Genomic DNA, 144,179 nt, shown 5'->3' on the forward strand with positions numbered 1-144,179 from the left:
TGCCAAAACTTTTTTTCAATAAAAAAAAATATAAAATAAAAGAAGTATTTTAATTAAATACAAGTTTCTGTGGAATATATCTGCTGCTTTCAAAAAGCATCCATGCCTTAGCAGTAACTCAAAACCAGAACATCATGGCTCAACAGAACTATTTACATTTGAAAGCTTTTCAGTTTAAAATGTGTATGTTTTGGAATTGAAAATCTGTTTTATGGCTTTCATTTTTATGGGAACACTGGAAAAATTTCTGCTTCAGGGAAGGACTATTCTGACTCTAGTAAGAGTTTTATTCTCAGAACTAAGCACTGTTTTCTCAAAGAAACATTTTTACATTTCGTTTCTCATATATTTTTCTTCCCTCTTGCCTCTCAGACCATTTCCCTTGACTTGTTTAACCCTACTTGGAAACCAGTATGAGAAATGGGGTTTTGTGTTACTGGCTCTGCTGCCTGGCTCACTGTTTTGGGCAGTTTAACAAACATCCTGGAGAGTTCTCTGGCCTGACTGCAGCCACAAAAATGCCGCTTTCACCGTGGAAGGCAGCTGAAAGGTTATTTTCAGGGCTGAGATATACAGCAGCACTTTATCCACCTGAGCCCAGCCTCTGCTGGATGATCCAGTGCTTTGGGCAGGGCAAGCCCTGATGATTTTAATATAAATGGGTATGACAAGATGAGAGGCCAAATGCTGAGTGGATTTAATCATCTGACAAGTGCAATGATTAATCTTAAAAATTCTCTAGTCAGTCCCAGAGTGGAATTTCTGCTTAGAAATGAGGCCATCAGCCATGGCCATTGGTTTGCTGGCAGCATGGCCAGGATGAGCACAGCAGACTGGGGAAGTTGTGGATGTGAGTAAAGTGATAGCAGTGACAGACATGAGCTGTTAAATAACTGCACAACTCATCAGGCAGGGGAAGCTGCTCCCAGCCTGGACTGGGGCTCTGCTGTGGTGTTTGTGAGGGTCCTTAGGACGAGGTGAGAGATGAGGATCTGACTCCATGTTTCAGAAGGCTTGATTTATTATTTTATGATATATATTATATTAAAACTATACTAAAGGAACAGAAGAAAGGATTTCATCAGAAGGCTGGCTAAGAATAGAATAGCAAAGAATGATAACAAGGGTTTGTGGCTCGGGCTCTGTGTCCGAGCCAGCTGACTGTGATTGGCCATTAATTAGAAGCAACCACATGAGACCAATCCCAGATGCACCTGTTGCATTCCACAGCAGCAGATAACCATTGTTTACATTTTGTTCCTGAGGTCTCTCAGCTTCTCAGGAGGAAAAATCCTAAGGAAAGGATTTTCCATAAAAGATCTCTGCGACAGGTGAGATTTTAGATTTCTTCACAGGAAGGCTGGTGCTGGGCAGAGAGTCCTTGCAGAGCCTCCCTTTGAGTGCTCACAAACACCAATCCAGCAATGCTGGGGCTCAGTGCTCTGCAGACAATGCGGAGAAAGCTTGACAAATGAGATTTGTTGGAGCAGACACCGCAGAAAGTCAGGGCCATGAAAAATGTAAGCCTAATACCGATTATTCATGGTGTGCTGGGATTTCCTGATGGGGTGTTTGAGGAGTCCTGGGTGACCTGGCCTGGGTAAGGAGCTCCTGGAGCAATGCTGGTGAGCTCTGAAACCTGAGGAGAGGAAAACCTGCAGTCACTGATGCTGCCTCTGAAGCTGGGATTGCAAACTCTTGATTTGGGATGGCATTCCCAAATGGGAATGTGTGGAGCAGGTGAAAGAAAAGCTACCAGTGCTCTCAGGGCTGTCAGTGGGGCAGCAGCGTGAAAATGGGTTTATTTAAGAGATAAAATAATAATAAATGGGCTTATTTAAGAGGCAAAATGTACTGTACAAATCCACCGTGCTGAGCCAGGTCAGTGCTAGCCATACTGACTGTGGATACCTGGCTGCAGCCATTCTGCATCAATTTGATCAAATGATGCCTCTAGTTCATGACTAGACTTGAATCCCACCACTTTTAAGAGGAAAAAGTGATGTGATGCTCTGGATTCTTTCTGCTTGATAGTATCAGGCAGCCTTTCCACCAGAGAAGCAGCACTTGTGGCTTCCACATGACAGGAGAAAAATGTTTTAAAGAGCAGTATTAATAATAATAGCAACATTAAAGTGTGGGGAAGGATTACAAAGGTAATTCTGAGATCTTTCTCAGTAATGCAGGCTATTAACAAAAGATAATCACCTTTAAGTTAGTCACCTTTAGCCCTGGAGTAAAATGGAGGCACAATTATTCAATGCAGTGCAGAAGTAATTTAGAAAGAGACGGATGAACAGTCAGCTCACTCAGTTCTGGCTTGGGAAACCAGCCAGGACCATGCTCAAAAGGGAGGAAAACGCAGTGAGAAGAATGGCAGCAGTAAGTGAGTCATTCCTGCTGTCCTTCTCTCCATTCTTCCATTGAATCTGAACTTACTCACTCTTCAGAGCATGACAGGTGAAAGGGGGAAAAATAGGAGAATTATGTTGAAAAGCAGTTTTCGTGTTCCTTTTATGAGCAGCATTGGGAGGCTTTTTTCCTCTGGACTGCCATGAAAGATCTAAGTCCATTTTCTGTCAGAGTGCAGGGTTTTTGTCATCAGAAACCTCTGGCCATGTTCACCCTTTCTGTCCTGCTGGGTCTGTGGCAGCCTGAAAAATGAGATGGGATGAGTTTTGTATGGAAAAAGCACCAAGTCTTTGGGGTTTTTGGATGCTCTTGGCCTCCAAAACTGCTGAGGAGGGTGCTGCTGCCTGAGCTGGCCTATGTGAGCTCCTGGAGATGTGTTTTGCTGCTTTCTTGCTGTATCACTGTGTTTTAGCAGTCTGGTGTAATAGGTGGCACTGAGTTTTTATTGAGCATTGTGTGGGAGACGCTTTTTCCTGTACAAACTGGATCAAACTCCAGCAACTTTCCCTGTTGTGTGAAAATGAGGAGCACAGAGGTCTGGGCAGTGTCTTGTGGCTCTCAGAGCTGTTTGTGTACCACACTCCTGTTGAGAGCAGTGTGCTTTTGGGGAAAGAAGAAAGGGGAAGCAGCTGAAAATCAAATCCTTCATGTGCTTTGTTCACCTGAAACCCAAAGCAATTTGTGAGCTCACTTTCAATATCTTTCTATTAAAGCAGACATTTTTTTTCCCCATAGAAATTGCTCTCAGGTTCTTGATCAGCTTGAATAAGCACAATGCCCTCCCTTGTCAGAGGGGCCCACTCCAGCTGTAAATCTGATGGTGAGAAATTCGATTTCTCTGCTGCTCCCAAGCTGTCAACAGAGGAGTGAGACAAGAGCAGCTCGTGGGGAGGGCTGAGTGTGGCCCTGCTGGGCAGGGAGGCTCCTCAGTCTCAGAATTTCTGCTGGTCACTGACTGAGATGTGTTAGAAAGTCTCTTTTTCCAGCCTGGTGGTTGAAGGAGGAGTCAGAACACTTCAGTTCCCATTCTCAAGGTTGTTTATTGTTTCTTATCTATAAAATTCTTTCTCCTGTCCTGCTGAGGTCTGTTCAACAGGACAGACAGAGGCACTCTGCTTCCCTCTGCTCTCCTGTCCCTCTCTTCTTATTATACTAAAAACTATGTGTACAATATTTACAATCACTTTCCAATACCTATCACCTATGTCAGACAGTGAGCTTCTACTCTAAACCAATCCAAAAGTGCCAACATCACAGCAGAAGATGGAGGCCAAGGAGAAGAAGGAGAAAGGCTGGACACGCCCAGATTCCTCCATCTTGCCTCCTGAATCCCCATTCTAAAAACCCCAAAAAATCTATTTTCCACCCAGTGATAAATTCACTATCATTCTACTTAGACTTTTGTGGCTTGTAATTCTTCATATAAAGGTTGGTAATTTTTTCCGTGGGTCAAAATTAAAGGCACTGGGATCTTGAGCTCTGTGCCAAGGTCTCTGAGCCCCCTGAGCAGAGCCTGGAGCCCTCCAGGGCAGCCAGAGGGATTTCCTGGGTTCCAACACTCAGGGTCTCTGTGCTCTCCAGAAATGGAGTTTGCCCTCCAAATTCTTGCATCATTTGAGATGAGCGAGCTGAGAGAGCTGCAGGCAGAACCTGGGCACCAGGAGCTGTTTAATTCCTGCTGCGTTCAGCTGAGACAAATCAGAGAATCCCCCAGCTCATGTTACCCAAGTTTTAGAGGTGAAAAAAGTTCATCTTTCAGAAGCCAGAGCAAAGTTGGGTGATGTCTCATCTGTGCATGGTGGTGGGTGAAGTGTCCCAGCCACCTGCTGATCTTTCAGCCAGAACTCTTTTTAAAACTACCAAAGGATAACTCACAGCATCTCCTGGTCACCAAAATATCATGAAACAGGTCCTCACCTGCAGAGACTGCTTAGAGGAAAAAGTTTATAAATACAGAATATATTAATAATACTCATATAAATAAAGAAAAATAATATATACTATATACTATATACTATATACTATATAATATATAATACATAATATATAATATGTAATATGTAATATATAATATATAATATATAATGTATAATATTACATATTATATATTATATATTATATATTATATATTATATATTATATATTATATATTATATATTATATATTATATATTATATATAACATATAATATTGAATATATAATATATACACACAGAATATGTACTATATAATATAAATACAGAAAATTTAAATACAGAACTTGTTCTGCTTTTGATGGCCTTTACTCTTCATGTTTTCAGGATTTTCTCTGCAGACATAAAATTCAGAAGAACTTAAAAAAATAAACAAAATAAAGCAGAGATTTTCTTGGGATCACATGTTTCCAGACTCAGAGAACCTGAGAGTAAAGCTCCAGATATAATCCTGAGATTTGGCAGTGCTCTTTGTATCATATTAAGTGATGGTCTGCAGCACTCACTAATTGTTGCAGGATGAAAACCAACCCTGGCTCCTGCCAGAAGTCTTCTGCTCATTCTCAGCACAGAAGTTTCTCCAGGTCTTCTGTGGGAGTGGGAAATATCACTTTGTAAAGAACATAGGTACAGAATTACAGAGTGGTATAACTTGTGTACAGCTTGAACAGTGTTTTAAACTGTTTTATTCAAAACAAAATTGGAGTATATTGAACTAAAATGATCTACTGGTGTGTTGCTCATAACCAAACAGGTTATTTTGTCTTTATAAGCCTCAAAAATCTGTTGAAGACCAGTAGAAGAGAGAGCAGGCTGCTGGTTAAAACAGAGCAGTCTGAGATCTGGACTGGATGATTATATAGAGAATTAATCCACATTTCTGCTCCCAATCATCTGTGAACATTTGTGCAGGTCCCAGGAGAGGCAGTGTTACCTGCCAGGTACAGCAGCACTCTGAAATGGCTGTTCTCCTGTCCCCCTGTCCTCCTGTCCCTTGTTCTTCTGTCTCTTTGTTATCCTGTCCCTTGTTCTCCTGTCCCCCCTCTTTTCTCCTGTCCCCCCCTTTTTTCTCCTGTCCCCCTTTTTTCTCCTGTTCCCTTTTCCTCTTGTTCCCTGTTCTCCCATCCCTTTCGTCTCCTGTCCCCTTTTTCTCCTCTCCCCTTTTTCTCCCATCCCTTGTTCTCTTGTCACCTTGTTCTCCTGTCCCCTTTTTTTCCTGCCCCCTCTTCTCCTGCCCCTTTTCCTCTTGTCCCCAGTTCTGTCCCCTGTTCTCCTGTCCCCTGTTCTCCTGTCCCCTGTTCTCTTGTCCCCTGTTCTCCTCTCCCTTTGCTGTCCTGTCTCCTCTTCTCCTGTCCCCTTTTTCTCCTGCCCCCTGTCCCCCTGTTCTCCTGTCCCTCAATTCTCCTGTTTCCTTGTTCTCCTGTCCCCTGGTTCTGCTGTCCCCCTGTCCCTGTCCCCTTTTTCTCCTGTCCCCTTGTTTTGTCCCCTCGTTCTCCTTTCCCCCGTCTCTGTCCTCCTGTTCTCCTGTTCCTTTTTCTCCTGTCCCCCTGTCCCCTGTTCTCCTGTCTCTTTCTTCTCCTGCTCCTTGTCCCCCTGTCCCCTTGTCCCCCTGTCCCCTTGTCCCCTTGTCCCCCTGTCCCTGCCCTGCTGCTGCATCCAGGGCTGGTGCTTTTGCAGGGTTTTGTCTCCATCACGTTCCAGCAAGCTGCCACACAAACCCAACCATCCCAGGGCTGCCATGTGGGTGTTTTTTTTCTGAAGCAGCTTTCTAGGTTTTACTGGGCTGTAAAATTCAGTGAGGAGGAGATAAAAACAAAGCTGTGATGGACTTAGCAGAGAGCCAAAGCGAGCGAGGGGAGAAATGATGGAAATGAGAAAAAAGGGCTATGAGCAAGGAATGATGTATCAGCTCTGTGTCAGGAGGAACAGATTTTGGAATAACTGTGAAGAGCATAAAACTGGTTTAGTCATTAAGGGGGGGGGAAAATAGAGTGAAAGAAAGAAAAAAGCAAAACAAGAGAAAAAAGCTGAATAAAAATGAGTAAAGGAGGGAACTTCAAAGCATAAATTTCTCAGCTGCATGACACTGATGTTTTGAACAGTTGTTCTGTGTGAGATAGCAGCAGTGATTTTAATGAACTTTAAAGAGCAGCATAAATAGGAGCAAACAAAGAAAGACGATTGCATTAGCTCAGAGCGAGGCACTGAGCTAATTGACTGAACAGGATTTAAATGGCAGCTTATTATTTTTTTATTTATGTGGATAAAGCTATTTTTTTTCTATCTGGGCTTAAGAAAATGGAATAAAATAAACCCGAGCATCTCAATTTGGACTTTCAAGGGAATCAAATGCTCGCTTGATTTCCGTGGAGAACGTGAGCTGACAAGGCGAAGGGCAGTGAAATGGTGGAGCAGAGAAAGCAGGAGCCCTTTGCTGGCCTGTAAGGGGCTGGCTGGGTAAAAGAATTCATTTTAGTTTGATGCACAAACTCCCTGTGATGTTTCAAATGGATTTCACAGTGCAGCTGCATGGGGACTCAGAGGATCAGAACCATCAGAAACGGGGTAAAAACAGGTCACCTTGTTCCTGCAGTGGGTCACCTCATTCTCATCCTGGGCTGCAGATTTTCTTAGGCTTTGGATTTTCATTTGTTTGTGCTTCTGGCTTTCCCATGAGCTGTGGGCTCCACGTCCCCACTGCTGGGGGAGGTGAAGCTGCTCCACTCCTTGGACAGGGTGGGGTACCACTGATGGCTGCCTTCCTGGGCTTACATACTCAATTAAAAGTCCTTTTATTGATAAACCATCTCTCACTAATGCTTTACTGTGACAACGTTCACAGGGGTCTGAGGATGAGGGGAGAGACGAGGATCTGACTTTATGTTTCAGAAGGCTGATTTATTATTTTATAATATATATTACATCAAAACTATACTAAAAGAATAGAAGAAAAGGTTTCATCAGAAGGCTGGCTAAACTAAGAATAGAAAGGAAAAGAATGAGAACAAAGGCAGCTACCTCAGAGTCTCTGTCTGAGCCAGCTGACTGTGTTTGGCCATTAATTAGAAACAACCACATGAGACCAATCCCAGATGCACCTGTTGCATTCCACAGCAGCAGATAATCATTGTTTACATTTTGTTCCTGAGGTCTCTCAGCTTCTCAGGAGGAAAAAATCCTAAGGAAAGGATTTCCATGAAAAGATGTCTGCGACACTTTACTGATGGTTAAAGAACAATTAGCGCATTTTCCCCCTCAAATCTGGTAGGAGTGAGCAAAGAACTCAGTGCAGAAAACTGGGTGTAAAGTAAATTAGAAAGCTGATGTTTGAAAGTTGGAAAACTACCAGCCAGCTCCACTTGTGGCTCTGACATTTCCAGCCAAACCTGTCTCACCTGTTGTACATTTGGGGGGCTCAGAACCACTGCTGTGGAGACAGAAAAAGGGAGCCAGACCCGAATATTTGCAGTCAGAAACATGCTGGGCTGTAGAGTAAGTGGGTTGTCTTGTTAGACAAATTTGTGGTCCTTCAAGAACTGCTAAAGAAATTAATTAAAAATTACAATCTCTAATTGGGTACATGACTGGAAAGCCAATGTCCTGTGGAGCTGAGGTGTGGAGCAGCACAAATTCAAATTGCAATCGCTGCTTTTTAATTCCCATCCTGGCTTGCCCAACAAAGACTTCGAAGTTTCGACCCACTCCAAGCATTAATGAGCCCATCAGCTCCTCCCAAGGCCCATCATCCCTCTGCTGCTTATGAAACAGGTTTCTTTTGCCCTGGGAAAGAAGTTTCCACCCCACAGCCCCTGCTCTCTGTGTCACTTTTTGAGCTGCCTTTTTTGTGCGCCATTTCTCCCTGGAGGAGGCTGTGCAGGGATTTCTGTGCTGACCACCCACAATCCTTGAACATTTTGGCAAAGTCCAGCAGCTGAAGGGGGGAATCGTGTCCCTGATTTGTTAACCACAGTTCTGGGTGTGGGTCAGAACAGTAGAGCCTGGAGAAAATCCAGCTTTTCTCCATCAGCTTTTCCAACTGTCACCCCCCATCATCATTTTCCTTCTTTGATTAAAGAGCAACGTGGATTGAGAAAGCCCCCAAAAATGCAGCCTTTGGTGGAAATGTCATTAATCTGGACTTGACTCCATATTTGTTTTAAATTAAAATTCTGGAGGAGCCCATGTGCTTTTCATATTCATTCTTCCTCACCACAGAACGGACCAGCCCAGGATGGACATTTCTGAGCTGCTCAGATGGCGAGGTATTAGAGTAATTACAATTATCAGCGCTGAGATTAAGGGATTTGGGTTGAGAACAGAGGCAATTGGGGAATGAAAAAGCAGAGGGAAGGCAGAAGAAAAAAGGAAAAATGCTTCAGTGCTTTCCCTTGCAACAGAAAACCAGCTGCTTTCCAGTCCATCAGCTCCTTCTGTGTGCTTTACTTTCAGTGACCATGGTCTCAGATACCATGAGAAGTCCTTGTGGGTGTGTGCAGAGTTGGAGGAGCCCCCCAGTTCTGTCAGCTTCCAGGATCCAGCCTGACTCCAGCGCTTGCTTGAGGTCTGCCAGGCGTTCAGGGAATGGAAAGGCTCTTGCAGTGCTGTTTGGAGGAGGTTTAATAGGTCAGTCTGTTCTTTTTGGCTTTGCTGAGCTGGGTTTCTGAGCCAGGCATTCTGATTTCGTCCGTGCCAAACCCCTGACACAGTCAGTGGGGCTGACTTATGGGAAGTGCCTGGGCTTGAGGCTGCTGATCTCCCTCTGAGGGATTCAGGTGGGTGGTTCAGGACAGGAATATCTCAGCTCCTGCTCCTGGCCATGCTGTGCTTGGGTGCTTTTGGTGTTTAAGTTTTCGGTCTTTACATCATCAGTAAGAAAGAAAAGGTTGTAGAGAGAAGTGTCCTAAATGTTTTATCCTAATTCTTATTACTCTTTCTTTTAGTTAATGTAATAAATTTTCTTTACTCCCTTTTAAAGTTTTGAGCCTGCTTTACTTTTCTCCTAATCCTATATCACAACAAGAAATTCATTCTAATGAGTACTCTAGTGATTAGCCAACATGAACCCACCACAGCCTGGAAGCTCCACAGTTCATGTCCTCATCCAATGGAAATCATGTCCTGGGTTTTCTCATTAGCATGAGCAAGGAGGGTTCATTTGGTGCAGGTTTCATAAAGATCTTTCCTCCTTGTGTCCAGTGATGTGCAGCACTGATTTATCTTTTACCTGACCTTGGTGCCCTTCAGAGCAGGACTGGGCCACAGAAACTTCTCTGTTAGCAGAGATGCCTTGGGAGGCTTCTAGAGCAGAGGCTGGGCAGAGATAAAGAATAAAGCAGGGATTGATTCAAAGCATCTCCTCACTGGATCCACCTTGGGCAGCACCAGAGCCCAGCCAGGGCTGCACCCAAGATGAACCAAAATGGCCCCAAAATGCACAACTGGGCACGGGGTCTCTCACTGGGATCAGTTCTGCTCCATTTGCACCTTGCAGTTCATTGTCCCGTTCCAGCTTTAGCCCATCCAGTCCCATCCTTGTTTTTCTCTCTCCAGCCCACGGTGTTTGTGCTCTTGGGCTGAGATTTGGATCATTTGTCCTTGGTGCCCAGCTGGAGCAGGAATTGTTTTGTCTCCCTGCCCTGTGCACAGAGCTCACCATCCCCTGATGTGAACCCAGACCCACACACTGAAGCAGCACAGAATCTGAAAAACAGAAAAGCCAAAACCTGAGGTATCTGAATAAAGTAGAGATTTATTAAAAAGCCTTCAAAGGATCCCCCTTGGGCAGTGCAAGAGCCCAGCCAGGGCTGCACCCAAGATGGACCCAGGATGGACTCAGAGTCAGGAGTTTTCACCCTTTGATGAGTTCTGGTCCATTTCCATGCTGGGTTCAGTGTCCAGTCCCAGCTCCAGGGGATGCAGTCCCACCCTCCCAGGTTGCTCTCCTCCATTCCCTGTTGTTTGCACCTTTTGGGGCTGGAGCTGCAGCGGTGTCCTTGGTTCTGGGGCTGGAAAAGGATTGTTCTGTGTGCCTGAGCTGTGAGAACTGCTGACACTTTATATAAAGTTCAGAATTATGCACTAATGTGTCACCATGATATTTTATGAAAAATCCCTTTGCCAGCATTTCTTCTCCTGGGAAGCTGGGAAGCTTCAGCTTCTCCATGTTTTGCTCTTCTGCAATGTGATTTTGAGAATTGTTTACCCAGCATGTGAATTATTTTTAATTAATGGCCAATCACAGCCAGCTGTGTCAGACTCTCTGATTCAGTCACAGGTTTTTATTATTCATTCTTGCTAAGCCTTCTGATGTCTCCTTTCTCTTTCTTTAGTATAGTTTTAGTATAGCATTTCTTATAATATAAGAAATATTTTTCTGCAAAATCTCAGCCCATTTGGGGTTTTTTGAGCTCAGAAAAAACTCACTTTTTTCTGAGCTCATGCCAACCCTCACTTTACAAAACTTTGTAGGTTGCCCATATTTTTTAAAGGACATCCCCAATAAAAGGCCTGGTCCAAATTGGAAAAGGCAGGGGAGAATTTTTAAGGAAAAATTTGCTTGAACTGTTTAACTCAGCTTAAAGTTATTTTTGTTTCTATCCTCATCCAAGAAAGAGGCAGGCCGTTTTAGATATAAATTAAAGAGAAAATATTGCTGAAGGCAGATTGTTCACCTGCAAAATCTCATCTCAAATCATTAAAGTTTGGCAAAGCTGTGTAAACAACTGAGGCTAAGTAACATTCAGCAGCTTTAAAACTTGATACTGTACTGCAGATATTCACAGGCAATTACATCACATCAAAATAAAAAGTTTTAACCAATATTAAGAAAATTTATGATTTGAACAAGCCAGAATTTAAGTTAGTGCCTTGTGTAAATGTAGATATGATTGCCTTTCATTTCATGGTTACCAACTATTTTTTTCTTCAAATACCCTATCAGAATCTTGTCAAGCTTTAAGTGGTAAGAGGGGAATAGCCTGAATAAATCAGATATTTATACTGCCCCTGAGAAGCTCTCCACAGTTCACTGTCAGTAGCATCTTGGGACTCTTTCTCAGGAATGTAATAAGCCAGATATATGCTAAAATTCCGAATGTATTTGTTTTGGACCTCTGAGATCTGGAGCTCTGTGATTCATTGCAAAAGCAAAGCTGTCCCATAACTGACCTGAAGAAACTTCTTGCACATTTTGGTGAAATCCTGGAAGTTCAGAGGAGCAGAGGTGAGAGGCAGCTTTATCTGATAAACTGTCTGTGCTTTAAAAAAAAAAAATCCAAATCGTGTAATTAATATTGGACCTAATGAATTTTGAATTTTGAAAACCTTAATTGTTTCTTGCTTTTTTTTTGAAGTCATTGCAATCCTTTTGCCCCACAAAAAAAATAGGTCTGCTAAACTGGTTAAAACAACCAATTCTGTTATTTTCTGACACCAGGAACACAATAATGAAGTGAGCAGAAGTCAGATTTTCTTCAGTGAATTACTGAGAGGCAAATTTGAAACGGTGTTACAAATAATTCTTCATAATTACAATGGAAATGATGAGCACCCATAATCATGCCTCACAGCTATGTTTGCTAATAAGAAGGCAAAGCAGAGGAGTATTGTGAGGTTTTTTTGTTGATACCTTGAAAGGCTGACCTAGAACAGAGGCTGGGCAGAGTTACAGAATAAAGCAGGGATTGATTCAAAGCATCTCCTCAATGGATCCACCTTGGGCAGCACAAGAGCCCAGCCAGGGCTGCACCCAAGGTGAACCAAAATGGCCCCAAAATGCACAACTGGGCACGGGGTCTCTCACAGTGATCAGTTCTGCTCCATTTGCACCTTGCAGTTCATTGTCCCATTCCATCTTTAGCCCATGCAGTCCCATCCTTGTTTTTCTCTCTCCAGCCCACGGTGTTTGTGCTCTTGGGCTGAGATTTGGATCATTTGTCCTTGGTCCCCAGCTGGAGCAGGAATTGTTTTGTCTCCCTGCTCTGTGTACAGAGCTCACCATCCCCTCATGTGAACCCAGACCCACACACTAAAGCAGCACAGAATGTGAAAAATAGAAAAGCCAAAACCTGAGGCATCAGTACCATTTTTAGTGTTCATCACCAGTTCATTGCCTTAAATATAACAGACTGAGATGCACTGACCAAACCTCTGACCCTGTTTTGCTTTCCTAGATTGTGGTGGTGTTCACAGGGGTCCCAGGACGAGGGAAGAGATGAGAACCTTGACTCCATGTTCAGAAGGCTGATTTATTATTTTATGATGAATATTATATTAAAAGAAAATTATATACTAAAACTCTACTAAAAGAATAAAAGAAAGGATTTCGTCAGAAGGCTTGAAAGGAAAAGGAATGGAATCATAATAAAATCTTGTGACTGACCAGAGAGTCCAAGCCAGCTGGACTGGGATTGTCCATTAATTAAAAACAACCACATGAGACCAATCAAAGATGCACCTGTTGCATCCCACAGCAGCAGACAATTATTGTTTTTCTTTTCCTCTGAGGCTTCTCAGCTTCTCAGGAGAAAAAATCCTAGCAAAAGAATTTTTCAGAAAATATATCTGAGACACTAGATTATCTTTGAGGTCCCTTCCAACCCAAATATTCCACGATTCCGTGGTGGTGGCATCAGCAAGCATGGGTTTGTTGCCATCTTTTGGAAGCTGCTGCATCTTTTCCTCTCTCAGCTCTCGAGGTTTGTTGAAGCTGGAGGCTTCAGCAGCCCCGGTGTGAGCTCTGCCTTGAGCTCAGAGTGCTTTTAGTGCCATTCCTGGAACTGTGGTGTCTGGGGAGAAGCGTTTGAGGCTTGCAGAGCATTAGCATGCTGACAGGGAGCTAATGCATGGCAAACATTTGACCTCCCTCCGGCTCCTGTGCCTGGGAGGGCTCTGATCTCATTTGCAGCAGCACAAATCCAGAGTAGCCACGTTAAGCACATTAAATTTAGTGGAGTTACTCTGAGTTTATAGTTCTGCACCTGGTGCATGGGAGATATCACCAGCAGCCTTGCTGAAGTGGAAAGGAAGGGAGTAATGAAGGCAACTTGCAAATGAAAGGATGAAAGCAGCTCCCAACAACAGGACTTTTGCAGGGATGTGAAATGTATTGGGAGTTGCTGCAGGCTCAGCTTTTTTTAAAACCAGCACACATCTTTGGTGCTGGAAATACAGAATTAGGAACATAGAGGCATTGAGTTTTTCAAACGTGCCAAAGGCTACCTGCGGCCTGCCTGGGAGAAATGGTTCCTCAGAGCAGTTTAGAAAATGTTAAAATATGGGGAAGGATGAGCTTTCACTTTCTCAAGCGAGCAGGATTCCTGTGTCCCATGGGGTGTCCTGTAGGAGCAGGTGATGCTGAGCAGGGTTCCTGTGTGCCGTGGGATGTAATAAAATATTAAAATAAAAATAAAATGAAATATTAAATAGAATATAAAATTTAAAATAAAATAAAATAAGGGAAAAAGAAATTTCAAAAAGAAAATATTACATTTAAAAATTAAAAAGAAAATATGAAAATAAAAAATAAAATGAAATATTAAAATAAAATAAAATAGAAAAGTAAAAATAAATAGGATATTAAAATAAAACAAAACAAAAGGAAATAAAATATAAAAATAAAAATTAAATAAAATATTAAAATAAAACAAAATAAAATAAAATATACCAAAACAGAATAAATGGCAATTTACCAGCAGCCTTTCACTGGTGAGGCTGAGGCAGGGGGTATGGAGCAGCCCTCCAAACCTTAGTGTGCTGTTCAGAGAGGAGAGATGATTCTCCAACAGAAAATAGTGTTTGTTTCTGCCTTTGCTCCTGACTTCCTTAATATTTACCTGATGGTGATGAACAGGAAACAACTCTGGTCAGACCAGAAACAGCCCAGGCTGTATTAAAGCAATTCTGAAATCTGAATTTATCACAAGATTCTTTAATGCAAAGTGTGTGAGGACCAAACAAGCCTGAGCTCCTGCTGCATTTCTGCCAGGAGATCCCACAGAATTGATTTGAGGACATGGTTCAAGCAGTGACCTCGAGGAAATTGTCATCTCTGTCCTGGGTCTGGCCCAAACCCAAAGCACAGGCAGCACTGAAGGTGTGGGTGACAGTGTCCATGTGAATTATCTTTGATTTTATGTGGAACTTGTGGCTCAGCTCAGGTTAGACAGTGACCATGTGAATTATCTTTGATTTCATGTGGAACTTGTGTCTCAGCTCAGCTTGGACAGTGACCATGTGAATTATCTTTGATTTTAGGTGGAACTTGTGACTCAGCTCAGGTTAGACAGTGACCATGTGAATTATCTTTGATTTTAGGTGGAATTTGTGGCTTAGCTCAGCTTGGACAGTGACCATGTGAATTATCTTTGATTTTAGGTGGAACTGGTGGCTTAGCTGGGGTTGGACAAAGCCCCACAGCCCCTCAAGGGCTGCTGAGGCATTGTTGGGAGAGGCTCCCATGCTGACTGTCAGCATCTGAAGAGGCTGAGCTTCAGCTGATACCCAATTAGCTGATTATCCCAAAGAGAATTGAAAATGAAGGTTATCTTTCAACTTGTGATGAGCTTCCAAATAAATATTCAACATGCATTTAATAAGACAGTTTTATGCATTATTTAAGTATCAATTGATGGGTGGGAGACGAAAGACTGAGCTGCTGATGCTGAGGTTTGAAAGGCAAGAGCAGGAGTCTGGTGAATGAGGCCTTAAAGGAGATTTGCATCTCTCATTTTATTGGAATATTGTTTACACAGTAATCACGAAAAGAATTTCAGTGAGAATTCATTTCTGCATTTTGGTTGGTTGGGATTTTTTTTTTGTTTGTTTTCAAAACACTCGTAGCAAGGGCACAAAATTAGAGAAGAGGGGATGCCAAAGGTGCTGCAGCCTCCACCTCAGGGCAGGATCAGCTCTCCTGGGACCAGGGTGAAACTTGTCCCTGGAGTTTTGTGCCTGGTTCATCTCATGGTTCATGTCTGTGGTTAAATCTGTTCCCTTGAGCTCAGAGTGTTCCATTCTCCTCTTGCTTCTGGTGTACACCAGGATGGACATTGCTGGGGCAGAGCTCCTCTCTGAGGAGTGAAACTGCTGCTGAAAATGGAGAATTTTGGTGCTTTAGTGAGAAGTGTTGCCTCATGCAGACTGCTGGAGGATTGATGGTGCAGGTCACAGAGCCACAATGTGCCCTGGGATGCCAGGACATGCCCCTGTGCCAGGGATGTCTGACCCATCTGACAGCAATGCCCTTTTCTGACCTGGATTTTCCTTCCATTTCCCTCCAAAAACATGACATAAAACCTTGAAGGTTTATTTTAGTTTGGTCTCATCCCTGCCAGAAAGGCAGATCTGGGTGATGTCCTGTGGTTCCAGAGCTGTGGAATGTCACCATCACATTTTCTGGAAAAATCCCTTTGCCTAGGATTTCTCTTCTTTCTGGGAAGCTGAAAAGCCTCAGAGAAAAAGGAAAACAATAATTATCTGATTTGCTTCTCCTGTGTTTTGCTGCTTTGGAATGTGTTTGGACATTGTTTACCCACAGGGGATTGTTTCATTGGTTTCATGTGAATTATTTTAACTTAATGACCAATTGTGGCCAAGCTGTGTTGGACTCTGGAATGAGTCACGAAATTCATTATTATCTTTAAGCCTTCTGTCTGTATCCTTTGTGTATTCTTTAGTATAGTATTCTTAATATAATATAGATGATAAAATAATAAATTAGCCTTCTGAGAACATGGAGTCAGGTTCATCATTCCCTCCCAGTGATGGGGGTCTCAAAAAACACCACAGTGGAATGTTCCTGCAGCTCTTCTCCTGTGGGATAACCAAGAGGGGAGCAAGCCCTGCAGCCCTGGAGGTGCCACTTGGTTAATTAAATAAATGAACCAGTGACCTCTGAGACTGGGGTGAAAACAAGAAGGAGAGGAGGAAAGTGGCTTTTCTCCCTGCAGTGTTTTTGCCTCTTCAGTGCCTCCTTGTTTGGCTGCCCAGTGGGACTCAGCTCCTCTGTTTTCCCTAACACCCTGTGGTATTCCAAATATTACAAATATTATTTCCAAATATTGTTTTATGCAGCTTTTTTTCTTTATTTCTTTTTTTTTTTTTTTTTTTTTTTTTTTTTTTTTTTTTTTTTTTAAGAAAAGGTGCTGAAACAAAAGGTACTAAAATAAAAGCAGAAGGACTGTCCTGATTTGTGGGGCTTTCTTTTTCAGCTCTCTCTTTTAAGTAATTTATTAATCTAGTTGGGATTATTTGTCTTTGCTCTTACAAAATGTTTTTCCCTCTAAAGGAAAAACTGCCAATGTATTATTAAAGGGAGGTCAGATCCCAGTGACCTTTTCCTTGTTGGTTCAATGTTTGTAGAGAAAACATGAAGAGTGGGTTTTGTTCAAGGATGCTGTTGAGAAATAAGAACTTGAGTTCAATTTGCCTTTTCCCTTCAATTTTCTGCTTTTCCCTCCCTCTTTCACTCAGGGCAACATGACCTATTTTCTGTATATATGCATTTTCCCAGACTAATTTATCTAGTACTGAGTATTTGCATTTTCATTACTTTTAAGAAAGATTGCATCTCCATTTTAATTGAAAAAATCACCTGTTTTATTTGAAATATAAATAATTGTCAAATGTTTTCACTGATGGTTATGGAGATTTGTTTTAAAGCTTTTATTTTACATCTGATATTTTGATGCTTCCTTTAATTTGGTGCACGCATCCATATTTCTTAATATCTTTAAATGATCTCAAGCATATCAAAAAGGTAGATTTTTCAAAACAGCTCAGAACTAGAACTCTGAATAATTGATTTCTACTTTTAGTTGTGAAACTAAAAAATGTTTCTTAATTTCTTTCTGATAGCACTAAGAGGAAGATTATTCAGCAGAACAAATAGGGGACCCTAAATGTTTAGTTTGATTCATTTTCCTTCCGCTGCATGCTCTGAGACCATTTAAATCCCTCCCAAGAAATTAAACACTGATGATTTTTCTGAAACAAATGTATAGGAAGAAAAAACCTAAACATTTCAAAATATCTTCAAGATGCTAAGCAGAAACATTTTTTCTTTTCTCAAATATGACCATTTCTCCTAAATTCCATACTTCCTCCCTTAAAGAAGCTTTGGTCTCTTCCTTACCATGTAATAGTTACTCTGAGATGGTTCCTATTCCTAATTCCTGTAGGTTCCTTAAAATAACATCAAAGGAAAAGGTGTTTCTGGAGGGTGATCCAGCCCTTTTGCCTTGCTCTCTAATAACCCCAGGGATTAAAAATAAAATTATTTAATAAATCATGTCACCTAAACGATGTTATTTCATATATTTAAGGGAAAGGACAAACCTGGGCCTGTAGATGGGTTCTGTTAAGCCCAGCTTATGTTGTGCAGTGTTTAAAGATGCTCACTTGCACATTTAGGGTGTAAATGTTCTGTGCCACAGAGCAGAGGCAGGGGAAACAGTGGAGCTGCTAAGGGAAAGGCATTAACACCAGGAGAAAATGTAGATTAGTCAATATTAACAACCACATTAATTTAGGTGGAGTTGATGAGCCAGCACAGGAGGTTCCTCCTCAGAAGCAGCATCGTGCAGGGGCCAGGAGAGGTCACACAGTGAAATATGGTCACTGCTGAGGGCTCCTGGTGCTTTCAGGGTGCTGCAAGTCTTTACCAAAGCTTCACTGAAGTCTAACTGGGGTGTTCCATCTTCTTCTGATCCTCTTCAGCAGAAGAGGACGGAATCTTCAAGAAATATCTTGAAGATATTTCTGCACATTGTGGCAGTTCAGGAGTGGGTGAATTGATTCTCATGGGAAAGGAGGTTCAGATAGTTCAAGGCATAGTAAAATATTGTATTTGCAGGGAATGCCCTGATGAAGGAAGGAATGATGAATCTGACTCCATGTTCTCAGAAGGATAATTTATTATTTTATGATACTATAATATATTAAAGAATACTAAACTAAACTATACTAAAGAATACAGAAAGGATACTTACAGAATGCTAAAAAGATAACAATGAAAATTTGTGACTCTTTCCAGAGTCCCAACACAGCTTGGTCCTGATTGGCCAAAGAGTCAAAACAACTCACACCAGAATCCAATGAAACAATCACCTGTGGGTAAACAATCTCCAAACACATTCCAAAGGAGCAAAACACAGGAGAAGCAAATCAGATAATTATTGTTTTCCTTTTTCTCTGAGGCTTCTCAGCTTCCCAAGAGAAGAATCCTGGGCAAAGGGATTTTTTCAGAGAATGTGAATGCCACAATGGAAAATATTTAAATAGAAGGTGTTGTAGCAAGTTTGCTGTTTATTTTGGAAGAAGAACTAACAGTGTTTTGATTATCTCTGAGCAAGCTAAGCTGACTCAGTGTAACGTAATTAATGAGGCCACCTTCCATTAGAGGACAGTGGGAAGAGCTATTGGTAATTACTTCACAGGCATCAGAGAAATATTGCTGAAGCAGGAGCTCTCAGTGCCCAGCTGATGGTTCCTCTGCTGCAGGAGCTGTGCTGTGGCTGAGGCAGCACAGGGGGAGCAGATGGAGCTGCTGCTGCCTGCCCAGGGTGTGATCCCTTGAGCTTTTTTGCGATAAAATCCAGATATTTGCTCACACCAACATCAGCCTCTCCACTGCCCGTGTTTCCTGGGGCAGCCTGGGTTCAAGGCATTGTTTCTGAGTGAGGATGAGTTTGATGGGCACAGTTTTGATCCCTGCAGTGACGTGGATGCATTTCAGAAAGTGCTGGAATGTCATGCAGGGTGTTGAACATAGAAGTGCTGGTTCCCCTGCTGCCAAAAAGTCTGGCTATGTTACCAACCTGCCTCACTTTCAATAATTTAACTCACAAGTGGGGTGGCCTGGGAGACAGACCCTCTTCATTGCTTGTCCAGAGACATGGACACACCAGTGCTGGAAACACCTAAAGCCTGTGAACAGCAGACTATAAACTTCTCTCCATTAACCTCAGCACTGAGCCCACTAACTCATTTCTGCCTCAAACATCTTTTCCACTCTCTGGGAAGACCATGAGGTAGACAACCCACCATTACCCATAACAGCTTCTTTAATGTGCATCCCTGTCTCCAGTTGGAGCAGTAATTATCCCTGTTGTGCCTGCCCTGTGGCTCAGTGCACTTTGCAGCCTGCACATGTGGAGCTCTGGGCTCAGCTGGAAGGCTCCTGTAGGTCAGGAGGGAGGGGGTCTGGCTGGAGGGGATGGATGCAGGGAGCCTGAAGTGTCAGGGTCAGCTTGCAGGACCCTGACCATGTTTTGAGTTCATTGGTGGCTCACTGAGGGCTCAGTGCTGCTGTCCCAGGTGATTTCAGGGGTGCTGGCAGAGCAGGATGAGACCCTGGGAGTCACTGGAGCTCTGCAGAGGACGGCAGCTCACTTCTGGCTGATTCAGCAGTTCCTGATGGCTTGCCTTAATCAAACTAGATGAGAAACTGTGGTGTTCCTGCAGGCTTTGCCTGGCTGCAGGGCTTGCCTTTGTTATCACAAGCCTAAAATTCACTCACAAAATTATCCAGCTTCTTGTTTATCTGCTTCCTTGGGCTCCATAATTAGACCTGCTGCTGAGACACTGCAGCCTGGTCTGGGAGACCACCAGCACAGCCTGGGGGGAAACACAAAGACCCCTCCATGCAGGAATGTTCCTTCAGCAGGGTGATTCTGGGAGTCAAGGAAGAGATTTGCCTTTCTTGGGGCTGAGCAAACACAGTGAGGCACAGCCTGCTCCCCACTCCTGCAGTGCTGCCTCAGCAAAGGGGCAGTAGCACACTGGCTCCAGCCATATTTCACTGGGGAAAAACTGTGGGGAAATATTGTGACAGGGAGCCTGGTAGCTGGAGGTGGCCTCATGAACAGCTTTAGATTGACCATCTCTGTTTTCAGGGTGTGTTTTTTTGGTGCTTGTCATTTTTGAGGGCATTGATTTTAATGTGTTTTCGTTGGCTGGCCATTTGACGCTGAAGGAATTGGCTCCAAGGAGGAATGGCATTCCCTGGATTTTCACCTCAGCATGCCTTGACTGGGAGTTCTAGCTGTCAGTGGTACCCAGAGAGAGTTTTGTTGATGAAAACCGTTCCTTGGACCCCTCCCATGCAAGTGCTGAAACAATAATGAGCCATTTGTTTGGAGAATTCTCTCTTCCCCATGGGCAGGTGCCATTTTGAGTGAAACCATCTCAAACAGCACACACAACTCACAGACCTTGCACAGCCTCATGGCAAAAAAGGCAATTCAGAGCTCCCTAACAGAGTGGGGATTGCCAGACATGCATGAGCTGATGGATAACTGAAATCAGGGAATGTTCACAAGTGGCTGCTCATGAAAGCCTTGGAGGAGCTACAGAGACTGGGATTTCCTTCAAAATCATTAAAGGCTGGAAAAACCCTCCAAGATCATTGAGTCCAACCTACACTGCCAGATTCACCATTAAATTGTGTCCCTAACCTCCACATCTACACATTTTTTTGAACACTTCCAGGGATGGTGGTTGTGTGGGCAGCCTATTCCAATGCTGCCCTTCTCACACCCTTCAATTTCATCAGGTTAGTGTTCACATCTGAGGCAATTTCAGTGTGTCGTTTCTGACCCTCCAAGCAGCATTTTGGCTTTTGTTCTCTTGGATACAGGCTGGAGGGTAACTCAGTTGTAAAAGGTCTGCAGTGAGAGTCAGGATAAAAGAGCTCAGGCTGCTTGGCTTGCTGAAAAGGAGGTTTGGAGGCAGTGTGGCAGGTAGTGGAAGGGAATTCCCTGCACCAGAATGTGGCATTCACATTCTTTAAACAGAGAGACAAAATTCTCTCTCTCAGGTTTTTTACTTGGAGAAGCACAGGAGAAGAAGAGAAAAACAATTCTTATCTCTATTCTCTGCTCCTGTTGTTTTTGCACATGTGGAATGTGTTAGGAAGATTGTTTACCTGAAGAGATTTATCAATTGGATTCTGCTGAGGATTGTTTTGTTTCCTTGGCCAATCACTCAAAGCTGTGTCCTGACTGTCTCAAGACAGTAATGAGTTTTATTTAGTATCTTTTAGTATTCTTTAGTATTTTTTGTAGTATAGCATCTCTAATAATATAATATAATATAATATAATATAATATAATATAATATAATATAATATAATATAATATAATATAATATAATATAATATAATATAATATAATATAATATAATATAATATAATATAATATAATATAATATAATATAATATAGCAATTGTTCATCATTTTGGATCAATGGAGTCAGATGCCAATCATTCCTTCATTGGGCACACCCTGATTTTACCATACCAGAAGAAGATCTAGAGGGTGGATGTTGAAATTAGGTTGGAAAGACAACTATGGAGCAGCACAGTAATTATCCAGCTGAGCAGGACAAGAGGGAAATTAATTCTAGCTGGGATGCTTCACCTCAGACCTGGAGATCCTCCTGGAAGGCATGATCTAGTTCAGCTGTGTGTGAGCTGGATAACATTACACACCAATAGGGAAAACAAACTGAAAAATGTTGTCCTGGATCTTTTCACACGCTGGGCAGCTTTCCCTCGTGTCACTGAGCTCAGCACAGAAACAGATATTTCACCTTTGGAAGGCGCTGCTCTGGGCTCTGCACCTTTTGAGTTACTTTAATGGCAATGCAGGGTGCTGGGTTTACTCTCCTTAAATGGGGAGACCTGGTTGCCTGTTGCAAGGAGTTTTTTCTGGAAAACAAAATAATATTGGGACAACTGGAATGTTTAATTTTACCCCAATACTGTGCTTCAGTCTTGGGATTATCTGTCTTCTGTCTGCATCCATTTTTCTTTAAAACACCATCAGCAAACAAAAATTTAACTTTGAAGGGAAACAACCAAAAGCCTGGTTCTGAGAATTGGCAGAATGCTGGGTGCCAGGTCTGTGCTGGGTGTCTCCTGCCCTTTCCTGCAGCTGGAGCTGGAGTCTGCTGCTGAATCTCTCAGAGGCAGGGATGCTCTCAGGGGATCTGGTGCTGTGGTTTGTGTTACAGACTGTTCCAGGCTGTGGAGAGCCTCGAGGTGTGTGGGCAGCTCTGTGGCCATGCAGGTGCCATCAGTGCACCCAAGGTTTGCATGTGGTCCTTCCTTATTGGAATAATTACCAATATAGCAGACAGGAGGTGCCTGAGCTTGTCTGGCCTTGGTGCTGAACCAAACAGCGGCAAATGTGATGTTTCACCCCACAGACACTTTTGGCCGGCTGGGTGTGTGGTGTTTCCCCCCACAGACACTTTTGGCTGTGGGGTGTGTGGTGTTTCACCCCACAGACACTTTTGGCTGGCTGGGTGTGTGGTGTTTCCCCCCACAGACACTTTCTGCTGGCTGGATGTGTGGTGTTTCCCCCCACAGACACTTTGGGCTGGCTGGGTGTGTGGAGTTTCACCCCACAGACACTTTTGGCTGTGGGGTGTGTGGTGTTTCACCCCACAGACACTTTTGGCCGGCTGGGTGTGTGGTGTTTCACCCCACAGACACTTTGGGCTGGCTGGGTGTGTGGTGTTTCACCCCACAGACACTTTGGGCTGGCTGGGTGTGTGGTGTTTCACCCCACAGACACTTTTGGCTGGCTGGATGCTTCAGTTGGGCATGTGGGGACAAGTCCAGGCCTGCAGGAGCTCTGAGGGCTGCAGGATGGAGCTTCCCCCCATAACAGGGGCTGCTCCTCAGGTTTCCCTCTGGCAGAGGAGCTTTATGGCGATGGTGAAGGAAAGGAGTCAGTTCTGATGGAGGGTTTGGATCCAGAGCTTTATTCTGGCCCACAGGCCTCTGGATCCAGCACCAGCTCCAACAGAACTCCCTGAGCCCGTGGTTGCTGCTCCTTTAACCCCGGGGAGAGGGGCAGGGAAGGGGCAGGGAGCCACCAAACAGGTACAGGGAATTATCAGGGGAGGGACCTGGGGTTCTGATGTAAACCCTGAAATCACAACGCAACAGTTCCTGGTGTGATTTGAAGCTCTGGCAGCACAGTCTGCAGTCCAGGGCTGCACACACCACACCAAAGGCCACTCCTGTGCAATGTGAGGTGTTTTCCCCCTAAAAGGCAAGGTGGAATGGGGCATAAATCCCAATCAAATGGCATAATGTTGTGGTTTCCCCCCTTTCTCTTTGTTCATCGGCTTTATAGCTCTGTGCCTGATTCCTGCTGAAGGTTGCAGAGTTCTCTGTGGCTGTGGCAGCAGTTCTGGCTGCAGGTCAGTGTAAAGGGATTTGGGCAGCACAGTTCCATCTGAGGGGCTGTCTTGTTAATTCTGCTTTATTGGATGAATCCTGGAAGCAGTTCTCCTGAGCTATCACAAGGGTTTGTAATAAATCTTAATGAGGTAGCCCTGCTATGATTAATCATTTGTTTCTCCAGCAGGATCATGGCTTGTGTTCCCCAGGGAAGAGGAAAGGAACCTCAAAGCCTGCATCAGGGCAGTGTCAGTGGTTACCTAGCTGTTTACTATCCAGCCTGAAACCCTTGCAGCAGTCACCCCAAATCCCCAGGACGTGTCTGCTGTTTGTAAAAGTCAGTGTTTGCTGCCCAAGGCAAACAACTGCTTTTGAATGAGCTGCTTTGTTTTAAACCAGGCGATTCTTCCCTCTCCCTGGCTCTCGTGCTGTAAAGGATCCAGGAGGGATTTACAACCAAGTCCAGAGAAAAGGTGACAGAGCCAGAGGTAAAGCCCATCTGAGCAAATGCTAGGATTTTTTTTTTTCAGGAAAAATTCATCACTGAAATAGTGATTGGGCACTGGAATTGTCTGCTTATGAGGTGGTGGAGTCACCATCCCTGGATATGTTTAATAAAGCCGGGACGTCGCACTCAGGCCATGGTTTAGTTGATGAGAAGGTATTTGGTAACAGCTTGGATTCAATGATCTCAAAGGTCTTTTCCAGCCTCGTTAATTCTGTGATTCTGCACTGAATGGCTCTGCCTGAGCACTTGTGGCCATTGCTGAGACAGCAAAGGCAGCAGCTGTCCCTTGTGGATCTCAAAATCTGAGCTACAGCTCACAGCCAGAGCTGAGCAGTTTCCCAAAGCTGTGTGAGATGCCCAGCCAGTCCTGCACCTTTCCCACCTTCCCCTTCCTCTCCAGGTTGCACATTTTGGGTATTTTCTAACACCATTTTTGCTGTCAGCAGTCAGCAGACACATCCCATGCAGGAAGATTTCCACCAGAGGAGCCATGGGAAGCACAAGGTAAAAAAAAAACTTGGAGGAATCTCTGGGAACTGTGAGAAGTCTAAATTCACTCCTTTTTTTGCTTTTCTCTCAGTGGAGATGGTGAAATTGATGGGTGTGATGGAGGACAGATCCCGTCAGAGTGATGTCCATGAGGCCTGGCTGGCCAGGACAGAGTAATTCTTAAATCATTAATGCATGGTGTCTTGATTAAAAGATGGAAATGGTTTGTAACTAATAGAGGTCCAAAAGGAGCAGATCTAAAACCTGCTGAGTGTATCTAAGTTTTTAATTGACTGCAGTAGACTCTGAATCCAGTTTTGAAGGAGCTGCCAGTTTGGAACCCTCCAGAAGGGTGGTGTAAGGGCTGTGCAGGTAAAATCCAGGTTGGATAAATCTCCAAGGACAACAGATTCATCTACAGTGACTGCATTGGTTGGTTAAATGGATGCAAGACACAAAATTATCTTAATCCAGGCAATTTTATGTAATCCTGTAAGTGGGTTAAACATATAGGATGGCAAAGAGATTCATCTCATTTAATGTGGGGACTCAGCTATGGCATCTGAGGTGGAGCATCATTGCCCTGAGCAGTGGAGACAGAGAGAGGGATGACAGGGCTGACCTGGCTCCAGTGGTCTCACAGCTTTGGTAGCTGAGAGTTGGGGCTTTTTTTTTTACATGGAAATGTAAAATCCTTTTTTTTACAGGTCCTGTCCTACCTGGTACCACCTCGTGCTGCTGTTTCAAATCTGTTTCATTTTTTGAGGCACACAAGCTGAAGCAGTTGCAGTAACACACTGAATGGAACAGGCAAATATTGCTGTTTCCTGTTGAATAATAATAGTGAATTGAATAGAATAATAATAATGACTTAAATAATAATTGAATAATCTCCTTAAACAGCTCCTTGGATGCCAGGGGAGGAACTCCTTGGTGGTACTCCACTCCTTGGTGGTACTCCAGTTCTACTGGAGCAGAACTTTAATGCAGGCTCAGGAACCTGGTGCAGATAAATGAGACCACGACAGAAGGAGCAAAGGAGGTTAGACTTGAGTCAGATCATTGAATCTGTGTGGCAGAGCTGCTGCTGAGGCCAGCAAGCCCCAGGCTGAACCTGCAGCCTCCCCAGGGAGAGTGGCAATATTCCCATCATCTTTTTGCCCCCGTGCTCTCAGCAGCTGGATCTCTCCCAGTGATCCCATTAAGGCTCTTCAGGGAACTGCAGGGAAATTATGTTAAGAAGATAATTGCAGGGGAGCCTGGACAAAAAAGGCAGGTCAAGAACAATTTGAAGAGTTGGGGAATGACTTCAGTCAGCTGGAGAGGTGTCATAAGGTCTCAGTTCCCTCTGAGATGTTTCCTCACTGCCTTGGATGTAACTTCAGCTGCAGCTTTGTGTTTGCTCCTCTGTTTTTCACTAAATCCCTGGCACAGAAACCTCTCCTTGCTGTGTGTGTACAGGTACTGGCAGAGCTGGAGTTAGCTGAGAACAGCTATCATAGGATTTAGAGACAGATGGGACCTTTTCCAATCTAATTTTTTTTTATGGTTAGCTCACAACATGTGAGGCACTCACATATTTCATATTCACACAACAAATTATGCACTTCGTATGAAATAGCTCGTTTCCTTCTCTGAAATCGAGGATGAATTTCCATCTGGAATACAAAATGTGGTTTCCATATGTACAAACAGATACTTGTGACTCGTATCAAGGCAGAAAAGAGCTTTTGGATGATGATGTGCTGTGGAAGTGAAGGCATGAGAGCTGTCAGGTGATTCACAAACCCTGTGACAGAGCCCGAGCTCAGGGCTGGGTTCTGAGCACAGTAGAGCCTCTGCTTTTCTGGTTAAGGAAAATTTAAGAATTTTACAGAATTTAAGACCTCCCATGCTGGAGTGGGCTGTCAGTTCAGTCTGACCAGACCTCGGGAACAAGAGGTCAGACCTGCTTTTCAATATGGAAAATCCTTGATTTCTCATTTCCCAAAGCTCATCTTAGGCAGGTGCTGAGCAGCTGCTTGTGCAGAGATGGTGATTTTGTCCTGGACAGTGGGCTCAGGTCCTTGTTCTCAGCATCACCCTCCTCCAGTGGTGGGTCTGTGACACAGGGGTTTTCAGGTGAGGGAAGAGACGAGAATATTGACTCCATATTCAGAACGCTGGATTTATTATTTTATGATATGCATTTCACTAAAACTATACTAAAAAGAATAGAAGGAAAAGCTTCATCTCAGAAGGCTGGCTAAGCTAAGAATAGCAAGGAATGAATAATAAAGGTTTGTGTCTCAAGACAGAGAGTCCAAGCTAACTGGGCTGGGATTGGCCATTAATTGTAAACATCCAAAATGGGCCAATCCCAGATGCACCTGTTGCATTCCACAGCAGCAGATAACCATTGTTCACATTTTGTTCCTGAAACCTCTCAGCTTCTCAGCAGGAAAAATCCTAAGGAAAGGATTTTCATGAAGAGATGTCTGCGACAGTGGGTCCATCCTGCAGCCAGCTGGGATTGGCTCGGTCAGACACAGGAGAAGGTTCCAGCAGCTTCCAGAGAAGCCAATTCTGCTGCCCCCACACAAAAAAAAAACCTTTCTAGGCAAGCCCAGCACAGTGAGACAGCATCAGTGCTGAGGCTGGGGAGAGTTCCTGCTGCTCTGGCCTCCAAGCCAGCCAGACAGTCTGGCCCAGCCACAAGACAAAGGTGCCCTGCCACTAATTTAACATCTTAGTTTCTGGTTAGTTTCCATTACACATAGAACATGTCACGGTTTTCACTTTTTTTTCGAACTTATCGTAGCCTCAAAGCCAGTTTCTGAAGGGTGGCTGGGTTATTTATTGCACTGAGCAGTTTTTTGAGGAAATGGAAATGGCATCTGGCCTCCAAATGGAGCCCACCTTCCCCCTGCAGCTCTTTAAGAGAACATGACAGTAATTGAGCAATAATGAAATGTTTCAGGAGGAGTGTCGGAAAGTTCAGAGTGCTGTGGGAGAGTTATAAATCTGGGCTGGTTTTGGCTGGAGGAAGAAATCCTGTTATAAACTTATTAGCTGCTGACACCGTGCTTCTCTCACCTTGCCCAAGATGCAGAATTCACCTCAGCAGCATCACCCTGCTGCTCCCTGCACCTGCCTCAGGGTGCTGCTGCCTCAGGCACAGCTCTGGGAACAGCAGCAGGACCAAGGACATGCTCTGCTGCCTCTGATGGGCTCTGGCCAGGGCTCTGATTGTGGATCCTGCCGGGACAAACCTTCTTCCCACTGAGCTGCTCGTTCCGGCAACAAGAACCTTGGCCAGACATTTACAGTGCAATTTATAGAATCCACAGAATCACACAATCCACAGAATTCACAGAATCCACAGAATTCACAGAATCCACAGAATCACACAATCCACAGAATCACACAATCCACAGAATTCACAGAATCCACAGAATCACAGAATCCACACAATCCCAGAATTCACAGAATTCACAGAATTCACAGAATCCCAGAATCCAAAGAATCCGCAGAATTCACAGAATCTACAGAATTCCCAGAACCCACAGAATTTACAGAATTCACAGAATCCACAGAACCACAGAACCACAGAATCCACAGAATCAGAGAATTCACAGAATTCACAGAATCACTGGGTTGGAAGAGACCTTCAAGACCATCGAGTCCAGCCCAGCCCCAACCCCTCACCCAAACCCTGGCACCCAGTGCCACATCCAGGCTTTGTTAAACACACCCAGGGATGGGGACTGCACCACCTCCCTGGGCAGAACATTCCAGAACTTTATCACCCTTTCTGTAAAACACTTTTTCCTGCTATCCAACCTGTATTTCCCTTGGTGCAGCTTGAGGCTGTGTGCTCTGGCTGTGTCAGTGCTGCTGCAGACAGAGCCCAGCCCCAGCTGAGCACAGGCACCTTTCAGGAGCTGTGAGAGTGATGGGGGCACCCCTGAGTCTCCTTTTCTCCAGGCTGAGCACCCCCAGCTTTGTACATCTCCCTTTTGAAGGAGTTAGTCTCAGAATATTGAAGCCTTGGAGTCTGTTTCCTTCAAAGTGCCTTGTGGGTGGAGATTGTGAAATTGAGACTTTTATCCATCTTCAGGGTCCTTTGTTCATTAATTGTGTTGTTTCTGATTTGTGACTCTCAGAAAAGATTGCCCTGTTCCTCTCCTCCTTCAAATTATTGGTGGGTTTGGAAATAAATCTGGAGTTTCAAACTCCAAGCTGGGAATCTTTTAGCACTGGAATGTGTTTCTGAAGTATTAAATTCTGCTCTTAGATTTCAATAAGTTGCCTCCAGATTTCAGCCTAAAATCTGCTGACTTGTCTTAGGAAATTCTACAGGCTGCTGCTACAAAGAGTGGTGGAAAATGGGCATTTTCAGGTGGTGGTTGGTCTCTATTTTACCTTCCTCTCTCAGGGTTGGATGAAGCTGTGTGTTTCCAAAGGTGTCTGAGCGGTGGGTTTGTGATGGATACCCCACCCTGAGACCACGAGGACAGACTTGACCTGAACAGAAGCAATGATTTGCATCATTGGCACCTTGACTGAGATGACTTCAAGGTCTCCATCACCCATGCAGAGAAATAAGTACATGGAAAGTAGAATTTACATGGTAGGAAAGTAGGATTTTCATGGTCTGCCTAGCTCATTGGAGAGGAGAATGCAAATATTGAAAAAATTATTTCTGATGTGCTGTAGGAGCATCATCAGCCAAGATTTGTGTCTTTGTTATTTTTTTACCTTTATTATCATTTCTTGATCCACATGAAGATCAACTTTTAGTAGACATTGATCAGAGTATTTTTGTTAATATGTAAAATGGCTGATAAAATCTAAATACTAAAAAGACTAAATAAACCTAAATAGACGAATTTGCAATCCATCAAATCTGTGGTCTTCTTGGAAAATAATGTGGTGCCTCTCTTCCAAACCTGTGCTCAGGCATCCTGCATTCAGGCAAAATAACTCAGACACACGTAAGGAGTCTAAAAATATTGGTCCGACTGAAATATCTTTTCTTCCTGTGGCGTTGTGAATCCTTTGAACTCCTGTTTTTCCAACCAGTGATTACAAAATACAGCTAAGTGTCTTTTGGAGTGAGTTGTGGAGGGACCACACATTTAATTAATCGTGGTTACATTTGTCTAAATAAATTTCTGTGAAAAGTGACGTTTTTAAGGGGATCTCATGACAAAATTGCTCAGGAGGCAAAGTTAGGGTTTCCCAGTTTCACATTTAATTAACTTAGGCTGACTTTTATAGGGCTTTGTGTTATGCATTTTGGTCTTCAGTAAACAAATAGCAGAAAATTAAAGCAGAGCAACTGCCAATGAGCAGTAAATTTAATTGAGAAATAATGAGTTGCCATGGGGTGCTGTAGGGTTCTGCAAAGATAATGTTATTTATCTTGGAAAAGCTCCACTTTCATTTGTCAGGACATGATATATATACACATGTAAGTGGAACAAAAGGAAAAAATACAACATTAGATAGGAAAGGGCTAAGGCCATATTCCTCATCCAGGATTTGGTGGAGTGAAAATCTGATTTCCTACACTCCGTGGCAGCTCAGTGCAATTTCCATCCCATGCATCCCTGAGTGAAATGTGGTGTCAGGAGGAGAAGTGACTGGAATTTGTAAGGTCCACATGAGCAGGAAGGAAGATGAGCGTCAATGTCACAGGAGGGAAGGGACGTGTGAAACGCTCCCTGTTCTAACAGTGAAACAAAAACCTGGGTCTGAACTCTCCCTCTGCTTTTCACATCTATTCCAAAGGAAATTGAATGTCTGGAAAACAGCACAGAGAGCCCTCTGATAAAGGTGCTGAATTAAGGCAGCAATCAGATGTCCTAATGTTGGATTAAAAAGATGCATTTGCACCCCAGCTTTGCTCCTCGTTGTGAAACACTTGAGAGGCAGAGTGATTGAAATGCAAGTACCAAACCCAAGGGTTCTGCCCAGGGTGAAGAGGGTGTCCTGGACATCCTTTCCTTTTTCCTCTTTTTCTTCCTCTTTTTTTTTCCCTATTTTTTCCCTAATTTTTTCCTCTTTTTCTCCTCTCCTCTCCTCTCCTCTCCTCTCCTCTCCTCTCCTCTCCTCTCCTCTCCTCTCCTCTCCTCTCCTCTCCTCTCCTCTCCTCTCCTCTCCTCTCCTCTCCTCTCCTCTCCTCTCCTCTCCTCTCCTCTCCTCTCCTCTCCTCTCCTCTCCTCTCCTCTCCTCTCCTCTCCTCTCCTCTCCTCTCCTCTCCTCTCCTCTCCTCTCCTCTCCTCTCCTCTCCTCTCCTCTCCTCTCCTCTCCCAACATCTGGTTTCCAAGCCCATCATTTCCCAGCACTCTGCAGAAAACCCACCTTATTTACAGCCTTCCCATTTGGAGGGCTCACCAGACCCCAAATTTGGCTGACATTTTCAGGTTCCTGCTTTTCATTTCGACCCATTCTTGCTTTATTTTTAGCTGTTATAAAATGACACATGTTTCCATCTTTTAGGTAATGAGATGCTTTCCACTTAATTCAATCACTAGTTAATTTGATCCTCTATTTAATTTGTTCCAAACGTCTGGAAGCAAAGTTCCATGTCTTAAGTGCATGTATATATTACATATATAGCTTCCACCCTTTGCTCTGATCATCCTCCTTCCTCCAAACAAGCCTTCTAATTCAATCTCAGGCTACTGAAACTTGCCATTTAATTAATAAGAAAAGCCCAAATCAAAGCAAGCCAGAGGGAAAATAAAAGGTTTAAGGAATGAATCCTGGTTATAAAAGATGACTGTGACTTAAAAGTTCCATCATGGGCTACCTGCTGCTGGCTGATAGCTCTGCTACAGGCTATCAAATCCATGACAGTGAATTAATGGGAGCAAAATCTCACAGGAGAACGTTCAGAATAAATGTGAAGAGCCACTTGGTGGAACATAAACCTAAAAATATGGTGCAGCAAAGTTCTATTCTGTCACCCCAAGCCTTTGGAACTCGGAAATCAGATGGTGAGGGGACAACACTGCTGCAGTCTGTGCTAAATCTGTGCTGTGTTCAGCGCTGTCAGGAGCACCCACCAGCACTCCATGAAGCTTTCACTTCCATCCCCAAGAGAGCCCTGGAGAACCCTCAGCAACCTGCTGTAACCAAGCACTGCCCTCAGCTGACTTCTCTGGCTTTAGAGCAGTGTCAGAACCCAGGACATCCCTCTGTCTGTCCTGGATTGCTCAAACCCCTGCCAGGGGGCTCAAAGACCCTGGCAAAGAGCCCAGGACCCCTGTGCCTTTGATTGTGACCCATGGAAAAAATTACCAACCTTATATGAGGATCTGCAAGTCATGAAAGTCTAACTAGAATAATAGTTAGTTTGTCATGGGGTGAAAAATGTAGAATTTTGGGGTTTTTAGAATGGGGGTTCAGGAGGCAAGATGGAGGAATCTGGGCGTGTCCAGCTTTTCTCCTGCTTCTTCTTGTCCCCCATCTTCTGCTGTGATGGTGACACTTTTGGATTGGTTTAGAGTACAGACAGACTGTCTAACATAGGTGATAGATATTGGAAAATTATTGTAAATAAATTATACATAGCTTTTAGTATAAAAAGCCAACACCATCCCAAGGGCAGGGACTGTGCCACAACCCGACCTGCTGGACAGATCTCAGCAGGTCAGAGAAAGAATGGAGTAGATAAGAGAAAATAAACAACCTTGAAAATCACAGCCAAAGAATCCTGACTCCTTCTTGGATTTCAGGGCTGGGAAAAAGCGGCTTTCTGAGACCTTGGGGTCTTCATCTTGACCACAGAAACCAAGAAAGCAGCATCTGAGCTCATGTGGGTGTCACACCTGGCTGGTGCTTGGTATTCAGAGCTCTGTGTCTGCAGGAAGATAAGCTGGCCTGTCACTGTCATGTTTTCTGAAAAATCCTCTTTGCCCAGGAGTCTTCTCCTAGGAAGCTGAGAAGCCTCAGAGAAAAAGGAAAACAATTTTATCTCATTTGCTTCTGCTGTGCTTTGCTGCTGCTTTGGAATGTGGTTTGGAGATTGTTTATCCAACAGGTGATTGTTTCATTGGTTTCATGTGAATTGTTTTGACTTAGTGACCAATCATGGTCAGGCAGTGTTGGGACTCTGGAAGGAGTCATGACTTTTCATTAGTATCTTGTTAAGCCTTCTGTAAGTATCTTTTCTCTATTCTTTAGTATAGTTTTAGTATAGCATCATATCATATCATATCATATCATATCATATCATATCATATCATAGCCTTCTAAGAACATGGAGTCAGATTCTCACCAAGGGAAGGGTGGGGAGGAAACAAACCCAGCTTGGTGAGCAGTGAGATGGGCTGGCTGGGATCTGCTCCACCACGAGATGGAGACAGTGCTGCTGGCTTTGGTTGCTTTCCAACTGTGGTGTAGGAACAATTTGTCTAAATAAATTGTGAGGAGTAATGCAAGAGGACAGAGCTCTCGAGAGGGCATGAGGGCTTTTATGGGAGCCATGGGATGAATATTAACAAACAGATCATGTTGTTATTGCTTTGTGACCTGTGCTCCACAGCTATTTGTGTCCTGAGTGCCCCAACTCTGAGCTGATGCCTTCTGATTTCCACAGACCAGGTTCTTCCATGGTGTCTCTGATTTCTGGGATGGGGATCTGTTGCTGAGCATCTCACCTGGGTCAGGATGCTGGTAGCCTGAGAAACAGCATAAGGAAACTCCTGATAGGGGAAAGAAGGTTTTTTTTCCTCCTTCACAGAAATAAAAACATTATTTATGCTGCTTTCCTGAAGCAAAATGCTTCAGCCTTCCTCCTGTAGCACTGTCCCCATGGGTGGGACGATAGCATCAGGACAGCTCAGGATGTCCTTGACAGTTGTACAATGACTGGACAGGAGGGAATGGCTTCAGACTGAAAGTAGATTTGGATTAGATGTTTTTATTTACAGCAGTGTCTGGTTGCAGTACCAACAGGTTTGCTGTCTCTCTGGCCTGTCTTTACCTCAGCTTAGGTAAGTTTTGGTTTTGTTTTTGAAAACATATGCTGTGTTCAAAATATCACAAAGGGTATTTTTCAGCAGCTCTGAAAAATATCTGTCACAAATTCAGTATGTGCAGGAACAGACCCATCATACTGTGATGGAGTAACCTCCTCTCCTCTCCTCTCCTCTCCTCTCCTCTCCTCTCCTCTCCTCTCCTCTCCTCTCCTCTCCTCTCCTCTCCTCTCCTCTCCTCTCCTCTCCTCTCCTCTCCTCTCCTCTCCTCTCCTCTCCTCTCCTCTCCTCTCCTCTCCTCTCCTCTCCTCTCCTCTCCTCTCCTCTCCTCTCCTCTCCTCTCCTCTCCTCTCCTCTCCTCTCCTCTCCTCTCCTCTCCTCTCCTCTCCTCCTGTCTTGTTTATCTTTTGTTTCTGTTTTTTGTTTCTCATCTGTTTTCACCTGTATCTAAATCTCCCTCCTCTTCCCACCCTGGTGGAAAGAAAACCTAATAGAAAAAGCAGTGCTAATGATCATGACCCCACTACTATTTTATTTCCAATTGGCAGCTCATGCAAGCAGCCCTATTTTCTGTTCTAATAGGAAACTTTATGATGTTCCAAATTGCCCTGTAACAGCCTGTGCTGAGTTGCCTCCTGAAAGGTAAATGAGTTTGAAATTTTATGATCAGTTACTATGACTTTTTTCTGCCTATTCCATAAAAAAGGAGAGGGGGGATGCATTAAAGGGACCCTCAGGTTGCAAAATGAAGCTGCTGGCAGCCAGATGGTGCCTCTGGAGGGCTGCAGGTGGGAGCAGGGCTGGTCACAGCTGCCCACTGGCTGTGTCCCCTTCTCGTGGTGGCTGTCACCTCCTGGTGAACAGGCCTGCTCCACCTGAGTGCTCACCTGGGTGGAAAGGATGGCTTGGCAGGAACAAAAGGGAGGGTTTGGGGCATCAAAGCCCAGGCATTACCCTACATTTTATGGAGAGCCATCTCCTGGCTTGATGGGAATCACATGGGACTCTCACAGCTCGGTGCCATCCATGGGGAATCCAGGCAGGAGCTGCTGCTGCCTTTGGGCTGCAGTCTGGGGCAGGAAATTACCCAGAGGCTGGCAGCAGCAGGACATGGGATTGTTTAACACAGAGCTGCTTTCCTGTCCTGCTTAGGGAGAGCTCATTTCCCACATGTTGGAGTCCTGCATGCTGAGAATTTCAGACTTTCTGGGCTGACAGACTCTGACCCCCAGGAGAGAACTGCATTTGACCTGAGGCCATAGAGAAAGCTTCTAAAATTAAATAATAAAACTAAGATTATGGGTGTGTAGTTTGAATAGAAGTGTGTAATATCATGCAGTAGAAAACTTAAGAGTTTAAAGTTTTAGAATATAGTAATATCTATAAAGCTAAGGTGGAGGGTTTAGGGCAGTGACTAGTCCTTCTTCTTCACCTTCTTCTTCATCAGCTTGAGTTGCATTTTGTAATTAAACAAAAAAGTCCACATTGCAGAACATGAGAGATTAGTTATTGAGTTAAAAGTAAAATTAATTTAAGTGTCATTTCTTAATTAAATAGTTTAACCTTGAAAGACCTTGTCAGAAAAAGATAGTTAACCATTTTATTCCTTGTTAGTAGAATACTACAGCCTGGCTGTGTGAGGCCAGTGAGCATCCTTTTCCAGTGATAGCTGTGCAGCTCCTGAGCCAGATCTGGCAGGGAGCTGGAGTGGAGCAGAGCCCAGCCACGACTTTACCCCCTCTTAACTCATCTCTTGCCTTATGACCAGCCCTGCTTTGGTTTCTTTTAAAGATGTCTGCTTATTATACATGGGTGAAATCTGGTCATGCTGTAATCTTTATTAGTCCAAACCTGAGGTCAGGCAGGTTGGATTTCTTTCCCGAGTGCTTTTATAATATTTGTGTTAGCTGGGCAGCTAAGTGCTGTCAGATGTAGCGTCAATGGAGCTTGCTGCTGTTGAAATTTTTATGGTTTCATGCATTTTACAGCATCACCTGTCAGACTCCAGCAGTCATGATGTCACCTGTAGTGGAATATATAAATTTGAGCAGAGGAGAATGGAGCTAGGGGAGTTATCCAGTAATCTGGGCTCCTTTCTCCCCTCCTCCTCCTCAGGTGTGGAGGCTGGGAGGTCTTTGGATACGACAAAAGAAAAGGAGCAGATTTCTCCTGCCCTGAGCTTTGCACGAGCTGTTCTGCATGATCTGGGCAAAACTGCTGCCTTGACTCACTCTGTGGTTTCCAGACTGCCTCTCTGTTTGCTGGCTGTGCCTCTGGGGCTTTGACCTCCTGGATCCACCCCAGGTGTGTGAAAGGCTTGGTCAGCACTGGGGAAGCTCCAGTGGCTGTGCTGGAGGCTGGAAACCATGTGTGAGATGGAGAAATGGGTGCCATGGGGCTGGGATGGATGGATGGATGGATGGATGGATGGATGGATGGATGGATGGATGGATGGATGGATGGATGGATGGATGGATGGACGGACAGTTGAAAGGATGGATGATGGTTGGAGGAAGGGTGGACAGATGGATGGATGGCTTTCTTGAGCAAGTGTTCAAACATTCCTGAAGGGACCAGATCGTGGGACTTGCTCTGTGTGAATAAGCACACTCTGCATGTTGGTACCTTCTGATGGCCACTCCTGGTCTCACCATGCCCAGCTCTCCCCTCCTGTTGGTTTCGCAGCTGTTTTAATGACCTGGAAAGGCTCGGGGATGGCCTTGGGCAGCCCGCGCTCCAAAGGATGAAAAGAGGCTTCAGGTTTTTCTCGGTCTCGGTGTTTATTAGTTGTTTATCTAAAAGATTCTCTCTCAGCCCGACAGAGGTCTGCACAGCAGCCAGCCATGAGCACACTGAGAGCCCCCGGGGCGGTCACCTATCTTTATACCCGAAGTTACGTATACAATATTTATCAATTTCCCCCAATACCTTTTACCCTTATTAACCAGTGCACTTTTAGTAATAACCAATCCCAAAGTGCCAACATCACCACAGAAGATGGAGGCCAAGAAGAAGAAGAAGAAGGACAGGACACGCCCCAATTCCTCCATCTTACTTCTTTAAACCCCCCTGTACAGAAATCCCAAACCCTGTGTCTTACACTCTAATTAACCCATCCCTTCACCATTTATCCCAGTGAGATCCTCCCATCCTCATACAGGTGTCGTCTCCCGTGCAGGATCAAAGTCCAGCCACCAGACACTTCTGGCAACATCCCAGGGCCTCCGAGCCCCCCAAGGGTTATCTCGGTCACTCTGCACATCAGTCCTGAGGTGCTGAGATCCCACACCCTCCCAGGCAGTGTTTGGACTCAGCCCAGTTTTAATGCCACTTTACCTTGGATTTACCATTTACAACAGTGATACTCAGCAAGATTTGATGAAGGGAGTGTGATGTGAGCTGGTCAAGCCTAGCAGAGGGGTGAGCTGCATGGTGGAGGGGAGGAGGACAGTTCTGCTCATGATGTTGGGCACTGGATGGGTCATATCCTCAGACTGCCCATGGTCTGCACACTCCATTGAAAGGGGGGTCAGAGATGTATGAAAAGATTCAACCACAGGTCGAGCAGCAGCAACTCTGCTCTGCTCTTCATTTCTAGAAGCAGGAATAGATTGTTTTATGCTGGTTCTCCTTGCTCAGTGTAGTTATCCCTGCAAACACTCCCTTAATTACATCAAACTCCTTTAATTACATATCAAACCAGCAATAAGATGTGGCTTAGATGAAGGAATGGAGCCCTACTGCTGAGCTGTAAACTCAGTAAAAATGGCTTAGGAACAGACTGATTGGGTTTAAAAGCTCTGTAACTGATACACATCTTACCATATCGTTGGGCCTCAATAAATCTGTTTCTAATAATCACTATTTACTGAGGTTTCACAGCTATGCCAGAGGTACATATCTGTTACCTTGTGGTCCAGCCTCAATAAATGTGTTTTTAATAATCAATTGGTACTTCAATAATAAACAATAATTGCTTTATTATATATGAACTTGAGCAAGTTCTGCATTTTGGTTGTACTGAAATCACTGTCTAGTTTTAGGTTTTTTTACTCTGAAGGAGATTTTCCTGACCAGCTATTGGTACTAGTGTGCACAAAATGTTATTGCTCCTTATAAAGCATTGCTGACTTGACCTGATTTATAAATCATGGAACTATTTCAGAGCTTTTTTTCTGCCCTGAACTAAGCAGTCTGTCAGGAGCTTCCAGGCAGTCCTTGTAGGAGGAATGCTGCAGTCACTCTTATGGATCATTAACTGGAAATGAACTTGGGGCCTTCAGATGTGAACACATTGCCTGCTGCCCTACGACCCAGCCAGCCAACACTTCTAGTTGACAGTACAAGTAATAGAGGTATGGGATTCTAATCTTTTGCAGAAAAAAATAAAAAAAACCCCAATAATTGAAGAGAAAAGTTGAGTTCTTGCAGTGCCATTGAGGAAGCTTTATTTTTCCCAGTGTCTCTGCTCAGCTCTGCAGAGCCTGGTGCTCCAATGGCTCAGACATCTCTGCTCATCTGCACTGAGTGCCCTCCCTATGGCAGATTTTGCTCTCTAAGAGCTCAGCAGGACTGGAGAGGGCTGCAGGGATGTCCTGTGCCTTGCTGGGCACTCTGTGCTGCTCCCCATTCTGTGGTGCTCTGTGGAAAAGAGGGCTTTTGGCTTAGAAATGTGAAATTTGTCTTTCTCCCACCAGTATCTAAGGTAAGTTCTTTCCAGGGCTGCACCAGGATTCTGCAGAGTGTGATGATTCACCTCTGGACTTCAAAGGGCCAGGGCTGGACAGGAGCTGAAGATTCACATCACTCTAGCCAAACACCCCATTGATTCATCCTGCATCTAAATCTTCTCTAATCTGAGATCTTTACAGCTTTGTAAGGTTGGACATACGATGCACTCCTGAGGCACGGCAGCTGATTGTTGCTGTACCTGGGCAGGAGAGCAACAGGCACTGCTCCTGCAGCACCTTCTGCCTTGATTTCACTTGAGCCAAGCTTTGAATCCCAGGCCCATCCCTGCTGACTTTCAGCTTCCTTTTTCTACCTCTATCAGGGTCAGGATTGAAGGCACTTGAGACAATAGTTTGCATTCAGACTCAGGTGTTTATTATTTCTTATCAATATTACCATCTCACAGCCATGAGTTCTGCAGTCCTTCATTAACAAGGCACAAAATGGCCAACTATCTCTTGGTACAAGATCTTTTAAGGCTAAACTGTACAATTAAGAAATGGCATCTAAACTATTTTCACTTTTAACCCAATAACTAATCCCTTGAAGTCCACAGTGCAGGCTTTTCGTCCAACTACAAAATACCACCCAAACCCATGAAGAAGAAGGAAGAACAACCTGCCTCCACCCTAAACCTCCATCTTGCTTTATGTATATATTACTATATTCTAAAACCCCAATCTCTAAGTTTTCCACCCTGTGATATTACACACTCCTAACCAACTCCACACCTCTAATCCCAGTGCTATCAATCAATTTTGGAAGCCTCAGGTCAAATGCAGTGCTCTCCTGGGAATCAGAATCTGACTGTACAACAAGTCTAAAATTCTAAGCACCCAGAACTCCAACACCATCCCTGTGACCGTGTTCACAGGGGTTCCAGGCTGAGGGAAGAGACAAGGATTTGACTCTGTGTTTCAGAAGGCTTGATTTATTATTTTAGGATATATATTACATTAAAACTATACTAAAAGAACAGAAGAAAGGATTTCATCAGAAGGCTAGCTAAGAATAGAATAGCAAAGAATGATAACAAAGGTTTGGGGCTCGGACTCTTTGTCTGAGCCAGCTGTGATCGGCCATTAATTAGAAGCAACTAACATAGAATCAAAAATCTACTTGTTGCATTAAACAGCAGCAGATAATCAATGTTTACGTTTTGTTCCTGAGGCCTCTCAGCTTCCCAGGAGGAAAATCCTAAAGAAAGTATTTTTCATAAAAGATGTCTACGGCACATCCCCACCTTCCCAAACGTCCTTTCCATGTTGGGTCAGCCCATACTTCTCCCCCTGAAATGGGGGAGTCTTCTACAGCCTGCAGCCCCCCAGGCGGGGCTGGTAGTGGCTCTGGGGGTGGGATGGGTGCTTCTGCAGCCCAGGGCTGAGGGAGGGAGCAGGGAGGTGCCAGATGCTCAGCAGGAGCCGCGTCCCTCGCGCGCGGTGAGCGTCACATCCAATTACGGTGCTTCAGCCCTAACGGGAGCAGAGTTCCCTGCCTCTAATTAGTCTGGTCAAAGGCAGGAATTCCCTTCTGCTGGGTGAGTCTGCTCCCATGACAAGAAGATTAGTGGCCTCAGCTTGTGATTGTCGAGCTCAGGGGGTTTCCACCCCACTTTAAGTCGTTTGCGATTTTCTGCTCCTCGTGGCAGCTCCTTGGAGGGGCTGGATTCATTCCAGGAGGGCAGGGGTCAAAGCGTTTTGGTGAAAGGCAGGGAGCTCTGTCCCTGCTGCCTGTTTGCTCATTCCTGGGCTACCTCTGGGCCAGTCATTTTTACATGTCAGGATGTAACAGGGAGCCAGGAGTGCGCCAGGACCTCCCTGGGCGGTGTCTGGTGGACATCAGCTGGCCCAAAGTGTTGAGAGGTGCAGCATTCAACGCCCTGAAAGGATAGAAATCATAGAAGCACAAAATGCTTTGGGTTGGAAGGGACCGAAAGATAATTAAAGATATTTTTTAAAGATAATTTGTGATGGTGTTCACAGGGGGCTTAGGTTGAGGGAAGAGACGAGGATCTGACTCTATGTTTCAGAAGGCTTGATTTATTATTTTATTATATATATTATATTAAAACTATACTAAAGAATAGAAGAAAGGATTTCATCAGAAGTCTAGCTAAGAATAGAAAAAGAAGGAATGATAACAAAGGTTTGTGGATTAGACTCTCTGTCCAAGCCAGCCATTAATTATAAGCAACCACATGAGACCAATCCCAGATGCATCTGTTGCATTCCACAGCAGCAGATAACCATTGTTTACATTTTGTTCCTGAGGCCTCTCGGCTTCTCAGGAGGAAAAATACTAAGGAAAGGATTTTTCATAAAAGATGTCTGCGACAATAATTAAATATATTTTTTAAAGATAATTAAAGATAATTTTGTTCCAAAACACTTGCCATGAGCAGGAACATCTTTCTTTACACTGGGTCGTTCCAAGGCCCATCCATCCCTGAGCAGAGATGTGTCACCTCCTTTCAGCTGACTGCAGGCTCAAGCTGCTGGCACATGGTTGCCTTTGAGCAGCCCCATGTTGCCATTTGCCTCTGCTCCTGATAAATCCTCTTCAACCATCTCTCTGGTTTTGGGGTTATAAATATCTGTGGTCAGAGCTAAACCCCAGCCCTGTGGGGCCAGAGACCCGCTGAGAGCTGCTCGGGACTCCTGCTCTCTGTTGCTGATGCCTGGCAGCTCTTACTGCCTGTGGTGAATGTGGATAAAGTCTTGAGTACCTGTGCTGTGGTTTGAAAGGTCTAAAATGCCTCAATTGTCCATTTCTAGGATGTAATTGAAAAATCCTCACTGTGTCTCTTTCTAGTCAAGTTTTTCTTATGAACTTTAAGATTTCTTATGCCATTGTGCGCCACCACATTACTGAAGTTAATGTGGCAGAGGGGAAATGTCTTAATTCCATGTTTTGTCTCCTTTTTCTGTCCTTTTGGTTTAAACTAAACCCCTACAGGGGCTGGAGGATATTGCTCGTCAGAGCTGTAGAAAAGCTTTTGTGTCTGACTGCTTGTCCATTGCCTCGGCTGAGTACCACATTCCTCCCCTGACTGCTTGATATCCTGAGATTTTCTCCTGCCACAGCAAACCTGCAAAACTCTTGACTTAAATGGGTCTTTTTTTGGTAACTTAATGCTACCTTTTCTGAAAAACAAGTCCTTGAAATCTGCTCCACAGTATTTCATGGGTTTACATCAAGGCAGATCAAAGGTCTCATTAGCAAAATATATTCTGGACAACTGTAAATAAGAATAAATTGTTTGGGAGTACACTAAATGCTGTGGAAATATGTGAGATCTAGAGATGCCTGGGGACATCAGGAGAAAGGGAGGAATTCAGGAGAAAAAATTCTAGCAAAAGGATTTTCAGAAAATATGTCCATGACAGGTAAGTACAGTTCTTCCCCTGAACTCCTGGGAACCCACACTGTGTCCTGAAGCAGAGAATTTGGTTTGATTGCCCTGAGATTTGTTTGGTTTCCAGAGCTCATTGTGCATCCCTTGCACTCTTGTAGAGTTTACTTTGTTTTATTCCTGTTCCCTTTTCAGTCCTGCCTGAAAAATCACTGAGCTTTCTAGTACTGTAATAGGCATCATTAATAATAATACCTTTAAATTATTCTAGTTAGTCTTTTTAAAGCATTTTCCTGACTACCTTCTTCTTTGCTAATTGCCTTTCTCCAGTGCCCTGAGGAAACCTGCATTTTCCAGAAGTTCTGAAGGGAAGGATAGAGGACTTGGCTCTGATATTTATACATTTTTCCTAAGTGTAGAAGATTTGTCAGCTGCTGGAGAAGAAATACAATTTTTTATGGCCCTATTTTTGCCCAGAATGGAGAAGTAATGGCCAGAGAACACCAGGGCTTTTCAGACCATCAAAAAATCAAAAGTTCTGGGCTTTCCAGACCATCAGAAAGCCATCTGCTCTTCCTCCCCCTTCCCATGCTGCTTGAGGCCAGGTGCCCTGGTTAAACTGGTTAAATTATTGGTTAAATAATGATGGGGATGCCATGAAGAGGCTGAGATGGGGGTTCAGTAGCCCTGAAGTGGCTGGAGGAAGGGTTTGAGGTTGGTTTGGGGTCCCCCTCAGCCCTGTGTCCTCAGCAGGGCCACTCAAGGACTATTCAGAAATTCAGCACTATTCAGAAATCCCTTCCAGAGCTTTTACCAAAAACCCTCCAGACCCTTGAGGTGAGCTGGCACTCAGAGAGTCAAAGCTGGGCAGGAAGATCTGGAGAAGGCTTCACTTGCAGGTGTTTGAAACCAAGGAATTTCTGCGACACTTAATTGAAAAATGATCATTTTCTGGTAAACCATAACAAAAATCTCCAGCTATCTCTGAATCCAGCTTTCCCTTTCTTGCAGGACTTTTTTTCTCAGCTGTCTTCCCCCTTGGCTGTGCCCAGCCTGCAGGATTCTGAGCTCTGGAGCTGAGGAATTGTTGGTGATCAGGGTGCCCTAAATGCCAGGAGCAGATGCAATAAAGAACTGTTCCTTTCCACTTGAAATGCCTGTTGCCTTTGCCAGGCAGCCAACACTGTAAATTCATTCTGACTATTTAAAAAAGACCTTTTAGAGCTTTTGAGTGGTTTCTGGCTTATTCTGTAGCAATAAAACCACAGTGGCTGGGAGTCAGACGTTCAGGACCTCACCAAGTAACTCAATACAAGATATTTGGGAGCCTTGTGAAGTGCTTAGGAACAAGATAATTATACTGGCCTTTATCCCATTGTTTTCCTGCTCATAATCACAGTCCAGGGCTCTGTCTGGTGGCATTTGGGATTAATGTGGAACAAAAAAATAGGGCAGGGAATTGCAAAGTGGGAATCCCACCTGCTGGGGGGTGGTGGAACAATGGTGTGAAGAAAACAGGGGAGGAAGGGAAGTGAGGAGGTGAATTTTCCTTCTTATCCTGCAGAAATTCCCTTCTAGTCCTGCAGATAGCTTTCCTTCTTATCCTGCAGATTTTTCCTTCCTATCCTGCAGAATTTCCCTTCTTGTCCTGCAGAATTTCCCTTCTTATCCTGCTGCACAGCACTCAAAGAGGAGCTCAGACATGGCTTGTCTTGCCTGGTTATGTGAGGGCACTCAGGTGATGGAAGGGTCCTGATGATAGATGATTTTCCTGATTACTGGGACCCAGTTTGCCAGCCCTGGCACCTGAGCAGGGCTTTTCCATGCAGCAGGGAAGAATGTGCTTGTGAAGGCTGATAAATGGTCTGTGAAGATTGGTCTGGTACCATTTTGGCCTTCTGGGAATGAGGACCCCATTGCAGATCAAATGTCTGATCTTTAAACTGGCATAAATCAGCATCACTCTAGCAAAGTTAATGGAGTTGTGCTGATTTACACCAGCTGAATTTATACCATCAAAAATCATTCATTTGCTCTGTCTCTTCTCCGCTTTTCCCCCCTCCTTGGATTAGAAACGAAGTCTGTAAAGCTAATATGGTCCCTGCAGCAGCATAACTTCCACAGAGTGTTTGCTTGAAGAGGTTAAAAGCCCTATAAACTGCTTTACATTCTCTAATAATAAAATGCAGATGCAAAGGGGAAGGATTTGATGGTCAATTAATACAGAAACCATCCAGTGCTTTGCATAGGTCCTGCTCCTTGGCTTTGAAATACTATGCCCAATTAAAACCTTCCCCAGAACTATACCAAGATTAAAAAAGTAATAATAATCTGCAGCACTCTAGGTAGCACGCTGCACTTTTCAGGCTGCCTCTGAGCTATGCCTCATAAACTCTTGGATAAGATTTGTCTGGGTGTTTCCAAGTGCAACTGCTCCTGGAGCAAAGCTGCAAAGCAGCATTCAGCAGGCAAAGCTGGAGAGTTATTTTATGGGGGAAAGGAGGAGGAGGGGGGTAAGGAAAGTGTTGAGAATCCCTCGTGCATTCCACTGAAAGGAAAAGAAAATGGTAGTTCCTGTAAAGGTTCTGGGTTATCCAGAGGGTGCTGGGCTGTGCCCACAGAGTGGCTCTGGTGTGGGCTGACACAAATTCCAGTGAATTTGCAGCTGGGTTGAGTGATGGCCACTCCAAAGGAACAGTGCAGGCTATCCAGACATTATTTGGTGGATGGCATCTGGATTTAATAGTCCAGAAGGCAGAAGAAAAGCCTTTCTCTAGCAGAGCTGAAAGGGCAGTATGTGACGGTGTTCACGGGGGTCCCAGGATGAGGGAAGAGATGAGAATGTTGACTCCATGTTTTAGAAGGCTTGATTTATTATTTTATGATACATATTATATTAAAACTATCCTAAAAGAAGAGAAGAAAGGATTTCATCAGAAGGCTAGCTAAGAATAGAAAAAGAATGATAACAAAGGCTTGTGACTGACTGAGACAGTCTGGACAGCTGGACTGTGACTGGCCATTAATTCGAAACAACCACATGAGACCAATCACAGATGCACCTGTTGCATTCCACAGCAGCAGATAACCATTGTTTACATTTTGTTCCTGAGGCCTCTCAGCTTCTCAGGAGGAAAAATCCTAAGGAAAGGATTTTTCAGAAAATATCATGGCTACAGGCAGAAGGTAGTTTGGGCAGTGAGCAGCACCCACAGTAACCAATCAGTCAATAATCAATATCAGCCGTCCCCTTCTTGTCTCCAGGGTTTCTCACTGACACCAAGAGGGAAATATATCACCGTGTTTTAAGGCCCCTAGTAATTTACTTGCTGTACAGTGTGACAAAAAGGAGGAGAAGCAGAGTTCTGCAGAGGTTTAGATGTCTGGAGACACTCCCTTCTGGAGTCTCTCCAGTAGCATTCAAAGGTAAAGGCATCTTGAGCCATAATGTGAGCAGGAGGAGAAGGAGGAGAAGGAGAAGGAGGAGGAGAAGGAGAAGGAGAAAATGAAGGAGAAGAAGAAGAAAGAGAAGGAGAAGAAGAAGATGACGACGACAGGGGCTACACCATACTAAAAATCCCAAAACCTAAATTTCTCACCCAAGTGACATACTGTACTACCCTCTATTATCTATTTCACGCCTTGGTAAATTCTAACCAATCCCGAAGCCTCAGAAGCCCTCTCCATGGGTGCAGGTTAAAGGCACTGTTTCTCTGGGGGTCAGAGCAGACAGAGCAATGTTCCCCATGCTCTGGGTTCCCACATAAACTGTCTGGTGGGGCAGAATAGCCAGGCTGTCTGCTCTGCTGCACTCTGACAAGGGCTTCCCATCAGGTCCCACCTTGGCTGACTCACTGCACACTGCACAACCTCCTGCACTCAAACCATTCCAGGCAGCAGAACTCTCCAGCTGGGCCTGGAACCAGCTCCCACCCAGCACAGCTGGCGAGGGAATCTGCAGCCCCTCCACATGCTGATAGCTCACACAGAGCACAGTGAGGGTGGTGGGTCCCATCTGGCGTGCCTGGAGTCATCCAATTCTGTTCTAAGCACTGGGGTTCAACAATGGCTGTTTGGGCTCTGCTGTTGATTGAATGGGATTTGTTGTCCATAATAAAACTCTTGGCACATGATCAGTCACTGTATATAAATCCAAATTACACAACTAACAGCCACAGTCCTGTGGAACAGCTCTGAAACACCATCAGAGCAGGGGCCATCTCAAGCCAAGGGATTCGGAAGAGCCATGAGAAATCTGGCAGTGCTGTTCAGGTCCCCCCCAGGTGGACGTGCAGGTGGAGAACATGGCTGGGGGTTGTCCTTGAGAGCTCCTGGCCGATGTCTGAACCCCAGCACAAAGGCTGGGATGATTTCTGAAGTACCTAGAACCAAACAACAGAAGATGACATGACACTCTGTCCTTGAGGCCACAATAAACAGCATCAAACAGTTTAACTCTGCTGGATTTTACTGGCAAAGCAGGGCAGGGGCCTGCACCAGCAGCATGTCCTCCTCCCAAACCCACAGGGATAAAGCTGACAGAAGCCCAGAGGTCTCAGTCACACCAGTGGCTCCATAACCACAACAAGATGCATCACAGCCACCCTCTGAACACTGGCACCTTAAATCAGTGTTAATTTAAATGCCACAAAACTACTTGTGAGCTGTGACTGAGCAAGATGTCCTCAGGAGAGGAGGTGACAGGTTTGCTCTACTGCTATACCTGTTGGTGGTTCAGTTTAGGGGAGATGGATCTTCTTTCCTCTTTCTGGAATTTGAGGGCTTGATTCAGGTGCCTAAATGCAGATGTCCACATCTAGTGCCCCTGCAGATGTGGCAGATGTGGCAGCTCCACACTGAGGTCTCATGGTGGCATGATGGGCTTAGTGGGCAACCAAGCAGTATCCAAGCAGGAATCCAGGAGGAAAATGAAGGTACAGAGTGAGGGCTGTGGGGAGGAGCTGAGCTGCTCACACGGAGATACTGAAGGTGCTTAATAATTCAGCTTATCAAAAGGACATCAAGAAGTATCTTATTAAAGATGAAGAGCACTTACTAAAGATGAGATATAACAGAACTCTCTTTAATCTAACAGACAAAGCCATATCAATATCCAGTGTCCGGAACCAAAATTAGACAAATTCAGACTGCAAAGAAAGTGCCAGTTTGTAATTGAAAGAGTAATGAGCCATTGGAATTACTCACCCTGGGCTGTGATGAATTCCCCACCATCTGAGTGGATGCTGTGCTAAAAAGCACCACACTGCAGACACATATTTCAGTGTTGGGGAAATAATGGTAAAGCCTTTCCAGCTTGCATGAGGGTTTTTGTGCTGTAAAACACAAACAAAAATATCAGACTGCTCAGTTACAGATGGAGAAGGAAAGCAGAGTGAAAGTGGACAGCCTGTGACAGTGAGGCCTTGAGAGGCTGCCTGGAACAGAGCTGGACAGAGTTAAAGAATAATGCAGGGATTTATTAAAAAGATCTTCAAAGGATCCACCTTGGGCAGCACAAGAGCCCGGCCAGGGCTGCGCCCAAGATGAACCAAAACGGACTCAGAGTCAGGAGTTTTCACACTTTTATAAGTTTTGGTCCATTTAGATATTGGGGTTAATTGTCCAATTCCAGCTCCAGGTGATGCAGTCCCATCTTTCCAGATGACTTTTCTGCAATGACTGCCCAAGTTTGGATCAGCTGTGGGGTTTGGGGAAGTTGAATGCATGCACTCCTTTCCCTGGAGCAGTGGGTACAGCCCTGCCTGAAGCACAGGATGGATGAGGAATCCATCCCCCACTTTGGGAAATACAGCAGTCAGGATGCCAAGAGGGTGGTCTGCCTCTTGATTCAGGAGACAGAATTCAAACTGAAGGCTCCATGTGGAGCAAATTAGCAAAAACTAATTCTAATCCATCCCACGCTGGCACAGAGGCGCGTCAGCCCTGCTTGGAGCTGCACCTCCCTCCAGATCTGGGCTGCTCCTTGTCCTCCGTGGAGGAAAAAAAAGGGATGGGGAGAAGCTGCCTGGCAGTCAGTGTGCAGCTGGTCCGAGTTACTGAGCCTCTGGAGGATCAGCCACTTGCCCCCGTGCCCCTGGATAAATCACAGCCTCCTCCAGTGTGCTCAGGGAAGAGCAGGGCTTGGCTTTCCCAGTCTTTACAGAGATGGGGCAAATCAGAAGCATTTTAAAAGAGTTTGTTCCATTATCAGTCTCGATCAAGGGTGAGACATAAGGGATGTAAAACTCAACTCCATTCCATCAGAAGCCAATCCATTTCCTGCTAACAATACCTTAGAGATGTTTTTCAGCCTATTAGCTTTTTGCCCCAGAATGCTGCTGTTACTTCTAACACCAATCATCTCTATTTTTACCTATATTTAAACCAATATTTAACACCAATCACCTCTATTTTAACCTATATTTAATACCAATCACCTCTATTTTTACCTATATTGTAGCCTATATTTAACACCAATCACCTATATTTTTGCCTATATTTTAACCTATATTTAACATCAATCACCTCTATTTTTACCTGTATTTTTTACCTATATTTAACACCAATAACTTCTATTTTTACCTCTATTCAAACCAATATTTTGCACCAATCACCTCTATTTTAACCTATATTTAACACCAATCACCTCTATTTTTATCTATATTTTAACCTATATTTAACACCCATCACCTGTATTTTTTCCCCACGTGGTCCTGCTACAATGCATCTTTCCCACTTCTAATTCTCTAAAATATCTGGTGTTTTTGCAAAGCTCCATTTTGCAACTTGTTGAAATTTTTTTCCAGTTCAATCTCTCTCTCCACAATGTCATCTCTATTCCATGGCCCTCCTAAGCCAGCACACCTTATCCCAGAGTTTGCACACAGATGTACAAGGCCGTGTGAGCTTTCTGTCAGGTTTTGAGAATTTACAAATCCATTTCTCACATCTCCCCCTCTTTCTTGAACTGTAAAAACTTCTTTAATGGTCTTATTCATCACCTGCTGCACACAGTGGAGTACACAAGGCACTGTTACTAATACTGCTGCCATAAAAATCAATATATGGAAAGGTTTAGAGTCTGCCTGGTTAAGGAGATGGAAATACTGAGCCCCTATCAGCCTGGGATCATCATCATCATCACCCTGTTAGGGAAATAAGTATCTCCTACGTATTCTTTTGTATAGTATGGTATTTTTAATATAGTATTATATTAATATAATATAGTATTATATGATTGTTTTATATTAATTTAATATAGTATTATATTATGAGTATTATAAAGTAATAAATTAGCCTTCTGAGAACATGGAGTCAGATGCATCATTCCTATCTTCATTGGGACATTCCCTGCAAATAAAATTTTATAAATTGTACAAATACAATTCTTCTCCATGCCAATTTTAATTGATCCAGTTGCAGAGATGCATTTTTTCCTCTGGGGCTCCTGTACAAAGGATGTCCAGGAGATCTCTCCCTTGTGCAAAGCCAGCATTGTTTGTTTGATAGCAGAACTTTCTCTAATTTGATCCTTCCTGCCCCCATTTTACACAAAATAAAACACTGGGATCCAAACTAACTGGCTTGAGGGCAGAAGATGGCTGTAAAAATAAATGCTGCTGATATCAACACCCAACAGTATTAATATTTGATATTTTGGTCTCTCCAATTTGCCAGTCAAGTAAAGCAGAGAAGGCAGGACTTGCCATGTAGAGTTGTCCTCAATGCTAAATCCTGCTGTGAGCCATCAGAGCAAATAAATCCATTTCTGTCTTACCTTGTGCTCATGCAAATCACCACAGCAGTGGAATTAAGCTGCTGTGAGCATGAAGCAGTGGCACCACAGGCAAGGAAAGCTGAACTTTCAGGGTTTTCCCTGAAAACTACCAGTTTGCAGGGAGTTAAAGAGCAGGAAGCATGTTCCCTAAGGCAGAGACCCATTTGGAATAAATCTGCTTGCTGGCTGCACTCCTCACTCTGGCAGTCACCTCATTACAATTCAGGCTAAGTTCTGCAGCATGGTCAGCTTTAACTAATAAAGATCTAGCATGGTACCTTGATAATCTCATTAAATGGAGAGGTGGATTTTGGTGGTGGTTGCTGGAAGAGGAGAAGAAAGAGGAAAGGGAAAGGGAAAGGGAAAGGAAAGGAAAGAAAGGAAAGGAAAGGAAAGGAAAGGAAAGAAGGAAAGGAAAGGAAAGGAAAGGAAAGGAAAGGAAAGGAAAGGAAAGGAAAGGAAAGGAAAGGAAAGGAAAGGAAAGGAAAGGAAAGGAAAGGAAAGGAAAGGAAAGGAAAGGAAAGGAAAGGAAAGGAAAGGAAAGGAAAGGAAAGGAAAGGAAAGGAAAAAGTTTAGAAATTCCAGATCAAGCCATTTCAGTTTTTTAAAGGTGTGTGTATATAGGTATACGCAACATATACATACATGTACATTCTGCTAGTTGTTTCTATTAATTCTTCCACAAAAAAAAAAAAAAAAAAAAAAAAATCCTCAGGGATAGCTGCTTTCCAGTCTACAGGGAGCTCCAATAGTGTCATTGATCATGGCTGGTGTCAATCCCAGGGTTCTTCTTGCACCTTGTTGGCATAAAAACTTTCTGCCCCTCCCCTCCCAAAGCCCAGGAGTAGCTGCAATGTCAAAACCTGCTGATTCCAGTGCTTTACCCAGTGTCAGGTTTGTTTTCAGTGACACCAGTAGATGTTTCCCCAGCTCTAAACTAGGATTTAAAAATCCCAGGAATTGAGCATTAATAAATGGCAGCTCTTCCACTTGGAGGGCAAGGCATCACCCACCCTGCTGAGGGAGAGAAATGGAATTTTTTTTGTCCCCAGCCTGCTGTGGCTCAGTGCTGGAGTGTTAATTTTGAAGTGCTGTGAGGATCCACTGGATTTTGGCAGCAATCCTTGGGATGTATTGGCAGCTTCACTCTCTCGTGGTATTTGCCAGGGAGTTCTGCATGGTTACAAACCAGCTCCACGACTGGACACAGCATCCTGCACACCACATTTGGAGGCTGGAACTGATGCAAAAAAAAAAAGAGAGGGAAATATTGATAGCATTTGATTAATCAGTTGGTCAAGGTGGCAGCACAGGGTCTTTGTTGTGCCTTTTGATGTTGTTCCTTCCTCGTGTCACAACAAGGGTGTCGCTGTGTTCTGCTGAGTCCTTCCTTGCTTGGGGCCAGTCATTTATCAACAGAGATTTCCATCTTGGCCTAATAATTCATCTCTTAGTGCAGCCCTCACTGCTCCTTTGTTTCCTCTTATCACAGCCTAATTATTTGGTGAAGGAGAATTTCTGCCCATCCTGGGGCCAGTCAAGAAAACCTGAGTGCCAGGTGGGAGAATGAGAGTGGCAGAGGTTCCCAGGGCTCAGACCCAGGTTCTTCTATGGCAGGGGAGGTTGGAAGAGCCCAGTGGGTCCAAATTAAACAAAAAGTCTCTTTTTTTTCCTGGTTTAACCTTGCCTTTGTGCATTTGTCACAGCCAAATGCTCCCACGTACATCACACCCACGCATCTCCCACCACTTTCTCACACAGACACACTCACATTCTCACACATTCTGCAAAGAAATCCTGTAGATTCGGGGGCTTGGTTTGTTTTTTGGGGTTTTTTTGTGTTTGGTTTGGTGGTTTTTTGGATTTTTTCCTGTTTGGTTTTTTGGGAGTATAGTTTCGGTTTTTTGGGTTTTGTTTTGTTTTTTGGTTTTTTTTGTTTTGTTTCTGTTTTGGGGAAAATTTGGGGGGTTTTTTGGGTTGTTTTCTTTCTGTTTTTTTTTTTTTTTTTTTTTTTTTTTTTTTTTTTGGTGGGGTTTTTTGGTTTGTTTCTTATTTTTTTTCTCCCTGGAAAACCTGGAATAAAAAGATAATAAAAATCTGTATTCATACATACGTGTCCAGTGCTGAGATGCTAGAAAGGGGAATGAGTGGATGGATGAACAGATAGTAATCACAGTAGCATAATTAATAATAATGACAGAAAGGCATCCTGCTCCTATTAGGAGTACATGCATAGCTTTAATCAGCTCTCTCCACCATCCAAGAGGAGAGTTGAACTAAATCAATTGCTGATTTCTATCAGAAGGGTTGTTCTGACCACATTGAAAGAGGGATCCCCTTGGTTCTTTATTTCAAAAAAAAAAAAAAAGGAGAAATTATGAAGTTATTGTTAATTTATTTATCTATATCTAAACCAGGATAATTTCTTTGTTTTATTCAATGACTCCAGTGCAGCCCTGAGGGTGTTTCTAGGAGTTTCCCAGTTTGCTTTCCTCCTTTGCTCCTCAATCTGCTGCCTCTAAAGCTCAGAGCAAAGCTCAGACATGGCCCTGGACAGCCAGGCTGGGGAGAGAACCATTGTGGAGAGCAGCAGGGCAGCATTCCCTGCTGCCTTTGTACCACACTCATTTTATTTTACATTTTGGAATCACCTGGAGCATGTGAGGTGCGCTGTAAAATCAAACTCCCTCTCAGTCCATCTTGCAGCCATTGCCTGGCTCTGAAAGCAGCAATAAATTCAGCTGGGCTGGTTATGGCCACTCATAGCCCTTCAGAACTTCTCTTTAAAGAGAAGTTCTAAAATCTCATTGCTTTATTAAGCATTTCATGCATTTGAATTGTCAGTTGATGTATCACATGCAAAAGAGACAGCGACTAGAATAATAACCCTTCCCAGCATTTCATTTTGAAGCCCCATTTACCTGAGCCTGGCTGCTTCCAATAAATATTTCACAACATGTTTCTCCTCCACAAGTGCACTTACAACTTATGAAGCAAACACAAATGTTTTAATTCTGACAAAATGAGCATTTTTTCATGCACCAGCCTCGATTCAGCACATAGTTCTGTGGCTAAATGGCTTTCTGATTATCGTGTCCCAGGATATTACTTCAACTGAAGTGATATGAAATGTCATTAAAAAGTAATGTTCCTCTGCTTTGACAATCATATTAGTAAACACAGGAGGCTCTGCAGGTTATATGTCAGGCAGGCCGACACTAATGGGTTTATTAACATATACAGCAGCACTTTGTCAAACCTCCTTGTTAATCTAAATTTGCAGGTGACACAAAGAAAGTGAGCAGGGAGAAAGGAGAAGGTGTTTAAGGGCTGTTTAAAGGAGCCAGGATACCCTGAGCAAAGTTGGACATTCCCAGGGCTGCTTCCCTGGGCTCCAGCAGGCCTTGCTCCCAGGGGAAAGGCCTCTCTGAGCTAAAGGACAGCACAGACACCCTATCACTGTGGTATTTTATGAAAAAATCCCTTCACCAGGATTTCTTTTCCAGGGACGCTTCAGCTTCTCCATGTTTTGCTGCTTTGGAATGTGATTTGGAGAATTGCTTACCCAGCATGTGAATTGTTTTTAATTAATGACCAATCACAGCCAGCTGGGTCAGACTCTCTGGTCAGTCACAGGTTTTCGTTATTCATTCTTGTTTAGCCTTTTGAGATATTCTTTCTCTTGCTTTAGTGTAGTTTTATTATATAATTTCTTATGGTACAATATAATATAATATAATATAATATAATATAATATAATATAATATAATATAATATAATATAATATAATATAATATAATATAATATAATATAATATAATATAATATAATATAATATAATATAATATAATATAATATAATATAATATAATATAATACAATACAATACAATACAATACAATACAATACAATACAATACAATACAATATAATATAATATAATATAATATAATATAATATAATATAATATAATATAATATAATATAATATAATATAATATAATATAATATAATATTCCACTGTCACTTTAAAAAATCTATATATATTAAAGTCAAAAATTAAATATACTCTTTTACCCTTGAAAGAGCTGTGTGTCCACATCGTGTTATTTCGTGTCCCATAGTGACATTCACCCTTTGTGCTGCTTCAGCACAGGTGAAGCAGAGAATCTGGGCAGGAGCTTCATCCCAATGATCATCACTCCTCCTGCTCCTCTTCCTCCAGCCTGCAACCTCCCCCTGCACCTTCCCTCTGTTCCTCCTCCCATGACTGCAGAAATGCACCATTGTGCCACTGTGACAAGGCACCTGTGACACAGAAACGGGTGCTGCAAGCCCCCGGAGTGGATCCTGCTTTCTGCTCTGTTGGCAGATAATTACAACGTGGAAGGAAAAAGTGTTTGCTGGAAGCAGGAGCTTAATGGGGTTTACAAAGAATGCTTTGTCCAGGCAGCTACTGGAGTCAATAAAACTCAGTTTGTGCTGCATAAAGCCCTGCAGAGGTGAAAGTCTGAGTTCTGCTGAGCGTTGCCAGGCTGGGAATTTGGGGCTGGCATTCCTGGCTCCTGGCCAATGCTCCATGGAGAACTGGGGGTACCAAGGGTAATGAGGACAATCAGGGTTGTACAGGAACAGCTCCTGAGCACCCAGCCCATGGAATTTGGGGCCAAACTTGTTTGCCAGCATGTCAGAACCCAGGACATTGCTCTGGCTGCCCTGGAGGACTCCAGACCCTGGCAGGGGGCTCAGAGACCTTGGCACGGGGTCACAAACACCTGAGCCTTTGATTTTAACCCATGGAAACAATCACCAACTGTGTGTGAAGAGTTACAAGCCACAAGGGTTTGAGTAGAATGATAGTGAATTAATCACAGGGTGGAAAAGTAGAATTTTGGGATTTGGAATGGGGGTTCAAGAAGGAAGATGGAGGAATCTGGGCATGTCCTGTCCTTCTTCTTCTTCTTCTTCTTCTTCTTCTTCTTCTTCTTCTTCTTCTTCTTCTTCTTCTTCTTCTTCTTCTTCTTCTTCTTCTCCTTCTTCTCCTTCTACTTCTTCTTCCTCTTCTTCCTCTTCTTCTTCTTCTTCCTCTTCCTCTTCTCCTCCATTTTCTGCTGTGATGGTGACACTTCTGGATTGGTTTATAGTAGAGACAGACTGTCTAACAGAGGTGATAGGTATTGGACAATTATTGTAAAAAAAGTACACGTAGTTTTTAGTATAAAAAGCCAACACCACCCCAAGGGCAGGGACTGTGCCACAACCCAACCTGCTGGACAGATCTCAGCAGGTCAGAGAAAGAATGGAATAGATAAGAGAAAATAAACAACCTTGAAAAGCAAAACCGACAAATCTCGACTTCTTTGGTCACAGGGCTGGGAAAAAGGAGACTTTTTAATACCTCAGGAGCCATTTCAACCCCAGAAACCCAAGAGAGCCAAGGAGTGTTGTTGCTGGATTTCTCAGCAGTAGAAAAGCACTACAAACTCTCAGAGGTTTTCTGGTTTGGGGACTCATCATTATTAAGTGCATTTGTCTTCATTTGGTCCCTTCCAGCTTAAACAGTCAGCAAGACTCAGCAGCAAAGAGGTGAAGATGGGATGTATATTTTTAATGCTGGGCTGTTATTTCTTTTTGTGATCCCATTCCTGGTGCTCATGTGAGACATCAGTAGAGGGTGTGGGTGCCAATCCATCCCAAAACAGCCCTGGACCCAAAGATGCTCCCTTGCAGCACCAGGAGCTCCTCCTGCACCTTCAGCTGGGTGTTGTACTTGGTCCTGATGAGCTTTGGATTTCTCAATCTGACACAAAGGCAGTGGGAGCTGAACGTGTTGAATGAGTAGCTTTTAGGGGAGGGAGTTCCTACTCTTTTCTTGTCTTTTCCTTCTTTTCTCCAGTAGCTGCAGCAGGGAAAAAAATATATAGCAAAAGGGAAGAAGGGCCTGGAGCAACAGGTCAGAGAAGAAATAAAGAATGAGAAATGAGGTTACTTGGAAAGCAGAGTTATTTGCTTTGAGAGCCAGCTTTTTTGGTTAAAAAAGGGAAAAAATAATTTTCTCAAAATATCACTTTTTTTTCATTCTTTAAAACTTCAGGCAAATTTTTGCTGTTGCCTCTGCTCAGGGTTTGGAGTTTAATAACCTTGTTATGTTACAAATCCTGAGACTCCACAACTCCTACCCTAGTCCATCTGCCAAGCAGAGAGCATTTCTTGACCTTTTAAAGAAAGGGAGATAATGAACCATTTGGACTGCAGGATGCCCTGGCTGCTTGGAATAAAATCAGCGTGGCTGTGAATTTTGGAGAGGCACAAACATGCAGCCCTGAGCCAGCAGTGTGGCCTGAGCCTTTGTGGTGATCTCCCACTGCAGAAACAGCCATAAAGGCCTTTAAAACACTTAATAAATCAGAGCTCGTGGGCAGAGAGAGGCCTGGGCTGCACAAGGGCTTCAGAAAGTGATTTGAAAGGTCCAGAGAGGGAGGATTTGCCTGGCTGCTGTTGAGTTTCGGCTTGGAACTGGTCAATTTTTCTCCTCCAGAATCCTCTGGGGAAATGTGGGTTTCAGCTGAAGAGGCTGATGCTGCTCGAGGGGAGCTGGATGTCAGCATCTGCTTTCCCTGATGTTGGTGGCATTAGAAATGTGCCAGGGTGTGCCACACACTGTGACCTCAGGTGTCTGAGAGCTCCCACACTGAATGAGAGGAATGTGGCTCTCTGGCCCTTTGGTGAGACCAGCAGGTGTTCAGGGATGATCCTCTCTGTATTTGTTCATGGATGGTCCTTTGTGTGTTTGTTCATGGATGATTCTGTCTGTGTTTTTTCATGGATGACTCTCTTTGTGTTCATGGATGGCCCTCTCTGTTTGTTCCATGGTATTTCCATCTCTCTCCTCATGGATGATCCTCTCTGTGCTTGGTCATGGATGGTCCTCTCTGTGTTCATTCATCTGTTTTTGTTTCCATCTTTCCATGGTATTTCCATCCCTGTGTTCATGGATAACCCTCTCTGTGTTTGTTCATGGATGATTCTTTCTCTGTTTGTTCATGGATGATCCTTTCTGTGTTCATGACCCTCTCTGTGTTTGTTCATCTGTGTTTGTTTCCATCTTTCCATGGTATTTCCATCCCTGTGTTCATGGATAACCCTCTCTGTGTTTGTTCATGCATGATCCTTTCTCTGTTTGTTCATGGGTGATCTCTCTGTGTTTTTTCATGGACGATCCTCTCTGTGCTCATGGATGGTCCTTTGTGTGTTCATGGATGATCCTTTCTGTGTTTGTTCATGACCCTCTCTGTGTTTGTTCATCTGTGTTTGTTTCCATCTTTCCATGGTATTTCTCTGCTTATGAATGACCCTCTCTGTGTTTTTTCATAGATAATCCTTTCTGTGTTTGTTCATGGGTGATCCTTTCTCTGTTCATGGATGACCCTTTCTGTGTTTGTTCATTTGTGTTTGTTTCCATCTTTCCATGATATTTCCTTCTCTGTGTCCATGCATGGCCCTCTGTGTTTGCTCATGGATGACCATCTCTGTGTTCATGGCTGATCCTGTCTGGTTTTGTTCATGGATGACTGTCTCTATGTTCAGGGATGATCCTTCCTGCACTGTTTGATTCACCAGGTTTCTCCCACTGCCTGGGCTGTGATTTTCCTGCCTGAGCTGAGATTTTCCTGCCTGGGCTCTGATTTTCCTGCCTCCTGCACATGGTTGCTCCTCCCACTGGTCTCTGTTTAGCCCAAGAGTTTTTGCCATTTTCATATCCACCAGCTGAGCTACTCAGCCCCTTTTCCCTGAATTTTCCATGGTATTTCCATCCTTGCAGCAAGCGCAGCACAGGAGCACCAAGCTCCTGCCTGCCTCTCCCCTTGCTCCTCCTGCTGTACCTGGGTCATGTTCCCTGGTCTGTCTGAAACCTCACTGAGGATTTGTGTGTCCTTCTGGTGCAGTGAAACCAGAGCCAGGGCCTTGTTCTGTGATTCTTTTAGGGAAAGATGTCATAGTTGGTCTTGATTAAACTTTTAGTTTAATGTTGTTTAAACCATGGTTAAATTATTCATGTCTCTAGCTGCTCATGCAACACAGGAATTTACTGTAATGGGATGGGTTGACATGGCCAGTGTTAAAAACTTGCTGTTGCGCTTGTTAGCAATGAACATGGAAAAATAAACAAATAGGATTGTAGGGGAAGGCCTTTCTTCATTCCCACCACAGTGTAAATGGAGCTGTCATTTAAAATGAAACAGCTTTGGGTTTATGGTGATTCTTGGCCACAGACCTCATGTCATAGCCTGCTTTTCTGCCAAGGAAACATGGGCAGGCTTGCTCTCCTCTAATGGGGAAACACAAAGCATTACAGAACGTGGCCCCTGCCATGGAGGTGGCACAGAGCCAGGCAGAGCAGTCGCTCAGTGCCATAACGAGAAATGATTCAGCTGAGGGAAACCTCCAAAATCAACGCTCACAAGGAAAATCCCAGGGCTGTTTCAGTGTCTGGCAGAGTAAAAGGAACACCAGGCTGAGGGGATTTCTCTGAGATCTCTCCCACTCTGCACACAGTGTTGGCTTTCTTCCTGTGAAGCTGAAAATCCTGACACACTCACACAGCACAGCCCGAGCTGCCAGAGGCAAGCTGGTGTTTGTCACTGGGGGTTTCCTCATTGCCACCATCCCCAGGGGTAAAGCATGGACATCATGGACCATGAAAAATGCATGAGCCTGCCCCAGGGGCTGCCTGGGTCAGATTTAGGGTCAAGGGGTGGCTGGTTAGAGGAGGAGCAGCTGATGGAGGCTCCCTTTGCATTTCCAGCATCTCCTGCTTTGCCATGCAAAAGCTTAGGTGGGGAAGGGAAGGGAAGGGAAGGGAAGGGAAGGGAAGGGAAGGGAAGGGAAGGGAAGGGAAGGGAAGGGAAGGGAAGGGAAGGGAAGGGAAGGGAAGGGAAGGGAAGGGAAGGGAAGGGAAGGGAAGGGAAGGGAAGGGAAGGGAAGGGAAGGGAAGGGAAGGGAAGGGAAGGGAAGGGGGAGAGGAGAAGAGGAGAGGGAAGGGAAGGGAAGGGAAGGAAAAAGGATAGGAAAGGAGAAAGAGAAAGGAAAGGAGAAAGGAAGGGAGAAAGGTTAGGGTTTTTTCATGAAAAATCCTTTCCTTAGGAGTTTTTCCTCCTGAGAAGCTGAGAGGCCTCAGGAACAAAATGTGAACATTGATTATCTGCTGCTGTGGAATGCAACATGTGCATTTGTGATTAGCCCATGTTGGATGTTTCTAATTAATGGCCAATCACAACCCAGCTGACTCAGAGAGTCCGAGACAGAGCCTTTGTTATCGTTCCTTTCTATTCTTAGCTAGCCTTCTGATGAAATCCTTTCTTCTGTTCTTTTAGCATAGTTTTAATGTCATATATATCATAAAATAATAAATCAGCCTTCTGAAACATGGAGTCAGATCCTCGTCTCTTCCCTCAACCTGAGACCCCTGTGAGCAAATCACAAATGCCCAGGATTGACCAGCATTCCCAGGTCCCTTTCCCGGCTCTCCAGCAGCTCTCCATCCTCATGGAGGCCGTGTGTGGTTCTCCCTCTCACTGATGAGCACTGAGGGCATCTCCTGGGGCAGCAGCTGCAGGGGACAGAGCACTTGTGCTGAGCTAATGACAATCTCTGGGAGCTCTGAGGATTTCCTCTGGTTTGTGCTCTGCCCCCAGAATGAGTAAATAAAAGCCTCCTCATTTATTTATGATGCAAATAGGAACTGTGCATTCAGCTCTAGGATTTGTTATTATTTATTTAGAGCCTCTTGTCTCCGAGGCACCGGCAGTTTGCATGCAGCGGGCATCTGTCTGCCTTTATTACCCACAAACAGACATTTTTCTTTGCAGGCTTTGGCTGTTAATGCTGCTGAAAATCTGCTGTGGGGATGGAAATCCTTCCAGCGAGACACAGATCCCTTGGTCCTTGCTCTTCAGAGCAGTAGCAGGAGCTCCAGGTCCCCCTGTCACAGACATCTTTTATGGAAAATCCTTTCCTTAGGATTTTTTCTTCTTGAGAAGCTGGAGGCCTCAGGAACAAAATGTAAACAATGATTATCTGCTGCTGTGGAATGCAACAGGTGCATCTGTGATTGGAAACCTTCACATCCAGAGGGGCTCAGTGCTCAGGTCTTCCACTGTGTGGAAGAGTGGCTTGGGAGGATGTGACAGTGTTCACAGGGGTCTGAGGGTGAGGGAAGAGACGAGGATCTGACTCCATGTTTCAGAAGGGTCGATTTATTATTTTATGATAAATTACATTAAAATGATAGAAAAATATACATTAAACTATACAATTTACAATATACATTATTATTGTAATGTTATATACAATATAATGTATATAACAGTGTAATGTTATATACAACACTAAACTGTAAAATATACATTAAACTATAAACTATACATCCACAACACATAAATCTATATAAAAATATAGATTAAAACTATACTAAAAAATAGAAGAAAGGATTTCATCAGAAGGCTGGCTAAGAATAGAAAAACAAAGAATGATAACAAAAGCTTCTGTGGAAGAGAGTCTAAGCCAGCTGACTGTGATTGGCCATTAATTAGAAACAACTACACGAGACCAATCACAGATGCACCTGTTGCATTCCACAGCAGCAGATAATCATTGTTTACATTTTGTTCCTGAGGCTTCTCAGCTTCTCAGGAGGAAAAATCCTAAGGAAAGGATTTTCCATAAAAGATGTCTGTGACAAGCCAATGCCCAAGCCCTGGGCGTGAGGGGGAGAAGGGCTGGGAGAAAGGAAGGGTGGAAAAATCTCTCATTCCTGGAGATGGAATAGGGAAAAGGGTGAAGCACAAATTCTGTAGGACTGAGCCCTACAGAGACAGCTGCCCTCCAGCTATGTGAGGTCTCCCCACCTGCAGCTCTCTGGAACCTTCCCTTTCATCCCTCCAATCTTTATTTCATTTGATGAACCAGAAAAACTTCTCCTCTCAGCAGAGACACTGGAGCACAGCCCACGGGCTGGGAGAGGAAGGAGGAAATAGCTGCAGCTTGGCTGCTCCTCCCTGAGCACCAGCCAGCTCCCAGCCTGGGATGGATCCAGCAGGAGCAGGGGAGCTCACGTCCAAGAAACCCCAGGGCTCTGCCAAGGCCACACAGGTAGCAAAGAGCCTGATAGAAAGTCAAGTGGAACATCTGGGAGCTCTTTTATTTCTTTTTTTTTTTTTTTTTCCTGCTGCTTCTGCTGTGTTTCAGGGCAGGAACTCTCTGATGCTCTGCACAGAGGGTTTGCCAGAGCTCCAACTGCTCCAGTGTCCCACATGAACCCCTCTGTGTGCATCCAGGAGACCTGGGGCAGAGGACAGCAGCAATAATCCACACCAAAATGTCAATAGATTGAATGGTTTTTGTTAAAAGGGCCCTTAAGGCCCATCCAGTGCCACCCCTTCCATGGGCAGGGACACCTGCCACTGTCCCAGGCTGCTCCGAGGCCTGCCCAGCCTGGCCTTGGGCACTGCCAGGGATCCAGGGGCAGCCACAGCCTCTCTGGGCACCCTGTGCCAGGGCCTGCCCACCCTCTGAATAAAAAACAAATTCTGGTTCAAAACTCATCAGATCTGGTGCATTTTTGCCCAGGGAAATGGTGGAATCACCATCTCTGGATGTGTTAAAAAACGGGCAAATGTGGCCCCTGAGGACATGGTTTAGTGGTGGGCCTGGCAGTTCTGGGTTAATGGTTGGATTTGGTGATCTTAGAGGGCTTTTCCAAACTTAATTATTTTCTATGATAAGGGAAAGTGAAGCATCCAAAATGCATCCAGTAAAGCTTTTTAGTAACTTTTCCTTTCTTCCTGAGAAATGTCTTATCCAGTCTGGGAAAAGGAGTCCTGCCATGAAACTTGACTGATTATTCCCCAATACCAATAGCTTAAATAAATAATTTCCCACCAACACAACTAGCAAATTCTGTTTGTGTGAGCCATCCAGCTGAGAAACAGTGACAGAAGTGAAATAAATTATTTCAGGAATTAATTGTGAGCAGGGAAGCCATCCAGTGTCAGTGATACAGGAAAGACACATGAAACTGGAAAAAATAAACCCAAACAACCACAGGAAAATATAATTTAAACATCCACAGAAGACATGCAAATGCAGGCACAATGAGGGGGATTTTTCCTAATGAACTCTAATGCAAAAAGGAAATTAAAGAACTCTTTTCCACTCTCCCCATTGTCAGAATCTCTGTGCTGGAGGGTGGGGGAAAAGGAGGGCCAGGTCTGTTCTCAGCCTGACAAGCAGAACTGTGTTTTTGATTGAATATTCCTGTTTGTTAAGTGAAACAAACAACTAACTCAGCAAAACTGGAATTTTCAGCAGCAGAACAGCCTGAATAAACTTCTTGGCTGAGTGGTTTTTTTTCTCCTTTAATTTTTTTTTTCTAAAAAGGGTTTTCAAGATGGTTCAGTATCTGAGGCCATTTATTTTTTGAAATAGAAAATCCCATTTTCTACTCTGTAATACTTTTCATTTTGAATTGTAAGCTAAATATTCCATGAATGGGACTTCTCTGCTGAAGGTTTGGGAAAATTGAAACCAAATGTTTGAAAATTATCTGTTCAAAAGGACTTGGCTTGACTCGACTCAGGCAACTGTTGCTTTTTAAAACTATAAACAATATTAAAATTCTGACTGTTTATCCCCATATGACTTGGGGATTGTTTACAATTTTTAGACATTTTTCAGGAACTGAAAACCTGTTTCTCATGTATATTTATGCTGGCAGCTGCTATCAAAAGGACAGCTCAGCTCCTCGAAAACTGGAAGCATATGACAATTTTCCCTTCAGTGAAGCTGGTAAAATATGGGGTGTCAAAGCAGGATGAATTTCCCAGGCTGGTGGGGTGGTTTGGCTGTCCAGGCAGGAGTTGCAGAGGGTGGCATTGCCCTCTGGGGTGACAATGCCCAGGGTCCAACGTGCACTATTGTTGCAGACATCTTTTATGGAAAATCCTTTCCTCAGGATTTTTCCTCCTGAGAAGCTGAGAGGCCGCAAGAATAAAATGCAAACATTGATTATCTGCTGCTGTGGAATGCAACAGGTGCATCTGTGATTGGTCTCATGTGGTTGTTTGTAATTAATGGCCAATCACTAGAGTCTGCTGGATCAGACTCTGTGAGCCACAAACCTTTGTTATCATTCTTTCCTATTCTATTCTTAGCTAGCCTTCAGATGAAATCCTTTCTTCTATTCTTTTAGTATAGTTTTAATGTTATATATATCATAAAATAATAAATCAAGCCTTCTGAAACATGGAGTCAGATCCTCATCTCTTCCCTCATCCCAAGACCCCTGTGTGTGTCACACACCACGGGCCCCTCTCTGTCCCCAGGCCATCCCCATCCAGGGCACATCGTGTCTGACAGGGGTTCAGGTGGTTCAGACACCAAACTCCGAATTTGGGTGCCCATTCCCTGGAAATCCCAGAGAAGCTGTGGCTGCTCCATCCCTGGAAATGTCCCAGGCCAGGCTGGACAGGGCTTGGAGCAGCCTGGGACAGTGGGAGGTGTCCCTGCCTGGGTGGAATGAGATCATCTTTGAGCTCCTTTCCCACCCAAACCATTCTGGGATCTGCTGTGGAATGCTGCATCCAGGACCAGGCTCTGCTGGAAAAAGGTCAATTCTGTCAAAAGGTCAATTCTGTCAATCTGGCACTTGATGCTGATAGAAAGGTTGGTGTGGGTTGGTTTTTTTCCTTAAAACAAATCCAAAAGTTGGATTTTCTCCTAAAATCCAAATGTTGCATCGTGTATAAGCCTGAGCTTCATCAATGCCTAATGGCAGATTTGATTATTGAGACCAGAAGCATTTTAATAACTTAATTATTTTCTCATAGTTAATGTTTAGATTTTTCTGCCTTTTTTTTTTTAAGAAAAACACTTTTTTATTTATAGCTACTTTTAAATTCCCCTTCAATACACATGCCCAGCACTGCAGGCCTAGGAGGGATGTGGTTTTCAATAGTTTAACTCCCAATTTACAAGATTTCCAAGCTGGTGGAAGCCCAGATATGACCACAGAAGTGTTTGTGCAGCCCTTTACTCCATCAACAGCATCTCCCAGACACCAGGCTCACTGCAGGTCAGGCAGAGCTCCCATCTTGCTCACTCAGGGTTAATATCCAATTTCTACAGGCAGAGCTGGCTGTGCCCTGAGCCCCAGCAGCTCCCAGGAGAAGTCATACAAATAATTTCTTCATTTAACCTTGAATCTTCTTCCCCTTGTGGAAAAATGAAGGAGTTTTGGTCTCAGAGTCAAAGGAAAGGGGAGCAGCGAGGTGGTTTTGAGTCATGGTGTATCATTGCCATTGGGTTTTTCTTTATAATTCCTGTGGCAGGTGGGTGGGAGAGGAGGTGCCCCTAAATTGCATTTCTTGGACTGCAGGGCCAGCAGACCCTGTCAGAAGTGAACAGAGCTGATTCAAACCCAGCAGGGAGATGGCTCCTGGCATTCCATCAGGCCTGGTGGGATGGTCCCTCTGCCTCCACCAGCCCTGCACACCCCAAAGCCCTGGATGCCAGGACACCACTGGTGCTCACTGTGCACTGGCAGAGCCCTGCAGAGCTGGGAGGGAGCAGAAAGGTGAGGAATTAGATGGTGACTGTGTTTGCCCTGTCAATAGGATGCATTTGGCCTCTTTCCCCTGTGTTCTCAATCCTGTCCTGCTCAAGAGAAGGTTCCCACTGCCCTGCCACCTCCTCTGTGCCCAGCCTTGGGGGTCCCCAGTGGAAGCTGGATAGAAAATCTATTGATTCTCTCCCAGGGAAGGTGAGTGCCCCCCAGCCAATGCCTCTCAGTCATTTCCTTCAGACTGCTGCCCACACCCCTAAATCACAGCAGCTGGTGGAAGAACAAAGGAAATGAGATGGAGAAACTCTGGCCAGGCAAGTCTGACCTCCAGCCTCACCACTGCCTGGGCACCAATGGGGAAACTCAGAGAGGCTGGTGTGAAGGAGCACCTTCCATCTCCAGGGCTGATTCCATTTCCAGGAAGGAGCCGATCTCCATTTCCAGGAGTTGATCTCCATTTTCAGAAGGTGTTCTCCATCTCCAGGGCTGATCTCCATTTCCAGGGCTAATTCCATCTCCAGGGCTGATCTCCATCTCCAGGAGCTGCTCTCCATTTCCAGGGCTTATCTCCATTTCCAGAGCTGATCTCCATCTCCAGGAACTGATCTCCATTTCCAGAGCTGATCTCCATTTCAAGAAGTTGATCTGAGTTACAAGGACACGTTGGTGGGGCTGACAAGCAACATTTGAAGCTCCTCTGCAGCCCTGAACACCTCGGGCAAGGCTCACACCACCAAATCTGCCCTCCAGCATCCACACAACTGGAAAAGAACCACACCACTACGATGGCCACCATCATTCCTAATTAACAAAGTGGAAATGCAGGCACTGGGTCTTTCCTGGGGGGCTTTGCTTGGCTCCCAGCAGCTTTCCCCAGGAGCCAGGCTGCCTGTGGGGCATTCCTCTGCCAGCACAACTGGCAGGTCAGGGGCCAGCTGTATGTTCCAGGCTCAGGGTGGTGTTGGCTTCTCATGCAGCTTCACACCCCGATGGATGATCCAGGGCTGTGTCCATGAGGGCTGAGCTCATCAGCTGGAGATGAGCTCAGGAGAGATTTCCCCAGGATGGAAAAGTGTGGAGAGCCTGGTTCAAGCATGGCTTAAAGAAAGAGGCCGTGAAGGTATACAGCTGATGGGAAAGTAAAAGGTAGCTGTAAAGCAGCAGTTCCCAGGCTTGATTTTGTAAGTAACTAGGTTCTCAGGCACCTTTTTTATAAACAGCAGGATTCTCAGACAGTCTTCTCATAACAGTCCTTGGCTGCTCTGGGAACAGATATGAAGGTTTTGAGAACTTTTCATATTAGTGAGAACACTAATTTTGGTTTCAATAAACAACCACGGGTATTGTAAACAAAAGGAGGGGTTAGAGTTTTCTCTGTAACCTATTGTGAGCTCGGATTTTGCAATATGCATGAAGTTAATTAACACTATTATAAAAGGTGACTGATTTGATCAATAAATCGGAGTCGATGCTGATCAACAAAGATGGGTCGTCTCCCTTCGCTTTCAACAGAAAAGCAGCATGGACAGAAGATGGAGGAGGTGTGTCACCCTGGTTTTTTAAGATTTTCTAAGCTTTCTGATGTTGACATCCTTGTAGTGAACTTTCTCACACACTTTCTGTAAATAACTCATTGTTTTGCATTCCTTTATGGAAGAGGAGAAAGTAGATGGACTGTTGGTTTGACCAGTGTCATTGGAGAGGTGGCACTGTCACCCTCCAATCCGCTGTCACTTTAGGAAAACTATAAATGTTGGAGTCAGAAAATAAACTCCCCTTTTTTCTTCACCTTGCGAGCAGCAGTGTGAGCTTGTGTTCTTTCATGTCCTACAGTGACAGAGGTATAACTCTTCACAAAAGCCATGGCTGGCCAATATTTTAGGTAAGAAATGAACTGAGGAATGCAACCAGAATTAATTCTGCACATCGGCTTCTCCAGAGTTGTCTGGTGTGGTTGACTTCTTACCACCACATGGATATTTCTGTATTTCTGTATTTCAGCAGAATTCCCCACTCCTAATCTGGATAGTCCTTTCTGGGTGGAGTGCAAACCCCAGATCGTTAACTCCGGATAACCGTAATTAAAAGAAAATAAAATCAAAGGTACTCAGAAAAAGAAATGGAAAATTTTTTTTCTGTGGAAGCCAAAAGATTATATTAAACTTCAGTGGTTTAATAAAATACTATGAAGTTTGGGAGCATATTTTCCCTGGGATTTAATCTGTTTATACATCTAAAAAAGTAAATAGAATATCATTTTACTTGACCACACAGCAAAGCTGATACAGGAGGGGGGTTTCTCCACTGTGTATATTTCTTGAGGAATTCCTTTCCCCTCGGGTTTCACTCACTGTGAACTGGGACAATCCTGGTCAGGGCAAGCAGGAATTCTTCCATCTCAGTGGAGAAATGCTGTGGACGTGGCAGGGCCAGGGACAGCAAAGGGCTGAGCACTGGGGGAGACAGGGAAACAGGAATTTTTGAGGGAGACCTGAATTTTTAAGGGAAACCAGAATTTTTGAGGATTTTTGCAATTTAAAGAAAGGAGTATGGCATTGACCTTGGTGTGGTGCAAGACAAGAGGTCAAGGGAACAGTGATGCCACTGGGGAGTTCACAGAAGGCAGAGCCATGGAGTGAGTGAGGTTCAGAACACTAAAATCAGACACAAATGGGTAATTTTGTGGTTTTCCCCCTTTTTTTCATAAATTTTGTGGTTTCCCTCCTTTTTTCATAAATTGTGTGGTTTTTCCCTCTTTTTATACCCCCTCTTTCCAGGTTGCTGCCACCAGCAAAAAGAGAGCACAGCCTCTCAGTACCCGTAAACTTTATTAAACGTGTGCTTTTTCATTCTTAAATTAAATTAATTTTTTTTTTCCATCCTGAAATAGCACCAAAGGGAGAAGGATGACAGTATCACCAAGTGAAGGGGAGGGAGGAGAGAAACCCCAGAACCTGCTGTATACAACCAAGGAATGTTTTAATGGTTAGGAAAATGGGGAATGTTTCCCCTTCATCTGGAGACTTGATGCTGTGAAGTGTGAAGGAGAACTGGGAATCAGTGCAAGCCAGAATCACCCTGTGCAGGGTGGGAAAAGCCAAATTATTGCTGGAAATTTGGCTCCTTAGTGCTGCACCCCAAGGCCACCCCGACATCAGGCAGAGGAGTGCCACACACTGATCCCCAGGATGTATAAACTCATTTTATCTGTGTGGATCATGGAGTGGCAGCACTTCCACAGCAGCTGAGGATAAAATTCCCCGTGGCACAAAATCAGCACCAAGGATCCCACGGGCACAGCAGCCCCTGCCAGGAATGGCAGGGTTGGATTTTATAGCAGCAGACACACCTGGCATTGCCTTGCCAAACTGCACGGGTAAAGAAAACCCCATTTCTCTGAATTTTTCAGTTGAAACAGAGAGCAAAGAGCTTCCCTCCAGGTTTGGCTGAAAGCTGTTTCTGATGGGTTAAAGGGAGATCTCACCTTCAATGGACTGGGGTCCACGAGCCTTTGCCAAAGCATGTCAGCAGAAGTGGGGGAAAAAGTGATTTTTGAAGACTGTCGCAGACACCTTTTTATGAAAAATCCTTGCCTTAGGATTTTTCCTCCTGAGAAGCTGAGAGGCCTCAGGAACAAAATGTAAACAATGATTATCTGCTGCTGTGGAATGCAGCAGGTGGGTCTGTGATTGGTCTCATGTGGTTGTTTGTAATTAATGACCAATCACAGTCAGCTGGCTCAGAGAGAGAGTCCCAGACAGAGCCTTTGTCATCATTCTTCTTGGTTATTCTATTCTTAGCCAGCCTTCTGACAAAACCTTTTCTTCTATTCTTTTAGTATAATTTTAATGCAATATATATCATAAAATAATCAATCAAGCCTTCTGAAACATGGAGTCAGATCCTCGTCTCTTCCCTCATCCTCAGACCCCTGTGAACGCCGTCACAGAAGATTTTGGGGCAATCCTGGTGCTCAGCACACCCAAACCCAGACTGCTGTGTTCTCAGTGCAGGAGAGCTGTGGTGCCATCTGAGGCTGTGTCTGTCTCCTCAAAGATCATGGAACCAGGGCATGGTTTGGACTGGAATCCACCACAAAGCTGATCTCATTCCCTTCCACCACCCCAGGATGCTGCAAGGCCAATCTGGCCTCAGACACTTCCAGGGATGGGGAATCTACCTCCTGGGCAACCCAGGCCTCATTTTGTAAAATTCATGATCATTTTGATACTTGATGCTGATAGAAAGATTGGTGTGGGTTTTTTTTTTTTTTTCCCTCAAAACAAATCCAAAATTTGGATTTTGTTCTAAAATCAAAACGTTGCATCATGCCTGAGCTTCATCAATGCCTAATGGCAGATTATTGAGACCAGAACCATTTTACTAACCTAATAAATTTTTTATTTTCTCATGGCTAATGTTTATATTTTTCTGCCTTTTTTTTTTTTAAGAAAAACACTTTTTTATTTATAGCTACTTTTAATTTCCCCTCCAATACACATGCCCAGCACTGCAGGCCCAGGAGGGATGTGGTTTTCAATAGTTTACCTCCCAATTCTTCTTAAGGTTAAAATAATCTAAACTTCATGGCTGGATTTTCAAATAAGCCTAAAGAGTTTAGAGGCTTAAATGCTATTAGAGTTCAAAGCAATTTGGTTGCATGACCTCTTTTTAAAAGCCATTGTTCATACGTGGAGGGATTTTCCAAACTACTTATGGCCCAGATCAAAAGCAATCAATCACAGCCCCAGATCCCTAAATAGCTTTACAAGGTGTGCAACAAGGTATTCAAACCCCTGGAAATGAGGGGAGCAAAACATTGAAGCATTTAGGGGAAAGGATTCCTAAGTGGCTGAGCTTGATGTGCTGGGAAGAGTTTTTAAAGGCACATTTGATGGGTTTTTGTACATATCAAGGCTCTGCTGATTTAACGGCAGGGATTTGGTGGCAGGTGCAGATATTCAGCTGTAAAAAATGCTTGGTATTGCTGCAGCTTGTGCAATATGGGGAGCCCAGTCTGTGGCCCTATAAAGCTGCTTTATGGCAGTGCAAATGTGACCGTGTGGGAGAAAACAGCAATATAACTCTATTGATTTTTTAAAGCATCACACTCCTAAGTGATGTTTGTATTTGTCTGCTGGTTTTGGCTGGGGTAGGGTTCATTTTGTTCACAGGACAAAATAGGTTTGGGTTTGTGCTGGGAACAGTGCTGATAACCCAGGGGTGTTTTCAGTGGGGCTGAGCAGTTCTTACAGAGCATCAAGGCTTTTCCTGCTCCTCCAGTGGGGAAAATGGGGATGCAAAGGAGCTGGGAGAGGAGACAGCCAGGACAGCTGACCCTGGTGGATGCAAGGGATATCCCAGACCATATGACATCATGCTGATATTGGATATGGATACTCCGGACCACATGGCATCATGCTCAGCATATAAAAGTGGGGAAAGAAGGAAGCAGGGAATTTTTGGAGTGATGGTGTTTGTCTTCTCAAGTCTCCATGTAGCTGTGAGGGAGCTCTGCTGTCCTGGGGATGAGCATCTGAGCACCCATGGGAAGCCTGGAATTAATTTATTGGTTTGCTTTGCTTTTGCTTTACCTATTAAATTGTCTTTATCTCAACCCACAGGTTTCCTGAGATTTACTCTTTCAATTCTCCCCCTGTCTCACCTGTGGAGTGAGTGGGGCTGAGATCCCAGCTGGGCTTAAACCACAATAACTTGTGAAAGCTATGTCTGTATTATCCCAACCTTCATTCTCCCTGAAATACCAAAGAAATGGCATGCTAAAATCTTCTTTTCAGCTGGAAGACCTCAGATTTTGTGCCTTACTGGTTCTGGCACTGTTTGATTATGCCTGTGAGTGACTGGGGCCTCAGCCTTGCTACCACTTTGGTTTTTCCATGTGAATAAAGAGCACAGCATGGGGGGCTGTCCATCCCCATTCCTGCCCAAAACCTTGCTCTTGGAATATTTGTTCCAACAATTCCCCACCATCCCTTTGGGTACAGCTCATGCCCATTCTCACCAGCACAGGCAGATTGCTAAAAACACGTGGTAAAGGTTTTGCCTGGCATCCTTCACAACCTTCACGGTTCCCCCTCAGTTCTCCTTTAGGAAAGAACTACTGTTTTCTAATTCCTCTTTCTGGACATGATTATTGCTCACCTTTTCCCAACCAACCCTTCCTGCAGTCTACTGACATGATTATTGTCACCTTTTCCCAACCAACCCTTCCTGCAGTCTACTGACATGATTATTGTCACCTTTTCCCAAACAACCCTTCCTCCAGTCTATTTAAGACTGGCCCAACTTAAAAAATTCATCATTATGGTTTCAACCATGTCCACTGGACACCAAGGAGTTTCCTGCACATGCCCCTCAGGTTTTTTACCCCTTCAGAGCTGGGCTCAGGACAGGGAGCACTTCCATGTGGTTTATGCAGCCCCAAGGTGTCACTGGGTGCTCCCAGAGCTCAGAAATGCTGAAGATCAAGAGCCAGCAGATAAATGAAGCCATGGTAATAAAAGACTCTGCTTCACTAACAGATTTCTGTCACTGAATCATTTCCACCAGCTAAACACACGTGGTAAAGGTTTTTGCCTGACGTCCTTCACAACCTTCAAGGTTCGCCCTCAGTTCTCCTTCAGGAAAGAACAATTGTTTCCTAATTCCTCTTTCTGGACATGATTATTGCTCACTTTTTCCCAACCAACCCTTCCTCCAGTCTATTTAAGACTGGCCCAACTTAAAACATTCCTCATTATGGCTTACACCATGTCCATTGGACACCAAGGAGTTTCCTGCACATCCCTGGTGGGATGGTGGGTGCCCCAAACACCTTCAGGGTGTGCCATGAGCATCATCTCAGTGTGGAACCTCCTTCCCATCCCCAAAATCCCTTCAGATGGGCCCCTCTTAGAAAAAAAAAACCCTTAAAAAAACTATTTTGCTGTCAGAGTAGGAAAAGGGATGCAATAGGGAGCCCTGGTTTAGAGCCAGCTCCTGTGAATGAGGCTTTTGACTACCTGGCAATTTTCATTATAGAGTCAAAAGAATCGTTTGTGTTCTTTCACTTTTGGCTACCAAAATTATTTTCTCTCAAAACAAAACAAAGGATTATTGGTTTTGGCTTCCTTAAGAGGAAAAATAAGCTCGGCTGATGAAAAGAGCTTGATTTAAAGGGGGGTGAAAGTAAAACAAAAAAATTGGATAAGTGGAAGCAAAATTCACCAAATGTTTCAAGCAATAAAAAAAAATCCCTAAGGTAACATTTGGAAAGCCAAATTAGGTATTAAGCCACCTTTGTTTTATTGTCAAAAGTGGTGAGGTCTGGCCAAAATGGCCCTTGCAAGCCAAAACCTGGCTGAACTTTCAGGAAGAATCTGAGCTGCCCCCAGCACCCCTGTCACTGCTAAAAACTTTGCACCTGTGTTTTTTTACAGAGGGGAAAAAAATCACTGAGGGAAGCTGCCCATGTCATTGGGACCAGGCTGTTTCTCCACAGCCTCCTTTTCTGGGTGTGCACAGCCCCCTTTCTCTGAGAGAAGAAAGAAAACAAAGCAGTGTAACAAAAAAAGATAAAAACCAAAGTGTGTTTCAGCACAGCTATTATTTTTTTCTCCCCATTATTCCCCCCCCCCCCCCCGCCTCTCTACTGATAGGTAAAAAAAATAGATATATATTATATTATATTTTCCTTTTCTTAAATTATTTCTTTCAGCCTCAGTCCCAGCCGAAGTCCTGCCCTGTCATCTGGTAGAACTTCATGTTGAAGGGCCTGTAGAAGTCCCTCAGCCTCTGCACCACGTCCTGGTCGATGTCAGGGTGGGTCCTGCCCTTGGTCTTGCCCAGGCAGTGGGGTTTGCTGCTGCCCTCCGCCTTCTTCAGGCACGGGAAGCCCTTGGTTTTGTTGAAGTAGAAGTGTTTGTCCGTGATGATCCTCTTGAGGCCCAGAAAGTCCTGGACCCTGCCCAGCTCCCCCGCGGGGTCCCTGATGAGCCTCTCCCCACTGACAAAGAGGATCTGCCCAATGGGGAAGTGCAGCAGCCAGTTCTCCAGGTGCTTGGCGTAGATGCCGATCTGGATGGCGCTCCACGAGGTGTCTATGAGGCCTGTAGTCCTGTTTTTGAAGGTCAGGCTCTCAAAGGTGGGGATGTCAGGCTTCTTGGAGAGGGTCTGGGTGTAGTCCGAGATGGCTCTGGTGACGGGGTCGCGCACCACCACGATCAGCTTGGTGCCCTTGCTCATGGAGGAGATGCGGGCTGGGGCCTCCTTGGTGACAAAGTAGCTGGGGGTCTTCTCCATGGTGATCTGCCCCTCCAGGGTCCTGGGCATCAGCTCCCTGCAGAGGGGGAACGAGGGACATGTCAGTGCCAAAATGTGTGGGGGTCACGTGCCCTCGGAACAGAGAGACAAGCTGAGAAGAAGGGAAGCACAATTCTTATCTCTTGGAGGAAGGAAAAAGGAGGAGGAGGAGGAGGAGGAGGAGGAGGAGGAGGAGGAGGAGGAGGAGGAGGAGGAGAAGGCAAGGCAAGGCAAGGCAAGGCAAGGCAAGGCAAGGCAAGGCAAGGAAAGGAAAGGAAAGGAAAGGAAAGGAAAGGAAAGGAAAGGAAAGGAAAGGAAAGGAAAGGAAAGGAAAGGAAAGGAAAGGAAAGGAAAGGAAAGGAAAGGAAAGGAAAGGAAAGGAAAGGAAAGGAAAGGAAAGGAAAGGAAAGGAAAGGAAAGGAAAGGAAAGGAAAGGAAAGGAAAAGGAAAGGAAAAGGAAAAGGAAAGGAAAAGGAAAAGGAAAGGAGGAAAACACAATTCTTATCTCACTTGCTGTGCCTGTGTTGTGCCAAAATGGAATGCAATATGGAAACTGTTTACCCAAAGTGAGGTGTAGGAGCCACAGGAGCAGGTGACTCCCAGCTCCTCTCCTTGTCCTCCTCATCCCTCTTGCCTGCCACACCACATCCCATCCCTCACACACATCACTGCTACACCACACCCAGAGACAGGGATGCCTCAGGTTTTGGCTTTTATATTTTTCACATTCTGTGCTGCTTTAGTGTGTGGGTCTGGGTTCACATCAGGGGATGTGAGCTCTGTGCACAGAGCAGGGAGACAAAACAATTCCTGCTCCAGCTGGGCACCAAGGACAAATGATCCAAATCTCAGCCCAAGAGCACAAACATCATGGGCTGGAGAGAGAAAAACAAGCAGGGTGGGACTGGATGGGCTAAAGCTGGAATGGGACAATGAACTGCAAAATGCAAACGGAGCAGAACTGATCCCAGTGAGAGACCCCGTGCCCGGTCGTGCATTTTGGGGCCATTTTGGTTTATTTTGGGTGCAGCCCTGCCTGGGCTCTCGTGCTGCCCCAGGTGGATCCATTGAGGAGATCCTTTTCATAAATCCCTGCTTTATTCTGTGACTCTGTCCAGCCTCTGTTCTAGGTCAGCCTTCTCAGGAGCAGTCCTCAGCAGTTTCCCTCTCCCCAGCTGATCTCCCACGGTCCCATCCTTCCCAGGGGGGCTGGGGGGTGGCTGCAGCCCCTCTGAGGTTCCCCACCACGCCACCAGCAGCTCTCCTGGCAGTGCAGCCCCCATACGCTGCCCCCTTGGCTCTGACCCCGTGTATGGGGTGAATGCTCCCTGTCCTGCAGCAGCAGCATCTGCTTTGCAAACCTGAGCAACCTGCCAGCAAAATTGAACCCATCTATCAAAAAAGCAACAACGAAAAGCCAACAGCAGCTAAAAACAGCAATAATAACCAAACCCCAGGCTGTTATGTTACAAATGAGAGAGCACGGAATGGCCCTTCCTAAAGCAATTGCAACCACCTGACACGGGTTGAGCAAAGATGTGCTCCCAGAGAAGTCAAACCTTTGCTGAGGGTTTCTCTCTGGGGGAAACTCCAGGAATTTGGGACATTCAGGCTGGGGAATAAGCAAGCTGAGGAGTATGAAAGATCTCTCATGCATCCTGAAGATGTGAAGGTAAAGGGAATCCCCACTGACAATAATGTGGTGTCAGAGCATCTTCCTGCTTTCATGGCTTGGGATGAGCTGCCGGTGGATGTGGTAACACCTTAAAGCAAACTGCAAAGGGGAAATCAGCCCTCTGTTAGCTTTTCCCTGCTTTGCTGCAGCTTGATTTTCCTCTGGAGAAATGTCCAGGGTCTGGCTGGCATTGGAGACCCCAGCCTGAGGCAGTGGTAGGAAAGGAAATCTGTCGTGGTGGCAAGTGTTGTTCTAAGGAGGTGCCACTGAAGGGTCATTGCAGGGAAAACTTATTAAAGAAATGCTGCTCTTTCTGAAAGAGCTGCACAGCTCTGCAATCAGCCTTGGGTGCCGTGGAAAAGGGAAAGGAGGGGCCAGATCTGCTCCCAGAAATGCAACAAGGTCACAGGGGGGATGGGACCCTCTAGATAGGGTGGAGCAGCAGGGCAGAGAGGGAAAATGAACTGTCTGAGGGGGCATCTGAGGAGTCATCTCCAACTCCTCCCCAGAACCAGTGTCAGAATCCTGTCCCCAGGCAGGAGCCAGGCACGGCGGTGACAGGCGTGTGACAGGGCTGGCAGCCCTGGGGGAACACAGAGCCCCCTCCAGCATGGAGCTACCAGACAAGCCGGACAGAGAAACTGAGGCACAGCCAGCATCCTGGCTTGGTGCAACCTCGCTGACAGCCCCACAGGGGTGTGTGCAGCTCCCTGGGTCACTGCTGCCACCAGCAACTCATTTCTTCTATTTCTTCTTCCTCTTCTCTTCTCCTTCGTCTTCTTCTTCTTTGTCTTCTTCTTCCCCAACTCTCAGATTCTCTGTGGTTGAGATGACCCCAAGGTATTAAAAGTCTCTTTTTCCCAGCCCTGCAATCCAAGAAGGAGTCAGGATTCTCCAGTTCTGCTTTTCAAGGTTCTGTTATCTATTCCATTCTCTCTCTGACCTGCTGAGATCTGTCCAGCTGGTCGGGTTCTGGCACAGTCTCTGCCCTTGGGGTGGTGTTGGCTTTTTATACTAAGAACTACGTGTACTTTATTGACAATAATTTCCCAGTACCTATCACCTATGTTAGACAGTCTGTCTCTACCCTAAACCAATCCAAAAGTGTCACCATCACAGCAGAAGATGGAGGACAAGAAGAAGAAGAAGAAGAAGAAAAAAGAAGGACAAGGCACGCCCAAATCCCTCCATCTTCTGAACCTTCTAAACCCTCGTTCTAAAAACCCCAAAATTCTACTTTTCCTCCCTGTGACAAATTAACTATCATTCTAATTAAAATCATGGCTTGTAAATCTTCATATAAGGTTAGTAATTTTTTCCATGGGTTAAAATCAAAGGCACAGGTGGTTTTGACTCTGTGCCAAGGTCTTTGAGCCCCCTGCCAGGGTCTGGAGTCCTCCAGGGCAGCCAGAGCAATGTCCTGAATTCCCACACCCCACCATCTCTCTTTTTCTTCCAAAGCATTTTAAGCAGTGATTCTGCAAGAGGAATTTATAAAAAACCCAAACCCAGCTCTCACAAGCACTCCCCTTCCCCCAGCCCAGCCCACACTCCCTGAAGTGCCATTGCAGCGTGTTCAGGAGACGATTGAAAAGAAAGATGCTCTAGCAAAGAGTGATAACTCCATGTCACCAGCAGCGTGGATGGACATATAAATTCAGGAATGCTGCCTAAAGAGATTAATTCCTCCCTCCCATGAGGCCAGCTGCTAAGCCCAGGGGCTGTGCAGCTCACAGGGCTCTCTGCTTGCTTTGATGAGCTGTGAGTGTGCATGGAAGTCAGCTGAGCCTCCTGCTCTGCCCTCCCTCAGATCTCACGTGAAATCGATACAGGGAAAGATGCATTTCAGGAAACTGAGAGAAATTTAAAGGAAAAAACCTCCAAGAAAAGCTGCGAGACCGAGCATGCTGAAAGGAGAGGGGCAAAAGATCAGAGAGATCTGCAAGGAAAAAAAGAAAATCACTCACTGTGGTGTTGGATGTGAAATCAAACCCAATAGCAAAAGGACACTCTTGCCACTGATTTTAATGAGGATGGATTAAGCTGGGCTTGGAGCAAAACAAGAGGCAGGAATAGCCCTGGGAGAGGACAAGGAGCCCTGGGTGTCTCCAATCCCTCCCCATCCTGCTGTTCAGGCATTCTCTCTGCACAAAGATACAGCTCAGGGAAATTCTGGTGTTATTGGAGGGATCTGTGACACAACTGCCCTCTCTCAGGGGATGCTGCACCCTCACAAAACAGGTCAGGGGCCTTGGAATTTCCTGTGTCTCTGCTCTTCATCCCCATGGAAGCACTGCAAGCCAGGCAGGATGAGGGTGTCACCTGCTGAAATATTTGTGGTTTTTTCCCTTGGCTGTGGTCAGAAAGGTTTCCAGCAGCTCTGCCTCACTCCCACTGTCAGGAAACAATCTCTGAATTATTTACTCCCTCAGGATGTGCTGAGGTGGCTGTCCTGCCTCCCAGGCATCGTCCTGTGCCCAGGACAGTGAGGTCCCTCCTGTCACTGCCATATTTTCTGAAAAATCCTCTTTGCCCACGATTTCTTCTCCATACATGATATATATCATATAGATATATCCTATATATATATGGGGTTTTTTTGCAAGGCCATCCTTTACAAAAAAACCCATATATATGTATGATATATCTTATATATATCCAAACTTGTTTCTAGCTCCATTTCTCTCTCGGCAATGTCTGTCCTATCCCATGGCATTTCTAAGTCAGCATTTCTTATCTCAAGGTCTGCACACAGATGCACACTGTGTGAGCCTTCTGTCAGGTTTTCAGGATTCCCTACAAATCCATTTCCCATCCAGGGGTCCTCTGTGACCGTGTTCACAGGGGTCTGAGGATGAGGGAAGAGATGAGGATCTGACTCCATGTTTCAGAAGGCTGATTTATTATTTTATCATATATATTACATTAAAACTATACTAAAAGAACAGAAGAAAGGATTTCATCAGAAGGCTGGCTAAGAATAGAAAAGGAAGGAATGATAACAAAGCTTTGTGGCTTGGACTCTCTGCCCGAGCCAGCTGACTGTGATTGGCCATTAATTAGAAACAACCACATGAGACCAATCCCAGATGCACCTGTTGCATTCCACAGCAGCAGATAATCATTGTTCACATTTTGTTCCTAAGGTCTCCTCTCAGCTTCTCAGGAGGAAAAATCCTAAGGAAAGGATTTTCCATAAAAGATGTCTGTGACAGTCCTCTGCAGACCCTCCCAGCTGCAGACCCAGTGCCACGGGCACCTCCACTCCTTCCACCATTGGGCTGAACAACCTCAGCATTTAAAAACAACCCACTGCAGGGATCTCACTGCCTCCAGAATGGCCTGACACACCCAGCTCTCAGGAGGTCACAGCCAGGAAGCCTCATCCCTTCCTGAGGAGCTGGGAAATCCATCTAAGGAATGTCATGGAGGATGCAGCTTGTTTGCTGATCGCTCCAGAGGTGAAGATCCTTCCTGCACCTCAGGGAGCCAAGGCAGGAAACAGCAGTGCCCCTGAGATAAGGGGGTCACACACCCCCAGAGACTCTGCCAGAGCAGCACAGAGTGACCTCGTGTCACTCCCCTTGGTGTCACTGCCCTTGGTGTCACTCCCTTTGGGGTCTGTCCCTCTAGGACACGAAATAACACAACGTGGACACTGGAACCTCCAAGGTAAGAAGAAGGGAAGTTTAATTTCTGACTCCAACATTTATAGATTTCTAAAAGTGACAGTGGATTGGAGGGTGACAGTGCCACCTCTCCAATGACACTGGACAAACCAACAGTCCATCAAATTTCTCCTCCTCCAGAAAAGAACGTAAACCAATAATTATTTACAGAAAGGCGCATGAGAAAGTTTGTTAGAAGAATGCAAAGATCAGAAGGCTTGGAAGAACTTAGAGAGCAGGGTGACAGGTGTCACTCCTATTGGTGTCCCTATCCTTGGTGTCTGTCCCTCTAGAACACAAAATAACACAACGTGGGCACTGGAATCTCCAAGGTAAGAAGAAGGGCAGTTTAATTTCTGCCTCCAACATTTATAGATTTCCAAAAGTGACAGTGGATTGGAGGATGGCAGTGCCACCTCTCCAATGACACTGGACAAACCAACAGTCCATCTCCTCCTCCAGGAAAGAACGTCAAACAATAATTATTTACAGAAAAGCGTGTAAGGAAGTTTCATTATAAAAATGTAAACATCAGAGGGCATGGAAGATCTTGGAGAGCAGGGTCACAGGTGCCAAGGTGTCCCTGCCCTGTCTGCAGAGCCTCGGGGCAGTGCAGTGAGGGGCAGCAGCTGCACACAAGGAGGGGGCTCTGCTCTCCATCCCATGCCCTGCTGTGCCTCCCGTGCTCAGCCCCTGCCCCTCTGCTCCTCTGGGATGGAGAGCGTGTGGATCAGAGCTCATTACAGCACGCAAACCCTCTGTCTAATTGCTCTGATGAATTATTGAGGGGCTGAGCTGCTGCTTTGAGGGCAGCAGGTATGGGGAGTGCTGTGCCCTGGGGTCTCCTTGTGCTGAGAGGTGACTCCCGTGTCCCAGCATCCCGTGACCAGTCTGGGAGAGCAAACTGTGCCAAGAGGTTCCCAAAAAACCCTCCCTGCTGGAAGGCACATCTGGGGAGCAGCAGGGCCTAAGTGCTATCGACAGGCAGAAACTCCCTGGTGCCATTAGCCCTGCAAGCCATTGATTTTCTCTGCTGGAACAAGAAACTCGTCGGGGCTGAGGCAATCACAGGTGGCACCTCCAGCTCCTCTGGGCCGTCCAGCTGGCCTCTGGAGAAAGGTGTTTCAGATTGTTTTCTCTCCAATGGGTAATTGCTGGTAAATCCCAGCCCCTCTGCCCACCAGGAACAGATGAGGAGCCCCAGAGCTCTTGGTCACAGCTCCTTCAACACGTGTCCAACCTTTGTATGGGAATGGAGACACCACCAGGCATCCTCTGAAGGATCTTTCTGTGCCATGTCTGCAGTGCTTGGTGTCACTGCCCTTTCTGTGACATCCCCTTGGGCTCTTTAACCCAGAGCACTCCCAGCAGCTCCAGTCATGCACTGGCAAGGACAAACTCCTCCTGGACCCAACACTCATCACCTCTGGTCTCCCCAGCACCATGTCCAGTTTAACCCCAGCAGTGGCCAGAGCATCACTCAAGGAGCTTTGCCAAATTCTTGCAGCACCAGCTGATTCTTACAAGGGAGAAAAGCAGGCTCACAGTGATTTCATCACATTTTCAATGCCATTCCCAAATGAAAAGGGATTCTTTATCACAACCTGCTGACTCCCCTCTATGTCTGTCATGCCAAAGGAGGATTTTCCAGCTGAGACAATGGACATGATCCTTTTACATCCCTTGCAAGTGCAAATCAAGAGCTCCCTTCTGCCATCCCAGCCCACAGCAGGGTCAGTCCCTGTTTCTCATCCCAGCTGAGGACGTGGCTGGACATGAATCCATGGACCCACACCCACCTAAAGCAGAGTTTTGCTGGAAGTCCTGGCCTGTTTGTCCACTGCCCCATGGAGAGGGAGCTCCCAGCCTCTTTCCATCCCACAGATGGATGCCAGGAGCCACAGCCTTGAAGGGATCAGCACAGCCTTCAGCCTGCACCTCACCTCCCTCAATTACAATCTTAAACCACCCAGTTTTGGCACCTGCATTGAGATTTTTGTTTGTGTGGGCTGTGGGTTTGTGCCCAGCTAGGATGTGAACAGAGCAGGGAGATGGCACGTGCTCTGAAAAGTTCAAAGAGCAAAGACTGAGGTATGACCAAAAAAACGGCTACAAATGGCCCAGCACCTGATACAAATAAATCTCCATCTCATTCTTCCCCTCTAAGGGCATCTCTGAAGTCTCACAGGGGTACATCCACCCAGAAACCCTCCCAGGAGCTGCTGCTGGGCTTGGAGGGAGCAGGGCTGCACCTTCCCCACCTGGACCTGGGGGAACCCTCTGTTTAAAGACCTTCAATTTATCATGGTATTTATTAAAGGCCTTCAATAGACACACCTTGGGCGCTCAAAAGCCTCCCGGAGGGGCTACACCCAGGATGGATGATGGTCATGAGTTTTTCAGACAATTTTAACTTTGGTCCATTGACATATCAGGGGTTAATTGTCCAATTACAGCTTCAGGTAATGGAGTCCTATTCCCTCAGTTTGCTCTCCCCTCCGAATTCACTTTTTTTGTACTTTTTGATGCCTGAGGCTGTAGGGCGTCCTTGAGTTTCAGGCCCAGAGGAATTGTTTTGTCTGACCAAAATGTGAAGGCAGCAGCTGACACTTTATATGGAGGTTAGAGTTATGCACTAAAGCAGTGCAGGATCTGAAAAAGGCCTCTGTAAATGGGAGAGTGTGGAAAAACCTCCATCCCCAAACCAACTTCATTCTCCCTCACTCAAGGATCTCCAAGACCACATTTCAGCCCTGACTAAGCAAATCATCTCAAGGAGGAAGGTTAAAGAACTGTTTGTTATTGGAAGTGTCTCCCTCTTTAGGATTCGCTTCTTTTTGATAAATTAACTCCAGCTCCATTACTTCATGATATATTTCCCTTGACATTTAATTAATACTTACACCAAACACATTAAGCCAATCAGTCTGAACAGCTTCTTATTAATATGCAAATTTCTCCTTTGAAAAGCCATGAATCTGTGAAAAAAAATCTCTACAGGCTTCAATTAGGCCCTGTTGGGAAGTTCCCTGAGAAACACCCTCATGGCCCAGGGCAGGAATCCAGGCCCACAGACACTGGGGATGGGAAAAGAGGAGCCAAAGCACCTTCTCAGGTATGGAACCATGAGAATAAGAGGCTGAACTCTGCAAACCAACAGGGTGTGGGCAGCTTATCCCCATCCCAGCACCTTCCATGGGAATCACTGCTTGTCCTGTGTGCAAGTCATCCTCCCCTAGGCCATAAATGGGAGGTTCACGTGGGAGCTGTAGAATATTCCCTGAAACATCAACTTTGAGCACAACCAAACAGGAATCTGGCTTTATTTCTCATCCCAGCATCTTTCCATGGGACTCACTGCTTGTCCTGTGTGCAAGTCATCCTCCTCTGGGACCACAAATGGGAGCTGCAGAATATTCCCTGAAAATTCCCTGTTTAGCAAAAACAAACAGAAATTTGGGTTTATTTCTCATCCCAGCACCTTTCCAAGGAACCACTGCTTGTCCTATGTGCAAGTCATCCTCCCCTAGGCCATAAATGGGAGCTGCAGAATATTCCCTGAAAATTCAGCTTTCAGCAAAACCAAACAGAAATCTGGGTTCTTATTTCTCAGTTTCTCACCCAGCACCTTTCCATGCTGCTTGTCCTGTGTGCAAGTCATCCTCTTATTGGGCCATAGATGGGAGCTTCAGAATATTCCCTGAATCATCAGCTTTTAGCAAAAACAATCAGGAATTTGGGTTCTTATTTCTCATCCCAGCACCTTTCCATGCTGCTTGTCCTGTGTGCAAGTCATCCTCTTATTGGGCCATAAATGGGAGCTTCACATGGGAGCTGCAGAGCATTCTCTGAAAATTCAGCTTTTAGCAAAAACAAACAGAAATTTGGGTTTATTTCTCATCCCAGCACCTTTCCAAGGAATCACTGCTTGTCCTATGTGCAAGTCATCCTCCCCTAGGCCATAAATGGGAGCTGCAGAATATTCCCTGAAAATCCAGCTTTTAGCAAAAACAAACAGGAATCTGGTTCCCCTGGCGCCATGGGCAAATGGGACATGATTTGCACTAGGCAAATAAATGGAACTCCACAATTAACCATCTGCCCTGGAACAGATTTAAGATTTGCTTTAAAGCATCACTTCCCTCCACCCTCACGTCCATCTGAACGCTGCAGGATTTTCTGCTGGGAAACCAAGTGGGAATTCATTCATTGAATCATTCCCGTAATTGCAGGGAAACATCAGTGGAGGTACCACAGCCAGGGTGGCCTTTGGCCCCACGGATGTGTTTCCTGTGGATTACACCAATGGACAAACCACAAAACTGCTTCAGAGCCTCCAATTCCCACCAAAAGTCTTTAGTCACCAACCCAAGATGATTTCCTGGGAGCTGCTGAGAGCTACATCATCATCTTGAGAAAAAGTTTTATTTTATTTCAAGAGAAGTTGCAGGTTTTCTTAAAAAACATCTGATTTTCTGTAATTTTTTTTTTATTCCCTACAGTTAGACATCAAGATCAGAAATACATTGCAATCAGTGTGCTATATAAATAGTCCAATTTTGGGAAACAGCTCTCATGAGCAATAAAGAAACCCAATTTACTGTGCACTATAATAAAAATATCTCTTTTACCATATAAATCAAACCCAAGTGAACAGATTAAAAAAAAAATAAACTCAACCCCCCTGGTTTCTGCCCACAGGCACAAGCAGGCTGCCCTGGGGAAGGGCCTGCCTGCCCTGTATAAATATATACAAGAGCAAATCTGTTAAAAATTGCAGCCACCACTTTGTTTTCTAAAGGTCCCAGTTTATCCTTGGTCAGGAGAAGGAGAGGTCGGCCAGAAACACAATCCTTTCCTGTATAAACACCACAGTCTGGGCTGGCTTTAAGTGCATCATATGGTCTATATTTTATATGTGTATATATATATAGAGAGAGAGAGAGAGGAAGAGAGACTTTTCAAGCCAGTCAGAGACATAAAGTGATCTTATATCATCTAAAACCAACAATCAGACTTGGACTTCTGGCAGTTTTCCTTGCAGTTGTCCCTGCCACCCCCCTGCCCCTTCCTCCCAGCTGCTGGAGCACGCTGCTGCCTGCCCCCATTATTTCTCACAAAGGCATATAAATCACTGTGGAAACTCTTATTATCTTATTTTCCCTCTGCTTCTCCCTTGTCTGTTTGGAGAAAAATTAATGCATTTGTCTCTGGAAAAATGTGCAGTCTCTATAATTCAGTTTTAAAACAAGCACAACTAGCAAATGGATAGAGCTCTGTTAGGAGACTCATTTTTCATGTGGGTAATTGAACCCTTCCCTTCGATTTTTCCTCTGGGTGTTAAAGACAACTGATGCCTCCCTGGAATTTGCTTGTGTCTCAGAAAGGTGGAAAGGCAGGAGAGAAAAAGCAGGAGAGATAAAGAGAGAGGAGAGAGAGGGAGAGAAAAAGAGGGGAGGAGAGAAAGAGAAGGAGAAGAGAAAGAGGAGGAGAAGAGAAGGAGAAGAGAAAGAGAAGAGGAGAAAGAGGAAGAAGCGAAGGAGAAAGAGAAGAGAAAGAAGGAGAAGAGAAAAAGAAGGGAAGAAGGGAAAGAGAAGGAGAAGGAGAAAGGAAGAGAAGAGAAGAGAAGAGAAGAGAAGAGAAGAGAAGAGAAGAGAAGAGAAGAGAAGAGAAGAGAAGAGAAGAGAAGAGAAGAGAAGAGAAGAGAAGAGAAGAGAAGAGAAGAGAAGAGAAGAGAAGAGAAGAGAAGAGTCGAGTCCAAAGCACATCTTAGAGCCTTGGCTGTCTCTGTAGGGGGACCCTGGGGAGCCCCCAGGCAAACATCTCAGATGGGATTTTTCCAAAAGCTGGTGGAGCTTTGATTTGGGCAGCTTCTCAGCACCTGGGCTGCTGAGGAAACCCATCCCCATCTCAGGGAGAGTTCAGTGCCCTGCAAACCCATGGATCACCAGCCCCACTGTGTTCTGCAGGAGCCCCAAGCCCAGATGTGGCCTGGGACACACACTCTGCATGGCTGATGCCAGCAGCTCCATCCTGATGCCTCTTTCTGCACCCAAAACTCAGGGAATCTCCACTGCTTCCCTCCCTTTGCCAATGGCACATCTGCCCCCACCAGAAAATGGGAACCCAAACCATCAGGTCTCCAAAAAAGTCCCCCAGACAGACAAACCCCAAAAATCACAGCCAGCTTGGAAATAACCCCTATCCCTCGTGCTGGGGGATGCCTCTGCCCACATCCTGATCCCTCAACAGCCCTGGGGCTCCAGTCAAGCCAGACAAAAGGAAAAAGTCAAAGGAGTGACACAAACAATCACCCAGAAGAATTCAGGAATAATTCCAGAAAGGCCACAATCAACTGAGTGCTCAGGCCAGCAAAAACCATTGTGTGGCATTCACATTCTCTGGAAAAATCCCTTAGCCCAGGATTTTTCTCCTGGGAAGCTGAGAAGCCTCAGAGAAAAGGAAAACAATTCTTATCTCATTTGCTTCTCCTGTGTTGTGCTCACATGGAATGTGTTTGGAGATTGTTTACCCACAGGTGAGTGTTCCATTGGATTCTGCTGTGGGTTGTTTTCACTCTTTGGCCAATCTGTGTCCAGACTCTGGAGAGACTCACGAGTTTTCATTGTTATCTTTTTAGCCTTCAGTAATTACCCTTTCTGTATTCTTTATTATAGTTTAGTATAGCATTCTTTAATATAATATAGTATCATAAAATAATAAATCAGCCTTCTGAGAACATGGAGCCAGATTCATCACTCCTGCCACAGGGCACCCCACAAATACAGTACCCTGGGGCTCAATTCAAGCCAGACAAAAGTGAAAAGTCAAAAGGGTGACACAAACAATCACCCAGCAAAAGTCAGGAATAATTCCAGAAAGGCCACAATCAAGTGAGTGCTCAGGCCAGCAAAAACTCTTGTTCCTTTGTCTCTCACTGCATTATCTCTGTCCCCTGGGAGCTGCATTATTGCCTGCAATACATAATAATGCAATTTGCTCCTTTTCCATGTCTGCCTCATTTTTCCTTGGTGCCTGGGCAGGCCATGCACACTCACTGCTCCTGCCATGGAAAAGGAGAAGGAAGGAGAGGAGTTAGGGTGGGAAATGGAGCTGGAGACAGGGGTGGGGGTTGAGAAGCTGCACACAACGTAAAGGGGAGTAAAATGTTGTCTGAAAATTGGAAGGACACAGAAAAAACACTAAATGGAGGTGATTTGTGAAAAAAAAACAAACAAAAAAAAAAAAAAAAAAAACAAACAAAAAATCCCAACAAACCCAGTGTTCCTCCATTCTCCTTCCATCTGAAGAAATGCCACCAAATCTCAGAGACTGAAAATGAGTGCAGGGACTAAAGTGGCTAAATAAAGGCAGCTGAAGCTGGAGGTAGAGAAATAATATTGGAAATGGGCAGTGGATGCAGCAGGCTGGGACCCACTGGGCTGTACAGCCACACCTGGGGATTCTGGGCACCCTTGTGTCTCTGGAGATTGTGAACTGGCTGCTGGGGTTTGGGGAGCAGGGAGATGGATCTTCTCCCTTATCTACAGAGGCAAAAGGATCTGCCAGCCAGGATAGTGTTGTGGAGTCCTCAACAGTTCAGCAGAGATTATGATAAATTTTGGAAATTCCTGTGGTATGCCCTGGGCTGCTGGAGATGCTGAGTGCACATCTGTGAGTGTATCTGTGCCTGCTGGGGGTTTATGAAACACCCAGACACCTCAAAGACCTCACTGCTGAGAACAGAGGCTGTTCCTTAAATTCTGCTGAGAAGTGACTTTTTTTATGTGTCACTACACATCTGCTGCTGCTGCATGGCCAAAAACCCTTTATTTGTATTACAGAAAAGGGAGCCTGACCTCAGGCTGTGATCTAAAATACATAGAGTCACACAAGTTTACTATTGCAGTGGTTCTTCATCCTTCCTGTGCCAGTTCTTTGTCCTTTTGCCTAATGAAACTTTAAGGGCTGGGAAAGGGCTCTATACTTTCATTCCCAGAGCAAAGCAGTCAGGTGCAAAAGGGGGAAAAGTCTCCAGAAAGCTGAAAAAAAAATCTTCCTGGCCTAATGTGCAAGTTCTGGGCAAGGCAAGGGCCAAGGCAGGGAATTTGGCCATTTCCCACAAGATCCTGTAGCAAGAGCTCTTCCCTGAGCTCAGCAATTCCACCTTCTCCAGGGAATGCATCACTGTCTGATCCACTACCAGAGCCATCTGACATATTTCAGGGAGTTTTAGTTTGCAGCAGATGCAGATTTCAGGAGTAAATGGCACAGCAGCCAGCTCTGCTCTGCTCTGTGGGTCTGCACCATGCTCAGCTCTGTGTCACAGGGAGGGGATGTGGAGGCTCAGGATGGGGCAGTGACACCGAGGTTGTTCAGAGTGAATACAGGAAAATAAAATAAAATATGAAATAAAAAAGGAAGGAAGGAAGGAAGGAAGTGGCAGAAGGAAGGAAGGAAATGGCGGAAGGAAGTGGCGGAAGGAAGTGGCGGAAGGAAGTGGCGGAAGGAAGGAAGTGGCGGAAGGAAGTGGCGGAAGGAAGTGGCGGAAGGAAGGAAGTGGCGGAAGGAAGTGGCGGAAGGAAGTGGCGGAAGGAAGTGGCGGAAGGAAGGAAGGAAGGAAGGAAGGAAGGAAGGAAGGAAGGAAGGAAGGAAGGAAGGAAGGAAGGAAGGAAGGAAGGAAGGAAGGAAGGAAGGAAGGAAGGAAGGAAGGAAGGAAGGAAGGAAGGAAGGAAGGAAGGAAGGAAGGAAGGAAGGAAGGAAGGAAGGAAGGAAGGAAGGAAGGAAAAGGAAGAGTTCTCCAGAATATGGATGGACTATAAAAACCCCAATTATTGACATCAAGTTCATAAGTCAACTTGGGTCATTTGCATCCAGGTCAATAGACACTGCTGCTCCTCACCCAGCTCTGAACATGGGCTAGAAGTTTCAGATCAGCTCCTGAAGGTGACTCCAGCCTCTCGTTTTCCAGCCCTGCCCTGCTTGGCAAGACCAGCCCTCCTTCACCATTCATTTCTCAGCATCCAAAGACAAAACCCCCTTTCCTCTCCCATCACACCTCCCTGGGAACAGCAAGGAAGCACAGGCAGAACTGACCAAGCCCAGGCTGACACTTTTGAGACTTTAAACCCACCACAACACTCACCCATCACCCATGGTGGGTCCCATCTTGCAGGGAAGGGGGACAGGGGGGACCCCTGCCATGGTGTGATCCCTCCATTCCAATGTGGATGTATTTGGAGGAGGATCCTGAGCCTTGGGAGCCCAGGTCTTCTGCCCTTAAGCCACTTTGGGAAGCCTAGACAGGACCTCTGGAGATGAAGGTTTTGAAGTGTGATCAAAGAGAGCTGACATAGCAAGGGGGATTAATGTTCCTGCAAACACACGCTGAAAGCTTCTTAGTTACTCCAGTGGGGCTTTTTCCAAAGGGGCCTAAGGGAGTTAGGCACTTAAAGCTCACTCAGATCCTTTATTTAGTTTGCAAATGGTGCACTGGAGCAGCGTGACCCCTGCAGCATTGCTTCTGGAGCGTGTCTGCCTGAGTGAGAGGCTGAATTGATCCTGGCTCTATTGGTGGCCTCCTGCAGCTGCTGCTCCTCCACACCAGGGAGACTCTGCCGGCAGGAACAGCTGAGGGCACAAAGCATCTGAGGAAATAAAACAAAACACCTCACTGAGAACAGGGGGGCTGTGTGTTCCAGGGCATGGCCGGAGCAGCTCCAGGGCTGACCCCTTCCACAGGGATTTGTGCTGGACATGAGGAGCCAGAGCTGGGAATGATCTCCTTGGGCAGGTCCCTCTGGTGGGGCTTCTGGTGGTGCTCACAGGGGTCTGAGGATGAGGGAAGAGATGAGGATCTGACTCCATGTTTCAGAAGGCTGATTTATTATTTTACGATATATATTTTATTAAAACTACACTAAAAGAATAGACGAAAGGATTCCATCAGAAGGCTGGCTAAGAATAGAAAAAGAAAGAATGATAACAAAGGTGTGTGGCTTGGACAGAGTCTGAGCCAGCTGAGTGTGATTGGCCATTAATTAGAAACAACCACATGAGACCAATCACAGATGCACCTGTTGCATTCCACAGCAGCAGATAACCATTGTTTACATTTTGTTCCTGAGGCCTCCCAGCTTCTCAGGAGGAAAAATCCTAAAAGATTTAGGATTTTCATAAAAGATGTGTGCAACAGGGTCTCACCACCATCTCTAGGAAAGCTTCAGGATTCACTTATTTCATGACTTTGGTTACTCTTCACTGCTCTCATCTCCTTGCTAATTTTTTTCTCCATCTCCAGTTTTTACAGTCAAAAACTGCGGAAAGCAATCACGCTGGGGGCTTTGTTCCCAGCTGGTTACATACTTGTGATGTCCTAATCATTCCTACCAATATTTCTAATCCTATTGCACAGGGTTCCAACTTCAGACATCCCAGCTGTCCCTAGGAAGCTGCTCCAGTGTGAGACAGGAATTCACATCCCAAATTCAGGTTTGATCCCTCTCCTTTGGGGCAGCACCACGCTGGGCTCCTACCCCACGCTGCTCTAAAGGTAATTGTCACTTGCTGCTCTAATGGTTCCAATTTTGGAAAAAGCAGCATGAGGAAGCTGGAAAAGAGACAGAAACAATAAACAGAGAATGTTTGTTTTCATGCAAATAGTCCTCATCATAGCAATGATAATACTAAAAATAAAAATAATAATGAGAAATGCAGGTCATGTTCTGGCTGCTTTCCAAGCCTTCCCACAGGGTCCCCTGGGCTCCACCTCACCCACCCCATCACCACAAACTGCTCAGGGAGCCCAGGAGGGAGCCCAGCACAAGCAGGCTGTTGGGCAGCAGGGCACACATGTGACATGCCATTGTCCCTAATTTGATTAATGAAGCCATCATGCTAAGGGAACGTCCTGCACACCCCCAGCACCTCGCTCCTAACCCACACCACAACTTCCCAGCACAGCTCTCATTCCCCAATCCTTGCCCCTCTCAACTTTGTCAGGTAATTGTTTATGAAAAGATGAATGTACACAATAATGCTGGGTGAAGGGAGCTGATGTATGTGGTGTTAATGAATGAAATAATCAGTTTGGCAATAACTGGCATGTGTATTTGTCAAAAGGGAGCCAGCAGGACATTAGCATTCTGCAGCCACCAAACCTTTATCTCCTGGCCTTGTGTTTGACAACCGCCCCCAGATAGTCCATGAATAAAATACAGAGTAGTACCCAGACATAATTAAACTGCCAATGTGGATGTACCTAAATGAACTTGATATCTTAATGACACTAGATAGCAGGGGAATAATGAGGGCGGTGTGAGAGGGACGTGCGTAATGAGCACAGGCACGGTGGGACTGCAGCTCCTCGTTAGCACAGCCAGCTCTGCCCCTGCTGCCAGGCCAGCCCAGGGCCAGGGGACCCTGCCAGCCTCCCCCAGGGGCTGGGGACACAGAGCCACCCCTCAGGGGACCAGGGCTGCTCCTGCAGTGCTGCCAAAGCACAGGGCACCTCGCCCCCCTGCCTCCATCCATTGCCCTGATGCCTGGGGAAGGCTGAGCTGGAGCAGAGGCTGGGCAGAGTTAGAGAATAAAGCAGGGATTTAGTAAAAGGATCTCCTCCATGGATCCACCCTGGCAGCACAAGAGCCCAGCCAGGGCTATTGTAAATCAAAGGCGACTCAGACCAAGGGGAGAAAGAATGATGCATGTGACTCCATCATCAGAAGGCTAAAGAATTACTTTATTGTACTGTACTATGTACATTTAATCTAAACTGAATCTGCCATGCACTCACCCTTGCTCACAACTGCTCAGAACTGCACTCATCTCTGTCCCGTGCCAGTCTGACACACACACACCTGGCCCTGACAGGCCAAGGGAACAAAACATCCTCACTGTGGGTAAACAATCTCCACATTGCATTCTGCTTTAGCACAACACAGGCACAGCAAACGAGATAAGAATTGTGTTTCCCTTCTTCTCTGCTTGTCTCACAGCTTCTCTCTGTTCAGAGGCCATGTGAATACGCCACACCAGGGCTGCACCCAAGGTGAACCAAAATGGTCCCAAAATTCACAAGCATTCACAGGGTCTCTCACTTTGATCAGTTCTGCTCCATTTGCATCTTGGAGTTAATTGCCTAATTATGCCTTTAGCTTATGCAGTCCCATCCTTGTTTTTCTCTCTCCAGCCCACGGTGTTTGTGCTCTTGGGCTGAGATTTGGATCATTTGTCCTTGGTGCCCAGCTGGAGCAGGAATTGTTTTGTCTCCCTGCTCTGTGCACAGAGCTCACCATGCCCTGATATGAAGCCAGACCCACACACTAAAGCAGCATGTGAAAAATAGAAAAGCCAAAACCTGAGGCATCAGCCCCATCTCTCTGCACCCAACCCTGCCACATCTGCTCCTCCAGAGAGCTCTGGCATGCTGCTGTGCAGTGCAGACGTGATTTTAGGAGCACTTAACATGATTAAATTACCAGACTTGCTCCTTTTTAATGTTGTTTGGGGTTTTTTTTTTCCAGCATGGAGATGGTTTTCAAGGAAACAAGCTGTTCCCTGGGGATGGGCAGCTCTGAAGATGTCCCAAGATAACTCAGCAGCACAGAGCCACAACCCTTCATTCCCATCCCATCCACTGCCACTGAGCCAGCTGTGTCCTCTCCCAGCACCTCTGGGTGCAATCCTTCCTCTAGAGGATGCTCAGCACCCCTGACAGCCATCCCAGCTGTTCTAGAAAGTGAGGAATAGAGTGAGACGGGAATTTACACCCCAAAATCAGGTTTGATCCCTCTCCTTTGGGGCAGCACCATGCTGGGCTCCTACCCCACACTGCTCTAAAGGTAATTAATTATCACTTGCTGCTCTAATGCTTCCAATTCTGGCAGCAAATGAGCAATGCAGAGTAAATATCAGCCTTATTAAAGAAGTGATAAAGGGAAACTGGAGCACGTGCTGCAGGGGAAGGAACACTCCCCCAGCACACAGGATCTGTCAGCAGCACAGCCCCTGCCTTCTGCTGAGAGAATTCCAAGATATTTGAATACAATGAGCTCAGCATGCAGGAAAGCAACTGGTGCAAAGGGCTCAGCTTGACTCTCTTGGGATGGAATTGATTGAAGGCTCAGAAATTGTCACAAATCCAGCTGGGAAACGTGACCTGGGAGAGCTCCTATCTGCCTCTGTAAAGCAGATTAGGAAAAATTGCTCGATGCAAATGGGGAAAGTACAGCAGGATTGGGGGAAACATCTCAACTCCCAGAAGTGTTCAAGGTTAGGCTGGATGGGGCTGGTACAAACCTGGGCTAGGGGAGGTGACCCTGCCTGCAGCAGGGGATTGGAAGGAGCTGCTCTGTAAGGTCCACTCCAAACCAAACCATTGGTGATTCTCTGATTCCATCAAAGCCCAACACAGCCAGTGCTGAGAACCCAACACTGCAGGAAGCACAGCAAGTGTGATGCTGGGTGGGGTATTGAGATGGGTTAAGGAACACAACCCCTGTTAGGGCCAGGAAAAGGTAAAAGGTGGCACAGCCTGCCCAGGGAGGTGACAGGAGGAACCTGGACACCACCATGTCCTGAGCAATGACAGCACCACTGCAGTGATGCAGCCAAAATGCTGTGAGCATTCCTGCCAGGTGAAACCCCCAACTTACTGCACTCAGCCCCTTCCCCTACTGGATATTTGTCCCTGGATATTTGTCCCTAAATATTTGTCCCAATTCTTTAACTACTGCCTTCCTTCCTAGGAAGGACATCCCGTGGTGCACCCTCATGAGCCAGTAATGGGATTTCATTAGATTAAATAACTCCAGTGAACCCCAGAGACCAACAGCACTTTAAACACGGAGCTCGGAGTTAGAATTACTGTTATTTAACATTGATTAGATTACAGGGTAAATCCAATTTCTCCCTAAGCATGTGCTGGCTGTGATTTGCCTAGTGGGAGATGCTAAGGAGGGCATTCCTGGAAATCTCTGCAGAGGGAAGGGCCCGTGGCTGAGTCAGCAATGCCAGGGTGACCCAAGGCTGGTGCCTGTGCAGAGCTGGGCTCAGGGGGTGTCCCCACTGTCCCTGCCCTCCCTTGCCTCCAAAGCTGGGGGTAGATCTGTTGCTGCCACGTTGGTTTAGCATCCTCTCCAGCAGGAACATCACCAGGAGATCACTGGGCCTCTCTGACCCACAGCCCTGCCCCAGCTGAGCTGAAAATCTCTCCCCAAAGCTCTGTCTGTCCTGGATGGCCCAAACCCCTGCCAGGGGGCTCAGAGACCCTGGCACAGAGCCCAGGACCCCTGTGCATTTGATTATGACCCATGGAAAAAATGACCAGCCTTATATGAGGATCTGCAAGCCACAAAAGTCTAAGTAGAATAATAATTAGTTTGTCACGGGGTGAAAAATGGATTTTTGGGTTTTTAGAATGAGGGTTCAGGAGGCAAGATAGAAGAATCTGGGCATGTCCAGCCTTTCTCCTTCTTCTTCTTGTCCTCCATCTTCTGCTGTGATGGTGACACTTACAGATTGGTTTAAGGTAGAAGCTCACTGTCTGACATAGGTGATAGGTGTTTGGAAGTTATGGTGAATAATGCACACGTAGTTTTTAGTATAAAAATATAACACCAGTGTGCCTCTGTCTGACCTGCTGAGCAGACATTGGCAGGCCAGAGAAAGAATTTTATAGATAAGAAACAATAAACAACCTTGAGAATGAGAATAGAAGAGTTTTAACTCCTTCGACCACCAGGCTGGGAAAAAGAGGCTTTGTGACACATCTCAGCGTCACTGTGAGCAGCAGCAATCCCGAGATGCTGTCCCTGTGCCAAAGAGCCCGAGTGCAATCAGGGGGCTGGGGGCAGATGAAGCTGCAAACTGCAGAGTGCAGCCCCCCAAAGGAAGGCACAGCTCACAGCTCACTGAGCTGTCACATCACACCACGGGGACAGCGGGTCCCTGGATGTGACAGGGGGCCACGGCCCCCCGTGCAGGCAGGGCAGAGCTCAAGCTGTCCCACAGCAAACAAAGCAGCTCCAGGGCTGGGGCTGAGCCCACCGGGGGGCACCGGGCACGGTCAAACTCAATTAACTCTGTGTTAATTCTCTGCTCTGCATCTGGGTCAGCCTGGGAGCCCTTCCCTGCCCCAGCCCCGCCAACCTGCCTGCTGAACTCCTCAGAAGCCTATCCCAGAGGAGGTACTGCTGTCTCAGGGGAGGGATAGGTTGGATATTAGGAAAAAGTTTTTCACCAAAAGAATAATAAAGCACTGGAATGCTCTTCCCTGGGAGATGGTGGCATCACCATCTCTGGGTGTGTTTAAAAAAGACTGGACGTGGCAGTTGGTGCTATAGTCTGGTTGAGGTGTTGGGGCACAGGTTGGACTCGATGATCTTACATGGGAATTTCCCAATCCTGACATGGGAAGAGATGAGAATGTTGACTCCATGTTTCAGAAGGCTGATTTATAAATATAAATATAAATATAAATATAAATATAAATATAAATATAAATATAAATATAAATATAAATATAAATATAAATATAAATATAAAATAATGTAATATAAAATAAATATAAATATAAATGTATTTAATATACGATATACAATATATAAAATATATTTATATTTATATATTTATGTTTTATATATAAATACATAATATATATTATATAGTTATATATTGATCTATTTATATATAATATATATTTTCATATATTATATATAAAATACATTATAATATAAGATAATAATTTTGTATTGTCATATTATCGATATAATAATTAGTATGAAAATTATAATAATATTTTTATTATTATAATGAAATAGTAATTTTTATTTCTATAATTAATAGAAATATTATTGCTTATAGTAATATAGATATTGTATTTATAATAATATAGATATATTTATATTTTATAAAAATAATAATATTTTATCATTTTATGATAGATACATAATACTAAACCTATACTAAAAGAACAGAAGAAAGGACTTCATCAGAAGGCTTGAAAGGAAAGAAAAGAATGATAACAAAGGCCTGTGACTCTCAGAGAGTCCGAGCCAACTGACTGTGATTGGCCATTAATTAGAAACAACCAACATGGACCAATCAAAGATGCACCTGTTGCATTCCACAGCAGCAGATATTTATTGTTTTTCTTTTCCTCTGAGACCTCTCAGCTTCTCAGGAGAAAAAATCCTCGCAAAAGGGTTATTCATAAAACATCATGGCTACAGTCTTAGAGGTCTCTTCCAAGCTCATTATTCTGTGTTTCTGTGGTGAGCCAGGAGCAGGCAGAGCACCATCACAGCTGGTGACAAACAGCTCTGGGTGCTGTGCTGGGCTGATCAGGGATCACACCCTGGGCATGTAAAAACAAGATTTCAGCTCAGTGTGACTCCTTGTGCAAACCTCTGAGCACCTTCTGTGTCTGCCTGTGGTCAGAGCAAACACAGAGCAGGGAAAGCCAGTCCCAGCCCTCTGGAGTAACATTTGGGAAGATGAGGCTCCCTGGGTCACCCTGTGATCCACAAGATAATTCCTGCACCAGCAGCAGGAGCAAACCATGGGTCCCTCCAGGGTAAGATTTGGCAGCTCCCTCAGCTGGGCTTTGCTTCTGGTCCATCACACTCGGCAGCTCCTGGTGCATTGTTCTTTGCCAAGCACTTTTCAGACTCTTTTAGCTAAAAACCTCCCATGGCAGCCAATTTCACAGCTTAACCTCACACAGCTTGAGGAAGTCTCTAATTCTGCTTCTTTCCAACCTGTTGCTGATGGGACAGATGGAGACCTGAGAGGGGGAGGAGGGACAGGGGGAGGCCAGGGTGCCTCAGAAACCACCCTATGAAACCTCCCTGGAATGAACAAGTCTCAGGTTGCTGTTGATGTTCTCTGCCCCGAGATGTGCAGGATGTCTCTGCTTCGGCCCGCACAACTGAAGAACGAGTCTGGACTCTTCACTTTTCAGTCTTGAGGTTGTTTAGTAATTCTTATCTATAAAATTTTCTTTCTGCCCAGCTGGGATCTGCTCAGCAGGGCAGCCACAGGCACTCTGTGTTGTCCTTTTATACATATAACATATTTACATTTAATTCCCAATACCCATCACCTATGTTAGACAGTGCACTTCTACCCTAAACCAATCCCAAAGTGCCAACATCACTGCAGAAAATGGAGAACAACAAGAAGAAAGAAGAAGGACTAGACATGCCCTGATTTCTCCATCTTGTCCCCATAACCCCCATACCAAAAATCCTAAAATCTACATTTTCACCCTGTGAGTACCTTGTTATTACACCATTCAAACCTGTGTGACTTTCAGGTCCTCATACAAAGCTGGCAACTCGTTGCAAGGGTCAAAATCAAGTCTCCAGGTGTTCTGGGCAGCATGCCAGCGTCTCCAAGCACCCTGACAGGGTTCTTGGCAACTCTGGACATCCAAAGGGATGTGCTGAGTTCCCACAAACAAGGACAAGCCAGGGCTCCCCAAGCCCTGCACAGCCCCAAACCCCAGCTCTGCATGTCACTGCCTGTTCTCTGCTTGCTGCAGGCACTGAGATTTTCCCCTTTGTGTTTTTATCCTCCTTTAGAGGTGATGAAGGCTCTAACAACCTTTGCCACACACGCACAAGAATGCTGAACGCCAGGCAAACATTTAAGGGCAAATATTCACATTCACACAGCAGAGTTCAGCAGTGCAGGAGGATAATTGTGCAATATTCACTTTGTGCCTTGCTGTGACACGCAGCTTTGCATGCAGAGAAACCCAAACTGGCTTTCAGAACATCCATCTCTCAGCAATCAGAAAGCAGAGCACCCCAAGCCTTGTGGTGGGGCTCTGCCAGCAGGTCCATGGGCAGGGAACAAAGGAACTGGAGCCAGCTCAAACAGCAGAGCTCATTTCTAGGGACACAGACCAGGATTACCAGAGATGGAATTTAGCCCAGACATGAGGATTAGCACCCTCAACTCTTGTGAGAGGTGTCAGAGGAACTTTTCCTGACCTTCAGCACAAGCAGCAGCCTGGAGGATGTGCCTGGTGCCAAGGGAAGCTCAGCACACACTGAACACCTGTGGTACTTATATATTTTGAAAAAAAAATTATTGTTTAAGATTTTTTTTTTCTGGGAAGCTGAGAAGCTTCAGAAAAAAAGAAAATAATTTTTATTTTATTTGGGGTTTTTTTGTGTTGTGTTTATGTGTGGAATGTGTTTGGAGATTGTTTTATTAAATTTTAGTGCGAGTTGTTTTATAAATTAATGTTGTGTCGAGACTCTAGAAAGAGCCACGAGGTTTTATTAGTATTTAGTAAGGGTTTTTTAAAAATTTTTAGTATTTTTTTAGCATTTAGTAAGAGCTTTTTAAATTTTTTAGCATTTTTATTCAGTATTTAGTAAGGGGGTTTTTCTAGTATTTTTAAATTTTTTTTAGTATTTAGTAAGGGTTTTTTTTGTATTTTTAGTATAATATAGTTTAGTTTTTTTTATATAATATAGTATTATAAAAATAACGAATTAGCCTTCTAAGAACACAGAGTCAGATTCATAATTCATTCCTTCATCAGGGCATCCCTGCAAATACAACAAGGCACCTCCTTGGCACAGCATCTCTCCTGGGCATCCCATCTCCAGCCCTTCACTCACTAACTCTGAGCTGGAGGAGTCAGGACACAGCTGGGAAACCCAGATGTTTCCTCACTTGTTCTACAGAGCCAGTTCTTGGGATTTCTCTCTGTAATCAAGCTTCCCAAACAGTCCAGCTCAGACTGTGCTGAGGTGTTTAAACAACGACAAAAGATGCTCTGTGTTACCAGACAAGATGATGAAGGCAGAAGCGAAATGGTAACGACAAAATGCGACACTGAGAGTTGAGAGCTGCAGATATGAACACACAGAGCCACACGTGGCAAAACACAGGAGGCACAGTTATTGATCTGGAGTTTTTCCATAAAAGGCTTCCCCAGACAGCTTGGTTTATGGGAAGGAGCCCTCTTCCAACAGGCAATGGCAGAACAAATCAGCCTGGCTTTTTGCAAATTTTTAACAAAAAAAAGACCCCGCCGGAGAGAGAGAAATAAATAATTAAATTGATAAAGAGCCAGCTTTCCATGGTGATGCTGAACCTGAACATCTCTCCCCAGGGGGGATGACGTGAGAAGGGTGGCTGTGGATGGAAATGATCCAGCTGTTAACATCCCAGCTCACAGCTGTGCTCAGGAGCTGCAGACAAGGGGTAGAGCGGGATCCCACTGAAACTGCAGGAGTTTGGTGCAAGAAAGGCCCCCAGATGCCTGGAATCACCCCAGGGGGATTTCCTTATGTGACACTTGGGGAAAACAACCACAGGAGGCTCCCAAAGCTCCCCTGGGGCAGCAGGGAGGAGAATTTCCCCCTCTATTTCCCACCAGAGACAAACCCAGCAGCTGGGGGGAGTCTGAGCAGGGATCTTCAAACCCTGCAACAGATGGTGGAGCACAGAATGAGGCTCCTCACTTCCAGGAAGCAAGAAGGATGGCATTGCCATGCATGAGGGGAACCAGCAATTCCTTCTGCTGAAAGATTTCCTGCTGCAGAGTCTCGTTATTCAATGGAAGAAATGCCAGGAATAATTCACTTCCTCGAGCAGCTCTATTTACACCCTCACTGTGAGCACCATCCTGCTCACAGGGCTCAGGTGGGTGTGCAGCTGAACGTGTTTAACCCCAAAACATGGAAAAGTTAATTTCTCAGGAGGTGGGTTACGCAGGAGAAAGGCAGAAACCCCAGCCACTGTCACAATCCCTGGGATGGCCCCAGTGAGAGTAAAAGGTTTTCAAATCATAAAATTTGGGGAATTAGAAAAAGGCTAGACTTAGTGGGGCCCTGGAAAAATGTTAAAAATACTCTGAAAATGTTAGGCTTTGTGTTTGCCAGATCATGTGAAATTGCACCTGCATAAGCAGTATATTATAAATTATATAATTGTTAGATTGATGATTGTTTAGTAATTAAATATAATTTTTGTTTAATCATAAGAAGAATCATGAGAAACCATGTTAGAAGTTTGAGGAGGATCACGAGGAGCCTATGCTTGGATGAAATCTATGTATACAATATAAGTTTAATAATTAACATGAAAGTTATATAGTGATAGAACATAAAACATGTTCATCCCAAACCCATATTGGAGTCAGATTTGGGTTTGTACCCCTGACACCCAGAGCTCTTCAATAAAAGCACCTGCATATAATCATTATTGTGATTATGTGTTCCTGAACACAAACTTAACTGACCTAACTCACTCCCCTCCCATAATACCTGCACATAATGAGAATTTCCAAAGATTTATGGCCACAACACCCTGCCCCTGCTGCCCCTCTCCAGCATCTGCAGTTTCCCTGTGAAAGCAGTTTGGGTTAGCTCAGAATCCTCCAGGGGAAAAGCACCATTGGCAGCTCAGGGGTTTCAATGCCTGCCTCACACAGGGCGCTGTTCTCAGGTTTTCTATCACTGGTTCTTTGCCCTGAACTCTCTGGAAGTGCACCAGATCCCTTCCCCCTCCCCAGACCTCTCTGCTCCTATTCTAAACTTCAAAAGGAGAAACCCAAGCTGGGCTGTGGTAAAGATCCTGGTGGGGATGTGTGACGGTGTGCACAGGGGTTCTTAAATGAGAGAAGAGATGAGGATCTGACTCCATGTTTCAGAAGGCTGATTATTGTTTTATGATATATATTACATTAAAACTATACTAAAAGAATAAAAGAAAAGGTTTCATCAGAAGGCTAGCTAAGCTAAGAATAGAATGGAATGATAACAAAGATTTGTGGCTCGGATAGAGAGTCTGAGCCAGCTGACTGTGATTGGCCATTAATTAGAAACAACCACATGAGACCAATCCCAGGTGCACCTGTTGCATTCCACAGCAGCAGATAACCATTGTTTACATTTTGTTCCTGAGGCCTCCTCTCAGCTTCTCAGGAGGAAAAACCCTAAGGAAAGGAATTTTAATGAAAAGACGTCTGCGACAGGGACGGTGTGGCCAGGGCATGGCCCTGAGTCCCACACTCCATGGAATGACCCCCAGGAGCCCCCCAGGGCAGCAGGACAGGCTGGGAGCACAGCTGGACACTCACAAAACCCAGCCAGAGTGGTTAGAGCAGGTGAATCTGCTGCTTCTCTAAAGTTTATCCCAATTTTTGCCGTAGATGAGCTCTCACCCCAGCCAGCTGCAGCTTTGTGCTGCTCTCCACGAGAGCTGGCTGTGAGAATTTCACTGACAGCTTCTTGGACAGCCAAAGCCATGCTTTCCCAATTGCTCAGCACCAGCAGACAGGGCCAGGGGAGCTTTATTTGCAAACATCTCAGCAGAGCCACAGTGGGTGAGGAAGGTGCTGCTCTCTCCAGGACTGGGGTGTGAAGCAGCACTGAAGAGGAGGATGGGCTACAGACCTCTGAGACTCCCCTGCTCAGACCACAGCATCCGGAAAGAAGAGCCCAGTGAAATCTGAAGTATTTATTTTGGTGCTTTCTGATAGGAATGTGGTTGACTTCTCCTAATATGCCAACTCAAGAGCTCACTCCATCACCAGGAACAGACACAAACCCCAGATATAAACTCCTCCATTAACACAAAACAGAAGGGATATGTAGAGACACAAAATGCTTGGAAAAACCCACCAAAAACCAATAACCATTTGGGGTCTGTTTAAGGAGTAAGAGGGGAAAGAGCCCAGTTCTCTGCAGGAGTGTCTGTGCAGTGCCATCCCTGGAGGCGCATCCAGGTGCAAGGGGACAGCCAAAGCTGTGCCAAGGTTTCTGATGGGTTAAATAGCACCTGTCAGGACCCAAACATCCCTCTGGCTGTCCTGAGCAGCCAAGACCCCTGCCAGGGGTCTCAGAGACCTTGGCACAGAGCCCAAAACACCTCAGGGTTTGATTATGACTGGTAGAGCAAATTACCAACCTTAGATGAAGATCAGCAAGCCACAACAGTTTAGGTAGAATAATAGTGAATTTATCACAGGGTGGAAATGTAGATTTTGGGGTTTCTGGTATGGGGGTTCAGGGGGCAAGATGGAGGGATCTGGGCATTTCCAGCCTTTCTCCTTCTTCTTCTTGGCCTCCATCTTCTGCTGTGCTGTTGGCACTTTTGGATTGGTTTAGAGTAGAAGCTCACTGTCTAACACAGGTGATAGGTATTAGGAAGTAATTGTAAACATTGCACACGTGGTTTTTAGTATAAAGACATAACACCGCCCTGGGGGCAGGCAGTGTGCCTGGAACTGTCCTGCTGGATGGACCTCAGCAGGGCAGGAGAAAGAATTTTATAGATAAGGTAAAATGAACAACCTTGAGACCGAGAAATGAAGAGCTCTGACTCCTTCTTCAAGTGCCGGGCTGGGAAAAGAGACTTTCCAACTTTTCCTTGAGTTCACTCTGACAAGCGTGAACTCAGATCCCAACAGCTCTGGGTGGTGTTTAACCCATCAGAATCCCTGTGACTCCTCATTCTGTGCTGCAGAGATGTGTCCCACCACAGCCCTGCTGCTTCCAGCCCTGCAGCGACTGGGGCACACCACATCTCCCCAAACTTCCAAACTGCTTCAGATCTCTGCTGAAAACCCTTGGAATATCCAATTCCAGGCAGTGGCAAAGCACCAGAGCCAGTTATTGTCTTCCCAGCCCTCATTTCCCCAGCATTTCCAGCTCCTTTCCCCAGCACAGAAAGGTCCCTTCAGCCACCCCCAGACCCTCCTCATCCTCCACCTGCAGGGACTCCTTGCCCAGGAGACCCAGCACAGGCTCAGCCCATCTCCATCTGCTGTTTACAGTGAAATTGCTGCCCTTTGGGGCCACAACCACCTTTTGTTTCCTTTTTATACATTACCTGGCGCTGCCAGCTCGGTTCAGGAGGTGTTTGATTACACAGCTAATAAATAAACAAGGACCTTGATCCTCTTCAGCATGTGGCTGTGCAAGGCTGCAATTTCCAGGCAAACTGCTCCAGGCTGTGCTTGATGCTATTAGTGAGTCAAATGTGTTTGGGAGATGAGATGGGATGAGATGTTCCCAGGACAAGGAGAAGGTGCTGCTAAACCAGCCCTTCCTACCTGCAGCTGGCAGTGGAAAACCCAAACTGGTTGAATGTCCAATAAAACAGGCAATGCTCTGTGCTGGGCACACCCTGAACACAGGCACAGAGCTGAGCTGGTGCTTCTTGTAGAAGGAAGGTGGGGAGATGATCCCTTCAAGGCAACTCCTGCAGCAGCACCTCCCTCACACAGGGGCGTTTGCAACAAGCTCTTTCCTCCTGAAGGCCACCCAGTCCTGCTCCACCTTCCATAAACTGAATTTACTGCCCTGATGTCCCTCCAACATCATCCACACACTCCTCTCCTCCCTCCCACAATAATTCACTCACAGAATGCTCTGCATGATCACAAAGAGCTCAAAGTCCTGCCCCAGGAGCAGCCTAACTCCATGCCCATCAGGGACAGGGAGCCCCTGACTCCTCCATCCCCATCAGGCTCCGATTTCACCCTGGTTTGAGGCAACAGAGGATGGGACACAGCTCGAGGTGGGATCCAGCTGCTCACAGCTGGATCCCCAAAATTCCCCCTTTTCCTCCATCTCAGACCCCTTCAGCATCTGAGATGTTCTCTGTTCCCTCTGACTCAGAAATGTCATTGCCTAGATTACAAAGAAGCAAAAAAAAACCCACAAAAAACACCTGGAAATAAATCCCAAGAGGACATTAATTAGGAGTCAGAACTCCCCAGCTCTGGAAGCACTGAGGAGGAGAGATATTTAAACTCCCAACCTGACGGAGTAACTCTGAATTATCTTTCATCTTCCCCTGCATCAGATGGAATCTAATGACATTAACTCGGCTTCAGAAGGCAGATTAAAACATATGAAATAAATGTTCCTGGGCTGAGTGACAGTATAATGGCATTCCAACAGGCAGCTCAATCAGTGCAGACTAACAAAAGATCAGAGGGAAAGAGCCACATTTGCAGTATCAGCCGCAAACACAGATATTTCCCTTTAATCCAGGCTTTTTTTTCCATGCCTGGCTCAGCCCCTGTTCCTGGGAGTTTTCCCCAGGCTGTGCAGCCGTTTTGGGCTGGGGGTTGGCAGCTGAACTCTATTAAAGCCCGTGCTCACCTGCTATTGAACCCTGCTGGCTCAATAGCCTTGTTCAGGGCTGCAGCAGCCAGCTCAGCACTGAAGTCAATGCCAGCATTGTGGGCCGTCCCCTCCCTCCTTTTGTCCCCACTGCACGAGGGGACTCAAACCCAAAGCAGAAAAAGCTCCTTGGGGCACACAACTGCCCTTGATGTTCAACCCACACACGGAGGTGTCACACTCACCAAATGAAATCCCACGGATGGATTTCACAAAGTCAGCTTCTCCAGGGGACCAGGGGCTGCACTGTTACTCCTTTTATTTCCTGGAGGATGTTTCCATGCACCCCAGCAGGTGACCTGCATGTCACCAAGCCTTGTTGCAGACAACTTTTATGAAAAATCCTTTCCTTAGGATTTTTTCCTCCTGAGAAGCTGGGAGGCCTCAGGAACAAAACGTAAACATTGATTATCTGCTGCTGTGGAATGCAACAGGTGCATCTGGGATTGGCCCATGTTGGATTATAATTATAAATATAATATTTATAATATTATATTTGTAATTATAATCCAAATATAAATATATAAATAATCTATAATTAATGACCAATCACACTCAGCTGGCTCAGAGAGAGAGTCTGAGAGCGCTGCCTTTCTTATTCATTCTTTTCTATTCTTAGCTGGCCTTCTGATGAAACCTTTCCTTTTATTCTTTTAGTATAGTTTTAATGCAATATATATCATAAAATAATAAATCAAGCCTTCTGAGACACGGAGTCAGATGCTCGTCTCCTCCCTCACCATAAGCCCCCTGTGAACACCTCACAGACCCCACAGGCACACCTGGCTGGCTGCTCCAGGAGCATCACCACTGCTGCAGGCACAGCCCAGCCCTTCCCCCTGCTAAGGGAGCAGCTCTTTTATTTCCAGGGGAAAATCAGGGCTTTCCTCATGGCCAAAACCCCACGGCCACCCTGTCCCTGTGACAGCTCCACAGGCTGGCTGCCCCTTCCATCTCTGCATCAGCCACCAGCTTTTGGTTCCCTGGGTGCTGGCTGCCTGTGCTGGCTTCCTGGGGCGCTGAAAACAAACCCAAGTGTTTATACCTTGTAATGACCCCAAACCTGTTTAGTCTGACTGCTGGGAAACAGCAGCACACATGAAACCTAAGCCTCTGATGGCAAAGATAAGGAATGGGGACCTCTGGCAAACATCTGGCCATTTCCCCAGCCCTGAACCCTCATCAAAGATCACAACAAAGCCTGCAGACAGACAGGTAAGTTTGTAAATGAGTATTTGTGAGTGGTGGCCAGAGTGCTGGCACCACGGCTCTGCCATCCTGTGTTAGCAAAGATTACTCACACAAGCAAAGCCAGCAAGATTAGGTCTCAAAGGAATAATCCCACACAAAGAATTCACTGTACCTCAGCCTCCACAGGGCTAATAAAACAACAAAAACAAAAAGGAAAGGGAAAAAAAAAAAAAAAAGATGAAACTGAACTCAGCACATCAAATACCAGAACAAACAAACTGCGGCAATTAATGGGAGAGCTCATGTGCCAACTGCTAAAACATAATGATTACACAAACAGCACACGGGGCAGCACAGCCGGGCAAAAAGAGCTGCAAGATCAAGACCAAACCTCTGGAAAATTATATCCCCTGCCCTAAATGCCTGTGGCTCCTCCTCTGTCTAGGTCTGCACTCCTCACTCAGGGACTGCTCCACAAGCAGCTCTATCCCACTGCCATCTGCTCCTCAAAGCTTCCACAGCATCTTTGACAAATGAGCTTTTCTGCATATCCACCATAAATTTCAGTAGATGCCACCCCACAGCCATGTGTTTATTTTTCAAAGTCAAGGCTTGATTAGAGTTCTTGAGGTTTTTCAGATTCATTTTTAACGTTTCCTTTCTGCCACAGGGTCAGCATGTGGAAATCGGATAAGCACGGACTAAAAATATAATTTTGCAGACAGCTTCAGCCCACACAAAAGGAAATCTTCCTTCTCAAGAGAAGTCACACTTTGCAGGCTGCAGGAACCCAGAGTGTTTCTGACACTGGCAGATACACAAGGAAGCTCATCCCTTCCACGTGTTAAGACTTTTACATCAACACTCGGACTGCCAGTACTACCCTACTCCACATTTCAATGCTGTCACCACAAGCTGAGCCAAAATCCTCTTCTCTCTGCTAATAGCCGGGCTTTATGTGAAAGTAAAACAAACTCCAGGGGTACCCAAATCCTCTCCTGTTTGCTTGTTCATTCAAGAGAGCCACAAACACAGGACACACTTCTGGAGACAGCAGTTTCACTCTCACCCTAACCAAGCTGCCGGGAAAACGCTCCTCTGCTAACTTTAAAACACACAACAAAAAAAAAAAAAACTCTGAACTTCAGTGAGAACCCTCTTGGCTTTCACATTTACTGGCTTGTTTAACAAAACACTAATTCATTGAAAGAAACACCTTTGCTCGTATTTCAAAGGCAAGGTGAGCATGCGGGGTGTGCTCCTGAAAGTGACATTTTTGGTTAGTCACTAGTGGGATGCCGAAACATTTACGTGGGAAATAAGGGGAGTTTGTCCACACTGACTACAGGAAAAGTAATCCACACTGACTACAGGAAAAGTGGCTTCTGCAGCGCCGGGCTGGGAGCTGCGGGAGGCGATGGGGAGGCAGCCGGGGCTCGGCTGAGACTCAGCGGTCAGCCACAGGTTTGGCAAAGAGCTGGGGGAGCATAAAGATATTGAGGGGCTGTGCTTTTCACGGCAGGGTTTAGCTGTGCCTCAGCATCCCCGTGCAGTCCCCAGGCCAGCGGGGCACCCAGCGCTTCTCCCTTTGGAGAAGGGAGCGCCGGGGGACAGGAGGGTCCTGGGGCACTCCGGAATGGGGACAGCCCGGAGGGGGATGCGGAGACAGGAGGGTCCTGGGGCACTCAGGAATGGGGACAGCCCGGAGGGGGATGAAGGGACAGGAGGGTCCTGGGGCACTCCGGAATGGGGACAGCCGGGAGGGGGATGCGGGGACAGACGGGTCCTGGGGCACTCAGGAATGGGGACAGGAGGGTCGTAGGGCACGCAGGAATGGGGACAACTGGGAACGGGATGCGGGCACAGGAGGGCTGGAGGATTTGGGAGCAGGCAACAGCCGGGCTGTAGCGGGGAGCGCCGGAGGGACCCCGGGAGCGCTGGTGGTCCTGGGGCACTCTGGAATGGGGACAGCCGGGAGAGGGATGCGGACACCGAGGAATGGACACAGCCCGGGAGAGGGATGCGGGGACAGGAGGGTCCTGGGGACAGCCGGGAGAGGAGGGCTGGAGGATTTGAGAGCAGGGACGGAAGAACGGGTGGAGCGAGAGGCTGCGGGGAAGAGAGCTCCATGAGCGGAGGAACGAACGCGGGGCTGAGAAAAGCTCGGCGGCGGCTCGGGAGCGAGGAGCGGCGGCCAGCGGGGGGCACTGGCGGCTCGGCCACGGCTGCATCCCCATCCCCGTCCCTATCCCGATCCCCATCCCATCCCCGTCCCGTACCTGTACCAGGCGAGTCCCCGCTCGTAGTTGCGGTCGAAGAAGTGCGGCTCGGCGCCCACGGCGCGCACGTCGGGGTGCACCCGCAGGAACTCCAGCAGCGCCCGCGTCCCGCCCTTCTTCACTCCGATGATGATGGCCTGCGGCAGCCGCTTGCTGCCCTCGCCCAGCAGCAGCGCCAGGGTGCCGGCCGTGCCCGCCCCGCCGCCCGAGCCCCCGGCCCGGCTCCCGCCGCCCCCGGCCGGCTCCTCGGCGCCCGGAGCCGCCTCCTGCCGCCGCCGCCGCTGCTTGAGGCGCTGCAGGAGCCGCTTGCGCCGCGCCGCCGCCGCCTGCCAGGGGGGCAGCTCGGCCGAGCCGCCCAGGAACTCCCCGCCGCCGCCCTCGTCCTCCTCCGACGCGGCGGCACCGGCGGCGATGATGGGTCCGGGCAGCGTCTGGCAGCGGTCGGCCAGGCAGTAGAAGACGTAGAGGGACATGAGGAGCGAGCAGAGCATCACCAGGAACTTCTTGAAGATGCTGCGGGGCAGCGGCTCGGCGGCGGGGGCGGCCGCCGCGCTCAGGGCCATGCTACCCCGAGAGGGCTGCGGGGAGCCCGGGCCATGCTCCTGCTCCGCGGCCGCCGCCCGGCGCGGCCCCTCCGCGCTGCGCTCCGCGGGGCCGGGCGGCTCCTCCGCGCTGCCGCCGCCGCATCCCCGGCGCGCTCAGGGCGGCATCCCCCGCGGGGGACAGCGCGGCTGGCTGCGGGGGGCTCGGCGGGGATGCGGGAGCGGGGCTCCCACGTGCGGAGCCCGCCGCGGAAAACTTCGGCCGAGGCATCACCGGCAGCGGGGCGGAGCGCGGCCGGCGGCGGGGCCAATGGCGCGGCGGGGGCGGGGGGCCAAGCCAAGCCCGGAGCGGGCGGACCCGCCGGGAAAGCGCTGCTGAGCCCTTTAGGGGGGAGCGGGGGGGTCCGGGAGGCCGTGCCGGGGGATGCGGGGATGCTCCGGGGGATGCTCCGGGGGATGCGGGAACCCCTCGGGAGCCGTGCCGGGGGATGCGTGGGTGGCCGGGAGGCTGTTCCGGAGGTATTCGGATGCAGGGATGCCCCGGAGGCTGTGCCGGGAGGTGCTGAGGTGCCCAGAGGCTCTCACGGATGGTGCGGGGATGCCCTGAATGGCCGGGAGGCTGTTCCGGAGGTACAGGGATGCAGGGATGCCCCGGAGGTTCTGCTGGGACGTGCAGGGATGCCCCAGAAGCTGTCACGGATGGTGCGGGGATGCCCTGAGTGGCCAGGAGGCTGTTCAGAGGTACTCTGATGCAGGGATGCCCCGCAGGCTGTGCCGGGAGGCGCGGAGATGCCCCAGAATCTGTTGTGGAGGGAGCAGGGATGCCCTGAGTCCATCCCGCGGGGCAGGGAGGAGAGCTGGGAACTCTCTTCTAGCTTTCCTCTCGGTGCTGACAGGGACATCCTGCTGCCCACGGGCTGCCTCTTTCGGCAGCCGAACCCCGCAGGACTTTCCTGTCCAGCACGTGTGTGGTGCAATGAGACCCCGGTGTTTGGCTGACCACCCTGTCCACCTGCCTGTCCGGCCACTCAGGGTTTTAATTGAGCCCCCCCCGGATCCCTCCGGACCCAAGAACAAATTCCTGGTGTGCCCAATAATCCACCCTGACAGACACAAATACCTTTGCACGGAAGAACAGCCCCCCTAAAGCTCTGGTGGGTGTAAAACACACTCATGGTATCACAACCAACAGTTCCACCGAGCTCCGTACAGAACACAGCACAGAAACACCCAAAATCAGACTTTCCCCCCCTAATTTGCACAAGCTGCCCCCGGGCTGGCTGCAGAATCTGGCCCACGATCGGTAAGAAATATCTACAAAAGCAACACGATATTGCTGTTGGAATTTGCTCTTCTCCTCTGAGAGTACATAAAATGTGGAAATAGCTCTCAGCTCCGCGGCTGCCTGATTCTAAGGGCTTCGTTATTTCATTGCCTGTGGGAATGCCCTCTTAATTTGAAATGTTTGTCATAGATTATAGAATTTTCAAACAAACTCGCACATGAAACACTTGACTTAGATCCTTTTTTTTTTCCTTCTGTTTGGTGTGGACCTAGCTGAGGACTTAAACTTCAACTACTTGGAAATAAAGCTGGTGTATCCACAAATTATGCAATGAAAGGAGGGGAGAAAATATTGCATTGAATTATAATCAGCCATCTGCAGAGCTGGCTGGCTAATAAAAATGTGTTTCCAAATAGTAAACAGAGCAAAATTAATAACAAATGCTATTTGCAGCGAATTACTCTACTAGATTTTGTTGTAAGATACTGTAGCATTTCAGGTATTTCAATGCTCCAATATATAAGTAGATTTACAAAATGCTGTAAGAAGGTTAGGCCACCAACACCTCTAGGCAACTACTTCCATCATCAGGAACCTAAATGCCTTTATAAATCTGTGCTCTGATCCAGCTCATTGAAGTCAATGAAAAGACTTTGCTGACATCAATGGGCTTTGGACTGGGCCCTGCAGAAGGGAAAAAGTGATTTCACTTCTTATTATTCTCATTATGATACTTTTTTCCTAGACACTTAGAACAGTGCTACACTTTCTGTTTGAAAAAAAATGGCAATTTCAAATGGAGAAAACCAGAAAAGATAAGGGAAATTGGTGTGAAAGAGCTTAGAGCATGTATCTGCTGGGACTGCATTGCAAGACTTATGTTTGCAGCATTTTTCCTGGAAATATTTGTGTGAATCTGAGCTTTCCTTTAAAGAGTCACTGGCTGACTGGGGAAAATATGACCAGAGCCTGTATAAAAAGTTTCAGTGTCTAGAAAGCAATAAGCTAAATATATCTATATTTAAAAGAGCCCAACGATATTTAAGGCAAACTTGTGATATTTTTACAGCCCCTGACTCATGGTTTCTGCCTCCTGGGGCTGAAGGCACCAGTAATTCTGCAGCCAGGAGCAGCTCTCCAAGAAGGAAGGTGTCTTAATGCTTTAGAAAGGGCAATACAGGGAAATGGTTCCACCCGTATTGCTGTGGGCTCTGTTAGTACAGCTGCAAATCTGAGATTCTTTACTAGCAGCAGACTGCTCTGGACCTTATTTCTGGATGAGTTTTTCTTGCTACATAGAGCATTTGATGAACAATGTACTATAAAGCCAGAAAAATTATGTGGCTGAGATCATGACATCGAGCGCTGAGAACTTACTCCTCTTATCTATTTTAGCCCTGCTGCAAAAATAACCCTTCTCAGGGATAACTTCAGGGTTTTTAACAACTTAGAGCTTGCAGCAAAAGTTGCTTTTCGTTTTACTCAGTCCCTTGCACAACTGAGTTAACATTTTCAGAGCAGGCTCTTTCTTTGCCCCTTAAATTTCTGTCTGCCCATCTCAGAGCTGTTCACTGCACCCATCACAGACCCAGCCTGGGGGGGATCCCAGGGCGGCTCTGCAGCCTGTGCTGGCCCCATGGGCGCTGCTCATGTCCCCAGAGTGGGACAGGGTGGAGGGGAGTGTGGCTGTGCCCATGGCTGTGACTCACAGCTCCCTGGCACCAGCCCTGCTGCTGGCATGGGGTGCTGCTGGCATGGCAGGCTCCCTCTCCTCTGTGCTCCTGCTTGCACTTGCTCCCTGTTCCTTTCTCCTTTTATCTATTTACATTTTTATTATTATTTTTTTAACTTTTATCTGCAGTTTTATTATTTATTACAGTGCTTGCTGCACTCCTGCCTCCCCCCCAGGAATGCCTCCACCCTGCTCCAGTCATTTTGGGGTGTTGAGGGGGTGAGTGGAGCTCCTCTCCTGGCATTGCCTGGTGCCAAAATCCTCCTTTCAGCTGCAAGGCTTCCCTCTCCAAACGGGCTGATTTGGGATGCTCCTCACTGAAAAAACACACCTGCTCATCAGGAGAGACCTCTGGCTTAAACCAAAATTATCTGTCCCCTTGGCAAAGCAGAGCTGAAGGCTTTGCTTCCACCATCTGATGTTTCCAGGTGCTTCCACACAGCTGGGGAAGGGGAAGGCTCACACCTCGGAGGCTCTGAGCAGCCCGTGCCAGCCCCACTGGGATTGCTGTATTTTTTCCCCTTTCCCAGTGACCCGTGGCACAGATGGGATCAGGGGTTAAACTGGGACTGTGGTGGAAAAGGGCCCGGGAGCCCGGGGCTAGAGCAACTTAACAAGTGATTATAAGGTCTGAAGGGAAAGGGAAGCCCTGCCTGTCAGGAAGCTGCTGCTGAAGAAAACATCCCTTTGTGCTGGGGAGATGGAGTATGGGACAGAGCAGAGGGAAGCAGATTGATAACCAGGGGGTGATGTGACCCCACATCGGCTCCCACAACAAAAGCCCCTTCATCTAAAATGAATAGGAACAATGGCTAATGGGGACAGGCCAGCAGTGGGCAAGGATCTGAGAGCCAGGGCAGAGGGAGGAGGCAATGACAGCTCCTGTTCTACCCAAATCCTCCATTGATCCCAATAATCTCCTGGGCTTTTCCCCCCTTGAAAACAGACAGAAAGTTCAAGGGCTTTTCGCTTTCAGATTGTAGGAACAGGCATTGTTCTGGAGAGCCACTGAGGTGTGCAGGGAGAGCCTGGGGCAGGCTGAGAGGCCAGGGAGGAGCTGCTGCTGTGCCCTGCCACGTCCCAGGGTGTTCAGGGCAGCAGCAAGGCCATGAGGACACTGGGAACAGGAGCTGCATCCCCAGGGAGCATCCACAGAGTCCAAGCAGATGGGACAGGTGATGGAGAGCTGATCATCAACTCCAGTCCTGACAGTTTTGTTGAAAAGATGTCTTGAAATACTGAGCCAGAGACACCAAAAATGTAGGGATGAGATTTGGCTTTGGTTTTTAATATTTTTTTTTTCTTATGGAAGGACAAAAATACTCACAGGAAATACCATGTAGACCAGGGATAAAAAGGAAAAATGAAAAGTTTTGAGAGACTGTTTTCACTCTGCACTCTCCTAACCTGACAGGATGACTTGGTCTGCTGTCTAATTGGCACTGCCTGTGCCCAAAAGCAAGCAGAGCTGTGAGCAGAAAGCCAGTGATATCTGAGTCCTGCTTTGGCTGGGGCTGGAGGCCACAGATCCCTGTCCCTGCTGCCTGGCCATGGCACAGAGTGAATGCACCTTGTCCTGATAGCTCCTGCCCAGCTGGGATGGGGCCAACTTGATTAGAGAGCTGGCACAAGGCATGGGGACATCTGGGAGGCCTCAGAGCAGGAGCATGAATTAATAAGAGCCAGAAAGAGGAGGAGGCTGAATTGAGCCATGGCAGGAGCTCCACGGTGCCTGGCTGCTGTGAATGGGGTCCTGCCCTTCCCAAGGTGCCCATCCTGTGCCATGCAGGAGGGCAGAGCCTGGCTGATTATGGCTCAGCCTGCCATGCCAGCAGCAGTGTTTCCCAAAGGCTGGAGAGGGCTATGGAGCCCTGGGGCCAGCAGGACCATTTTCTCCCCTCTTGCCTGAGCTTTATATATATATATATATATATATATATATATATATATATATATATATTTATTTATTTATTTATTTATTTATTTATTTATTTATATATATCAACAGCTCCATCCCCTCCACTGCCCCAGCTCCTTTTCCTTCAAGAAATCCTCCCTGCTCAGAAAATAAAGCAGCTGCAAGAGTCACCTCCTCCATATCCATGCTGAGGGTGATGCTTTAAGCAGCCCTCTGGTATCCAAAGTCTCCTCTCTTTCTTTCATCCAGTGAAAATAAATCCATCAGACTGGGAAGATGCTGAATATCCTGGTAAGGTCTGAATCCTCACCCACAGGGTGCTGGGGGTGCTCTGGCCACCCCAAGCTCTGGGGTTGTTGTGGGGCTGGCAGCCTGGGATGTTCCCAACAGCCCTCGGCCACTGCAGGCAAATATTTACAGGAGCTCTCCAAGGGGAACCTATAAAGTGCTGCCTGGTGGAGCTTCCTGAGGATCACTGCAGACAGCTATATTAGCTGGAACATGAAGTAGTTACACTCCTGCTGCTCTTCCAGTGCTCTGGAAACAGATACTTGTCTCTTTTATTACCTTGGTTTGTGCCTCGTTTTATTTGTGCTCTGCGTGCTGCCTTGTGCTGGCTTTGATACACTTGTGAGGGGAACGGCAATCAATACCTTCCAGGCCTTTTGTGCTTTTTAATATTATTCTCCATTAAAAAAAATAAAAAAAAATCAGGCAATGAAAACAATACAAGGAAAATTAAACCCTAAATCTGCATTTATGGTTCTTCATTAAACACACAGGGAAGGCGGGCTACTAACTGCTGATAAAATGGTTTGGTTCCGTTAAAAATGTGCTTTTGGGCAAAGTGCTGTGTTTTGTGGACAGGGGTTGGCTTGGATGAGGATATATATTTGGTAGGGTTTCCCCAGTCCAGGATGGACATTCCAGCTGGAAAAAATGACCCCAACAACTGGAAAGGTGTGCCCTACATGGGGTGAGAGTTGCTCACTCCCAGCTTCACTTTGTTCCTCCATAAAATGCTTTGTCTCTTTGTGAAGCCTCAACCAAGCAGCTCTGAAGTTAAGGGCAATCTTTAAATGGACTTAATTTGGTGTCAGGCCATGCTTGGAGAGCACTGAGGGCTGAACCAGGCCTCCAAAAGGCTGGAAAAAACAGCCAGGGATGCACCAATGGTCTGGGTGTAAAACACTTCCCAGCAGGTTGGACACAGAAGGGAAAAGGGCAGATCAGGATGGGACTGTGCTGCCAAGGGATTCTCCTCTCTCTGTGTAAATATTTGTGCTCCAAAGCACTCAGAGCACAGGCAGGGGTGTGGGTGTGTGTTTGGCTGTGGGGGACACCCATGTGCTCGCACTGTGCGAGCTCTGAGCACATCAGGCAGGTTCTCACTGAGGGCTCTGCTTCTTCAAGGCTTTCTCTGCATGGATATTCGCAGAAAAAGAGCCTCACACTCATTTAAAGCACATCAATATCTGAGTGGGCACCTCAGTGACTACAGCTCCATGATGAAGAACATCTCAGAGAGGATGGAGATCACCACACACTGTGTCCCTCTGTGTAGCCATGATATTTTCTGAAAAATCCCTTTGCCAGGATTTTTCTCCTGAGAAACCTCAGAGGAAAAGAAAAACAATAATCATCTGCTGCTGTAGAATGCAACAGGTGCATCTTTGATTGGTCCATGTTGGTTGTTTCTAATTAATGGCCAATCACATTCTGGCTGTCTCAGACTCTCTGGTCGGTCACAAGATTTTATTATCATCCATTCCTTTCCTTTTCTTTCAAGCCTTCTGTTGAATTCCTTTCTTCTATTTTTTAGTATAGTTTCAATAACATATATATATAAAAATAATAAATTTGTGATTTATAATATATAATAATGATTATATATTATTATAATATATTATATATAATATAATCATATATATTAAATATTATATAAATATTATAAATATATATTATTATATATAATATATAAATATATATTATATATATTAAATATAATAAATATATATTATGTATAATAATATTATATATATATATTCTGAAACATTTATTATATATATATTATTTTTTATACATATATATATATATATATATATATATATATTCTGAAACATGGAGTCAACATTCTCGTCTCTTCCCTCATCCTGGAACCCCTGTGAACACCACCACACCTCTGGGTTTTTTTCCCCTCATCCTGGTTTCCCCAAGCCCTGCCCTGAGCAATGCAGTGGACAGGGAGGTGCCATCAGGTCAGCTGTGCTTTCCAGCTGCCTGTCTCTTTGCCTCAATGGATTTTACTTCTTTCTGACTGCTAATATCAACAAAACCTGCCAGGGCACCTCATCACTGCTGCTCCCCAAGAGCAGACACGGAATACTTGGAGCATGCAGTCAGCTTTTCCAGCCTGTCCACACAGCTGCTGTAAACTGCCTAAGCACCATCAAAAACCACTTTATAAACTGAGGACGGGAAGGGGATGATTGATGGCTCCGCACTGGACGTGACACAGCTTCCACACTTCCCTATATTTATAATATTTGTGTATTGCTCCTACCTCAAAGCCTGACTGGGCTGGTCCAATTCACTCAGAGATAGGAATTTGGCACAGCCTGACATAAACTCCACCACTTTGGGCCACCAAGGGAGAAGCCATTGTTATAAACTTTCTCCCCCACACCCTGCTTGGCCCCCTTTTTAACCCCATTCCAGTTGCATTATTTCTTTACAAGCCAGCAAGAACAGAAACAAACGTTTCACATCTGTTCTTGCAGCCTGGCCCATTTGCATGAGAATCATGGCCAGGGATTCACTGAGCACAGCTCATGGCCAGCAGTGGGACAGAGCTGGCCACCAGTGTCCCCTCGAGCTACTGCACAAACCAGACAGACCCTCAGCATCAGGAAATCACCTTCTTTTGGGATCTAATCCCTCCAGAGATGTGCCAGGTGGTTTTTCTGTCTGGATGGTGCTGTGCAGCTGATCACTCATGGGTGAATCCTTTGGAATCTCCTGTTTAAGGGCTTTGGTGGAGTTAAAGGGTTAAAAACCCCAGTTTAAGGGGTTTGGTGGAATTAAGGGATTAAAACCCCAAGTTTGAGGGGTTTGGTGGAGTTAAGGCGTTAAAACCTCCAGTTTAAGAGGTTTGGTGGAGTTAAGGTGTTGAAACTCTTGGGTGAGCCCTTTGGAACCTCCAGTTTAAGGGGTTTGGTGGAAATAAGGGGTTAAAGCCTCCTGTTTAAGGGGCTTGGTGGAGTTAAGGGGTTAAAACCCCCTGTTTAAGGGATTTGTGGAGTCCTGCCATTCCAGCAGCAGCATCATGACGGGAAGGTTGGTGCTCCAGCCAGGCTTGAGGCAAGGGTGGGTTTTGTTCAGTAGGTGAGTAATTATCTTTTTAATGGTAGAACATCTCCAGTGATCTTGGCAGCTGCATTTCCTTTCTCTCTTTCCCCATTTCTGAGGTACTGGAGAGGTTCAGACTTCCCAAAACACCTGATACCAGAGATTCCCCCCTAATGTACAACCCTCCCTTTTAATTTTAAATTCTTATGGAATTTAAGGGTTTTTCTTCCCCATTGCTTCTTTCATCTTTCAATGTCCAATTTCATTTATCAAAGATATTTGTAAAAGCAAATATCCTTTTCCATTCACCAACCAGTGGAATCCTTCCCATGGTTTCTTTTATCTCCCAGTGCTGGTTTTACCCACCAGCAGAGCCACAGCTGATTTGGAAAGACAAACCTGCTGCTCCTCTCAAGGGCTTGGGGCTGGGATCCCACTGCAGGGTGAAGATTATCCTGGTTTGGAGCTGCAGGGTCTGCACAGGTGGCTGTGCTGCCTCGGGATGGTAAAGTGATATCCCTGTGCTGGCATCCCAGCCCTGCTGTCCCTTCCCAAGGGCTGGGAATGCCCCTGTGGGGTTTTGGGACAGGCAGGGCGGCCTCAGAGGAGCAGGCATCTGCCAGGGTCATGAACCCCAGCTGCAGCATCCTCCTTGGGGCCTGGCCCAGCACTGAAGGGTTTTGGAAGGATTCCCAGGCACAAAGGAGAGACAGATTGCGTATTGATCCAGCCCCTTCATCGGTGGCTGCAAACCTGCCTGGCCATGGGAGCACCTTGCAAGCAGAGGGGGCTGATCTGGGCTGTGAGGGATGCTGCTCACTTCCAAAAATGTAAAAGGTTTATTAAACCTGATAAAAAATACAACAGAAGAGTGAAGAGAGAAAATATTGTGGCACCAGGAGCAGAGGATTTTCCCCACCATGTGCTCACCCACACAATGGAGGTTTCACCTTTTAACCCTTCAACCCCTCTGTCCACTCCTCCTTCCCTGCCCAGTGGTGGAGATCATTCCTTAAATCCTGACTGGAGCTCAGGTGTTCCACAGTGACAATCTGACCCTCCCAAATGTCCCAAACCCAGGGCACCCCTGATAACAACACAAGGGGGGTAAAACAACCATAAATCTATAAAACTTCTCTTAATATATATCCATGATATTTGCCTTTGAGTTGTGATAAAATATAACTATAAATCTATAAAACAGTAACTATAAATGTGTAAACATTTTCTTAACATATATACATGAAATTTGCCCTTTAATTGTGATAAAACACAACTATAAATCTATAAAACAATAACTATAGATCTCTAAAACTTCTCTTAACATATATGCATATTATTTACCTTCAAATTGGGATCAAACATAACTATCAATCTATAAAACAATAAATACGCATCCATAAAACTCCTCCTGACATCTCCACATGATATTTGCCTTTTAATTGTGATAAAACATAACTATAAATCTATAAAACAATAATTATACATCTATAAAACTCCTCCTAACATCTCTATGTTAACATCTCATGATATTTGCCTTTTAATTGTGATCAAACATAAATCTACAAAACAATAACTACAAACGTATAAAACTTCTCTTAAGATATATCCATGATATTTGTCTTCTGATTGTGATCAAACATGACTATAAATCTATAAAACAATAACTATGCATCTATAAAACTTTTCTTAACATATATCCATGATATTTGTGAGAGTCACTCATGGCATTGCCCATGGCAAGGCACCATCAAATCCAACTCCTGGCCCTGTGCAGGACACACCACATGCCTGGGGCTGTTGTCCAAATGCTCCTGAAGTCTGTCAGGCATGGTGTGACTGCTGCCCTGGGGAGCCTGTTCGGTGCCTGACCACCCTCTGTGTGATAAATGCTGATATCTAATCTTGTTAACAACAGTCCTTGGCTCATGTGCAGAGCATTTCCAGCTCCAGGGGGTTGTGGGCACGCTTGTCAATGACAGCATCAAGCTCAGGGCATGGAAATGACAGCATCTGCATTTTTGTGCCTGCCACAGGGTTTTGTGATGCCACAGGACATGGGCAGTGTGTGGTGGCAGAGGAGCTGCCACAGACATCCAGAAGGCTGCAAGGAAGAGGAGAGCAACACAGGCATTTCAGCTGGTGCCTTTATTGTTTGGGCTCTGTGGTCCCACCTGACAATTCAGAGTTTATTTCTATGCAATCACAGAATAGATTGAGTTGAAAGAGCTTTTAAAGATCATCCAGTGCCATGGGCAGGGACCCCTTCCTTTAGACCAGGTTGCTCCAAGCCCACCCTGGCCTTGGATTCTTCCAGCAATGGGGCAGCCACAGCTTCTCCAGGCAAGCAGAGCCAGTGTTTTACCACTCTGGATTTGTCATGGATCCTCAGCTCTCTCTGCTGAAAACCCCCTGAGCACTGCATGTCTGCAAACAGCTCCATCCCTCCACCTGCCCCAGCTCCTTCCCCTTTAGATAGCATCACAGAAATCCTCCCTGCTCAGAAATAAAGCAGGTACAAAAGTCCAATACTCCATATCCATGCTGAGGGTGATGCCTTCTGGTACCCAGGCTCTCCTCTCTTTCCTTCATCCAGTGAAAATAAATCCATCAGACTGGGAGGCTGCTGAATATCCTGGTAAGGTCTGAATTCCTATTAAACAAATAAATAAATAAGGTGGGCTCATTGTAGTGATGCTGGCTGCAGGCAGGAGAGAGGATGTGCAGTATGGATTTGTGAGCACAAGAGGGAGAGCAAGGAAGGAGGAGAGAAGAAGGGTAGGAGTGAAGGAAATGGACTTGATACCTGTTTGTAACCTAGGTCAGGATTAATAATGATTTGGGCAGCCTTGGCTCCAGGCCCAGTTTTACATATTTTGTCTCGGGATCTCTAGCTGGTCAGAGTGACCCTGAGAATGTTAAAAGTCTCTTTTCTTAGCTCGACGCTTGAAGAAAGACACAGGGCTCTTCATTTCTCGGTCTCAAGGTTGTTTATTGTATCTTATCTATAAAATTCTTTCTCCTGCCCTGCCAAGGTCCATCCAGCAGGACAGTTCCAGGCACTCTGCCTGCCCCCAGGGCAGTGTTATGTCTTTATACTAAAAACTACATGTGCAATGTTTACAATTCCCAATACCTATCATCTATGTTAGACAGTGAGCTTCCACTCTAAACCAATCTGTGAGTGCCACCATCACAGCAGAAGATGGAGGTCAAGAAGAAGAAGGAGAAAGGCAGGACATGCCCAGTTCCCTCCATCTTGCCCCCTGAACCCCCATTCTAAAAACCCCAAAATCTACTTTTCCACCCCATGATAACTTCACTATTATTCTACCTAAACTGTTGTAGCTTGCTGATCTTCATCTAAGGTTGGTAATTTGCTCCATGGGTCATAATCAAACCCACAGGTGTTTTGGGCTCCGTGCCAGGGTTTCTGAGCCCCCCCTGGCTCTTCTGGACAGCCAGAGGGATGTTCTGGGTTCCTACAGTTTTGCAAAGACATAGAAAGAAATGACAATTCCTGCCTGGAAGGATGAGCTGTGATTTATCAGGACCCCAATTTCTGCTCACACAAACCCGAGCACACAAGCGAGGATCTGCAGGCTCTGGGCAGGGCAGGTTAAATCAGTGCTCTGGTTTAATCCTGCTTATGTCAGTCAGGAAAAGTCTTACCCAAGGAATAAAAAACAGCAAACCAAACCCTGCTTGTGAAGTGATGACTTTTATTTCACTGCTTTTTTAGTTTATCTGCTTAGCTCTGCCATTCCCTCTCATCGCTGTATCCGAGCAGGCGTGGGAATGACTGTGCCAACAGCTTCACTGACTTGAGGGAAGTGATACCAATAGAAAAATTAAAAAAAACCTGAATGCTGAGGTTGATATTTTGCAAGACCAGCTCAGTGTTTGCTCCCTGGACACAAGGTTGAGTAACTGAGCAAAAAAAGTCCTCTAGAAAAGAGGCAGTGATGGTGCAAACAGTGCCTGGCATGGGGTGCAAGCCCAGTCCCAGGGCAGCATTCCTGCAGTGCTGGAGAGCCTGATGAGAGACCTTGAGAGCTATTTAGCACCACTGAATTGGGACTTGAAGCAGAATTAATTGAGCTCAAATTGCATCCTCCCAGCAATCCGCTAATCTGCTGCAGCAGCAGGATAATGACATCTTGAGAAACCGCCTTCAAAAACCAAACTTGCCCAGCTTTAATAAACGGGCTGCTTGAAGAGGGGATTAATGCTTGCATATCAAATATTGCCATTTCAAGTCTTATGTTCGTGTAGGAGTCTTTTCCTTCCCAAAGGAGGGGGGTTCTCAAGAGAATTTGTGAGCTGCAGGCACTTCACACACACACACACACACACACCCAGGAGCACACAGAACCAAGCTGCTGTCATGTCCCCAAATCGCTTTCTTTAAACCCTGTTTATTAGTTTTAGGCAGTTCTTAGCATGCAGGAAGTTTAATAAAAGCTCCTTTCAAACAAAGACCTCAAAATGCTCTGGAAACAGCAACAAATCAAGTGTCACATCATCCCTGGTGACATGGGGACAGCTCTGCAGCCTCTGGAAACGAGTGGAGTGTGGCAAATACATGGAGCCCAGGAACAGAAGCCTCTTTGAATCCTGCACCCTCTCCCCCTTCATGTCATATCTCCTCTTTGCTGACACCTCTGTCACTGAGAAAGAGCTGAGAAAATGGGATTTTTGCTGTGATTGCAGCAGGACCCCTTTTGGAAAACGCCCTGTTGGTTCAGGATGTGCACTCATACAGCACACAGGTCAGGTTCCTGGAATTTATCCCTTTCCTCACTCCACGCTGCCTGCTTGGCTCCAGCTGGCTGCAAACACCAAATGCAAAGTGACTCCTGCCCGTGTCCTCCCAGCAGTTCCCTGCATCCCCTCATTCTCCATCTTTCCTTGGGTTTATGTGTTAATTCAGTGAGACACAACAGAAGTTCCCAACCCTTATGCATCACCCTCAATTTACATTTTATTACCAGGGGTATCCACAGCAAAGCAAATCCACACCAGCAGGCTGTTCTCTCTGCTGCTGTCAGTAACATTGTCACTGCCACCAAGCCAATTAAAAGCATTTGTTGGCATTCAGTAATTAGCTTGGAGCAGGGCTGAGGTCTCTGTCTTTCACCAAAGGGCTCACAGGCTGCTATCAAATATTTATGAATGATCTTGGATGACATCTGTTTGCTATTTTGCTGGTGATGTTCCTGGTGAGTGGCTGACCTGGGGAGCACATGCTGGTCGTGGCAGTGGAGCACTCACTGGTGGGTCAGCAGGAAAATAAAAATAAAACAGAATAAAATTAAATAAAAAATAAATATAATAAAAATAAAAATAAAAATTAAAATATAAAGTATAAAATATAAAATATAAATATAAAATATAAAATATAAAATATAAAATATAAAATAATATAAAATAAAATAATATAAAATAAAAATAGAACTAAACTAAACTAAACTAAACTAAACTAAAATAAAATAAAATAAACCAGGGCTCAGCTGCTCCATCCTCCAGCAGGTCCCAGCTGCTACCTGGCAGCATGGCCCTGGGCTGGTCCAGACACATCAGGAGCCTCACTCAGGATGAGATGTCTGAGGCTGAACAAACCTTAAACCTGGGTTTACCAAAGTTTCAGCTGAACCTGGAGCTGGTTTCTTGCACAGAATCACAGAATTAATTCATTAATTCCACAAGCTGGAAAAGACCTTTGAGATCATCAAGTCCAAGCTATGACCCGACACCTCCAGACCATTCCAGTGCCAATTCCTCTTTCAGTGAAGAATTTTTTCCTGATGCCCAACTTAAACTTCCCATGAGCTTTAGACTTTGATGGGCTCAGAAACTTCTTGTAGATCCCAGGAGACTTCATCTAGAAAGTTTTTGGTGATGCTTCTGGAGGCTTTGTGTTTTGAGCAAAGCTGCAAGCTCTGAGTGCCACTGCAGAAGTCAGGAACAGAGAAACAAAAGGGGAAAGGTGTTGTGGTGTTGTGGGGGTCCCCAGGATGAGGTGAGAGATGAGAATTGACTTTAAGTTCTCAGAAGGCTGATATTATGCTATATTATGTTATGTTATGTTATGTTATATGTTGCGTTGCTTTGCATTGCGTTACCTTACGTTATATTACGTTATATTTCATTATATTCTAAAACTATACTAAAGAAAGAGAAAGGAGACATCAGAAGGCCAGACAAGAATCAATAATAAAAACCTGTGACTGACCAGAGAGTCTGACACAGCTGGCTGTGATTTGCCACTAATTAAAAACAATTCACATGTTGGATAGACAATCTTCAGGCCACATTCCAGAACAGCAAAACCCGGAGGAGCTGAGGCTTGTCATCTTGCCAGGAGAAGAAATCCCGGCAAAAGGGATTTTTCAGAAAATATCATGGTGACAACAAGGAGCAAAGCCCTTCCAGCAGCACCACTCCAGGTGTTCTCCAGGCTTGGCAAGAAGGAGCCATCACCTCTTTCCACTCTCCCAGCCATCCCATGGAGCTGTTTTAACTGCACCCAGCACAGACAGACAGACAGACAGACCTTTTCACATCTGTTTGCCAGCCAGGCACTTCCTCATGGTGACTTTGGTGGAGGGTGCTGCACTCAACACTTTGTTCCAGCTGAAGCCCGTGAGGATGAAAGATAAGCAGAAATAATTTTCCACTGAGGGATATCAGTGAAATGAATGAAAACTGCCTGTCCCTGCACCATCTGGCTGCCAATAATACAATATTAACAAGCAGAGCCAATGAAGCTGAGCCTCCCTCGGGGAGCAGGGTTTCACTTGGGCAATGTCACAGGAATTGATGTAATCCAAGTTCTGATGCCATTGATAGCAGCTGGCCTGGAAGCCAGGGTGCCCAGAGAGGAGTCCAGGCCCAGCCTCAGCTCTGCCAGGAAAGCTGCTGCCACCAGCAGATGCTTTCCAAGGATCCTGGATGGAAAAAGGGTTCAAGGTGAGCTGCAGGTGCTCTGGGAGCCCAAGCTGGGCATCAAAACCCTCCTGTTGTAGGAAAACCACTGGAGGTGATGCTGGACACTCTGTGAGGTGCTGGATAGGTCCACAGGCAAAAAGGAAGAGTTTTGCATTGTTGCATTACTCACTGGGACTACAGGAGCTGAAAGGTGTCACTATAGGACATGAAAGAACACAAGCACACCACTGTTTTCAACGTGAAAAGGAAAAAGGGAAGTTTATTTTCTGATTCTAACATTTATAGTTTTACAAAAGTGACAGTGGATTGGAGGGTGACAGTGCCACCTCTCCAATGACACTGGTCAAACTAACAGACCATCAACTCTCCCTTCTTCTATAAATGAATGCAAAACAATGATTTTTTTACAGAAAGTGTGTGAGAAAGTTCACTACAAGAATGTCAACATCAGAAGGCTTTGAAAATCTTTAAAAACCAGGGTGACAGAAAGGGGAGACAAAACTTCCCCTCCTACCTTCCTATCACCTGTAAAAACCTTCTCTTCCAATCCAATGGAACAATCACCTGTGGGTAAGCAATCTCCAAACACGTTTCAAAGCAGCACAACACAGGAGAAGCAAATGAGATAAAAATGGTTTTCCTTTTCTCTGAGGCTTCTCAGCTTCCCAGGAGAGAAATCCTGGGTGAAGGGATTTTTCAGAGAATGTGAATGAGACACAACTCTTGTTGCTTCTACCCATGGAGTTGCTTGGGCTTGGAGAAGTGGAGCTGCAGAGAAGGAGGAGCTGGAACAACCAGGATTTATGGGGAGGTGACAACTCCCAACATTTTCCATCAGGCAGCAAAGGGAGACCCTGTTTTGGAAAGAGCCAGATGCCCTCAGAGGAGGTGTCCAGCCCCAATCTGACCCCATTCAGGTCACCCTCTTGCCTAATGAGGCTCTAATAAAACCCTCCCAAACAAAGGTGCCTTCGTGTGAGGTGGTTCAGCACCCACAGCAAGGAATCTCTGGGCACAGCTGTGTGATAAAAGGCATTTCAGTAATCCAGAGGAAGAAACAAAAGAGTGTAAGTAATTCAGGTGAGTCCTCACACACCCCAGCTCCTCAGCAGCACCTTCCAAGGGAGCTGATCCTCCCGCTGAAGTCAGGCCAAAGAGCTCTTAAAGAGGAAAAAAGAAAATTGCTTACATTGAAAATGCATTGTGTGGCCCATTTCACAATGGTTAAAGCAATTTAGAGCCATCAGCAGGATCAGAGAGAGGGATTTGCTCTGTTTGATCAGCCAAATCAGCCGTGGCAGGAGATGTCTGTGCCTGCAGAGGTTCAAACACTGGGGCTTCCTCTGTGAATCTGCTCTGCTGAGAACCTGCACACATCCCATGCTGGGACAAGCCTTTCTTTCCCAGCCACCCCAGGCAGTCTGTTTCTCTGTTTCCACCATGCTGTTCCTCTAAAGCATAAGATTGGATTAGGCTTTTCTTAGCTTGCCTCACTCTGAATGTAGTGTTGCCAATTTGTACAATTTTCTGCCAAGCTTTGTGATGTTTGGGATTTTTCTTGGAGTGCCAGTTCCTGGAATAAAGTGATTACAGAAGAACCGCTTTAAAAGTGAATTCCTGCCCCATGTTGTTACCAGAAGGGCTGAAATGGGGAAGGAAGATCTTACTTGGGGGAGGTAAAGAGGCCTTTTCCACCACCCAGATTTAAAGATCCTGCATGCTGTAAGGAGTTCTGAGAACCAGAAACACTGCTGCTCAAGTTTACCTTGGATTTGCAGCCAAATTTTCTACTTCTCCAGCACATTCAAAAGGGGAACATAATTTCTGGAGCAGTGAGAGAAAATCTTCAGAAGAACCCTCTGCTCCTGAGCCACCCCATGTCCTGTGTGTGGGACAATGCTCCCACAGCCTGTGTGCTCTGACTCAGAGCCAACCTGATGGACAATGGAACCCATCTCAAGAGGAAATGTCATTTTTACTGTGTTATTTTAAGATGTTTGGGATTTTTCTTAGAGTGCCAGTTCCTGGAATAAAGTGATTACAGAAGAACCGCTTTAAAAGTAAATTCCTGCCCCATGTTGTCACCAGAAGGGTTGAAATGGGGAATGAAGATCTTGGGGGAGGTAAAGAGGCCTTTTCCACCACACAGATTTGGGGATTAAAGATCCTGCATGCTGTAAGGAGTGTTCTTTTATCCACAAGAACCAGAAACACTGCTGCTCAAATTTACCTTGGATTTGCAGCCAAATTTTCTACTTCTCCAGCACATCCAAAGGGGAACATCACTTCTGGAGCAGTGAGAGATGATCAGAAGAACCCTGTGGTCCTGTGTTTGGGCACAGTGCTCCCACAGCCTGGGTGCTCTGCGACTCAGAGCCAACCTGATGGACAATGGAACTCATCTCAAGAGGAAATTCACTTTTACTGTGTGATTTTAAGAGGAGATGTCATTTTTTATTTCTTTTACTGTTTTATTTATCCACTAGGAGGCCATGGCTGGGGATGGAGGGTGTTTAACATGCTGTAATATCCAGGCACACTTGGCCCTGGTGTTTATTGGGGGCTGTTTGCAGCAACATGTGAGATGTGCTCACTGTGGAAATATGTGGCACAAACACAAACCCAGCCCAGATGTGCTGGGAAGTCTTTGGTTTTCTTTGCTTGAAATGGCTCCCAAAGTATTAAAAATCTCTTTTTCCCAGCCCTGTGACCAAAGAAGAAGTGAAGATTTGTCAGTTCTGCCTTTCAAGGTTATTTTCTCTTATCTATTCCATTCTCTCTCTGACCTGCTGAGATCTGTCCAGCACGTCTGGTTGTGGCACAGTCCCTGCCCTTGTTGGGGTGGTGTTGGCTTTTTATACGAAGAAAAAATTGAAACTACTGCTTTTTATACTAAGAAATCATTTTAAGTACGTGTACTTTATTTACAATAATTTTCCAATACCCATCACCTATGTTAGACAGTCTGTCTCTACTCTAAACCAATCCAGAAGTGCCGCCATCACAGCAGAAGATGGAGGACAAGAAGAAGGACAGAACACGCCTAGATTCCTCCATCTTGCCTCTTGAACCCCCATTCTAAAAACCCCAAAATTCTATTTTTCCACCCCTGTGACAAATTCACTATCATTCTACTCAAACTCTTGTGGCTTGTAACTCTTCACACAAAGTTGGGGATTGTTTCCATGGGCTAAAATCAAAGGCTCAGGTGTTTGTGACTCTGTGCCAGGGTCTCTGAGCCCCCTGCCAGGGTCTGAAGTCCTCCAGGGCAGCCAGAGCAATGTCCTGGGTTCTGACATGTCACAAAAAATGGTTTTTAATCACACCAAAAGGAAGCACCAGGGGAGCTGGGCTGGCCCAGGGCATGGGGAGCTGCCTGCAGCCAGGGTGGAGGGAGGGCTGGGACAGGAGAGGGTTTATCTCCTGATAAACCCTCACCTGCTGGGCTGGCTCTGCTCAGCTGCATCGTGCTTTAATTCCCTGTTTTCTTCTGAGGTTTGGAAATCCCATTGCACAATATTGTAAAAATGCCATAAAATATTTTATTGCAGCGTGCCACTGAAACGCTGCCAAGAGCCTTAACCCTTGCAATGCCTCCTTGCTGGGGGTGCCCAGCATGTTCCCCATCAGGAACTGGCTCCCTTTGTTTGGGGGTTGGACTGTGAGGATGGGGAGGGTTTGGGGGGCTCAGAGCTGCCTGATCACTGCTCCAGTGAGTCTCTCAGACTGATTTTAAGTATTTTTAGGCCTTCCCATGTCTCTGTCTGGGGGTTTCACCTTGATGACAATTAATCTAATCAAATTTAAATTATTAATCATAATTTTAACTGATTGGTTTAAACCAGTCCATTAATCCAGTTGAAGGTGAGGTGTGACCGTGTTCACAGGGGTCTTAGGATGAGGGAAGAGACAAGGATCCATGTTTCAGAAGACTTGATTTATTATTTTACGATATATATTACATTAAAATTATACTAAAAGAATAGAAGAAAATGTTTCATCAGAAGGCTGGCTAAGAATAGAAAAAGAAAGAATGATAACGAAGGTTTGTGGCTCAGACTCTCTGTCCGAGCCAGCTAAGTGTGATTGGCCATTAATTAGAAACAACCACATGAGACCAATCACAGATGCACCTGTTGCATTCCACAGCAGCAGATAATCAATGTTTACATTTTGTTCCTGAGGCCTCACAGCTTCTCAGGAGGAAAAATCCCAAGGAAAGGATTTTCCATGTAAGATGTCTGTGACAGTGAGGTTTCTCCTGATGCTTTTGTTCCTCACCTTCATCCCCAGTGAATATCAGAGGAAAAGCAATCAGTGACCTGCAGGTTCCCTGGGTGCATCCCAACTGTCTCATGTCATGCTGATCAGCTATGAAATGACTTTTGGAATCATTTGGGGTCAAATCCTAAGGGTAGGGAGGTGAAGGACCAGCCCTTAAGAAGGCAATGGTGGTGCCCATGATCATGCTCAGGATGGATGAACACCAAGATGCTTCAGCCCCCAGGTCACCCATGACACGCACAGGTACCCAGGATTTGTGTGTGTGAGCAGGACAACGCCCAGGTTGCACCAGCAGCTCCCAGGGAAATGTTCTGTGGCTTGTGAGGAGTCTGAGGTGTCACTGTGGGAAGCTCCTCTGCCAGGGAGGATGGTGTTTTCCAGGATTTTCCAACTAGAGATTCTTTCCTCAATTTTGACTTGAAAAGCAGTGACATTCAGCATTTTAAGGGAAATATAGCTAGGTATGGCTAGGATATTTTTTTTTCCTTGATATTTCATGGATGACTTGGAGAAGTCACTTAACACTGGACCCTGTCCTCCTCAGCTGTGGGGACAAACTGATTTATTGACCTGCTGCACAAACTTCTGGGGTCTTTGCTGCTGATAAAACCATGATATCAGTGTTTCTGGTAGATCTTTGCAGGGTAGGGGGGACATGGGAGTGACACCAGACCCTTCCCATAAATCATGGAGCAAACTGGACACATCCAACATGAGATGAGGAGGCTCCGGCTCCTTAAAGCAGCCCCAGAAATAAAACCTGGCTCCTTGGAGCATGATTGAAGAGTCCACCTCTGCACCAGGTTGGGTTTTCCCTCCATCACTTGTCCTGTGACACCCAGCTGTGCATCCAAAAAATGACCACTGGTCACCCCATCCCCACCCCAACAGACTGTCATTAACTGGGGAAATATCTCCCATTAGCTGGGGAAATATCTGTCACTAACTGGGGAAATATCTCCCATGAACTGGGGAAATATCTCCCATTAGATGGGGAAATATCTCCCTTCTTCTGGAAAATTCCAGCAAGCTGGGGCAGGCAGAGGCCTCTCCTCCTGCAGATGTTGGGGCTCTGCTTGCCAGAAATCAGATGTTGACCTGAGTTGTTATAAATAAAGAGCAAAAATTAAACCAGCTGTTCTCAGTGGAGATCTTCATCCCTTCTTCTAGAGCCCTTTAATGAAAAAAATAATAACTGCACAAAAGGCTTGGGCAGAACTGATTCAGGCCCAGGGGAAATTCACCCTGCTCAGAGGTGCAGGTAGCAATTAATTCCCACTTAAAGCCTATTTTGAGTGGTACAACATGGGTATAAATCTATTTTTCTGGTGTTCATGTAGAAATAAATTATCAGCCTGCCCTGAAGGGCAGAATTGGAAACTCTTTATTTTGTACTTCTTGAGGACACAGTGCAAGCAATCTCAGCTTTTCTAACCTGGGCTGTAGGCAGATGTGGGTTTGAGTCATGGGCAAGAAGAGTCCTTCAAAGAGGAATTTCTGCTGTGATGGATCTCAGGATAACCTTGGTTTGCAGGCTGCAAACTCTTATTTTGTATTCTTGAGGACACAGTGCAACCAATCTCAGATTTTCTAACCTGGGCTGTAGGCAGTCTGTGGGTCTGAGTCCTTCAAAGAGGAATTTCTGCTGTGATAGATCTCAGGTAACTCTTGGTTTGCAGGCTGCAAACTCTTTTTCCATAGTTCTTGAGGACACAGTGGAAGCAATCTCAGCTTTTGGGTGGGTTTGAGTCCTTCAAAGAGGAATTTCTGCTCTGATGGATCTCAGGTAACTCTTGGTTTTCAGGCTGCACCACCAGTGGTGTTTCCCACCCTCTCCCATCACCTAAACCAGGCTGTGCTGCCTCTGCCCCACACACGCACAGCCAGGGTGAAATTAAGGATTAATAATGCAAATTTCCCTCGAGTTTGTGCTAAATCTCCATCCCAGGGGCTGGCTGAGATGTGCCAGAGAGGAATGTGCGGATTTGCTTGTTTGATTTTTATCTAAACAAGATGCTTTCCCATAAACAGGGAGAAGGAAAGCCCACTTGGCTGAGCCCCTTGGAAGAAGTGTCCTCACTGGGAATGTTTACATGCTGCCTTTGAAAGCTAAACTAAACCAAACTGAGGCTTTGAGCAGCAGCTGCCCCAGCTGTGAGCAGCACCAGGGCTCCGCTGCAGGCCTCAGCTGGGCTTTTCATACATTAATTTCATAAATATGATGTAAGAAATAGAAAATTACAAGTTAGGAAATAGAAAATAATTATAAAACATCACAGCAAAATGGTGTGATAAATAGAAAATTACAAATTATAAAATAGAAAATAATTATAAAATATCACAGCAAAATGGCGCGATAAATAATGTTTTTATCACACAAAATGTTTTTTATCACACCAAATTGGTGTGATAACTTATAAAATATAAAATAATAATTATATATAAATATATTAAAAATATATAAAATATAAAATATAAAAATATATAAAAATATAATATATAATATATAATATATAATATATAATATATAATATATAATATATAATATATAATATATAATATATAATATATATTATAAAATAAAAATAATTATAAAATATCATACCAAAATGGCACGATAAATAATGTTTTTGTCACACCAAAAGGGTGTGATAAATTTAAAACTACAAATTATAAAATAGAAAATATTTATAAAATATCACACTGAAATGACATAATAAATAATATGGGTTTTATCACACTAAAATGGTGTGATAAATATAAAATTATTATTAAACAATAAAAGTATTATTATATTTCAATATAATCATTAAATATTATTGTATTTAATATTATTATAAAATATTTATAAAATATCACACCAAAATGACGTGATACAGAAAGGATGCAGACAGAAGGATAAAAAGATACTAATGAATCTTGTGACTCTCTTTCCAGAGTCTGACACAGCTTGGCCCCAATTGGCCAATGAGTCAAAATAATTCACAGCAGAAACCAATGAATCAACCACCTGTTGGTACACAATCTCCAAACACATTCCAAAGTAGCAAAACACAGGAGAAGCAAATCAGATAATTATTGTTTCCCTTTTCTCTGAGGCTTCTCAGCTTCCCAGGAGAAGAATCCTGGGCAAAGGGATTTTTCAGAAAATGTGAATGTGACACAAAGGGGCAGCTGCTCTGAAAGGTGAGCAAGGAGAAGATAAAGCTGCTACAGGAGTGCAAAGCTCCTCCACGTCAAACACTGATGGAGGGAGATGCTGCAGTCAGTGCCAGCTCCCATTGCCTGTTTTTGTAAGGTTTATTTATGAAATCTGGGAGTGAAAGCAGAGTCCAAGATGGGATGCACGGCACAACTCACAGAGGTGAAAGCAGATGGTGGCAGTTAACAGGGGAAGAGCAAACAGAAATATAAATAAACTCTTGGCTCTCAGGGATTCATCAGAGATTCACGTAGGCACGAGAAGATGGATCTTCAAGGGGAGGCTGAAGCAAAAAGCAACACAGATTTTATGGTCTCTTGCTGTTAACTGCTATGAAATTGCAGTGCTTTACAGCACTCAGGTCTTTATGTTCTCTCTGGAGGTGCTGCCACGTGGAAGCAAAGCTGAGCAGCAATCCAGAGCTGCTCTCTGATTAAAGCCCTGCTGCACTCTGCTCTCCCTGTCTCACTCTCTGCTCATATTGATGCTGCTCCAACACAAAACCTGAGCTTGTCTCCCATGAAGAATTGCCTCTCCCCTTGGGCCCAGCACCGTGTTACTGGTGAGCAGTTCCCATCTTCCATCACGTGAAGGGAAATGATTAAAAGAGAATTACCAGAATTCCCTGTATCTCCATCAGATATCAGACTTGGTCATTTGGAAAATTAGTAGTGAGGATCATTTGTTAATGTCACTATTAAGTGATGAATTTTTTTTATGTTTAACATGCCAGGGTTATTTTCCCTTCATTTCCAGCTTTGTTTTTGAACTTGCTAATTTAATTAAATCTCTCCTGTTGAGCAGCCATTAAAGGTGACCAAGCATGCAAGATCCCTGCTGTGGTGCAGGTAAATTAAACAGCAGATAATTAAAGTGAATGGGAGGCAGCTTGGGGGAGAGAAGGAGGTCCCTGTGTTCTACCAGGGGAACACCTGGGTTTATGGGATCATGCCCTGCAGAAGGAGTTATAGGACATTTCATCACACTGCACAGGATATTCCAATTCCCTTCTGGTCCTAAGGCAATGCTCTAAAAATCCCCCCCCTGGAGGGTTTTGGCCTTAAACAGTCAGCATTTTGTTTAATATGTAAGATCACTTGTGTCTCATTGTGTGAAAAGGCTTTTTTATCTTTCCATCCAAAGAAAAAAAACCACCTGGAATGAAACAAATATAAATGTGTATTTTCTGAGGATCCCCTCCATGGATAGGCAGGGAAAAAAAGAAGGGAAGGAAGTGGAGGCACCAGATACAACCCCAGAGTGCCCTTTTCCTCCTCCCTTGACCTTCTCAATTACCTGCTGGTAGTTCAAGGCATGTTGTTAGCAGAAATCAGAAAGCTCTGAGATTCCAAAACCAGCCCCAGCAGTTTCACATATTTTATATTTTGTAACAAACAAAGTGTTAACCTTGTGGACTGCACTCCTTGTAACCCACACCCTTGAGCTTCAGTATTGTATTTTTAGGGTTTCCAGAGGAAGGCAGGAATGGTGAATCTGACTCCATGTTCTCAGAAGGCTAATTTGTTATTTTATGATCTATATTATATTAAAGTATACTAAACTATTCTAAAGAATACAGCAAGGATACTTACAGAAGGCTAAAAAATTAATAATGAAAACTTGTGACTCTCTCCAGAGTCTGACACAGCTTGGCACTGATTGGCCAAAGAGTGAAAATAATTCACATTAGGCCAATGAAATAATCACCTGTTGGATAAACAATCTCCAAACACATTCCAAAGCAGCAAAACTCAGGAGAGACAAACGAGATAAAATTGTTTTCCTTTTTCTCTGAGATTTCTCAGCTTCCCAGGAGAGAAATCCTGGGCAAAGGGATTTTTCCGGAAAATGTGATGGTGATACATGCCAGGAGGAGTGAGAAGGCTGCAGACACCTCCCCTGGCAGTGTCCCACCCATCCTGGGGTGTGCAGCCTTCCCAAGGGGATTGGGATCCTGGCAGGACACACACACTCTGCCTGTCCTTCTGCTCTCTTGGCAAAACTGCTCCTCTGGGCAGTCAGGCCTCATCTGAGATGGGAATTGTGCTGCTCCAAGACATCACTAAGGAGGGAAAGACTGAAATTTTCACAAGCTGTCTGATAAAAACACAGCTCCCCAGAGCCCAGCATGGGCTGGATGGCAATTTCTCTCCTCCCAGCCTTTGGTAGCTTCATTAATTCCTAGAAGGAGCTGGTGAGAACCATGCTGAACAGAAAACCAGACTGTTTCCTGCATCCTTTGTGAGGGGCTGGTGCTCATTGCTGAAGCCACCACAATTTCTCCAGCTCTAAAAACCTCTGAACTTGTGTGAGTGGCTGCGCTCAGTTTGAAAGCAGAGGAGCTGCTGTGCTGCCACTCTGGTTTGCAGGTAAAAATGGGATGCCCAAGGTGGTTTTCCTTGGCTCTCAGCCTTCCATGATGTGCAACATTCCCTCAGCAGCATCCCTGCCAGGGACCTCAGGTGATGGCATGAGTGCCCTCAAATAATGTTTTTATCACACAAAATGATATTTATCACACCAAAATGGTGTGATAAATTATAAAATAATAATAAAATATATAAAAATATAAATATATTAGGTATCAGTCCAGCACAGAGCACAGCCTGGACACTCCAGTAAGGCTGCCAAGTGCCAGTGCCTTTTTTCATAAGGACAACTGATGCCTTTTTTTGCTGCTCCTAGAATTATGAGCCAGACACAGTTAGGGTGATAAAAGGGGTTACCTTTACATAAGGATCCTTAGATGCATCATTTGTCAGGTGGAAAACACCAAAAATGCACACCCTGCATAACACATATGCGATTTTTATATTATATATTTAGATTTTGCAAATTATCATATCTGACAATAATCCCCAGTTAGAAGCACACTCAGTGAAGTCATCCCCCAGTTCTAAATCTTCCTCCCTCAGATGAGGACTAAATGTTGTTTATAAAAAACATGCCTTGAAAAGCTGGTGTTAACCTTGGTTTCTAAGGAGAGCCAAGATAGGACAGGGGTTTTGGAATGTGTTCCGTCTTTCTGCCTTGGGAAACAAGGATAAGCTACAATAATAGACTACAAAGCTACAAATCTATGTGAAATAAAGAATATATAAAGAATACATAAAATATATTAAAATATATATAAAATATATATATTATTACATATATTATAAATAAAGACTATATAAAGAATATATAAAATATATTAAAAAGTATATATAAATATAAATATATATACATAAATATGTATATATTATATATTATATAAAGATATATTTTAGAGATATAATTTATGTATTTTAAAGAATATATGATATATTAAAAATTATATATAAACTATTTTATATATTATATATTATATAAATATATATTAGATATATAATTTATATATTCTAAATAATGTATAAAATATATTAAATGTATATATAAAATATTTATATGCATTATATAATAAGTAAGTAAATAAATAAATAAATAAATATATATATATATATATATATATATATATATATATATATATATATATATAAAATATATAATTTATATATTCTAAAGAATATATAAACAGGATTGTAACTCAGTGTCACAAGCAAAGCAGGAGGTGCATGTGTGTGTCCAGCACAAAGACCCCAGGTCCCCCCTCTGCCTGGAGGGAGGAGTGTGCCCTGCCAGGGCAATGCACCCTCTTTGCACCAGGCCTGGAGCTGGCCAAATCTCCTCAGGAAGCCAAAATTGAAAATGTAAATATCTGCTTTAAAAGCACTGGGACATACACAAGCTGCAGCAGGAATGTGGGAGCAGCTGCTGTGGCTCTCCCTGGCTCTCTGCTGATGTACACAGGCACATTTTGTTGTTGTAAATGTTTAGAGAAAACAGCTACTCTTGGATTGTCTGAGGAGCACTTTGAATCAGCTGGGCACTGGTGGGAGGACAGTGCTGGTGATGAGCTGCACATGCAGAGCTCAGAGCTTTTCCCCAAAGCAGGCTCAGCCCAGCTCCTTTCCTGTCACGCTGCTATTTCAGCATCACTGACAAGGAGCAAACACAAAGCAAGCTGCTAAAATGATTGTCCTTACCCCTAACAGGGTGTCCCTAAGCTCTGTCTGAATTCAGTGATCATGTCACAGAATTGGGATGATCCAGCATCAGGAGAATTCTGAGAATTCTGAGAATTCAGGAGAATTCTTCTGGCCCAGTGGGCAGCTTATTCTGCTTACCCTTACCCTGCTTATAGCCCTTATATTGCTCACCCAGGAGCATAAATGGGCTGAAAGCAAAATCTCTGGATCCAAACAGCCTTGGATGCTGCTGGGAAAACTCTTCTCCTTCCATTCCTGAGATCCTTCTCATCCATTCGATAATTACCAGCCAACTCAGGGTAGTGCAGCACCTTAAGGCAGTGAGTTAGGAGAAATGAATGGTTTGTGAGAACATTGATGGGTTGATGTCCTTAAGGGTAATGGAGAGAGGCAGGAACACCCTTAACCTGATTTAGACTCCCTTGTTTCCACACCACTTTTGTGCCTTTCTTAGATAGCTGACATGCCTGGAGATACAGGAGGTCATCCAGTGAACTAAAGTGACTGAAGATGGGAATTTGGGCCTAAGGGAAAGGAGAGAAGCAAGAGGAAAGAGAAAAATAAAAAAAAATTTCCAGGAGCAGTTGCAGAGCCCAGCTGAAAACCTGTGCACCCTTCCCTTCCTATGCAAAAAGTTCTTTACCCCTTTGGGCTCTCTGCAAAGCCTTCCCATCTCACCCCGGCCCAGGCTGGAGCTCTCTCTCTCTTTTTCCAGCTGGGAAAAAGTCAGTCAAAGCAGAAGAACCCCTGCTAATTGCGAGTGGCACCTCCTGCTGCGGGTGGTCTTCAGGCAGAGAAGTGTGACATTGTCTGGGAGCCCCTCACAGAGCGGAGCCCCCCCTGTCCCAGCCCTGGGCTCCATCCTGCTGCTGGATAATCAGGGTTTAATGCTGGAAAGGATGCACTGGAGTGTGCAGCAATCAGCCAGGAGCTGGCAGGCCGCAGTGGGCATCATTAGATGTGCACAACTGTCTCCTGCAGAACAAAACCCTGTCTCTCCCAGAACAGTTCTGGTGTTGGGCCAGGGCAGTGCAATTGTTGCTTTGATGGACATTGATTCAAAACAAGCCCTCAGTCAGTAATGAGGCTTCTTCAAATTGCCTGGAACTTCATTTGTTCTCCTCTCAATTAACGCTTTCAGAGGAATAATGCAAATTCTTTCCTGATTTGGGGGACAAAGAGGGGGTGAGATGGAGATAGTGCTGAGAGAAGGTGGCTGGTTCATCAGAGGCAAGCACAAACCTCTCACTCTTTGTGTCCAACCCAGCTTTGCCTCTTGGACAGTGAAACAGCTTCATGTTGACAAGTGAGCTCATAATTAATAACATTTGAATGTAATTAATGAGAAAAGTTATGGCAAATTCCAGCCCCAGCATTCATGTGAGTGCTGCTCCCTGCTGCAGCTCCCAGCCTCTGCACAGGCTGCAGGGCAGGCACAAAGCTCTGCGAGGACAACTGTGACATCTGTGACACTGGGTATGCCAGCAGAGAGGCCAGCCAGCTCTGACACTGAAGTGGGTCACAGCAGACAATTTTTTGTCTGAAATAAGCAAGGTCTGAAATAAGCCAAGGTCGGGTTCTGATAGAGCTCAGTCTAGAGTGAGCTGGCAGAAGTCTGGATGTTCCCACCAAGGACAGCTCAGGTGGGTGCCCAAGGGATGTTGGAGTTTAGACAGTCACAGTACAAACCAACACTCCGTTTTCAGCAGGCTTCAAACTGCTTTTATTCCAGCATGCATGCTTTTTATACATTCTTAGAAAACCCATAAGTTTACTATCAGTTTCTCTGGGTCTGGATTGAAGGCACTTGAGACAGTAACTCAAATTGGGACTCAGGTGTTGATTATTCCTTATCACTAAAACAGTCTCACTACTGTGAGTTCTGCAGCTTTTCATTAGAAGGCACAAAATGGCCAACAATCTCTTGTTACAAGGTCTTTTAAGACTAAACTGTCCAATTAAGAACTCACACCTGGATTGTTTCCCCTTTTAACCCAATAACCCACAAGTGAATTATCACATTTTATCTGTTTTTTAGGACTCTGATAAAACACATCTCCTTTCTCTCAGCCCCTCTCCCTTCTGCCTGAGCCAGGGGACCTGGAGCTCCCCGGAGGATTTGGTGCTCTGGCACTGACAGAGCTTTCTGAGCTTTCACATCGCACAAAATCAGGATTTTGGGGGCTGCAAGGTCTGAATGGACAATCCTGGGATTCCAGCCTAAATTTGGGCCCTCAAATTCCTGCTGGCCCTGCACTAAACAGGGCAGGGAAATGCTGTGGAGCGTGGTGGGATGAAGGCACATGGGGAGCCAGGAGGGCTCAGAGAGAAAAGTGGCATTGAAATAAAAGAATAAAAAGCACTGCTTTGCTTTTGGAGTGAAATACAAAGCAGTCTCAATTAACTGCAGTCTGCTCAGTTCTTAAAACTGATCCTCTCTGAAGGAAAAACAAACAGTTTTGATTTTTTTTCAGTCTGTGCTCAGTTCTCTCCATCTAAAATGCTCTTTGCACCCTGTGCTTGGTGGTCATTTTTTAATTAGCAAAACGCCTTTTGGGATTTTTATTCTCCCCCAAAATGAAAACTCAGTTCTCCTGTATAATTTAATTTCTTATAAAATATTGAGAATTAGGACCTAATGGAAAAAAAAAAAAAACAAACTAGAATAAATACTTCATGGCTCTGAAAAGCTCCCAGACTCCAGACTCCAGCATGGAAATCTCTTAGATAGTGCTGTTTCTTTTTTATTTATGTGTTTTTTTTCAAAGAAGAAAGTTTACTGCTTGGAAAAATTCATAACTAATTTATTTATGCTCCTGGTGGTCAGGGGCAGCACACTGTGATGGGGGAAGGCAATAGGCATTGGGTGGATTTTAGGGAAAAAACAGAAAGAATTTTGACATTTTAAAATACCAAATGTTGATCTGTTTTGATTGACACTTTTGTCACACAAACCACTTTTAAAAATCCTGATCCTTGTCTTTGAGATGTGTGACGGCCTTCACAGGTGTCTCAGGTTGAGGGAAGAGACGAGGATCTGACTCCATGTTTCAGAAGGCTGATTTATTATTTTATGATATATATTACATTAAAACTATACTAAAAGAATAGAAGAAAGGATTTCTTCAGAAGGCTGGCTAAGAATAAAATAGAAAGGAATGATAACAAAGGTTTGTGGCTCAGACTCTATGTCTGAGCCAGCTGAGTGTGATTGGCCATTAATTAGAAACAACCACATGAGACCAATCCCAGATGCACCTGTTGCATTCCACAGCAGCAGATAACCAATGGTCACATTTTGTTCCTGAGGTCTCTCAGCTTCTCAGGAGGAAAAATCCTAAGGAAAGGATTTTCCATAAAAGATGTCTGCGACAGAGATGTTTGAAGTGGCTCAGTCTCCTTGTAGGAGAGAGCTGAGTGCTGGTCATGGGTCAGGAGAGCTGCTGCTTGCACTGATGCCTCAGGTTTTGGCTTTTCTATTTTTCACATTCTGTGCTGCTTCAGTGTGTGGGTCTGAGCTTCACAGGAGGGGATGGTGAGCTCTGTGCACAGGGCAGGGAGACAAAACAATTCCTGCTCCAGCTGGGCACCAAGGACAAATGACCCAAATCTCAGCCCAGGAGCACAAACACCGTGGGCTGGAGAGAGAAAAACAAGGATGGGACTGGATGGGCTAAAGCTGGAATGGGACAATGAACTGCAAGGTGCAAATGGAGCAGAACTGATCCCAGTGAGAGACCCCGTGCCCGGCCGTGCATTTTGGGGCCATTTTGGTTCATCTTGGGTGCAGCCCTTGCTGGGCTCTTGTGCTGCCCAAGGTGGATCCATGGAGGAGATGCTTTTAATAAATCCCTGCTTTATTCTGTAACTCTGCCCAGCCTCTGCTCCAGCTCAGCCTTCCCAAGGCTGGAATCACTGGAACACCACTGAGTGCCCTGCTGGGGACAGGGAGTGAAGGTCACACTCATGGCCTTGGGTTGCCCAGGGAAATTCCTACCCCCATGTGGTGTGAATCCATCCAGCTGCCCTAATGCAAAGATTTAGTAATGTTTTCCTGCATGAACTGCTCAAGGTTTATCTTGCTTTCGCACTAGGGTTTGAAAAATGCAAGAAGTGCAGATTTTGTGGAAAATCCCCTTTTCTGCACAACCTCTTGGCTAAGGGCAGCCCTGCCTTGCCCTGATCCCTGTCACAGGCTGAGGCGATGGTGTCAGGGAGAGGTCAAGGAAAGTTTAAAAAGTGCTTTAATTAAGATTAGCCCGTTTTTCTTCCTGCCCAATCAATGAGGTTCTCTGTGTGGATGGACACAAAGCCATTTTCCAGGCAGGAGGATGGGGCTGTGTGAGGAATGTGGGTCTGGACAGATGATCCTGAACCAGGATGGCCCCAACAGCATCCCAAGGAATGGCAGCTGATGGAAGGGCAGCCAGGAGAGCCCTGGAGAGGGAAAGTGAAGGATATTCCCATTACCTGCAGGCATGTTCTCTAGACAGGATTCCCTTTTATTTTTAAGGATTGTTGTGGATCTCTAGCCAGAGAGAGTTGGGTATAAAAGGGAAAACTGTTCGGTTCATTATCCCTTAATTATTGAAGTGAATGATTTGGGTAAAATGGAGGAAATTGAAAACATGGAGATGATATTCCAGTCCATTAGGCAACCTTGGCTTCCTAAATCAGGATCTTTAGACTGGCAGAAATATTTTTAATTTATTCTGTGATCTGCAAACACAGAGAACTGTGTCATTACTGAAAGGACTTTTCAAAAGCTGCACATTTTATTCTCCTTGTCTTCTCTTCTTAACAATAATCTTCCTGTGGCTCCCACCCCTGAGCTGCTGGTTTCTGTTTTAGTTGGGGGTTTAATTTAAAGAAAAAAGATCAGTCTGGAATTTTAAAGGATTGCTTTGCTAATCATTGTACCTCACCTCCCCAGAAATGGGAAACACTAAAAGCCCAGCAGCACAAAAAGAAACAAAAGCTTTAATTGTGGTTAGAAAATATTCAATAAGAAAAACATTATGGCAAAGATACAAAAAATTTGCACTAAAATTAAATTGGCATCATGAGAATGCTCCAGATGAAGAATCCTAGAATCACAAAACCATCAAGTTTTGTCATTAGGAAAAAAGTGGTGGACAGACATTAAGCGGTGGCACTGCCCAGTCCTTGCTGGGAGCTTTGCTGCCAGGGCCAGAGCCAGGAGAGCATCCCCACATCTCCCTGCTGCCCGCCTGGGAATGGCACCAGGAGCTGATCCAAGGAGTTTTCCAGAGGAAGGGAAGAGATTCAGCCACTGCACTGCCCCACCAGGCTGCAGACCCCCCAGCAATGCTAATGTTGGTGAATTAGTGCCTGCAGGGTGAGGGCACCAGTCAGGCACTGACACCCCCAGCCCCTCTTTGCGTCACAGTCCCCTCCTGCCCAGCTCTGAACCAAACCCTGACCTTCCTCATCTGCCCCCTCTGCACTTCCCAGCTCTCCTGAGCTCGGCCTGGAGCTCCCCTCTCCTTCAGCTGTGCTGGATCCAAAGTGGGACGTGGAGTTTGGGATGAGCCTCTGTGGAAGGGGCCAACAGCGGGCCTGGGAGCTAAACCAGAGAGAACAAGCTGAGAAGCAAGAGGAAGCTGACAAGGAGCTCTCTCCAAGGCTGTAACCAAAGAGACCAAGAGAAGTGAGGAATTGAAGAAAGGTAAGAGAACTTTGCAGCTGGACGAAGCATTTTTAGAAAGTTAGTTGAAGAGACAGTAGCTTTTCACCAACAGTGTTATGTTGACTTATTGTGGCCAATAGTTAAGGCAGAAGAAGCATAAACAATTGGAAAGTGTATAAAAGGTCATGTTCAGTAATAAAGGGTTGCCATCTGAGATTGCTTATAATCTCTGCTTTGTGTTGTGACCGCCTCGACAGCAACAAGCCTCAAACACACCCAGAAGCAAAGAAGTTTTCTTCATCCATCCCTGACTGAGATTTGACTGAGGATTTGCATTATATTGCGATTTTGGCCCATGTTTAACCAGTGATCCATTTTTATGCCAGCCCATTTTTCAGTCAATTAGTTTTGATGTGGTACTTGTGCATTTGTGTTCTTTTAAAATGTCCTGTTTTACACTTCTCACATTGCTGGGCTCCTAATCAGCTACATGGCTTGTTAAGATCATTTTTGTTCTCATGAGGTGTCTGTATTGAAATTACATCTTCCACTGGGTGTTTTCCTACAGATAGCACTGCCCTGAGTTAGGAGAGCATCAATCCAAACACTGCCAAAAGCCTCCTTATTCAAAAGCCATCACTTGGCTCTCATTCCCAAGGAGGAAATGAAGTTAATTTGACATGTCAGCATGGATTTAGGTAAAACTGAGGGCTATTTTTAGCGTGGGAGAGTTGTTGAGTTGTTTAGGAGGTTTTTAGCACAGAGCACAACTCCTTAAGTAGATTTACTTGACAAGACTCCAAAAGAATGTGATAACAGACTGTTGGTACACCAGTGATTTTGTCTGATGAAGATAAGATCTCAATATGTCTCGAATAAAGATGTGAGTTCTTCGTAAAACTCATCTGCCTTCTGAGTCCATTGGACTCAAACAGCAGAAAATTTTTAAACCTCTTCAGCTGCTCTCCCTCTGTAGTTTACCTTGGTCCTTTCTATTCTCTAAAAATACAAACAGCTTGATGATTATCTCATGCAAAAGCCAACACAGAGCCTACATTTCTTCCTGAGAGAGACAAAAGTTCATCAGTTGTGTTGCTCTTTTTCAGAAACTCACTTTCTAAAGAGGCTTCAACAACAGAGATGAGCTGTGGACATAATGTCACTGTGTTTGTGGCTGTCTCAAAGTGTTTATTGCTGTTTGGCCTTATTTTCCTTTCTTTTTTTCTTCATCTACAATAAACACCACATCCTTCTAATTTCTCTTCATTGCCTCTTACACAATTACCCTCAACTCACACACGCATTTGTGAAGGATTTTGGGTTTTTTTCCACATCTATTCTGAGTCAAATCCAGTCTGGAGCAATTTTTGTTACATCTTTGGAAGCCCATGAAAGACTTCTGAAAGCCAGACTTGTGCCTTATTGGCCGGATCAAACATACTGACACCAAAAATAAAAATCTGGTTTTAAATGAGTGGTTGAAGATTGAAAGCATAAAAGAGCTGCCTCTCAACATCTACTTTTTTATGGATGCCTTTTGCTGCAAACAGCCCCTGAAGCTGCCTCTACCATCATGCCTGAGAAATTCCATATTAAAAAAAAAACCAAAAAACGATTTATCTGCAAAGACACAATGCAGTGTCCCCAGGATTTTGTATCTATCGACAGTAAATTATGTGTTTCAACCGTAAGAAGTATTTTTACAAAGTAAATATTAAAAAAAAATATGATGGACCAGCTCCAAAAGTTGTGAAAGGATCCTTAGTTTGCCTTGTGCTTGTAAACCACCTTAAAAATATATACAGAGTTGAGACAAAGTTGACAGTTTTCCCTAACAAGTAAAGAAAACATGCTGCACCCAAACCCTGCAATAAGAAACACATAAAGGTTTTGGGTCTGATCCACAGCTGGTAAATTAAAATAAAATATTTTAAACCTACCATAAGAAGGTACAGACTTTTCAGATCTATTTTTACACAGCTAAATTAGGATGATAATGGTTTGACAACTGTTTCCCATGAAGGGTGACTGACAGTGAGTCCCCCCAAAAATACCAGTTCAAGTGCTGCAAGCTCCAAATTTAGGTGCAAATGACCTTCTTCTCATAAAGAAAAAAAAAAATAAAAAGCAGGGGGGAGGTTTCTAGCACATCTTTCAAACAATGTCAGCCTGCCAGGTTTCAGGCTGTAATTTTTTCCAGCTGTAAATCAATCATTTTATTAACTCTTCTCTCCAGTCTCCCAGTGAGTTATCTGGGGCTGGCAGCTCGAGGAGCCCTTCTGGAGGAGCTGTGAGAATAAAGTTCCTCTTGTGCACTGCTGTGATGTCATGAGCACTCACTCCTGGCTCTCCCTGATCCTCCCTCACAAAAGCCTCTTTCTTTGCTCACAGCAATTATTCAGCCATTAAAGCACATTACATGAAGTTTCTTATTTTAAGAGTGATATCACTCCTTGCTTTAATGTCCAGCCCATGGAGCAATTTGTACTGACTTCCCCTGACACTGTGCTGCTGCCCCAGTGCCCAGGTCCTGCTCCTGCCTGCATAAAGCTGCTATTGATGGGCTCTACATGTGGGGAAGGCACGGAGCTTGTGACTGACTTAAACACGTAAATATGCAATATGAGGTGCTCACTCCACTGCAGCAGCAATCCCAGCCACTCTTGAGCTCTGCCTGACAAAGCTTTGAGCCTTTCCTCCATCTCTCTCCATCCTGTGTGCTCCAGAGGATGAAGCTCTGAGCCTTTCCTCCATCTGTCCATCCTGGGAGCTCTAGAGGATGAAGCTTTGAGCCTTTCCTCCCTGTCTCTCCATCCTGGATGCTCCAGAGGATGAAGCTTTGAGCCTTTCCTCCATCTGTCCATCCTGGGAGCTCTAGAGGATGAAGCTTTGAGCCTTTCCTCCCTGTCTCTCCATCCTGGATGCTCCAGAGGATGAAGCTTTGAGCCTTTCTTCCATCTCTGTCCATCCTGGGAGCTCTAGAAGACAAAGCTCATGAGCTTTCCTCTGTGTGTGGATGTCTCCTTGCCATTTCTGGCCCATCATCTGTTCCAGGCCATTGCTGCTACAGATGTGCAGCTCCCACCAGCTCTGCAAAACCAGGTGGCTGAGCTGGAGAGGAGAGCATGCAAAGTGAAGCTCAGCCCTGCTAGCAGGGAGCTACCATGAAAGAGGAGATCCAGAGGGAGTTTCCCCTGAGGTTGTTGCACCTGTGGTTTTCAAACCACAGCCTCTGTGCACAATGCTGTGATGGTCTGTCACTTGCCTCCCGTTAGCCCATCACCATCCAAACTGCAGTCAGTGATTTTCTCTCCAGATGGAAGCAGAAGCAGGTGAGCCCTGGGCTGGTGGGGCCAGCAGAGCACACCCTGTGATGGAGCCCATGCAGCTCCATGGAGCCACAGCCAAGCATATTTACATGTTTAAATCAGTCACAAGCTCTATGGCCTGAGCCCCAGGGCTCTGAGGACCAGCTGCTGATGTCCTCACAGCTTTGTTACACTCCCTCTTCCTCCTTCCCTGCAAAGTCAACTTCCTCCTTCCACCTGGCACAATAATCTCTGTATCCAACCTTCCATCAAAGCTCCTCTTCCCTTCTCCCCTTTGTGGCATTCACATTTTCTGTAAAATCCCTACGCCCAGGATTGTTCTCCTGGGAAGCTGAAAAGCCTCAGAGAAAAAGGAAAACAATTCTTCTCTCATTTGCTTCTCCTGTGTTGTGCTCATGTGGAATGTGTTTGGAGATTGTTTACCCACAGGTGATTGTTTCATTGGATTCTGCTGGGAGTTGTTTTCACTCTTTGGCCACTCAGGGCCAAGCTGTGTTGGGACTCTGGAAAGAGTCAGGAGTTTTCATTATTATCTTTTTGGAATTTAATAAGTATACTTTCTGTATTCTTTGGTATAGTATAATAAGAGCATTCTTTAGTATAATACAGTATCATAAAATAATAAATCAGCCTTCTGAGAACATGGGGTCAGATTCATCATTCCTTCCCACCACCCCACAAATCCAATCCCTGTGCACCCTCCTGCATCCCAAGGGCAGCCCCCAGCCCCTGCCTGCCCACAAGGGCACTCTCAGCTTTATCTCCCCCCTAGGAGGAAGGGAAGGAGTGAGCTCTGCCTGCCCTGCCCACAGCCGCAGGGGCTGGAGCTGCTCAGCTCTGCTTTCCTTGCAGGTGGTCCATGCTCAGCAGGCCCAGGTGTAAATATAAGACTTGCTATTTATAGGAGTCCTTAATTTCCCAGTTCCACCGTGAATTAACCACAAATCAAGCAAAACATGCAGCAATCTGTTATTTCTGCTACGTCTCGCTCACAAGGTGTGGAGCTCAGAGGCCACTGAAGGACTTTGCACTGAGAAATGCCTGTCAAGAGCAGCAGGGTTTAAAGAGCCAGCAAGGGTTTAAAAACTGTTTGCATGACCACCTGCAAATGCCAGATGAAGACACATATGCTGATGGCTTGGCACTGAGTTTTGCATGGCATAACCAGGGAAGAAATGCCTGGCAGGTAATTCAACTTTCCAGTCCCTCTCAAAAGCCTGAGCTTGTGGTCTGATTGGACTAAATTTAAATGATCAGCGGATGAGATCAGCTTGTGATCAGCCTAAGTGCAGCACTGCTATCTTGTCTAGTCTGAATTAAGAGTTAGCAAGATGTTATCATAACTATTAACATCACTGTTCAAAGTGCAACTCATGATGTCCAGGAACATGTCAAATAGAGGTGTCAGTGGTTGAACATTACACTGAATTTTTAAGTCCAAGCAGGCTGGAAATAGCAGGAGCTGAAGAGAAATAAGCACTTTTCAAAATGTGTGTCATCCAGACCTAAAGCATTTGGAGTGAATTGCTCTCTGGACAACCCTTTTCACAACTGAATGAAAGAAAATAAATGATCAGTTAAGTCCACTAGCCTCTGCTAAGCTGCACAGGCCAGTTTAATGCCATTTCATACAACCATTTTTTTTCCCCAGACTATCTTGGCATGCAACAGGACAGTGAAGAGAGAAAAAAACCTAAAAATTACAGGGTTTCTTTCAAGTATGTAGCTTAGAAGAAGTAGGTGCTATTAAATGCTTGGACAATATACTTAGTGAGAAAACCAGCCCAAAGTTCCCAGGAAACAGAACAGAAGCAGCAGAAAGGATGAGGAAGCCTTGGGAAGGATTTGGTTGTGGTTTCATGCAAAAGCAGCTCAGAAAGCTCAGAAATCACAAAAAGGGAAAAGGTGTTGTAGGGGAAAGTGGCAAAGAAAAACTTGACAAGCTGCAAAAACAGGAGTTGGAAAGAGGCTTGCAGGACAAGATGTTATGAAGCAGCTCTGGAATAACAGGATTATAAAGCATAACCTGGAGATTGGAGCAATCACACAGCAGCAGAAATCCAAGCAGAGGACTCTGGTCTGTGTTAGCTCCCAAAAAAACACTCCAGACAATGAACTGAAACCTGAAGATCTGTGTTGTGGTGGTGTTCACAGGGGTCCCAGGACGAGGGAAGAGATGAGAATCTTGACTCCATGTTTCAGAAGGCTGATTTATTATTTTATGATTTAAATTAAAAGAAAATGATATATTAAAACTATACTAAAAGAATAGAAGAAAGGATTTCATCATTAGGCTTGAAAGGAATGATAATAAAATCTTGTGACTGCTCACAGCCTGGAGACAGGTGGCTGTCATTGGTCTCCAAGTAAAAACAATTTCACATGCTGGGTAAACAATTCTCCAGATCACATTCCAAAGCAGCAAAACAAAAAAGAAGCTTCTCCAAAGCAGCAAAACAAAAATGAAGCTTTTCAGGAGAAAAGATCCTGGCAAAGGGATTTTTCATAAAAAATGTCTGTGACACTGTGTCACTGGTTCCCCCTGGGCTGTGACACAGGGCAGCCACTCAGCAGCA

At 45.3% G+C, this 144,179-nt stretch overlaps 1 protein-coding gene and 1 long non-coding RNA gene across 2 annotated transcripts; both read right to left on the reverse strand.

Moving 5' to 3' along the window:
• Positions 1–46,341: 46,341 nt before the first annotated feature.
• LOC134428976 (uncharacterized) lies at positions 46,342–49,515 on the reverse strand. Its single transcript, XR_010030516.1, has 3 exons — positions 49,405–49,515; positions 46,833–46,960; positions 46,342–46,632 (listed from the first exon to the last, which is right to left on the reverse strand). It is a non-coding gene; the product is annotated as an uncharacterized LOC134428976 (long non-coding RNA).
• A 22,157-nt stretch (positions 49,516–71,672) lies between these two features.
• LOC134428668 (heparan sulfate glucosamine 3-O-sulfotransferase 3A1-like) lies at positions 71,673–105,858 on the reverse strand. The gene is made up of 2 exons (XM_063175549.1): positions 105,296–105,858; positions 71,673–72,358 (listed from the first exon to the last, which is right to left on the reverse strand). Exons 1-2 carry the CDS (start codon positions 105,856–105,858, stop codon positions 71,740–71,742), a joined length of 1,182 nt encoding a protein of 393 aa, XP_063031619.1. The 3' UTR covers positions 71,673–71,739.
• Between the last annotated feature and the right edge of the window lie 38,321 nt (positions 105,859–144,179).

The sequence above is a fragment of the Melospiza melodia genome, chromosome 24 (genome assembly GCF_035770615.1).
Source record: "Melospiza melodia melodia isolate bMelMel2 chromosome 24, bMelMel2.pri, whole genome shotgun sequence".
In the NCBI taxonomy this organism is placed as follows: Eukaryota; Metazoa; Chordata; class Aves; order Passeriformes; family Passerellidae; genus Melospiza; species Melospiza melodia.

Coding starts and splice junctions, on each gene's coding strand:
- LOC134428668 (XM_063175549.1), bottom strand. CDS start 105,858: ATGGCCCTGAGCGCGGCGGCCGCCCCCGCCGCCGAGCCGCTGCCCCGC. Junction 72,359..105,295: donor CGGGGACTCGCCTGGTACAG/GTACGGGACGGG, acceptor CCCCCTCTGCAG/GGAGCTGATGCCCAGGACCC.